At 43.2% G+C, this 144,179-nt stretch overlaps 2 protein-coding genes and 1 long non-coding RNA gene across 3 annotated transcripts; 2 read left to right on the top strand and 1 right to left on the bottom strand.

Annotated features, from left to right (window-relative positions):
- Positions 1–24,479: 24,479 nt before the first annotated feature.
- LOC115319718 lies at positions 24,480–27,177 on the top strand. The gene is made up of 3 exons (XR_005717647.2): positions 24,480–24,728; positions 25,552–25,612; positions 27,137–27,177. It is a non-coding gene; the product is annotated as an uncharacterized LOC115319718 (long non-coding RNA).
- An 8,387-nt stretch (positions 27,178–35,564) lies between these two features.
- LOC115319716 (putative fatty acyl-CoA reductase CG5065) lies at positions 35,565–111,784 on the bottom strand. Its single transcript, XM_042293540.1, has 12 exons — positions 111,715–111,784; positions 111,484–111,572; positions 108,761–108,877; positions 60,296–60,471; positions 59,117–59,189; positions 53,448–53,554; positions 51,932–52,109; positions 45,423–45,467; positions 43,025–43,146; positions 37,537–37,794; positions 35,664–35,793; positions 35,565–35,579 (listed from the first exon to the last, which is right to left on the bottom strand). Exons 1-12 carry the CDS (start codon positions 111,782–111,784, stop codon positions 35,565–35,567), a joined length of 1,380 nt encoding a protein of 459 aa, XP_042149474.1.
- On the top strand, positions 93,498–97,538 carry LOC121048296 (myb/SANT-like DNA-binding domain-containing protein 3). The gene is made up of 3 exons (XM_040504473.2): positions 93,498–94,314; positions 94,890–95,102; positions 97,162–97,538. The coding sequence occupies exons 1-3, from the start codon at positions 93,996–93,998 to the stop codon at positions 97,536–97,538; spliced, it is 909 nt and encodes a 302-aa protein (XP_040360407.1). The 5' UTR covers positions 93,498–93,995.
- Positions 111,785–144,179: the final 32,395 nt, after the last annotated feature.

A 144,179-nucleotide genomic window follows, 5' to 3' on the forward strand; every position in this document is an offset into this window, starting at 1 on the left:
CACTTCCTTTGTAGATTTTTAGAAGTAAAAAACACACAAAGACAGCTTTATTGTGAAGCCGGGGAGATATGATCATACAGTAAAAGAACAAAATACCGAAGGAAAGCAGTCAGAACACTGGATGTTTCAAAACAGAACCCCAATATCCCAGGTTTTTACCAATATCTCACCGGTCTCTTTTCCTTTGTGAAGAATATTAGTGTCACAAATTCATGTTCACGCTATTTTTGATTGTGTTGTTTCTTGGGGTGGGCAGCGACCGGAAGGTAGTCAATTGTATAGCGGTGAAACTGCGGACCTCTCATGTTTACAAACCTGGGTGCCTAAGGATTTTTTACGGCCATCAAAGCAGCATTTAGAGAGTTCAGTCTACCTCCGGGCGGAGCCATATGCGTCCGGATTGAAGGCGCGCTACCGAGCCTGTGGTAATAGTGCAATCTGTTTGGTTTCCTCCACTGCGCTGCAGGGAGACTGCTCGAACTCTCCAAGCATTGCTTCACTGCGCATTGTGAAAACACCGAAGTTTGTAGAAGTTTCAAGCCTTTCTCCTTCTTCTCTCTCCTCTCGACAGCCAAAGAAGGAACATTTTTTTTTCGAAACTGATTAAAAGTTTGAAAATTAACAAGCCGAACCTCGAAGTTAGGCGTCAAGCCTGAGGTTCGACAAACGTTCGCCGCATTTTTAGAAATAGCCCAAAATAGCCACATAGCCAACCACGAAATTTTAACGCCAACTGGAACAAAATGTGGCCCAATTTGCCTATATACAGCCCAATCTGGCAACATTGGCCGGAAATCGTCACCAGTCAGGAAATTACGTCATCTTTAGCTCCTTTGACTCTACGTGCACCGCCTTCAGACTCTGTGCTTTGGAGCTTGACTCAGAAGCCCCGGAGTTACGTGCATCGGAAGTGACTTTTGGCCGTCCAGTGGAAGGAGTCAGTGACTCCTTGACTCCGGGGCTCCTACTGAACGCGCCCAATGCATCATTTTATTACCCTTACCAATAAAACACATTGAATGGGCACATAATCGATTAAAAAATGGTTTTTCGGGTTATTGAGAATTGTTTTTTACTTTTTTTTTTCTTTTGGGGGGGGGGGGGGGGGAGGGAATTTCACGTCGTCTGCTTTGCAGTTCCTTGTTACCGCGCCTGTTTTTGGTTCCGCGACTGTCGCCGCCTGCGAAACGCGGGCCACTGTTGAGCCGAAAGATCGTCTGCTAATGACGCCCGCTGTTGGCGCCCTATGCTCGTTCGTTTGCGGCAGTTGGCGTCGCGACTGTTTGCGCCATCTCTTGTCTCCCAGGTCAAAAAGCGGCCCATTGTTTCAAGACCGGTGGCTTCGCTGTGTTTTCATCGGAGTTACATCTTTTTCTTCTTTTAGTTTTTCTCAAGCAAGCTCGTTCTTTGCAAGTTTTATTGAAAAGTGCACAAACTGTGGGCAATGTTGCACAAAATCGTAGCGCGCTCGGTTGAGCAACCGATTTTTCGTGGTCGATTTAAAGAGCCTGCCCGCTATTTGAGATATCCTGTAGAATCCACTATTGAACAAAAAATTTTTGTTACTTTTTATATTCAGGAACTAATCAAGAACTGTTAGTTTAAACAACATTTTACATTTTATTCTAATATATGAATTCGGGACATCTAGAATGAGCATCTGACGACGGCGTCTATTTGTTTCTTTATAATGGTTTAATAGTCAATGTTAATGAACTATTAGCGCGACTCTCTACATTTCGCTGGTTCTCGATATTTAGCGACCTTTTGGAAGGTCTTTTTTTAGCGCTTTAGGTTGGGCTACATCCCGCACCATGCCACAGCATCACAATATTTTTAGCGAAAACATGGTTTTCCCTGTGGCGATTCGGGGCCAATGAAAGCTTCAAAAAGCCGATATATAACCTAACATCGAAATCCAAACCAGCGTCAACTTTTTGTGTTTTTTTTAAGAACGGGCGAGTAGTAAAGTTGTTTTAGAGGGCGGAGAGGGGGACGGGGGGGGGGGGGGGGGGGATCCGTCACCAAAGGCCTGTGCATGCCTGACCAGGCGACAGCCCCCCTCCCTCCTCCCCGGTGACATCATTAAGCAATGTCAGGCAAACAAGATGTTAAACAGAAAAAAAGAAAATAAGCGTGACCAACACAAAACAAACGTAAAATGCACATAAACAAAAACAGAAACGCTGCATCCAAAAGACGAAACAAAAAGGATGAAATCTAGTCTGTTACCCATGAACCGGAGAAACAACACACATATCTATATAACTGCATAAACGCGTGACAGAAAGAGGTATAAAACAAATAATTCGCACAAAAAGAAATGACTGCAGCCTACTCCAAGAAAACCATTCACCCAAAACGTTTTTTGTTCAAGCCATAAAAAAGAGTACGGCACCAGTGAACACGCCCATAAAAAGCTAATTTGTCACTCCTGAAAAGACAGATGGTACAACTTTATATTTTTCTTTAGAGCTCGCACATACATACCTCCCCAATAATATTCATAAGATCCGGGTTGTTATTCAAAACATCGGGTACATGAAATAGGTTTTTCTGTGTGTTTTACTCGTTAGACAATACAATAATCGGCAACGCAGCTACACAAATGAGAAAATAAGCGTTGCATTTTCTCCTCTGTATAGCTCATGGTCCGAATAATATATGAGGAATCTTTGCAATTATGCGCCTTGAAAAATTCAGTTCGTACGGATTTGATCTAAATACAAATGACCAGCGCTAATTTCATCTGACAAACATTTTGATTTCTTAATAACGGGTGCTTTCTAATGACTAATGTCTAAGCGTAGGACACACTTTGGGTATGTAGGGGTTTTCTATATGTTATTTTGTAGAAGACCACCCTACGAGGAAAAGGTAGTGATGGCGTGAATAAACTCATATGTATATATATATATATATATATATTACAAAATTTGTGTTACCTGATAGATCAATAAATGTAAAAGCTAAAGATAACCTCAATGGATATCGAAATTACCGCTCTTACACTGTCTACATGTAATTACCATTTTAAATGTTCATAAAAGAAAGCGCCCAAAACTTGTTACGTAACATGTTCAATGATTTCCCTTTTAAAATAAATTTGTTTTTCCCGTTGAATACGTTTACTTTGTGGTGAAAATATGATGTAATTGCTTCTATTATTACTTTTAAATTTTATTCTCCCCAGAAGTATTTTTTTACAAAATCATATAAATATATATCTGGTGTTTGCAGTTTCCTTATAGTGCCATTCATGAAAAAAAAATAGTTTGAGAGCGGACCCCTGCGCGACGCCATATTTTATTCTACCCCTATTTGACTTTCCGTGATTAGCGTGTGTGAATTGTGAAAGATTTGATAAATAGCGTTTTATTAATCTGGGCGATTTTGAGCTCATTTTATGTTTTGAGATTTTTTCCGGAAGAACATTATGCTTCACTGAATCGAGAGCGATCTTTCAGTAAAGAAACGCTCCTAATGTATACAGCTTCGCCTAGAAATTGTCAATTATATTATTTTTTATGTTTAACAACGCAAATATAGACGATTTATGCTTTTTAAGCCAGTACCGTTGCTCTGTTATTATGTTGTTTAGCTTGCGTAAATTTAAGAGTCATTACAATCGCTAGAACCGAGATTGGTCTGCAATTTGTTTAAGTGTTTTCTGTCTCCTCCTTTGTAAACCACCAACACCCTTGCAATCTAGAATTTAAAAGAAAATATCCCGGTACTGAAATCTAGGTTACATATGTGTAGGAGTGACCCACTGATGAAGTAACTTATTTTATAGGCTGAGCTTTTCTATACTGCGTCACGGACAAACGAGAGAAGACGTTGAATAATGAACTGAAAGTAGAGTTTTAATCGGCGAACCTGTGTTGAAGGAAAAGAAGGAAAAAGCGTCCAGAAAGCGGCAGGGAACGCCGGAGCGTCGACGTGACGGCTGGCTGTCGCGAGGATGAATCATTGAAATGAGTCGGCAAGACCACCGCTCAGCTGCTTATCTTCTACCTTCGGTCAGCCGAATACTCGACCTCGAAAGTTCGGGGGTGAGCTAGTGCGAGGCTGAGAAGGCAGGGTCCCTCTGTCCTCCTTATATTTTACACTCAATGGAAAGAGGAAACACGAGTCTTCTACCATTCGTTCTCGGTGACTCACGCGGCAATATTTCTAATTGAATATAAGGAAATAAAAAGAAGAAAACAAATATATATATACATTTACATGTTCTGTGTAGACAATCATAAATGTCAATCGTATTATTAATATTGAAAGCACCATATATAAACAAATAGGGATTAAGTTAATTAGGGTGCATAGTCCGACTACAAAACACGCCCTTAATTACAAGTTAACAAATAGCTTTTTTGTTACTTTTCGCGTTAATTCGTTTACAGATTGCCAGCCGTTCGTCGGGTTACTGCATTTTTTGAAGACTTGGTTTCATGATAGGCATTCCGTGCTCGTTTAACAAGAAAGCCTAATTTATTTATTTTTAAATTGAGCACATATTTCGACTATGCCCTTTTATAAAAAAAGATGTAGAGCTTATTGCATTGTTTTTATTATTTTAAGGAAGTGCTGCATCGTTCCACGTCTTTCTAGACTTTTATTATTTTTAAATTCTACCTTTTTGAGACGCTCGAACGTACAGTCGCTTAATAACTGCTTGAAAGAGGTCGTGTGATTCAATGGTATCATCCAAATGAAAGACATTTCTCCTGTTTGTTTTATGGACTAAATTATGAAACAACATAATTGTTGTACACATGAATTATCCTATACATAATTGGCGCCTACATTGAGCGTTGTTTACACTCTGTAGAATAAGGTGCGCAAATTAAAAATTGGTAAATAGTCACAAAGACCCGATATTAGTACCCTTGATTCCCAATCATTAATTTGATAGCTTAAAAAGCTCAAGTCGTGCATTGTTTGAGACACATCAGTTACACTCGACGGGACATCAATTATATTTTATGAACAAAATATTAAAAAAACATCGAGCAGCATTTGTTTGCCTGATTCTGCAGATAAATGTATATACTAAAGTTCCCAGAGTTAATAGCATGTTTAAAAAATTTAGCGCACCATTGCAGCCTATTTTACAGATATCTTAAAATCTGTGATACAGTACCGCAAGATAGAGTCATATACACAATTACAAGAACGGTACCTGCACATTTTATTATAAGATGTTCGTAATACAGATCAATTACGTTAGAGCCTGATATAACGTTGAAATGTAAGTGCTGTTTATCGTAGAGCGCATCAATTCTCCTATTATAATATCTAGGAATACTGAGGTGCATTTGTGTTCCGTGAAGTGAATAATATAGTAGCCATTTGGGGGGGGGGGGGGGGAACCAGGTTTCTGTAGAAGCTAACAAATTAAAACAATGTCTAGCTGGTTTAGCAATATTTAATTGCACTGTCTATACTCATAATGTTTTATCATTTCCTTTCTTATTCGCTTAAATGTGTGTAGATGTTCGCTTGTGCTTTGAATAGGTGTAACTTACCTCAAGAATAAGACGTCACAAACCTTCTTGTATGGGCATCGAACTTCTGTGACTGCCTGGCTCTCATAAAGAGCTAACAAAATCATACAAATAGGAATTTAAAAAAGAAAAATTCTAAACCTTTTGCTTATTTTAGAGTTTTAGTGAAGCAACTTAAATTCATTATCGTCAATACGTCATTAAAGCAAATAAAACAATCATAGTCATAATAAGAAAAAAAGCTAAGGAACAGCGCCTCGACGAACAGGGCGGATGGGGTGACGTGTTTCTATTCCACGACAAACTTAAAATCTATAATCAGACATATGAATGAGACCCGAAGCAGGATCAACGCGTCCTCGTAAGAAACCGCAGTGAACGGGGTAAATGACAAAAAAAGCAAGAATACGACCCGGCTGAACTGCGAGTAATCAATTTAAACGCACGAAGTATATTAAACAAAGTAACTGACCTAGAAAGCGTATTTCTTTGTCACGCACCACATACACTCATTATAACAGAAACATGGCTTACGCCCGACGTAACGAGTGACTGTGTCATCCCGCCTAATTATAAATTAATAAGAAAGGATAGGGGCTCTCGGGGAGAAGGTGTCGCTATTGCTGTTAAGAGTGATTTACATTGTATTGTCTTAGAACATTGTTTGGGTGAGACGCTCTTTTGTAAAATAAAGTATTGTGACTTATCTTTTTTTTTTGTTGTCACGGCATATCCTGCCCCGAACATCCCCGTTAATTTCGTAGAAGATCTCGATCTAATACTGCATAAATGCGTTAATGACAATACGAGAGTAATTTCGGCGGGTGATCTTAATTTGCCTTCTGATAATTGGGAACTTTTGCAAGCTGGAAGTGTGGACAAAATAAATGGCGAAGAAATGCTCGAGATTGCCTTCAACCACAGCATTACCCAAAAAGTAAAAGAATTCACTAGTGTAGCTGACACTAGTCAATCAGTGTTGGACTTAATTTTTGTAAGTGATAATATTAGTGAATACAACGTGTTTGTGGCTAATGGAATATCTGATCATCAGATGGTTTTGTTTTTTATAAATTGTGAGAAAATATCTACGACTTCAGTACCAAGCAAGTTTACGTACAAGGACTATGAAGGTGCAGACGACACAAGCATTCTTGATCATTTGAAAATATCATTTAACTCCTTCGAGTTATTGTGTAGTAGTGGTTATATTCAGCGTGCATGAAATTACTTGAAGGACACAGTTTCTCAATGCATCAATAAATACGTACGCAATAGAGCGAAAAAGCCGAGGAAGAATAATCCTTGGATCACAAGAAATATAATACACATTAAACGAAAATTGAAAAGATGTAGAAAAACAAGAATTTAAGTGTTAGCATACGGCAGCTAAGCCAACAACTTCAAGAAATGCTAAAAACGTCAAAAGATATTTACCTTTCAGTAACCCTTCATAACTTCCTATGTAACAACCCCAAAAAATTCTGGCGATACCTAAACCCGAAAAAAGAAATTATTGAACAAATCATCCTGGACGGAAAGGTATATAGTTACAGATACCAGCGTACTTGCAGATAGTTTTAACCTGTTTTTTCAGTCAGTATTTACACGCGAGACACCACACGGTAATCTGCAGAACACGACTAAAACAAAGGCAGGACAGGATGTCGGTGATATAGAAACCGGGCCAGAGATGGATCGAGTAAGTGATACCGTACCCCCCTGCCACAACTGACAATAACAAAAGAAGGAATTCTGACAAACTGTTAGACCTCGACGCAAAAAAGCATGTAGTCCAGATAAAATACCGACTATTTTTTTCAAGAGGTACGCGGAATGGATTTCGTTTTATTTACATTGTTCATTTGTAAGTCCTTTACAGTTACCGCAGCTTCCCTCTGATTGGCGGTGTGCACGTGTTGTCCCGATCTTTAAAACTGGCGATAGACTGGCCATAGGCAACTACACGCCAATTTCTTTAACAGCAATAGCATGTAAAGTCATGGAGCATATAATAACAAAACACATATTTCATCACCTTGAAACAAACAAGTTGCTTTATTCTGATCAGCATGGGTTCCGGTCTGGACTTTCGGCAATAACGCAACTGGTTGAGGTAACCCATGACATAGCTTCGAATTTGGGGGTTTTACGTGCCAAACTAATGACGGGCATCTGACACGCCCCAGCGGAGGACTGAGGATTAATTTCGACCACCTGGGGATATTTTGATGTGCAACCGAAAGCTCAGTTACACTGTGCCTTCTCCGCAATAAGCCTCCGTCAGATTGCGGGCACCTCGGCCGGGATTCGAACCCGCCACATGGGGATCCGTAGGCCGGCGGTCTCGCCACGGAGCCACCGAGGCACATGACATAGCTTTCACACTTAATAATAAACAACAGGTTAATGTGATTTGTATAGACTTTTATAAAGCCTTAGATCGCCTGCCTCACAGGAAACTAATGTGAAAGCTTAAAACAATCGGAATTCACTCAAAGTTCACCGGATGGATAGAGTCATCTCTAACTAATAGAAGCCAGTATGTAGAAATTAACGGCCACGCCTCAAACCTTCTTCCACTTTACTTGGGCGTGCCCCAGGGCTCTGTGTTGGGGCCGTTGGTGTTCTTAATATATATAAATGACATAGTACATGAGACTCCATCAGACATTCATACAAGGCTCTTCGCCGATGACTGTATTATTTACTCAGCTGTTAATTCAACCGATCGACAAACTTCACAAAATAAATATATTAAACGCATTAAAGAATGGTGTGACAATTGGGATAGGAAAAGAAACTACACACAATCCGTGTATTGCCATATCACTAAGAAACGAAGCGTTCTGCCATTTAAATACTGCATTGAAGACATATAATTGAGCAATGTAGAGCACTTTAAGTACCTTGGTGTCACGTTTTCTAAAGACCTCACCTGGACCAAGCATATTGACACCGTGTGCACTACGGCATATAAAAAGCTTTGTTTTTTGAGACACAAGTTAAAACATACAACGAAAGAGATCAAAACGGTTGCTTATAAAGCATACGTTAGGACCATTTCGGAATATGCTAGTGTCGTCTGGGATCCTTGTACAAAAAAGACATCGATAGCCTAGAAAAGGACCAGCGACAAGCTGCGCGTTTTATTCACTCTAACTGCAGACAGACGGCATCCCCAACGGAAATGCTCAGAGCTAGTAACATAGAACCTCTGCACATAAGGCGAGAAGTCTCACGTATGAAATTGCTTTATTTAATGATCAACGACAAACTAAATTTAAGCCCGAATAAATACGTTCTCCCATCCAGCTCAAGACGATCAAGTAGATTGAATCATACAAAAACATGTCAAACTTATAAAAGCCGAATAGATACCTTTAAACACTCTTTCATTGTAAAAACTATTGAGGCTTGGATTTCCTTGCCCAATGATGTTGCAAATTTCGGAACCGTGTCCTCCTTTGAAGATTACATTGCCGAGCTGTTAATATAATGAGAGCTTAAAGTGATATCCTTTAAGTGTGCAATTCGTAATGATTATGTTGGTTAGTTTGTTCAATTTGTTTATTTGTTTAGAGGGCCAAGGTTGTGCATTGTTGTCACTGCTCTTCGAACAGCAGTGTCTGCTACATTGACAATTTCAAATGCTTGCGTTTTTTTATGTGTCATCACAACGATGGATACTCTCCCTGTTATAGCCCTCAAGAGAGGGCTGACAGTATTTTCAAATAAATAAATAAATAAATAACAACAGTGTGATTTTAATCCAAAAACATGAAAGACGTTTACAAACCCCTGTAGCGCGTAATTGAAGCGCAGCTCTTGAGGAGGAGGGAAGGGTACTGAGGGGAGGCTTTTCCCCTCGTCCCTCCTCCTCCCCCTCTTCCTCCTTCCCTCCCCCTCGTCCTCCTTCTCCTCCTCCCCTCGTTCTCCTCCCCCTCCTTCCAACACCTCCTAGAGAAGAAGGCCTAGCACTCTTGTCGTGACGTCGGAAAAGAAGGCCATCAGGGGCGCGTCCAGGCGAAGGCAACGCGCGTGGATCAACCGTCGTAACGCGATTTAGTCTCATACGCGTGTTATATTAGCTAGAATAAAAGCTGCACTTAGCAACGGGTCTAGAAAACATTTTATTACACCGCTCAATAATTGGTACGAAATGACACGAGGTATGCGTATCAGACGTCTATAGAAAAATGTGATTGTTTTAAGTCGAAAACATTGAGTCACGAAATTATTGTTGTAGGAATGCATATTTTATACACAAATACTTCGACAAAATGGCGAGACACGCAGTGATTGGAAACAGCAAAGCAGATCAGTCAAATATCAGGTAGACGTAGTCAACGCGGACAAGGCAAGACAATTGTGTCACTTACGATCATGTAAGCGACGTTATCGCGTGCAGTCACTGAATTCTTGCATCAAACCCCGGCCACGTGGCAAAATTAATGTAATTTCGATCGAATGACATTATGGGGCCGACAAACCCGCTTACGGCGCTCGTGTAATCACTCAAGACCGCGAGCTGATTAAATCCTATATCACTGATTATAAATATATTAACATTTCCGTGTGGCAGGGGTACTAAACTTACTACTTAGTCTACTAATGTACTTCTCCCTATGGGCTCGAGCTGCCTTAGAACAAAATATCTTATTTTGTATACAATAATACTATTACCTTAATACAGCTAAGATTCTTGTAGAAACGCGGTAAAGGCAATAAGATAAAATTGGTATAAATAAACACAGAACAACAAACAATGCACTTTCAATAATCGCACAAACGTGTTTTTCACCTTCCAGTGAAAACTAGATTACCACACATATTTACAAATGTCGACACAACTGCACACGAATAACGACAAAGGACAAAATGCCAATTTATCACGCGATTAAAAAAAAACAAAAAAAACGATTGCACCATTTTATTTGCGTCCTACATGACCAAGAGAGCCCGTAAATAAGTTGCTATTCGCCTGTCGATCGTATCCATACGTCTCACAATATCCGCGACGAAAATATTTGAACACGAACTCCAAGAAGCCTCTTTCTGTCGAGAGAGGTCTATCGATTAATCGACCTGAGTCATCGTTGGCTAGTTGTCACGCATGGCACTCAAACCGTAGCAGGACTTGCTTCACGAATCCACGTAAATGCCATAGTATCAAGCGAACACAAAAAAAAAAAACTAGTCTCAAAAATACGATACACGATAAAATACATACACGAGAGCAGAGGCGAAGAAAGGCCGAACGTTGTCGACCCATCTCTTGCTCGTGTGCGCTCCCTGCGACAATGACTGGATGTTTTTTTTTTTCGATTTCTTCCCGTTCTGAAATGTCTCAGCGTTCCTTTTCAGACAGTCAGCAGCTCACACACAACGTAAATTTACCTGAATCGGAGCCCGTATGAGGGAAGATGTCGCATGGGAGTGATCAGAGCCGGTTCATTCGAAAAGTGTGGGGAGCTGAGGGACTGCACGTAGCCCCGCGGTTACGGGGATACTCATAAATATAAATTTGGTACTCTCAGCCTTGGTAACGCGCTGTATATTACGTTTGTAATATATATATAATAAATTCAACAAGAGTGCGCATTTAAAACGTATATTAATGTCGGATAAACATGCACGAACACCACCCCGCCGCTTGAAAATGAACATTTTTTCACGTCGATAGCATCGATAGCAGATTTGTTTCTCACGTAGTTGCGCCATGGCCTTCTTTAATTCGACATTGTGACGCATCCTCTCAGAGTGCTATGGCCTTCTCTAGGAGGTGTTGCTCCTTCTCCCCCTCCTCCTCCCCTCCCCCTTGTCCTCCTTTCCCTCCTCCTCCCTCCTCCTCCTCCCCGCGCGGTGCATTATGGGACATTTCCCATCATGCACCACGTGGTTACACCGACGGCGACACCTATGGCGACGCCGTTCAAGCCTCAAACGGGCGCCTAAGAGCTGCGCTCTAAAAAAATCATCTTCATTAAGTAAAAAAGAAGCATGGGTAGCCATTGAAAAGGAATTTATATTATTCATACATACATACCTCTAGGGGCGTTAGGCATTGGAAAGGAGATTGGTACATAACATAAAACAAAAAATACAGAGTAAAAGGATGGTCCTAGTCAATACACAGTAAGACACAATATCTATGAAAAGGTTAGTCAATTACAATATGAACGGCGGCTTGAAATAAATCTAACTCGTGAATCGTTGCGATTTAAAGGGAAAGGTGGTTTAAGCCATCAGAGGCGCGTGAGATCAAAAAGAAATGAAAAAATTATTAATGTTCCATGAAATGCCTAGTTTATTATGGTGATCCAACCGCGACTATATATATAAGGGGTAGGTGAGTTGTGTACTGCCCTAAAATGTGTGATAATATATATTTTCGAAAAGTCCATTTTTTTTAAAGTTTACTAGATGATGTTAATAGTTGCAGAACCAAGTTAGATATTATTGAATATATACTCGCATTACGTTGATAGTTGGAATAAAGTAAACGAAGTGAGTTGTTTTGTATTATTTCTCATTGACTTACGAGAATTTTGATGTTAGGATATCATATGGAAGAGGCCTACTCTTGCTGGGAACGAACGATAGATCTGTAAACAAGTAATTTGATGAAGGTAAAGGCTGAGTAGAAATTACGTTTCAAGTAGCCGAGCATGTGATTATCTTCGCTAGTAATAAAGTCAATGCCAGCTGTCCATCTAAGGTCATATTTGATAGAGGCACCTAAAAAATTGCTTGATCTTACAAGTTCTAGGGGAACACAATTGATCTGCTAAGAAGGCAGGTAAGTCGAACTAGGAGAGATGAGAATAAATTTACACATACTAACATGTCGGATCATCCGCCGACTGTTTCAGCAACACAGGTACAGCGTTAACACCTAATTCGCACGCATGTAAGTCACTGTCGTCAGTGAACGCTTCACGGAAACGACCACAATCGTCGGCAAACAAATGAATCGAAGGACACAAGCATTTAGGCAAATGAATATTATAAAAACGCTGAGACCCAAGGCCGGTTCCTTGGGGTACGCCAGAGATGGCCGGATGACAAAACAAGCCACGTTGTTGGCGGAAACAACTTGCTGAATATTACTTAGGAAGTCTTCAAGCCATGGTAGAAGGCTGCTTCCATGCCGATTTTTTTTTGTAGTTGCAGCAACAGGACACGACATAGGACTTTCGAAATGCCTTTGGGAATATCTCCCAAATGCCTTTGGACAATATTGTCACGAATGATAAATGATGTGGTGGCTAGTAACTGGAGGAACTAAACATTTATTAGGGCGAACTTGTGCCCCTCCAGCCCCCTCCCCCCCCCCCCCCCCAAAAAAAAAAAAATATATATATATGACAAGGTTGGCGTCTCAGGCGTCAATATCGTAGAAACAGCAGGATCGAGCGCAGGGGCGGGACTGACTTCGGAGCACCACCCTGAAAGCTTTTTCTACGCGCGCGGGTTTCTGGGACATTTTGCGTAAAACGTTCGGTGCAATCAACATTCGTACCTCGATCAGACAAGGTTCTCAAACTGTAGAGAACGCTAAATTGAAAGAATAAATAAAACAAGCGGCCGTTCTCGGTATGAAACCTGGGGCCCTGCGCGAAAGCCAAGCGCGGTAAACATTCCACCACGCACTCGCTCGATCGGTGGCGCATGTGGCATTACTCCCCTCTTTTAAAAGTCGCGGCGCCCTGATGCGACACGAAACAAAACAAGGCAAGTAAAAATAAACGGTAATTTGCAACTCAAAAGGTCAACTGTCATACCGAGTGTCGAATGGCTTGAATCGAACGACGTGAACCAGCTTTGGTTGGGGTCGACGCCGTAATGATGCTTTCGTTCCGTCGGGCACGACTTCGTAGTCGAGCTCCCCGAGGCGACGAAGTAACTTGAGTGGTCCAAAATACTGTTTCAACAGTTTCTCACTCAGGGCGTGGTGACGGTAGGGCGTCCTCGCTCACAGCCTTTATCCGGGCTGGAAGTGTACGTCCCGGCAACGAAGTATGTAGCGACCAGCGTCGAAGCGTTGCTGGTCTTGCATCCGAAGATTCGGATGCAAGATTCGGAGCCGGCACACTCTCCGACATGCAGTTAACGCTGCTCCTAATGCTGCAGGTCTTGACCGTGCATGGATCAGCCGCATTGTTCGACGCGGGATCTGCGGAGGCAGTACTCCCTTACTTGCCCAAGCCATCTTCAACCACGTCACCAGGACTGCATGTGTCGGCAAGCCACGACGGAGCGACAGTCATCGCTGCTGATAACCCATGCCCGGACAAGCCATTCGCTACGGATCTACAAATCGCCTTTAACCAACGTGACCCACGTGATCCGACCCAAAGCTACATCAGGGCTGGCGACTTTGGCTTCGTGGGATTCGGAGCCGGCACACTCTCCGACATTCAGTTAACGCTGCTCCTAATGCTGCAGGTTAGTCCTTACTACCCTACCCAAGTGCAAAAACTGTTGTGCACTTTGCCGGCTCCTCCCACTACTCCAAGTGTCTATGACTTTATACATAAGCGGACGCGCCTCGTATTGTCTCGTAGATGTTTTCACCTTTTTGTAAACCCTGCTTTTTACCTCATTTTATTGCTGTTGCTCTCCGGTGACATAGAGTTAAACCCTGGTCCCCTCACAGAATTCGAAATGGAATTACTAAAATCCCTACAAAGTGGTCAAACAACTATTATGCAGAAACTAGATAGCATTGACCTCAGATTCGCAAAGCACGAAACCATGATGAAAGAAATGAAAGATAAACTTAACAAAACCGAGGGCCAGATAGAGAAGGTTAATAAATTACTGTCAGTTCAAGAGAATCGAATTCGGCAACTTTCTGAAAAAGTCCAGGAGTTACACAACAAGAATGTTAATGACCTTGAAAATAGAAGTCGGAGACAAAATCTAGTTTTTTACGGAATCTAAGACAACAGTCACTCCGAAACATGGAATGAGTCAGAGAATATTGTCAAAGAAATCTGTAAACAAAACCTGGGAGTTGAACTTAAAACCATAGAGAGGGCGCACCGCGTTGGCCGTTATAACCCAAAGTTCAAACGACCAATCATAGTGAACTTCGCTTCATATAAAGAAAAACAGAATGTTTTGTTAAATGCCAAAAAATTCAAGGGTTCGCCTTACAGCGTTGACCAGGATTACGCTTTTGAGACTCGAGCCACGCGGAAGAGGTTGTGGGAATACGCGAAAGAAAAGAGGAAAGATAGTACTAACCAAGTGAAGCTAAATTTTGACAAACTAATCATTAATGGGAAGGCTTTCACGTGGAATAAAGAGACTGAAGAAGTTGTTCCAGTAAAGAACTACTGACGCCCAATCAAGCCGAAGAAATGTATCCGACATGAACTAATCGCTGTCATAGTCAACTGCAGAAGTATTGTAAATAAAGTTGATAAATTTGCTGGACTTATCGAATCCGTAAAAGCTGATATTATTTTCGGAACTGAGTCGTGGTTGAGACCTGACATCGCTGATAGCGAGGTGTTTCCGAGAGATTATAGCGTTTATCGTAAGGATAGGACTCGTCTCGGGGGCGGGGTTTTTCTACTGATTCATTCTTCATTAAACTCATTCTTACTAGATCTGGGGCACGTTGACGTCGAATCGATATGGTGTAAAATCACCTTAGCAGATAGTTCCTCGTTTGCAGCCGATGTGTTCTACCGACCACCAGATTCTAATTTAAACACATTACAATTACTACATGAGATAGTTTCGGAGGCCTCTGGTCAGACTTTTGTACTTGCTGGTGATTTTAATTTGCCGGAATTAATGTGGCAAAATGAAATGTGCCAATGCAAGGTAAACAGCCGCGCTAACCTGGAAATGAAAAGTATTGTGGATACATTTGGGCTCTCGCAATATGTGAAAGAACCAACTCGAAATGATAATATCTTGGACCTTTTGTTTTGTAACTCTCCTAGCTTTGTTAACTCTGTCGTAACTATCCCAGGCATAAGTGACCACCATGCTATCGTTGCGAGTATAAGAACAAAAACCAAGAGGCAAAAATCAAACGCGTCAAGGAGGGTGTTTTTATTGGAAAAAGGTGATTACAGTAATATCTCTAAGGCGCTCCGTGATCATCTGCCTGTTTTTGAGTGCCTAGCTGAGGATTCTGACGTCCACAAATTATGGAGCCTGTTCAAAAGTAAGCTGCTTGACCTTGTCGAAAAATACATCCCAAGCATAGATTCCACTAGGCTTAAGAAACGAAAGAAACCATGGATGACATCAGCTATTCTTCGATTAAGGAAAAGAAGAAGGCGAGCATTTATTAGGTACAAGAGAACCAAAAGTGATACGCACTTGCAGAAGTTATCGGAGATAACACATGAATACGATTTGAATGTCAGAAGCGCAAAGGCACAATATTTCGAAAAACTCAGCGACTGCATGAAAACTAACTCTAAACTTTTTTGGAAATATATAAAGAATTGTGGTTCGGATCCCGTGGGTATCAGCGAAATTGTGCAAAATGGCCAGGTAATTTCAGATGATGCAGAGAAAGCCACGTGTTTAAATAATTACTTTCAGTCCGTTTTTTTGGCTAAATGCAGTTACCAAAGTATTTCATACACTAGCGGTGTTCCCGAAATGCCACCAGTCGAATTTAGTGTAAGTGACATTAAAACCTTATTGCAGAACATCGATGAAACCAAAGCCAGTGGTCCCGATGGCATCTCACCACGCGTTTTAAAAAGGTGCGCTCAGGCAATCTCGGCCTATCTATACTTAATTTATACCCAGTCGCTGGCTACGAGCGTTCTACCAGATGACTGGAAAGTTGCTCACGTTGTACCTATCCACAAAGGCGGTCCGAAGAAGGATGTCTCTAATTACAGACCTATTTCATTGACGTCTATTTTATGTAAGATTATTGAACACGTTTTTTATTCACAGATAGTGTCTCACTTAAACGCAAACAATTTGATTATCAGTGAGCAACACGGTTTTTGTAAGGGATTGTCTTGTACAACACAGCTTGCGGAATTTTTTCACGAATTAGTATCTGGTATTGATGAGCGCAGACAAACAGATTGTATTTTCTTAGACTTCCGTAAAGCATTTGACACGGTTTCACACTCGCTTCTTCTCCAGAAACTTAAGATATTTAATTTAGATTCAACTGTTATTAGGTGGATTGAAAGCTATTTGTCCCAGCGGCGTCAATGTGTGGTTTTGAACGTCAAGCAGTCTGATTACCTTGATGTTACATCTGGAGTCCCCCAGGGCTCCGCCTTGGGACCCCTTTTGTTTTTAATTTATATTAACGACATTTCTAGCCAAATAACATCCCGTATTCGACTGTTTGCTGACGATTGTGTTTTATATAGAAGCATTACGAGTGAGCATGACGCAGAACAATTACAGAGTGACCTGGTACGTGTTGAAAACTGGTGTTGTAAATGGAAGATGAATTTGAATCCAAAAAAGTGTGTCCATTTAAGTTTTACTAGGAGTAAGAAAAAAATCGATACTCAGTACAGTATAAATAATGACTTCATCAAAACAGAATGTACGTGCAAATATCTGGGTGTTATATTATCGAACGACTGTTCATGGAACGCCCAAGTCGATGATGTAGTCTTAAGGGCCGGCAGGGCATTAAACTTCATTCAGCGAAATTTAAAATGTTCCGAAACAAACTTGAAGAAAACGGCATATCTGACATGTGTTAGACCAATTCTAGAATATGCATGTGCTGTATGGGACCCTGCGCAGAAGTATCTAATTGAAAAACTAGAAAAAATTCAAAATAGGGCAGCGAGGTTTGTTCTGGGACGATATGGGCAAAAGGATAGTTGTACTGACATGAAAAGAGAATCAAATTGGGAATTACACTCAGCCCGACGGAACAAATTAAAACTGAAATTTTTGTTTTCAATATTTAATGGTCGACTGGGCATTAACAAAGACGATTACCTAAAGCAACCGCACTATATTTCAAGCCGTACCGATCACTGTTTTAAAATACGAGAATACCGTGCCAGAACAAACATGTACGCTAATTCTTTTTTTGTCAAGACCATCCAACAATGGAACAAGCTGTCGGAGGAACAAGTGTGCTCTGCAACCGAAGAATTGTTTTTTTCACGTTTGTAACCCCCCTGCAGTAACGCCTTTGGGCAATGCGGGGTAACTTATGAATAAAGAATGAATAAAGAATAAAGAAATCTGGCGAGCTGGCGGATTTCTCCGGCCCGTCGGGCAACCACCTGGTCGTCGTCGATCCCATTGTCAGCTGAATTGTGGGTCAGCAACGTGTCAAGCATGGTCATCATCCTCAGACCATGCGCCTGCTGGAAAGATGTAACTCCAGTAATCTCTTGACGAAAATAATCTCTGGAGAAGTGGAACAAGAGGGACAAAAGAAAACTGGTGGGTGACCGAAAAATCCCCCCTGATCCTGGTATCGAACCTGGGACCTCTTCATTTCCAGTAGAGTGCACTGCCAACTAGGCTAACCAGGAGTTAGACGTCAGTAGAGCAGACATCTTTTTTCAGCTGCCATTAGTCTAACGCCATCAAGGGTGAACTGCATGCATTCTTTTAAGGTTATGATGATAATGCAATTAAATCCAAACGTGGAAGCGAGCTCGACAAGAATGAAGAAATTATTTTCTGGAGAAGAGGAACAAGGGGACAAAGGACAAACACAAATCTCCAGACACAGCTAGGGGACTGGTGTGCGACCGAAAAAATCCGCCTGGTCCTGGTATCGAACAATGGACCTCTCCATTTACAGAAGAGCGCTCTACCAAGTGAGCTAACCAGGAGCTAGAGGTCAGTAGAGCAAAAGTGCTTTATCAGATGCCACCTGTCTAACACCAACAAGGGTGAATTGCATTGTCACCATATCCTCAAATGAATCCAAGCCGTTCACTTCCAGTCTGGAGACAGGATGTGGGTGTGGACACCAGCAAAGTAGAAATTTGGGCTAGTTGGTTCATGATCAGTATATACAGCGCCAAAAAAAACGACAGGACAAAGACGAGAGTAAACAGGACGAGGCGCACTCGCAACTGAAATTTATTTAGGAAAAAACATATAATATATAGGCCGTTAAAAACGCCTATTCATCCCATCAATCCAGAAGACATCTTGATAAAATCAAACTCTTTTCCTGAGAGGGCAAGGGAAGGCTCGCTAACGCATTCGTTAGCGAGCGTTAATGCTTTAGCGAGCCTTCCCTAGCCCTCTCAGGGAAAGAGTTTGATTTTGTCAAGAGGTCTTCTGGATTGACGGAATGAATAGGCGTTTTAACGGCTTATATATTCTGTGTTTTTTCCTAAATAAACTTTAGTGTGGACACCCATTCGTCGACGCAGCCTCAGCGAAAAACTGTTTAAACGGTACTTCTGACCGTAGAAGGTAATTCTTTGCCTCGGGGAGCTCAACTACGAAGTGGTTCCCGACGTAAAGCAAACATCATCTCGACGACGGCCACAACCCGAGTTTGTTCACGTCGTTCGACTCAGGCCATTGCACGCTCTGTCGAACTGTGGACTTTTCGTGTTCCAGAGAACTTCTTTAGCTTACCATTATTTTGTTTTGTTTCATGTAGTGTTGCATCAGGCGATGGATTTTAACTGGGGGGGGGGGGGGGGGGAGTAATGCCGCCTGCATGATCGAGAAAGCAGCTGCTCCCTTCATCTAGAAGATTCGCTTATAGTCTTATCAATGTACATAAAAGATAAGGAGGCCAGAACGATGCCTAGTCATTTTCAACCTAGCTCTTTCCCGAACATTTTAGGTCGAATAATCAAGATGACGAGCATAGCAAAAAAAAAACAAAAAAAAGAGTAGTGAACCGTTTGCCGATTTATTAACTGATTGTCGCTCTAGATAGCCAGCTGTTACGCTAACACATCGTCGCTTACCGCTACCACCGTCGACGCTCAATGCTGATTTCTCGACGAGTGTTCTTTTTCGTTTCTGGCGCAAGTCCCCCCCCCCTTTTCAATTTGTTTAGTTTATTCCGTTTTTTTCTGCCTCATCGTCTGTTATTCGTGACAGTATTCTACTTAAGAGTAAAAAAATGCATTGATTAATTTTACTTTTTTTAAATTTTTGCTCTAGTTAAACCTTTTTTATGTAAAGACTGATTTGTTTTTGCATTCCCGTTCATATTCTTGTACATATTGTGTTAAACAGTTTCTTTCCCCGAGACTACCATATGTCTTCAATCCGGCCCCTTATCTGAACGTTTGGAGACTCCTACTCTAGAGTGTAACTATCGCTCTTAGCTGCCATAACGAACTTGTGGTTATGTGATAGCATTGACCTCGAAAGAAGGGAAATTCAATGGTGCGCTGCTTGAGTCACCACAGCAAACGTAAGTTTTTATTTAGTTTATATGCACTTTTGTGGGCTGTTTCATCTATTGTTTAAGCAATAACCTACTCCCCCATGTTGCTGCTCTAATAAAGAGCCATAGCTCTACGTGCTAAATGCACACCATGGTACGTCTGCTCCCTAGGCAATGGAACCCTACGTGTCATCAACGAGCAGCCCGCTGGTGGCTTCACTCGACGGTGACCGGATGCTCGATTCTTCTTGTTGCAGCTGGCAAGTCCCGTTGTGGGCCGAAACTTCTTGTTTTTCCAAACCCAGAGCCGCTTATCCTTAAAAAAAAGAAAACATTTAAAAAAAGTGAATTTGGATTGAGTTACCAATGGCGAGAGCATACAACAGTAAATGTACCAACCCCGCCGGCTGGAAAAAGCGCCTGTTTCCCCTACCGGTCGCATAAATGGTCATTAATCTCAAAACTAAAAAATAAGACAATCACTTCTTCGCGCTGAGAGAGCTCTGCCATCTGCTCGGGGTGGTTCACATCTATGAAACCTTTCATCGAGCAAAACTGCCAAATCGCAAGACGGTCTCAAAACTTTGGGCGCATACCAATCTACGGGTTTTCCCGCCCATTTCGATCTAAATACTGGTCAAATTAATCATAGTGCAAGTCAATTGAGTCCAAGCGCCATTCAATTAAATCTTAGTACCACCCAATTCCCGGGGCAAGTCAATTTAATCCACAATATATACATGCAGGTGTTTTTTTTTTGTTTTTTTTTGTCTTTAGTGGTCGTGTTTTGCTTGCTATTTTGATAAATTAGACTAATTCTTTATACAATTAGGTCTTCTTGGGAACTACTGATATATTTATTATTATTTCGATCACTTGGTTGACTAGTCGCACGATTGACATGTTTATTACTTTTTTGGAAAGCTGGAGTTATTAGTGGTGCACTTGACTTTCGGTTAGCTTCAGCTGAATCGCCGTTTGTTTTTCGACTTTTCCTTACTTCGACCTATCATTAATTTAATTTACATGATAAAAGTTCAAGAAACATTCTTATGACTCTGTTGATCACTTAAAAGAAATATTAACAAAAATATAACTTTTTAGAAGCTCATTTGACTTTGTGATATTGTTTTGGCTATATAGTCTATTATTGAGACAAACAACTTCATAGAAGCAAGTTTCGTTACCCAGTCGATTACTTTGAAATAATATTGACAACGTGCGACTTCAAGTACAGCTAATTGGATTACATATCTGATTAATTCGTGTTACTATTCAACAGATTCATTTTAAATTGACTCAATAAAATGTATGGTTACATTTAATTTTCCACTGACATATTACACACAACTGAGTCGAAATCAGCACCACCGGCATCTTGATTACTTTAATTAACTAGTGCCTTTGACTTTAGGTTGGTATAAAGAAGACATCCCAAGCAGCACGTTGTGAATGGGCCATCGCCAGGCAAGTACACTACGGCCAACCAGATTTTCGATGATCCAAGACGGGGCAAAGTGCTTCGAAAAAGCAGTGTTTTGGTCCTTGTCTCGTGACTGGCCGTTAACATTAAGCCAGTTGATGGCCATTCATTTTAGGTCAGTCACTGGTCATGCACTTTCGGCGAGCCAGTGGCAATTCAGTTTTGACCAGTCCCTGGCCATTAAACATTGGCAAGCCACTGGCCACTGACTATCGGCTTGTGACTAATGGAAAGCAGCTGTAGTTGTACACTTCATATCTAATTTATCACAAACTGCCAGGAAATCGGGGCGTTCCTCAGAAGACAGTCAGATTTTCGGGACGTCAAGTTTCAGACCTTGACTCCAGAAACCTTTACATATTAATGACACGCGAAGCTGCTGCAAGATTTCTCAATATTTATTTGACTTTTTGTGTGCAGCATATTCCGGGTCATAGCCCGCGGACTATGCATGTTGAAAAGTTGAAAACATAGGCTGTGCGGACTGGCTACGCGTGCAGTCGATACAGGAATTTTGTTTGTCAAGATCGTCCTTTATGAGGCGACGAGACGGATTTTGTGAATGAAAGAGTGTGTTAATGATGATTTGTGTATAATACAAGCTTCTTTGTGAGCTAAGAAAGCAGACATTTGTTGAGGTGCGCCATGTATGAGAAGATGTTTGTGTCTACAAAGCACCAGGTGTAGACTATGCACGGCAGGGGGACTATGCACCGGGTGCGGGCTATCTAGGCAAGAACTTTTACTCTTGACCCCAAATTTCCTCCTGCGGACTATAGGCCGGGTGTGGACTGTATCCCAGAAAATACGGTACTACGTCTTACGACGCTGGTTGCGACATCCATTTCAGTCGTCCGTGGGACGACAAATAGTCCGTGGTCCCACCCTTAATATTTTCCCGGACTGCAACTGTAAAAACAAAATTAGTTGAAGGGACAGTGCAACGATGTTCAGTTGCAACTTTTTTTCACTTTCCACAAGCTTACTGTCACGAATGGAAAATCGAAGCCTTTAGTACCTTCGGTACGGCGTCGGAGACTGCCGGAATGTAGTGGAGGTGGATGCTTTAAAATGAACCCAAATAAAAGGAACGCGACACCTTTTCAATCTAAATATTTTCTTCGATGCTTGTTGATCTAAAATGCTTGCAAGCACTGTACGTGCTCTCATTATATAAAAAAAAACGCCTGTGCATTGCCTTATTCTTTGGAATATTCTAAAATAAACAAGAAACAAAATCGTCGCTCGAGGAAGGGTTTACTTTATTTTTTATATAAATCAACGCAGCTTCGTTTTTTTTTTCCGACTGATACTGTTGATATTTTTCAAGGTTGTAACGCAAGTGGTACAGCTCGCAGAAATATGAACTGGTAGAGGGAAATGCAAGCTATTAAAGTAAAAATTATATTATTTGAGCATCTGGTGCATCAAGAAGCTAAAAGGAATGTAGGAATGAACGGCCGCTTTCTCTTTTTTGAGTAAAGTTGAAGCAAAACAAATATGAACGCGATTTCTCAAATAATTAGCGGTACTTAAAATTCACTTACCGAAGGACTCGGTTATCTATGCAAAAATATCCGCATGCGGGTTGTCTTTTAAAAAAGATATGACCGTATGCACCCCCCCCCCCCCCCCCAGGCATCTCACTCTTTCTCAAATATTGTTTGCAATCCGGCTGTGGCGACGAGTTCTTTTTTTCGCGTTAATTGACGACGTCCAAGGTGCTACATAAGTTCACTCGTTCCTGTAGCGTGGCGATGTTCTTAAGAGCTTGGCTCACTATAGACCAGAAATTATTCCGCAACTTCAACCAAATCGTCATAAGTTAAGGATGAGGGGCTACACCATCAGCTCTTTCTGAAATATGCAAATAAGTATATCACGCAAAAGCTAATGAATACACGCGATCAGGCCACGAAAGGCAGGCTGGCTCACTTGCTCTAACAGATGCATAGGCTCGGTATCCTCTTCGCTAACCAATGCTTGTTGAAATGAATCGCTCTCAAGCTAGCATCTGGCACCCAGGCAAGTTATTCGTTAACCCGATATGCGTACTGTCTGAAAGGTTGGATATCTCAAACTTATTTACGACGACCCAAATTCAATCAACCTATTTGAAACATTGAACAAACGCGCAGAAAAATGTACTCGCACTAGTATAACAGGCAGGAAAACAGACACAAAAGATTGCTTTCAAAACTCCTAGAAGTTTATTACACACAGCATATTCGGTACACAAGTATAAACGTGCAAAGGATCTGCGAAATGTACAGACGTACTACTAAGCTTTCATACATCTAAAAAGATTGCAAAGCAAACAAGACCCGGGGCGATTCTAGGCTATATTGACTGTTCCCCCGGCAGTAAAAAAAATAATTTCACCGAAATTATATCGGCCGGCGCCTCTCATTGGCACTGCAATCAGTTCACCGTACGACGATTCATCGCTAGGTTGTTTTACAGGCAGCTATGATTAGCTTTCCTTTTTCTTCCTCTTGGTAAGAAGTTTCCCCAGATTGTTCCCGCAAATGGCTTGTAGGGTTAAAGTTTTTGTAATGAGCCGTCGCAAAATGTCGCCGTGAAGCTTTGTGGACGGCTTGCCGGCCAGTGACACACCCAAGACATAACGTCCCTGCAGCGTGCAATTCGCGTAATGAGTCTCGGTGATATGTTAGTGTCGACGAAACGTGTCCGTGAAACGTGTATCCACGAAAAGATTTCTATGAAACGTGTTTCCACAAAATACCGGACGAACAAGAAAGCCCGCATACTACCAGCAGTTGTCGCATGACTTCAGAGCAGCTAATGGCAGGCCACTGCCCGTAGAATTACAGGAAAATTATTGTACCGGCTGTCGGGAGAATAGACACTGCCTAAATTTATAGATAATCTGGAAGAGTACCCGTAGAAGAACGGTCAATCATTGCCAACAAGTGAGTCGTAGCGCACTTACCTTAAACTTAGCGGACACGAAATATGTATTCCGAGATATATGTCGATTTCGGCACTGCAGAACAATCACACAAAAAAAAAACGCGATGAAAGGGCTCTTCAAGATTCAAAACAATGCGGTACAAGCTGCCATTTTAAAAACCAAACCACACCACGAGAAATTCTGTGACTTCTGTGGAGAAATCGCTTGTTGCCGACATACGCGTAGGACTTTTCGAACACTCATTGCTCTGGTACACTTCGAGTACATTGAAATCAACGCTTGTCACACAGGCCGAAGCTAAGGGTTGACGGCGAGTCAAAGGAATGCTGGGGAGGAGGAAGCAGATGGGTTGCTGGAGAGGTGAGGAGGATACATCCCTTTGCTCCAGTATTTCACCTGCCTCCTTCTCCCCAGCCCGAAAAGCAGGTGCTTCTTCAAGGTCTGCAGGAGGTGCGCCCACAAAAGTCTTATCTTCAAGGGGCATTCCAACACTGAACATCGCGAGAGGATTTGTCATTGGGTACTTTTGAGTTAGTTCTAAAGATCAGAGTGCAGTGGATGCTAGTTTAGTGGTTAGCCAAGCAGTGTCCTTCTTGCAGGTGCCGTGCTCTGGCCGCAGGGAGAATATAGTTGCGTGACCGTAACAGAAAACACCATTGGCCTAAAATACGCATAGCGTCTACTCTGCTGTAAATACTGTGAGAACTGGACAGCAGCAAGAAGGTTAATTTTTGGAGTCCCCATTTACTGCCCAGGCCAAATTTTAACCAAAAACGGGATCTATGAAGATCCTATGTTTTTCGCCGTATGACCCACATTCTCAAGTAAAATGCAGAAATAACTGCGTCGTCTTTCTGCACAAGATGCTTATAAATGAACTGAAATCACAAAGGAAAAAATATTACCCAGAAATGAGTTGTGCCATAGATTTAGCAGCACTCTAGTAACAGCCTTTTTTCCGCGACGGTTCCTACATTAAAAAAAAAACTGTACCATTTTAAAACAATCTAATCCTAAATTCTTTAAATATAGAAAGATTGCCATAACTTAAGTAAACAAAATAAATCAGACACCATGATGACAACAAAGGAGAGTTCTGGCTCCAGGAGGTAACAAATTTTATATTTCAGATATAAAAAAATCAGCAACAGCACTTGCCTATTTGAGGAATTCGCAGAATAGTAAGATAATCGGACGTCCCTAAAATGACGCCCAACTTACGCTTAAGTAATTATAGATTTGTTTCGGGTGTTAAAAATTATTTCGCATGTAGATTTTGTCGTTCACGACCTGGGCGTCAACGGACAAAACGCCGCTGCTTACGCCTTGTCGTGGTGAGTACTACTGTTGACACTTTGCAACGACACTATATCGCGCTATAGACTCGTTTGTTTGACGCGCATGCAGTCTCGAGAGAGCTGTTTCGAGTGTCTGAGCTCGACAGAGCAACGACGCAGCAGTCTTGACACGAGAGCCGAGTGCGGATCGATCTGGTTGACACGCTCGCTCTGCTGAAATGTAAGCGTGGGAATTTCGAGCACCGTTAGCTTGCTGATGTTGCAAGGGGCTGATTTCTCATTGAGAATACTTTACCTTGCAAACTCCTGCGGAGCCGTTCCAGTGCTCGGCGCTCCTCCCTCGCAGCATCGCAACCTTTCTGGCGCCTGATAGGCAAAGAGATCCCGTAGCATCTGCTGTGGTTTATTCTAAATTGAAGTCGAGTAGCCGCGAAATAGGTGAAACGGTGCGACGAGGCGCGTTCTTGAAAAACAAACAGGGGAAAAAATATCTCGTAATCCTACTATGTGGTATCCTATTGAAAATCGCTCTAAGGGGGACTCCAAAATTTTTTAAAGGGTGCGAAGCGGACTTCAGGAATTCCTGAGATGTTTGAAGGGGGCACCGATATTTCCTTGTAGGTTCGTTGGCCCCGTCAGAGGCTCTCCTGAAATGTCTGAAGTACCTTTTACAATGCCTTGAAATGTCTGAAAGCCTGTCAAGAACTTTTCTAATGGGGTCGGTGAAGCCTTCAGGCTTCTTGAGATGTCCGTAGGGCCACGGCTTAGGTGGAGAAAACACACTTCGCAGAATTAGAACATAGCTACTTGTTCGCGATGGGGGAAAAACAAGTATTTAGAGATCGCCGATCGTATGTGTGTACGGTCAAATTTTTATTACTGCCATTCTCTCAGGCACGAGTGGGCTCCTGAAACCGTCTGTCAATGCCCGGGTGTTCGGTCACCAAGGAGGCCACTGGTAGCGACCGCCAGATGTGGAAAATTGACGAGCCGCGGGCCGACTGGTGTTGGCCGAGCGGCGTTTTGAGGCAAACGAAATCCTATCCGCTCGAGGCGAGATCCGTGCAACAAGCAAAGCTTTTTGCACGAAAATTGCAAAAAGGGGCAAGCCGAGAGCAGCGCGTTGCCCAGAAACAAGGACGCGGGGAAGATGGCAAAGGCGAAGAGGGAGCGACTCGTCCCGGGAACAGGTTCCTCCACGGGGGACGGTCCCCAAAAAGTAGAAAATAAACAGAACCTTTTTGTTTCTTACCAGAGTCGGAGGTCCTCTTTTTAGTCGTCAAGAACACGAATAGCAACAGCAACCCACACTGAGCTTCTCTCTACCCGGCGATGGGGTGAGGGGGCAGGGCCGCGTCTACAGTGGTCGGCGGGAGAGAGTGGTAAGCCGGGAGGCCAGCATATTCATATTCTCTCGGCTCGTGGGTGGTCAGCTTGTTGCCGCCGCCGCCGCCGCGGATGTCTGGAGGGAACCAATTTCCTCCAGGAAGGTGAGCATGGCTTTGAGGGCTCGCACATTGGTCTGTTTTGATCCGTGCAGTTTTTTCTTTGGTTCCGCAGGTGAACCCCAGTTCGGCGTTGGCCGCCTTCAGCACCGCTCGAGCGCCACCGTGTTCAGCGCATTCAAGGAGATGGTGGCCGTTGTCGGCCTAAGTGCCGCAAGACTGGCAGTCGGGGTCAGCGTCCCACCACATGTTGTGCCTGTGGACCGGGAACATGGCACTGCGGGTACTGAGACGGCGGATGAAGGCCGCTGTCCGGCCTTGTTCCTTGAGCCTCTTCGTCCGTCCGGCTTCAGAAGCATCCAGCGAACAAAAAATATGTCGAAAACGCCGCCGCGACGGAATCATGGGCGAAACCGTGACTGTGCTCAGGATTTCTCAACGGTGGCGGGTGATGCTTGCGAGTTCGTTGTTTTCGCTAAACGTGCTTACTGGAACTGCGTAAGTGTCCGTGAGGTGCACCTGCTCGGTTTTATTAGCTGAACTACCATACATCAAGAATTTACCCAGCGGCATTGTGAGTACTTTGAAATATTCTTTTTTTGTTATAAAGAACTCAGTTGTCCCTGTTCGATATGATGTAATGCTGGTTCTTATCATCTTTTTGAGTTATAATATGCATGTACAACTAAATGTCCGCAATAAACTTTCAATAACGTTTTGAACTGCATTTTCGTCTATGGTTCACAGTCATTTGGGCGTCTAAAAGGTTGATTGGCTAAGTAAGGGGTTTGGGGAGAAGGGTCTGAGGGGTTGAAGGGCTCTGGGGCTGAAGGGTTTTTCTATGGTATTCCTGAAGGGTTTTTCTGTAGCGTAATTCTGAAGGGTATTGGAGGCCTGCGAGGTCCCATAATCCTTCAAGGTTGATGGGCCCTTTAGACTTATTCTCAATAGGGATTTAAATCTTACTACAAGGAATCTTAATTTTATGTTTAATATTTCCTACCTAGAATTTTGGAAACATTCCCAAATATCCCTCTACCAGCATCTTTGTATAAAACAGATTATTTCTTACCAGTATAATTTTTAGAGCATGCCCCTGAAGTCGATACACCACAGAACATATGTCTGCCTTCAGAGCATATGAATGTTTATTTATTTTCATTATTTTATAAATAAAAATATAACATGCTGATTATACAAATAAAAGTGCTTGGTACACTATGTTTATTAAACCAAATTTATGCTGTACATTCAAATAATAAAATAAGTTCCTGTGCCTGAATCGATAAAAACAAACATTGTTTCCAGGTTAAGTATTCTAAATAATTCAAGTTCTTCTTGATAGCAACTACGTTAAAGTAACGTGACATGATGACTCCCCTTCTTTCTTAATTTACCGTGACAGAACTTCGAAGTATAAGTATATCGTGGTTAGTGTAGGAATTATCATATTCGCGGTAGGGAGTTTAAGTGTTTGCAAACGTTACCCGTGCTCTTTGAAACTAGAAAGTGAAGAATCGAATAGCGATGGTCAGAATTGCCAGAAGTAGCAGAATCCGTAGGGTAGACTGCAAATGTCTTTGCCTGTAATATACAAAGCGGGACGGCTCGTGTCAGTATCCTCGTGAAAATCCGGCTTCGTTTCATGAGTAAATTAATTACATAAAATAACCAGAGGATTTGGCACCTATAGTTTGTTGAACGTTAAGAAGAGAGGGACATGCTCCACCTAAAGTGCGCTTCTCTTTTTTCAATCTAGCGGAGCGAACGCTAGAGAGGCGGTAAGAGGAGACAAGGACAGCACCATTCATAGCATGCAGAAAGCTTTGTGAGAAAGGCTTGTCGGGCCCTTCTACAAATTCACCAGACTGGCGGCCACCTTTTTTTTTTTACAATCTTCGCACTACACTATGGATTATGCTGAAAAATATTTGGGGTACGTAAATGCATAGAATCCTTCGTTTAAGGGTCTTAAATTTTTCCAAATTCGGGGGTAAAAATCGGTGCTTTGTTGCAAACTGGTAATCGAAGTAAAACATGGGTTTTCAATCAGTTTTATTGGAGTTCGGCTTTTTTAAGTATGTTTTAGAAATGTATGTGTAATTAACAATAAAAAAAAACATTCGTCAGTTTCAATATATTGATTAGTTTTTTTACAATGAATTCAATAAAGTATTTCCGATAACAGATGCATGATATAACAACTCACATCGGAACTTCGATTTTTAATAATCCGTGTTGCGAAAAAAGTCATATTCATGAACAGTATCTTTGTCTCTCTCCTAGGCCGGTCCGGCCTTTAAACATGTCAGAATTGCGACAACGTTCTCTCAACATCAAAACTTACGCGCACAATTGCAATGCACATCAATATCACTTCAGGTAGATATGAACAACATATTTGCTGCTTCTTTTCAAAAATGATTTCAGTGAAGTTTTTCATCCTTTGTATTTATTATAATATTTCTGCACTGATTGAAACAGAGAAAGAAGTCCAAAAGAGTATTCACAATAGACATGAAAGCGAAATTTTGGTACCATACCTATGTCACTGCGGTTCACTGAATACAACAAAATTTAGTTTGGTTTCCGAGGGCAGGAGCAATAAAATATTTTCCGAAGAGAGTCGTTATTAACATGCTGGAATTCAATTTCTGAATTCGGTGAAATGTGCTTCAACTCTATTTCGAAGAAACATGTTCGGAGTTCAAATATTGGGAAATGGTGAGATTTATCGGAACAGGAAGGTCCCTATAGTATATGTATATTCTTGGGCCTAAAAACAGATGTTATTGGTGTCGTTTAACGTTACTCCTATCGCAACCATTTGTCCTTGGGTTTTGATTCCGCTAAAAATTGCATCCTAGAAGTTTGACTTTACAAGAATAACACACTATTGTAACCTGAAGCGCATGCTCGTGAAGTAGAAGCTAGAATTCGTACTCCTAATGACCAAACATGCAATTCATTTAGAACTTTTTTTAAGAAATAAGAAGAAATATACAATTAAGGAATGGAACTACAATACAAGTGTAAATGAATCTATTCTATCTTAAGGGTACAAAAATGTTCCGGTTTACCTTTCCCTCTGAATCGGCGAATCAGAAATTGTTGCAGTCCGATGCTTCTCCAGGTAGCGTCGAATTCCTTTCACGTAGTTCTCCCAGTATATTTCCCAATTTATGCAACGAATGTCCATGTTAAATATCTGCAAGATGTACGGCGAAGTACGGCAAGAAAACTTCATGTTTTCTACGTGCTCTGTCGTGAGGTGAATTGTGTAAGGTGAAATGCGTGCACAAAGGAACCCAACAAGGAGATTTCGTCCTGTCCTGTACATAGAAATAAAAGACGCTGAGCAATAATTTTTTCTTAATATTTCTCGATTAAATATTGCGGCCGATTATAATACAGTTTAGCGCCTTGGGTTTGACAATCGTGAAACCCCAGTTTGAGAAGCGCCTAAAATAAAATAACTTCTAAAATATCAATTAAAAAAATTGTAAAGCGCTTAAATGGGACACGTGTTTCATTAAAGATTAAAACAAAGTGTATGTTTTTGTTGCGCAATATTTATGCCGCTTGGTGTGATTTAGGAGGTGGTAGTGCTACTTCGCTACCACCACCATTAGCAGAATGTGTTTAGGTAGCTTAACACCACTTCAATGTCGTTGACTAGAGAGATTATTTACCTGTGGAATGTAAGGTGAAAAATTGTTTCTACCCTGCCGTGACTGTTTTCTATTCAATGTATCTTAATATTTGAGAAAAAATATATCTCAATAAAGTAACAGCTGTTGGCAACTATAACACGAGATCTGCGCTTCAAATTTGATTTTAAACGATAACAAACATGGCTGTTTGCGTTCTCGACGAGTACTCCCATACACCGCGTAATTGTTGACCGTTGTTTGTATGAGTGTGAGTTATTTCTCGTTCTCCGAGATGTCTGGAGGCAGATCTCAATCAACTTGGTTTAGAGCAAACATCTGTCGTAAATGAATGCCTTCAGAAGTGTTGTGCGGCTGCATGTTTTCTAGCGGCACTTGCGTAAGCTTAGCGTTCTACTTCAACTCTTTCGCTTGATATGGCTTGATTTGTGTTTTGCTCGTCTTGATTTAGAATAAGTAAGTTTGTTTCCGGAGAAGTGCCTTCGCTGCTTCGTTGAATTGTGCAACCGTCGTTATTGTAACCATGAGCCGAGTACTGCGAGGATACCTACAGCTAAACATTGTGAGGCCATATAGCTCGAAGCCATCGGGTGTTATCCTAGAATCATGTTTGTGCAGATATTCTCCTTTTGTAGCAGACTGCAGCCCGTACACTTGACTGAGGGTTTATTTTAGGCGATAGTGAACAAGGAAACTATCGAATTGATAGAACTGTTTTTTTTATTACACGTAGGACGGCTTGGCGATCAAGGCTCACTTGTTCGCTGGCCATCAGGGTCGCTCACAGAGTTAAGGTTTAGGCAGGCGCTTTAAATTCGGGGCTCTGTGTCCGGTCTGGAAGGCAAACTGGTGCATTCAAGGTCAAAGTCCGCGCCGAGTGCGCGTTTCTCGCTGCTGTGGCACGTTCGCCGCTGCAGTCTTTTTATTCGCAGCTCGCAAGCTCCACGCAAGCTGGCGCTCCATTCTTGGTGTCTCTGGCAGACCCCGGGTATCCGCATTCGGCTCCTGCTTTTGCCTCTTTTTATTTTCACCCTCTTTCCCCCGAAAGTTCTTCGTCCACGACCGTGTCTTACTTCTCGCCTTTTACCCTGCGCAAAGAGCTCGCACCCCCCCCCCCCCCCCTTCTCTCTTCCTATTTTCTCCGCTCTTGTTTCTGATCGAAGAATCTGGGAAAAGCGCAGGTGCCCTGATCAAGGTCACGCGAGGTGACCTTGATCTTATTCCTCTCGTCTCTCGCGATCGTCTAGAGATGGTTAGGGGGTTCACTTCAGTTCGCACCGGAACAGCTTTTAAGTTTAGGACAACGCACCTGGCTTGTAGCAGGTTATATTTTTAGTTATCGTTTTAATTGTCTTTTATGACACTAATATACCTTGCTTGCGGACAAGTAAAAAATATAAACATTTAAAAAAAAAGGAAGAATGTCTGCATTATCATTTAGTTGAATTAATGTTTCGTCGTTTCCTACGTTTTTTAGTGGGCGTCAACAGACGCTGAGAGACACTTGTATTGTGCTGTAGCTTGTGCGCGATTGATGGATAGAAAGCCACTTTAATGGTCGAGGCTTGATGGCGTTGAAGAAGATTATAGTCGGTGGTGGAATAGCACACGATGCAGGAGGCTTCCGCGAGTCTGCTCGCACTACTAGCAGGTGGTGTCAGACACCAGACTAGACGCACGAAATGTCGCGACAGGGATCGACGCACTAGTCGTTTGTATGCGTTGGGATGAGCTACGAAACCGAGAAAGTAGTAATAGACGGGTCCACTGATCTCTGGGTGGGGCTTAGAGCGGGCCGTGACCTCCACTTAATTGTGCCTTTTGGCGTAAATATTGCTCACAATACTGGCACCTTTTGGTGGAATTCTCTTTTGTATTATACGAGTTTTATTTAGGCACAATATTTTCTCATTTAAGCTTTCCTTCACTGGGCTTAGTTTGGAATCTGTTCTGAAGGTAGCGATTAAGGAAGACCTCCACAAAAGGTTAAGTGACTAATATGCTTAGAGAATGTTTCACCTACGCACCTAAAAAAATCTGACCTCTCAGAGCACTAATGAAGTGTACATTTGGGTTAACTGGTAATGCTGAGAAAAGCATAAGCAGTAAAAAAAGGACAAACTGTTCGGCTATACGTTTCTTTGACTTGTCCCTTGTCTCTATTTGGGATGCTGCTCTTCCGCCATAGACCTCCTGCGCTCAAGCTTCGAACAAACAGTGGGGCTTTTATTTTGGGTAGTACAGCCTCACCTGACTGGACCTCGCGCTACTTACGTCACCTTCGCATTGCTTTTATCTTTCTTAGCAGTGCTGAAGAACAGAAGAACACTTTTCATTGTCCAAAATCGGATATATTAAACGTGGCAACACAATTTAAAGTGCAAAATTCATGCAACCCCCTCCAGGGTAGGCATATTTCATCTCTGCGTGGGGACGTCAAAGAATCTGGCGTCCCGAGGCTTTTTTTAGACATTATTTTAACCCTGGAGAGTGCGGACAAGGAGTACCGCAGGACATAAATCTGTGCGGTCCTCCTTGTGCCCACATACCAGGTTAAAAATAATCTGTTTACTCAAACAGGGTTAGACCTCGTCACGCTTTGGATTTGCTTTCCTTTTTTTTTTTGGGGGGGGGGGGGGGGGGGAACGCGTAAAACGACGTCTTTTTTTGCAAGCTTTTAGCATCTTAGTTTTGACCGGTGCTTCGACGGCGTTCGAATTTTCTTTGTTTCTTTGTATTTTGCTCTTGAGCTTGTGTTCCGCGCCAGACCAGGCACGCTTCTCCATGTCTGGCACGTCGGTACACTCAAGTGTGCAGTACTCAAAACAAGTCCAAACGGTTCACTTTTCTTAGCGTCCCTTGGAAAACCCAAAAGGCCTATATCACTCCTTTTGTGGGTAACCTTAAGGTACTCAATACCTGAGAAAGCAAATTTCCGGTGAATCAAACAAAAGGAATGTGTTTTATGGCTGCAGGGATTTTGGACTTCATATTTTGAAACTTTTTTAAAGATACTAATCTGTAATTGGCACCTGTGCGATATTTCAGACATCTTGTGGTGGCGTCTCAAAACTACACGCTTTACTAAGGCTGGAAACTATTGGTCACCGTTGATAATTTGAGAGCGACATGGACGTACATTTTCATTGCTTCGTGTCAGGTCACTCTTTATGCAAGAAGGTGTGAATGATAATAACAAAGATCAGATCAAATTTTGTATTTTTTGTGAATCACTTCAAAAACTACGATCTTATAGCTTTGAATAGTAAGGGTATGCTCACGCGTGCCTCACATTAACGGACAGTTAAAATGAGCTATAAGGCAGGAGCAATTATTTCTGGAGCTGTACATTCTATAAAACCTTCTATGAAGAGTGCAGCTTGCATTCATGCGCTGCCGCAACACAGCATTCGAAAGCTATTTGTGCAAATGTGCTTCTAAATATAGCCGTCGTATTCCAGGAGAGCGATGGTGCCAGGCAGACGAGTAATATCGAAATCATGAAAAAACATTAACAAGAGCTTAATTCTTAAAAATTCTGGCATGCTGTGTTATCTTTTTTAGACATCCTTCTCTGTTTTCTATGGGATACGACTTTGCACAAGAAAGTAATGAATTCCCTAAAATGTGAAGAGGTCAAACCCTTCCGTTACAGAATGCACGAATGTATGCGTCAAGATGCACATGCAATAAAACAGTGCATGTAATTGGCTCATAGTTATTGATTATTTACGACAATAAATTTACCAGATAAAACAATACGGTCGCTCCAAGTTTTAGTGTTTCTAGGCAGCTCTCAATTAGGCTTTTGTTTACTTCTCCGCTGTTTACGGTCGGTCGTCTTCAGAGGTATAATATTGTTAACTTTGTAAAATATCGGTGATCGCTCTCAAGCTATTGTTCGATAGGATAACTTAGGAACTTTGCTTTTTCGCACGACTTAGTGTTTAGACATCATAATAACACCCTCCATAAACTTTGTACCATGTACTCTCCAGCATAGTCCTTACAGAAAATTCAGAAATGGTCTATATCAAGGTGCTTTTTTTTTGCCGAATGGCTAGATAATATTGAGCTAGGTGTATATTTATTTTATTTATTTCATTTTTATTTCATACCTCAGTTAGCTTGCTGCAAAAGGTAGAGGGGTATTGTAAAAGAGGGTTACAAAATGTGCAATTGAATACAGTTCGACATGATAAGGCCGCTCACTTGCTATGAGGTGACCAGCCGGGGCAGAAGGTTTTCAAGTGAAACTGAATTAGGGATGCTGGAGTAAGTTTATTTCAACCTTATATAGCTCGAGGAAGATACGCGCTTTGAACGAAATTTATGTGAGTCGGGAATTCTTGGGGTATCTCAGTGTGAAACTGCAGTGCTAAGGTCCGTTGCAACTCATGAAGGTAGGGCGAGGGTAAGACGGGCTGGGAAGGAGGAAGCAGATGGAACGCTTGAGAAGAGAGGGGAAAACCTCCTTCTCTCTTTAGACTTCAGTCTGCTTCATCCAACCTGGCCCGCCTTACCCTTGTTCTACCTTCTTAAGTTGCAACGGACTGTAGTTCTGGTGGTATGTGGGTGATCGGGTACACAGTAATGATGCCAAGTAAATAACTTCGGACCTAGTTTTATCATCATGAATACATAAATTCGTCTAGAAACAAAGTCGATGTGTGCGTCCTTTGTCAGTTATATCTCGTTTACGCAACAAGAATAGGAGCGTCGAAACCATTCCGGGGATTCGGGGGGAGGGGGGGGGGGCGGGGTTAGCCAAATTTTGCGCCCGCTCCATACTAATAATTACATTAAACCCTGAACTATGTAAGGCCGAACGGTCGTCCCACCATGGACCCCCTGTGTCGACGCTACTGAACACTAAATGCAATTGACCTATTCACCAAAATCACTAAATATAAACTCAGACGAAGGAACAGGGGGGATAAAAGAAGCCGTCATGCACAAGAGTATACAAACCTTCCTGTCCAGCGGAGTGTTATGCGTATGGAGCTCGATAAACTTCTCGGAGTTAAATTTCCAGTTACGTGTAGTGAAGAAGCGTGTAGTGAAGAAGAAATACTGGTATTTCTTCAGAATATCCACCATCCTGTGTGTAGAAATAATGATCAGCAGATTAATACGTAGAAACCTGGAAGGGGCGAAGATTTTAAGTTTGCATTGCATTTTGTTTTTAACTGCATGTTTTAGGAGAGACAAGGGACACTTTGGCATTAAATACATGCCCAATCGAAATCGCTCTTTACAATATTTGCCTTTAGATCTTCATCAGCAAGCATGTAGATATTTTAAAGTGAGTATTTTAAGAAGGGTACGTATGGTAACGTTCATATATTCATAAATATTTTTGGCTCAGTCGGAAAGCGGTGAAGAGGCTCCCCGCGCATGAGAGGATGAGGCAAAAAAAGAGTGAAGGTGCTCTCGCACGTTAAACGAAGCTCTACACAAGCAGACTCAATTCTCCTCGCAATGTATCACACATCTCAGTAGTATGTTTATCGCCCGTTGTAGCTCGTCTATAACTAATTGTCAGGGGGCAATGGGTACGGCGTAATACTTCCTTTTGCTTTAAAGAGACAATGAAGACGATTCGGAAGATAGAAATAACCATTGTAATAGCTGACCTCAAAGTATTAACCTGAAGTTGCGCTTGCGAGACACAGATATTAATTTAACAGATTCAGTAAATTTCACGCTGAGACCCACGACAGCGACGCCTGAGTCTCAGAAAAAAAAGACCACTTTTGATTGACGTAGAGAGTGACACCAAGTGAGGCACATCAGACGATTTGTCCAAGTGAGCAAAGTCCGCTCGCCTTCGAACAGACCACAGTGTTGAGCAGTTCGCAGACCACAGTGACTGTCCTCTGCTCGACGCGCCCACCGGGAAATGATTCCACATGTCACATGTTGATTACAACCATTGCTGACTCGATCGTCTGCTTTGACATCCTCGTGTGACTCTGTAAATTCTATTAACCTTATTTTTCCCAGGAAGGAAGCTACACTTCAAAATGTCACCGATTGAAATGTAGCGCCTTAATACATACTCGGTGAAAATTCAAGTTTTCTATGTGCAGGCACAGACTTTCTCTGCTTGTTTTAAAGCACTCAGCTTCAATGTAAGCAAAAAGACTGTCAAGAAAGTGAAAACCGTGTCTTTCGCCCCGGGTAAATAAAATATGCATCGCAGAAAGCTCCCATTTTTTTAGAAGGTGACGCACGTGTCTGGGATAGAGCGCCAAATCTTGAGAATATGGCTTTGCTGCATCCAAGGATATAAATGCAAAACGAAATTTCCTCAAAAGCTGAAGTCCACAAAAACCTAAAATTGTCAAAACATAAAATTGCATTTCTTGGTGCACGTGTCATCTACTTAAGTGTAAAACTTGCCCGCAAAAAAAGAAAACAATATTATCTTTCTTACTGACAAGGTTCTTTTTTTACATTTATTAATAGCACAAGGATCCACAGTGTCAGATTGTGCTTCGACTACATTAGGGTTAGGTGGACGTCGGCTCATAAGAAAATTTAGTTTACTTGAATTACCTCTTGATCCAGGCACCGCCACGTTTTCAAATTGTCGAGGCATATTCCAATCGCTACCGTGACATTCTCACGGTGTTTAAGATTTCGAGAAATGCGTAGTTTAGTTATCGGAGCCGAAAAACACAGTTCTCTTTTCTCGGGAGATCATTGTACATTATACCATGAAAGGAATGTATATAGATGTAACAAACCCGAGACAGAGATTTGTTTAACCTTCATATCACCGTAGAAAACCGTTACACTAAATTAGGAATTAATAATGCAAAATGAATAGAATACCAACCTCATATTCTGTTTTCTTCTTGGCTGCACAAGGTCAAAGAACAATGCAGGAAGATAGTTGAAGAGGAAGACGGCGACGGCCTGGTAAAATGGACTCATTGTCATGTCCATTCCTGGACGACAGAAATTGGTCTCTGGTGTGTGCTTTCGCCCCAGCTTGGTGGTAAGGACCGCAATTTCGCCGTAGGTGATCTTGTTGATGGCGCCACTTGTGCAGTTGTACACCGGTAGATCCTGTCTGGATTGCGCTTGGGAGGTTCTGCTTGGTTGCAAAAAACAAAATGCAGTTGACACGCTCCTAATATGTTCCATAAATATGTGGCAGAATGATTAATGTATGGAAGACAAGACCTGCAGACGATCGTGTAGCAAAGAAGAGAAGAGGACCTACCCATCGACACTAAAGATTGACCCACTCCCCCCCCCCCCCCCCCCCCCAGCGCCTCTCTGGAGACATTTTATTTACTCCTCAGAACTGAGAACCCGGAAAGGATTCATAAAAACGAAAATGTTCTTTGGCTCATTCAAATGGTCGGCTCATTCAAAACTCTTTAAGAAGGGCTTTCACACACCGCAGAACAGCTTTGGAATAAAAGCGGATAGGCTCAGAAAATCAGGGTGACCGTAAGACCGAATGTCACATGTAGCATGCACCCCGTGTAGGAGAGCAAAAGGTGTCCAGGCCACAAAACGTAGTATGTAAAAAAAAAAAACGGTGGAGATCCTGTACATAGACAGGGTGCTTCATAAATTAAAATACTAATAAAACAACTTTGGAAGGTTTTTTTTTTTTTTTTTGAGTCTCAGTGTTTTTTTTTAGCAATTAGCAAAATTTTGCTAGGTGTAAAGGTTAACGAAAACAACAAAGCTAAAGCGTATAATAAGCATGATAACACGTTTGTGGATGTACTTCGGAAGTTGTGCGCGAGATTCCGGTCCCCTGTAGCAGCAGCTGCTTCGTACAAACGGAATGGTGAGTGAACGATACATAGGCGCAATGAGCACTGCTCCTGTTTGGGAGCTTCAGTCGGAAGACGCTTTCCAATCCACTGTAGGGGATGCCTGTGCCAACCCTCCGTCAGGAACATAATCATCTTAGGAAGACACTAGGACAAAGTGGCTCGGGAGGTATTGATTCCCAAGACAGGTAACTTCACGTTTTTAATCATGCTGTCAAACCAAACTCAAACCCAAGCCGAAAACCTAACAAAACCGTTTTTTTTTACCAAACCGGAACAAAATTCAATTCGAAATCAAGCATTTGCTAATGAACCCCCCAAAAAAAACAAAAACAAAGAACAATCCTATACGACTGTTTTCGGTTTGTTGGGAAACCATTTCGGAGAAACGAAAAGCGAGTCAGTTATTAAACTCTTGCGTGGATATCGCGCGCATTACAACGGTAGCTGAAAGCGGAGCGGACCACATCATATAGTTGAGCGGGCCGCACCAGATACCAGTCCGTGCCGCATAGGATAGCGAAGCACGTAACGTATGGATAGCGAAAGGGGTCGTAGAGGGTGGTGTAGCGGACCTCATCGCATATCTGAACGGACGACCTAGCAGAGAGTGGAGCGGGCAGCATTGGTTAACAGATCGGATAGCATTGCATAACTAAGCGGGACTGAGCGGATATCAAAGTGGGGAGCATAGGACGGCGGCAAGAGGGCCATATTGAATAGCGGAGCGGGCCACATATGGGACAGCGGGGTGGCGTAGAGGGTTGTTGGAGCGGAATGCATCGGGAAGGGAAGCTGACAGTAACATCAGGGAGTTTTAGTGAACCGTTTCCGCTGTCCCGCAACACTCTCCGCAACCAGCTACGCTATCCGGAACTCTACAGTCAAGGCCATCGGCGCGCCGGCGCAGTAGCGACTGCTTCGTTGCGGAGGGCTTAGCGGAGGGGAAAACGCGGTCTCTGAAAACTTCCTGTCATCTCAAAAATTTCATCGTAATGTATAAAGAGACACCACGGAGTCTCTCACAAGGACGCCGTCGTGTACGTCATGCAGTAACTGCGGCGCAATTTGAAAACTTCGTCGCGCTGTGCGGAATACTGTGAACGCGGTTGCATACGGAACGTTTGGATGATAGATCAAAGGCGCCCTTAATTTTTTTTTAGTATGAAAGCAATAAAATAATTTTTCCGCGTCACTATATACTTAAGAAACCGACGGGACGTCCTGGCAATCGGCTCCCCCATCGCGTGACCACAGCCTACAAAACTCGTTGCGCGGCACTTTCAGGGCGGGGCCGAATGGCCCCGCCCTGAAAGTGCCGCGCAACGAGTGTGGAATGTGGAAAGCAAGCCGCTTACCACGCATTTTTCTTCAGGCTAGTCTTTCGTACAAAACTGTGGCTCGCCACAAAGTTAGACATGTTTTTTCGGTACCATGCCCCTTTGACCTTGCCATGCGTTTTTTTTTTTTTTTTTTATTATTCAAACTCTATTTGTGCTGTTTCTGTCCTTTGCTACGTGGCGTCTATTCTTATGAGAATGTTGCTGATTGTCGCCGGAGCCGTCGAGGTGAATTCAGGCCCATTTACTCAGGAACAGGTGCACAGAATTCTAGAAGCAATGGAAATGCTGCCGAGCATCAAAATGAGGCAAGAAGCGCTACTAACAGAACTTACAACCATCAAACAAAAGCAGATAACGGCAGAAGAAAAGCTTACGTCGCTTTCTATGAGGCTTGATTCCCTCGAGAATGACGTTGCCTCATTACAACCACTTGAAACTGAAGTAAATAAAATGCAAGCCGCGACGACGGCACTTACTGAACAGTTGGGACAATTAGCCACCAGTCACGATGATCTGAAATATCGCTTCCGGAGAAACAAATTAATCTTTTATTGCGTTGCCGAGGGAACAAGCGAGACGTGGGAAGTGTCGGAAGCAAAGATTGCGCAAGTGTGCGACGAACTTCTCTGATTTAAACTTGAGGGTGTACATGTTGAACGTGCTCTTCGTATCGGCCGGTTACAAACAGACCAATCATTGTGAACTTTTCATCCTTCAAGATTAAACAAGGAATGCTGTCGCAAGCCTTTAAGTTCAGGGACAGCAGAACAGCAGTTGGAGAGGACTTCTCTGATAACGTCCGTCATGAAAGAAAGAAACTTCTAAAATTTTCCAAATCTCAAAAAAAAGAAAAAAATTTCAACTGCGTTTTAACAAACTGGTTATTGGTAAAAAAAAACCTACAATGTTGACCCAACAGACATGTGCGTGATAGAAATAGCTGCACAGCTACCGGCCCGGCATCCCTTGAATCCTGTAGTCAATAGGACCGAACTACTGAACGAACATGATGTGTTACTTCAGAACTGCCGCTGTATTAAAAATAAAGTTGACTTGACAGAACTACTTGATTTGACTAGGCCTAGTATAGTAAAAGGCACAGAATCTTGGCTTGGTGAAGCGATCAGTGACGCGGAAGTGTTTCCGTCTGATTATGTCGCTTATCGACCGGGCAGCAACAGCCATGGCGGTCGCGTATTCCTGCTGATTCATAACAGCCTACAAACCATCCCCGTTGATTTTTCGGATTATTTATTTGAATCTGTCTGGTGTAGACTGTCCTTGCGTGATGATAAATTTCTTGTTATCGGTTCCCTTTATAGACCACCTGCGTCTAGCGACGAATGTATCCAAACTATATCAAAATCCCTGTCCTCAATTTCGTACGACTATATTGAATTGGGAGAGGATTTCAATTTTCCAGACATACGCTCGGACGAGGGGATTCCGGTTGCCTTGAATGCATCTGTGCAGTACAGGGCTTTTGTGAACCTTGTTCCGAGTTTCACTCTACATCAACACGCTACATTTCCTTCGCGCTTAGACGCTAGGAGAAATAGTACCTCGGATCTAATATTCAGCAACGATAGTTCTATTGTGTCATCCGTTTCCACCCTTCCTGGCATGAGCGACCATCCGACAGTAATCGGGAAAATAGAATCCGCGAAGAAACTAACGGCATGCCTTCGAGGAAAATTCTTTTCTACGCTAAAGGTGACTACGCGAGCATAGCTGACGAGCTTTTTAATTTTTTTTCCTTTGTTTAAAGGAACCAGTATCGGTGCTGATGTAGATACATCATGGATTATGTTCAAAACCAAGTTGAAGGCGCATAATGATATTTATATTCCCTCAAAAGTTATCACACCGAGAAGACGGAAAGATAAACCATGGGTAAACAAATAAACAAAGAGCTAAGAACTATTGCTAAGAAAAAAAAGGCGTGTATATGTGAAATATAGACAAAATTGCGATCCTGATTTTTGGGCCGTCTGAAGGAGCTGACAGCACTTCTTAAGAGTAAAGTGTCTTACTTTAAAACTATATATCACGATTCCCTCGGTGATAGGCTAAAACGAAACCCGAAGGAATTCTGGAAGTGTGTGAAAGCATCATAGGAAGACGTGATAGGCATTCCTCCTATCAGTGATTCGGCTCGGCTATTTGATAATGGTAATGACATTATTTTCAATCTGTATTTTCGTCACCTATAGTGGGTGCCCTTTCCTCCATTTCCAGAATCTTAGAAGATAGCATGCCTGACATCGAACTAAGCCAGGACGGAATTTTGAAACTGATAAATGGCTTGAATAAAAACAAAGCTACCGGACCGGACGGAATGCCTTGCCGCGTACGAAAAGTGTGTTCTATAATTTTGTCATTTATCTTGCACGTGTTATTTGATAGATATTTGTCCTCTGGCAGCCTACCCAAGGAACTGAAAACAGACCATGTTGTGACAGCTCACAAAGGCGGGAATAGAAACAAAGTAGAAAACTATAGACCTATTTTCTTATAGTGTGTATGCTCAAAAATATGAGCACATATACTTTACAGTAGCCTTGCGAAACACCTTGACAGAAATAATATTTTAATTCCGAATCAGCACGGGTTCAGAAGTGGTTTCTCATGTGACATTCAACTAGTAGAATTCTACCACAATATCGCTTATTCGCTTGATAAAATGTACAGGTAGGCTGCATTGTTCTGGATTTTCAGAAAGCATTTGACATGGTCCCTCACAAATTAATTTCGCGAAAAGTGAAATCAACTTCCAACCGAAAGGAGTAAATTGACGCATTGCGTTCCAATCATTTTTTTAAACATTCCAAACATTTCAATGTTTTTTTTTTTTTTTTTTTTTTTTTAACAGCCTGAGCTTTGCTGGTCAAGCTAAATTTCTGAGTCATTTGTGTCTTAAGTTAAAAAGGGAGAATTAGGTGGCAAACCAACGAAGGGTGTTTGGCCTGCCCAAAAAAAGAGAGCTGGGGAAACGATTTTGACCGCCTGGGGATCTTTTGACGTGCAATGACATTTTGGTTGCACGGCGCCTACTCTGCAATACGCCTTCGTCAGATTGTGGGCACCTCGCCCGCGATTCAAATTCGTATATGCGAATTCGTAGGCCGGCGCGTTGCCTCGATACACCGAGGCGGCAATTTGTGTACTGATTACTTGTTTGTCTCACCTGCCTCGTAGTGTTGCTTGACAAGCAGCGATGATCAGTGCATTGGCCACGACGTCTACCGGAATGATGTCCATAACTGCACTTTTGTCTGCCACGATAGTTGTTACCACGCCTGTCACACCCTGCGTTTAACAGCGGGAGTTAAATTTACCGGGTGTTTTGTTTTTAGTACTCGCAGATTTGTTTACAAAAATCCGTTAAAGCGGTTCCTGCACGATAGTTATGCGGCCAAGATACATACTATCTGTGGCTACGTGTCACGATAAGTCGGTTAATTACCTAAACTATGCAAATTAACTTTTAAATGCTAAAATTAACATACTGTTTTCATTCGAAACTTGCTGAGTGTCATCTAAAACCACTACATCTGCCAATTTTAGAAGTGCAGGTAGCACGTGGGAAGCAAGGTGGAGCACTAAATTTAGCACTTGTGCAGCGGAAGTGAATTTACATTGTGCGGCCACGGTCCCTGGCCTGCTGGACGAGTAATAAATTTAGCAATCTACTGCGCATCCCGCGAGCTCATTCGCTTTGCATAATATTGAGTTAGTAGTCTTCATTGAGGTTTAGCAAATTAACATTTGTAACCATATGTTTTTTTAATTAAAAGGTGATTAGTAAAAATCAGTTAAATGTTGGACATGCGGGGACGATCAGCCTCGAATATTATGTCACCCTGGCCGTATAACTCAGCTCCGCAGTCTGCACTAGTGTAGATTTCACGACTTCTTCTTTAAACATTGATGTTAAATCTGACAAGCAGTGCGTAGTGGTAGCACACCATACGAAGCAATGTGTCTCAAGCTTTTCATAAAATAGTTAAGTGACATTTGACAAAGTTCATGTACCTCAGATAGCTATAATGCACCTTTACTCGCGTAAATATAGATTTAACTTATTCTCGCATTAGTCTGTGTTTCTCTTTTTGAGAGGTAACGTTGGTATTCAAATACCTGGTCAGGAATTCAGAATTGCCTAGTGTTTTTTCGCCTGCTTTTACAGCACGTTGTTTATAGTGCATACTAGCCATTCGTCGTAAGCTCTGGTTGGCAGCTTGGCTTGGCAGCTGCTTGGTAGCCGGGACACAACCGAACAGTTTATGAATTCCACCAAAGCTGTAATACAATTTCTGAGAAACACAGGACTTTCGGACATACTCTAAATGACTGACAACTTTATATGAGACTGTTTACATAATTCGCTCGATCATAATCATCTTCATTGACAATTTTCACCTCATATTCCTACCCCACTGCTAGGTCTTTCCTTCCCCCTCTCCCTATCCCCGGTGCAGAGTAGCAAACTAGAACTGACGTTCGGGTTAAAATCTCTGCCTTTCCTTCATAAAGCACTACTACTGCTGCTTTTTTCAGGCAGAAGATTTTGAAGGCGAAGCAAGGGTATGAGGAACAACACAGGCGAGCAGCAGAGCGACATTCACAGTGAACCTGAGACAAAGTAATAATAAAAAAAAAGCGCACGGAACAGCATATTTCACGCTTCGTTGTTTTATCATACTTTTATTGTACATTTGTCTCTGGTTTACAGTAGAAGCAACAGTATTTTTTGACTTATTACGAACTCATGACCCTGAATTATTACGCAACGAAATGTTTGGTCATCTCTCATACTCGCTTGAACTTAAAAAATTGCCTTTTCTATAAGCGAGCGTGTCATCAAAAACATTTAAAGATGCAAAGCACGTATAAAGTCTATTAGTCAGTAACCCAAATTGTCAAATGTAAGTTGAATTGAATTTTGAAATTGCGCAAAGTCGTTTCACAAATATGCAGTCAAAAAGAGCACTGTTTTTCTAAAAAGAACCAGAGAAGCAAAATATTTCCTCATCAATCATCACAAATAAAAGCAAAAAAATATATAGTGCGAAATTAGAAGCCGGCCGTTTTTTGTGTACAGGTAGAATCACAAAAATGTCGTTGGCATGTGAAACCATGAAAGGTAACAAACCGTCCCTTTAATAATGCTTTATTATTAAAATGTTTCAATTGCCCGCTTAAAGTTGTTCGTTCAGATTAGCCTAAAATAGCTCCCGTACACAAAAGTCTAAAAAATACTGCTTTATACTGCTTTATATTTGTAATTTTATGCTTATATTTTTAATTTATATTTGGAAAATAAAATCAACAACCTAGACTAGATTTTTGTCACATTCGAATTTTAAAACGCGCGGGGTTGATGATTTTATTTATTCATATGGGCAGTACAAACATTCATTTATCTGACGCTATTTTGGCAGCATTGCATCTTTCCTCGTTCCTCTGTCCTCATCGTAAATTAATAACCAACACGCTCAACCATCTGCATCTATGTATACCGCCAAATTTTTGCATTTTAATAAAATCGTACTTCTTAGGGTGCGCGAGAAAATCATACTCACTGATGCCACCAAAAGGTTTACTCCTTGTAGTCCGTCCAGCCAGCCCTATGAAATTGCCAAAACCCTGAACATTATTTTGTGTTTCATACTAATAAGCGTGGGATATATTTTACGTATTAGTCAGGCTAATAGTGAAGATCTGAAAACGTCAAGTTTTACCTCCAAAAGTTTGTATAAATGTTCAAATTACGTAGCGAGACCGCCCTTCCTCTTTGAATACCAAGCAGAGAACGATAGACGTTTTCTGTAGTTGATACAGCTCAACTAAGACCTTATCGGGGTGCACAACAAAAACCTATATGAATTAACTCGTGATATTTATTATGATTTCAATCGCACTAATCTAACTGATAATCAAAATCAAACATTTTTCGACAAAACCATCTCGACGGTATATTGTAAATACCAGTTTTCTATCATTTATTTTCCGCTTAAATAAAAACATGTATTTTATAGGAGAGATTTATATCAAGCAAGCAATCTTCAAAAACACATCGAGTGACAAAGATAAATATTTATTTTTATAAATCTGACATAAACAAAAATACTACTGAATTAATCTATTACAAATAATGACTTGTTCTGGTGAGAGACAAATTGAGCAAACAAAGCATATAAAATCTTAGAATAAGCTGGAATAAAAATTTAAATAAAAGTAGTTTAATAAGGGTAAGCATAACTATAAGTGCAAGAGACGAGGGGTTCGTCCCTATATTGAGGCGTTGGTTATGCGTTTAAAACTCAATGTATCGCACAAAAACCAAATATACTCGAACATGAGATATCATTTTCATGCATGCATTTGAGCACATGTAGCAATGAGCTCTTGTGAATTATGCAAGAGCAGATCTGTTAGACAAGTTTCTGTATCGGGACTATCGTTTTTTTTCATATTGACCTTATGTATCTAAGCGATATTACTTTTGACGCAAATGAAAATGTGGAATATGAGTGATATTCTAATTTCAGTTTTTGTCTCTCTAAAAAAGGTACGATTTTTTTACTTTTATTAAGGTTCTAAAGTTTACATGACAAATTCGACTATCCTGAATTACGCAGAGGATAAATTACTTCAAGTGTTATACCAAACAGTCCCCAAATTCTGACATTCTAAACATATGCTCAACTATGTACTCAAATTCAGTCTAATAAAAAGACTAACACTTCACCAATCTGAAATATGACAACATCACTTTTCATTTGTGAAGGCGAGTCTTGCGGGATAATATCAATGTATATCCTCATGGTGGTGCTAGTCGTCATGCTGGGCAAGACAAAGAGAAGAATGAAGGACTAAACTCCCATGAATGCATATCCAATGTGACTTTTATTTGCTCATATGTTTCTAAGAGCTTAACACAAAACTTGTTCTACAGGGTGTCTCCGAAAACAACAACAAAAAACTAAGTTATTTATAATTGCATGAATAACGTGCATTTTTCAATACTCAGATTCCGCCCAAATGTTGCGCTATTAGTCTGGTCCGGATGCCAAAGTTTCAGAACAAATCGTTATCTTACACAAATGTTATAAGCCCTTTTTTAAAATTTGATTGCTACGCTGCGGTCCGGAAAAGCTCACGTATGCAGTGGGCTGAATGGCGCAAAATACAGAAAACGGGTACAATTTTCTCATTGAAAGATAAAAAAAACACAAACTTTCTAACGTTTCTTTATTATGGTATTACCGAACATTTCCGGCATGCACGCTATGTTCCATAACCTAAGCTCAGTTTTATGGTTTTGTACTAGCGTGAAACAAGGCCAATAATTCCTTTATTGTAACAGCTCGTTTTCTGCTCACGCATAGCCATGCTCTCACTACTCGGATTAAGCCATTGTGGTTTTCAGACATTTCTGAGTGACGTGCACCCCGTAGTGACCAGAATAAAAGAAAAATTTACGGTGACAAGTCCGGGCTAGGGGGCGATGAGAGAATATAATCCAACAAAAGTTGGCGACGTCTTCCTGGCTTTGGAGAATTTTGTGAGGCCGGGCGTTATCGTGATGGAGAGGAAATGTATCTTGCATTCATCTTACGCCGCATTAGACGGGAACGTTTATAACTGGAACACTCCCAATAAAATGGAATACTGCGAAGGTAGTTCAACTATATAAGTGCGGTAACAAGCAATCTCCATTAAATTATCGACCCGTTTCACTAACAAATATTCCCTGTAAAATAATGGAGCGCATACTGCACTCTAATATTTTTAATTACCTAGGAAGAAATTTATTTTCGCCACTGCTCAACATGGTTTCCGTCTCTCATTTTCTTGTGAAACGCAGCTGCTTCATTTCACCCATTGTTTGCATGCTATACTGGTCAAAAAAACATCAGGCTGACTGTATTTTTCTGGATTTTTCTAAAGCATTCGACAAGATGACTCATAATTTACTAATGCTTAAACTTTCTTCATTAAACCTAGATCCTAATTTGTAAACCTGGCTGGAATGCTCTCTCACCAACCGCGTACAATATGTGACTCTAAATGGCATTAATTCACCCCTGACGGATGTGGTATCGGGTGTGCCCAAAGGTTCGGTTTTAGGCCCACTACTTTTTCTAATATTCATTAATGATTTACCAAGTTGTGTTTCTTCCTCCATTCTTTTATACGCAGATGACTGTGTAATTTATCGGGAAGTTTATGATGATGATGATTCACGCATTTTGCAATCTGATTTAAATAATATTACTCTCTGGTGCAAAAACAAAATGTCGTATGGAACTAAACCCTGGCAAATGCAAACTAATGCGGGTTTCCCGGCAAGGCGCACGTCCTTCAGCATATACACTCACCGACATTCAACTTAAATTTGTAAGCTCCTACTGTTATCTGGGTGTTACTATATCGTCGACATTAACCTGGAAACCTCATGTCGATATAATAATCACCAACGCTAACCGCATGTTAGGATACCTATGACGAAACTTCAGAACGGCCCCAGTTAACTTAAAAGTTCTTTATAACACTCTTGTACGGTCGAATTTGGAATACGCAGCCTTGATTCGGGATCCTATTCACGCCTTTCTACATTAAGATCTCGAACTAGTTCAAAATAACGCCGTTCGTTTCGTTTTGTCTTATTATATTCGAACAGCCAACATATCATCAAAGAAGTCCAGTTCGTTGTCACCCTCTGTAGATTGCGCAGAAAGTTTTTTCGACTTCGCCTGTTTCATAAAGTGTATCGTCATCAGTCGCTGCGAGGCCATTTCTTTACATTGGCTAACTATTGCTCTTCCCCTCTGGACCATCTGAATGAAGTTGGATTAACACGTTGACAAACAAACACTTCTTTTGTTCATTTATCCCGCATACATCAAACGACTGGAACCACCTTCCAGCAGATATCGCAACTATACTCGATTATTTTCTTTTTCGACAATCTTTGTTTTCATTTCTGTTTGATGAGCCAACATGAGTCAATTTATTTTGTTCGTAACAGATATTGCCAATCGCAGTGTATTTCGATATTTGTATTTCTTGCTGAATGTTTTTTGTTTTGTTTTTTTCGTTTGTTTCATTGTTGTTGGCTTTGCCCCTCCGCTCTACAATGCTTCAGCGCTTGGGGGTATGTACAATAAATAAATAAACTGCTTTCTTCGATGACTGAAAGCTCTAGGGCAACAAATTAGCTCGTGATCTACCGATTCGCCTAAATAAATGCATTGGCGGGCTGAAACGTGTCTGGTTTGGTGGCGGTGGCAAGATGCTACAACTGGGGCTGATCATGCAGGTCCCTCCCTCCACTTTCTGAATTATGTTCACCCCCAAATTCCAACCACGCTCCTGTCAACTGCACCACTCCTCTATACCAGACTCAAATGGTTATGAATTTCTTCCCGTTATTTGTTTCTCCCCAACTAGCAACTAAAATCACACCTAGGCCCTTAGCAAAAAGAGACCGTACTTCAAACGAAGTTGAAATATATTGAATACGAATATTCATTTTGTATTTATTCTGTATTATTTTGTCCGCATTCGAAATACGCGCGTTAGGTATTCAAAATACATTATAAATATGAATCAAAAAATATTTTAGATATACCAAAATAGTATCCCTTCACACTCAAGATGCCATGTTTGCATTAAAAACCGGTTACACAATTTTTGTATCATTTTCGTTTTTGTCAGCAAATGGTGTCCCTGTGGTATTTGAAGGCACTACTAAATACATCTCACAAAGCTACATTAGAAACGAACACAAAGACTGTGACGCAATGAACAGCTCATTCACAGTCCCGTTGATAGCTCTAGCGCCTTATATAGCCTACATATTGAAAGGAATCATTTTTTCGGTGACCACCTCTGCGCTTATTAAGGTTCCAAGTATTCGGTCTTCTCCTCGGGAGTCTGTCAAAAAGGAAACAGTGTTTTGAAGTACGTGGATGATATCTCTTACTAAAACGCATTGGTACAACTAATAACAATTCGGCGCAGTCCCTAAAATAATATCCACACAAACGGCTCATAAAATACATGGTATTGCTTCTCTGCGTAGCACCACTCAGGACTTCACTTTAAAATACTTTAAACGACTTTATTTTTGTGAGGACCTAATTCTCGCAAAGTTCGCGAATCGCCTAATTCCGAAAAATAGGTCCCGTGAACAATTCCGGCAAAATGTAAAAACATTAAAATCTATATTGCGATCCCATGCGCGTCGCGAAAATTAAAATTTGCGAATTATTCCAAAACTCCAACTTTTACCTAAATCGCGAAATATTGAGCCTGCGAAAAATAAATATTTTACAGTAGTTATTTTGCCTTTCCTTTTTAGTAGTTGACTATTTAATATGGTAGTTAATGTCACTATGTTAAAGTCACTACTCACATCACGTACAATGGTGAGTATACACGTTCAGTGAACTAACATTGTGCTAACAAAATCACGCCAAACGTATCTGTTCACAGCACCTGGTGAAGCTTTCCAGCATCAGCAAATGTTGTGGTTGTAGTTCCCGAACCCCGTTTGTGATTGGTGTGCAAGGAACTGATCAGGTGTGTTCTTGATAGAAAAAAGGAAACAATAACATAAACTGGGCTGATTTATCAGTGCGATGCTGCGCAATTCAATTGACAAACTAATCAAATGTTGTATTTAGGCGCTTCAGTGTACTCCATATCTGCTTGAAGTGAACTAGAAGGGGAGCTTTTCAATATTTTGGTAGTTTAAGTCAAACTACCGAAGTATTGCAGTCAAAAGGTACTTAGGGTATAACACAACAGTATTTACGATTTTCAGGTATTTTAAGAGTATTCTGCACGTATTTTCGATTGGTCCATTTTTTTACGGTTGGAGTATATTTTGCATGAATTAAATAAATATTTCAAGAAATATATGTGAAAGGTATTTTGCGCCTATTCATTTAGTATTTACATATTTCAAAACGCATGAAGGGAACTTCAAATGTAGTTTAAGTAGAGGTATTTTAAAATGATTTTTAGAAGTATATTTTAGTACTAAGTAAAAAAAAAGAAGTTTATATTTTCGGTCTATTTTTTGTGTACTTACAATTATGAACTGTATTTCAAATACACTCAAATTAGAATGTGGTATATTTCAAACGTATTAGTTTTCGCTAAGGGGGTGCTTGTCACGCAGGTCAGACACGGGCGCTATTTCCATGAAATGTTATAATGGCGTACTTGGCGCGACGACCACGAAATTACACGCATGTACGCAGATGTCAATGTTGCAGTTTATTCCTTTTCATAATACTTCGTTTATTCTTGGGCGAGAAAAAAAGTGTAAACATTGCGGTTTTGTTTTTCAACCCTTGTACTTTGGCATCTGCTCCGGTCAACCGGCGCTAAATTTGGAAGTAGGCTGAGTCTTAGGCGGTACGTATTTTATGTTTAATATTTAAAAACAAATTTGCTGCACTCGCTGTATATACGTTGTTCCAGACCTTCGTTAAACACAAGGACCGAAACTAACTATAAAAATATCAAGAAAATATCACTATATATTCGAATTTCCGTCTTGTAATCCTGGGAACGTTTGATTTTTTTAAGAATTAGATAATTTTCCACGAATAAATGATTAATAAATGGGTTACGAAATTTTTAGTAAGATTATATTTTCGTTGGCATTCATGAAACAACTTGCCATCTACCACAACTGTTTTATTGGCATATACATTTGTCAAGAAAAACACCTCTTATACATCATTTATGTAATCGTCGTCTGCGCGCTTCCGTCTGTCTACTGGGCTGTGGAACATAATCATGCGCATGCGCAGTAGCTATCGTCTGTAAAATATCGTACGCCACGCAGGCGTCTACATCCCAGTGAGGCCGCATTTTTTCGTGTGGGTGATGAGCAGCAGAACGATGTTTAGGAGGCGCAACAGGCGGGGACACCGAAAGCGATGGACAACTCAGCAGTACTCACAAGGGTAAGTTCCAGTACAAACGAGAGGCATCCAGATATTGCAAAGGAATGCCAGACCCAAGTTTTCGATAATAGCGCATTGTTCACGATGTTGCGCACACGTACCGTAACTGGTTCTCTCCACGAAGCAGACACAATGGAGGGTCGGACGATGACCAAGGGAAGGCGTTGGCCATGTTCTGCAACGATCCACTCAGCCAGGTGCTTGGTGAAGATGTATGTGTTTGGTTTGGCTCCCAACAGCTCTGGTGTCAGTTTTACGAGGTCGACCTCGTCCATTTTTCTTCATTCAGATAGCCGTTCGTAAAAGAACAACAAAAAACAACAACAACGCAGTAATGTTCTTTTCTTTTAACACTGAAGATAAGGAATTACGCCACAAAACCGATGTCACGAAGGTTGGCAAGCCATAAGCACCCTACAAATGAACACTTCCTTTTTATTGAAGCATGTCTAGCTTCCAGTACATCACGTAACGGGACAATCCTGGCTTTAGACTGCGGAGCCTTGGCGTACATTTCTGATTTGAAAGCGCTTTGAGTGCAAAGGTCATGTTTTGTGGGAACAAAACGTCACCTCGAAAATGTCACTCATCAACCTGTTCCTGTAGAGGGTGTTTATTGATTCAATATAATTATTGACAGCTGCAGCCTTTGAGACGAAGAACCCCGGGTGTTTTGGACGCCGTAAAATATGTCGTAGTAAAACAATGAAGCTACTGACGTTTCTACTGGCTCTTCCCTTACGATCTGTCAAAGCAATTGGTTCCACAAGCAATGCAGCGTCGACACCTCAAAACCGTGGTATTTTAAGTGTTTTAAATAAATGCATTATAAAATTCAATACATTTTTCACTTTTTCAACGTATACGAAAAAGCGTGCTTCAAAGAATGTGGCTTAATTTTTTTTTCCCGAAACTGCTTACTTGTGGCTAGAATATCTTAACTCGATATCTACCATATTCTTCAGTTTTTTTTAATAATAATCGTCCATTGTGATCTGGTGATAACTTTAGGCATTCTAACATCACATAATTAAATTTAAGACACGAACGCATATACTATAAAGGACTTTATGAATCGGAGTATAAGTCTGCTTCGTACTTGAGAGGTTTTTCAAATTGTCAGCAACATTATTCATGCTTTCAGTGTTCACAGGTAGTGCTCCTGTGTTGTATTGAATATTCCTAATTTCCGCAAAAAATTTTACACCTGCCAATATTCGCTTTTGTACCAAGCAAATATCGCATGTTTATGTCATTTAAACTAACGTAAAAGATAGTGATTTATTTGCAATTTCGCAATCACATTTTCACAGTACAGAGGATTGCAATTGGAGTTTACTACTTTCCATATATGTTGAAAGGTGCAATGGTATCGGCGCACATTCACTTAGAAAATCTGAAGGAGGAGCGGTCAGTATTTTTTAAAGATAATATTATACAATACAGGTGCTCTGATTTATATAACAAATTTCTCATACGCAGGAAGACATTGATAATTGCAAAAATGTGTGGCATCATGACGGTACAGAGCTGAAATCACTACCACAATTTCACTGATAAACATTGTTGTAGAGGACATGAATATATATATATATATATATATATAAAGGGCCTTACTTTGTTAACGCAATAATGTCATCCGGCTTCACCATTGGAGGGTATAGTCGTTCGTCCAATGTCTCATGATCGCAGTTTACGAATGCTGTTGACACGTGAACAACGGCCTGAAATCAAACAAAAAATTAAAGTATATTTGCAGCGCTGGTGATTGGCTCACAGAACAAGTTACAATATACTCACGACAAATACCTTAATAAATTATATATATATATATATATATATATATATATATATATTGTTGCGGGCGTCTCAGTTCATGGGCTAAACGGGCAACCCAGAATTCAGTCCCCCGTTCTCCACACGACCTCGTCTTCTTCTTCTCCTTTTCTTCCTTTTCCTTGTCCGTTACACTCGCCCCTCCCCGTTCGGAAGTCCGTCCCGGACGATGCTAAGATAGTCACCACGTGTGACATAAAGTTTCAGATGGCTTGAATGGGCTGTCAAAGTGCGGCGTCGCCCACGCTGAGGCAGGCTGTCAAGGTGTTCGAGACGGTATGTTACGGGTCCAAGTTGCCTGCTAATCTTGAAAGGTCCACACTACCTGGGCAAAAGCTTTTCCGAGTGCTGTGGACATCTTAGGTTCCTTCGAAGAAGCACCACATCACCAAAGCCGGACTTTAGAGCTTCTATGAGTAGTTGATATGAGGAAAGACTTGTGGCAGACATGCTCTCCAAACATTCAGCAGCGTTCCCCCTTAACTGGGCCACCATTGCACGAGCTCTGGACGTTGAGTCGAACCCGTAGAAGTCCGCAACCGTTTCGAATTGGATGATGAAGGCTTGCCATGACGACTGCCCATCGAATGTCGGCAGCTTGAGTGGCGGTCCGTGGTGCACAGGCAGTCGAATTCAAGATTCCATGGACGAAAGGCCGTCATTGAGGCGTTGCCCTACATCGGCAACCTGACGTTCGACTGCAGATTCCAGCAGAGACAGACGGGTTGCGAGGCAATCGTCGAGGGTTCCAAGCGGGTTCACAATGTCCGTAGCACTCCTTTCGGCGAGCAGATTAGCTAACCGCTCCGTGATTTGCATCGCCGCGGAAGTTGAGATGACGCCACTTGCCTCCGATTGGGTTGCCATTTCGTAATCCCACCGCTGCCACCAAATGTTGCGGGCGTCTCAGTTCATGGGCTAAACGGGCAACCCAGAATTCAGTCCCCCGTTCTCCACACGACCTCGTCTTCTTCTTCTCCTTTTCTTCCTTTTCCTTGTCCATTACGATATATATATATTCTGAGGAGGTTTATTGAGGTATCTCAAGACTGCTCCGAAAAGGTCCCAGGAAAACCGCGGCCGCTGGGTAGAATGTCCGATTCAACCCTGAGCTCACAAGGGCCTCGCTCGTCACGACCCACGAGCTCTGTCTTGCTCACGCACGCGCGCGAAGAAGACCAAGAAGTTGCTTTTTTTGATCCTCTGACAACGAAGGCGACATAGTTTTAGCAAGTGATGCGTCGAGGGCGTTATAGGGTGGTTCAGCCTGGATTTGAAGAGAGGTGACACTTTGGGTCACTTGTAATAAACTCAGTACGGCTGCTCTTCCTAACGAATGGCCTCTAGGGAGAACGACCAAGTGTGAGTTCGCATTATCTAAAGCCAGCCAACCGGCACCGTTCGTAATAGTAGTAATTGCTTCGGCCCTGAGGGTATACGAAATAAATAAAATATAAATAAATGAATTGTGTAGGGCAGCAACAAGCCCTTAGCCATTAGAGCACTGCGCACTGGTTCAACTAAAACATCGCCTGTTAAATCTGCAGAGGGATAGACTTCGACTAGTGTTCTAGAAGATGGAGGCAACTCAAACTCAAATGCAGCACATAACTTGATGGGAGCAACATACGTGTCATTCATTCTCTTGAAACAAGTCTTCCGAAAGGTGAATTTCGGAACGTTCGCAATCAGTTACTGCATTGCCGGGCCTAAGGAAATCCCATCCCGGAATGACCTCTGCCACACAAGGGGGTAAAACAACGAATTGAATGTGGTAGCGTACGTTGCCAATAAAATCTGTCTACAAGAGTGGTCGTAAACACCAAGATGCAGATGCTCTATCACGCTGTCCGCTTCCGTCGGATCATGTCAATACGATAGTGCCAGAAAAGGAGACAACCGACACAATTGCCCCAATTTCCTACCGCAACTTATCAGTCGACCAGCATAATTACCCGTGGATACACCGCATATTGACTCACACTGACGGCATCAATTCATCAAATGACAGCCGCTTCAACAATCGTGCACAACACTATCTAGTTTGACGGAATACTCTTCCGACGCAGTTATGACCCTAACACTCGCCGGTGGTTGCTTGTCATTCCACACCACCTCGAAACAGAGATATTACAGAGTCTCCACGATGACCCTACTGCCGGTCACTTGGGGTTCCTGAAAACGTATAAAAAATTTAAAAATCGATTCTTTTGGCCCGGTCTCTACCGCTCTGTGTTTAATTACGTCAGAAGCTGCCAGCAGGGTCAACTTCGCGAACGGCCAACTTCATCGCCCGCAGGACTGCTACAACCACTGGCTCCACTTCACATCCCATTTGAGGTTGTGGGAATTGACCTCTTGTTTCCTCTCCACTCTCCACAGGTTCGAATCGCTGGATAATAGTGGCCATCGACCACCTAACTCGCTATGTCGAGACCAAAGCACTTCCCGATGCATCAGCGGAAGAAATCGCAAAATTTCTTGCTACACCAGGCAGCCTTACGGCACGGAGCGCCTCGAACACTGATAAGCGATCGAGGCCGTTCGTTCTTGTCCACGACAGCACAAGCCCTACTGACAGCCTGCAATGTCACCCATCATCCCATAACATCTTATCACCCGCAAACAAACGGGGCACATGATTTTCCCCGTTCCACCTTCTTCACGGTCACGACGCCTTCTGAACACTGGACACTATCCTCCCTCCAGAACGTCGTGAAAACTCAGATGCCTTTATTAGCGACATCATCTCACGCACCGAAGCCTGCCGTCAACTGGCGCGACTCCGCACAGTAGAACAACAAGGACACGCCAAACAACGTTATGACGCACATCACCGCGACGTCCAGTACTTTCCAGGGGAGTATGTCCTCGTTGCATTTCCAAGCCGTCAAGTTGGCAGTTGCGCAAAGTTTCTCCCGCGTTACCGTGGACCCCACTGTATTGTACGACAAACGTCTCCTGTCTACTCCGCTATAGAACCTCTCATCGCTCCCACAGACGGCCGTGCTTTGCAGTCTGACATCGTCCACGAGTCCCGACTCAAACCCTACGAATCTCGTCCTAACGGCCAGGATGGCCTTCCTACAAGGGGGCAGCATATGTGAGCAGCGACGCGAACCTATAAACTGTGAATGTGCGCCAACTTCGGCGAGCTCACTGCGCGCGCGTGAGCAAGACCGAGCTCGTGGATCGTGACGAGCGAGACCTGCTTGAGCTCAGGGATGAAGTGGACATTCTGCCCAGCGGCCGGCTCTCCTGGCACCTTTTCGGGGAAGGCTTGAGATACCTCAATAAACCGTCGCACAGTATATATATATAAATATATATATATATATATATATATATATATATATATATATATATATATATATATATATATATATATATATATGTATATATATATATATATATATATATATATATATATATATATATATATGTATATATATATATATATATATATATATATATATATATATATATATATATATATATATATATAGCTTCTTGCTACATCACATACACCAGAGCTTCCAGAGTGCAATGCTTCATCAAAAATAGAGAAAATATAAGCTCCGCCGGCTTCGATCATAGGTGGATCACGCTATATGAATCAAGCCTCAATAAACTCGACATAAATGTGAATTCTGCTAGCCGGATTCACCAGGTTCGACTAATTCTGAATAATTAGGTATCATATTTAACTTGTCGCAAATTAGTTGAAAAGTGTTTGAAAAAGAAGCAACTAGAAAATATGGTATGCACGTGATCTTGCTTAGTTGACAAAAACGGGTGATTATCTCGACAGGAGTAAGATTTGGATGGGACGTGAATTTTTTAAGTCACGAATGCGCGTGCTGAAGTGCTAATGCGTAAATTAGGTTTTATGTGCAAAAAATACTCAGACATAAATTAGCGAAAAATCTTCTAACGAGAACCTGGTTGTCACAAAGCAGGCTTTACAAGTAACACTGAAAATACACAGGGGCGACATAAAAAAGTCGCCTCTCCAGAGACGTCATCAATGAAACGCTCGTAGATGACGGAGTTTCGCGTAGTCTAACGGCCTGCTAAAATGTTTTTGCGCCAGCTCTTAATTTTACGCATGTCTATTTCCACAATATTAGCTCTTATTTTGGCGGTTCATAGACCCAGCATTGCGGACGAAGACAGCGACGACGTTACTGTCTGGCATAAATCTGGAAGCACGATATTAAACAGTACCTTTTCGACTGTGGTCGGAGTCGGTCGCACATCTCTTCTGTCCTTAACATCTAACACATTACACTAAACTCCTTCCAGATACATTCTTCAGCTTTCCAAGACATTGAGTGCTTTGTTAGCGCTGGAAATGGGGGGGGGGGGGGGGGGGGAAGGCTGCGGTGCGCTGAAGGCTATTGAACGCATGGGGCTGAGTGGAAAACCACCTACTCAACACTGGCTGAGCTGGTCCTAGCTTTTGACTGAGGTTGGTTCGTCGCTTTTTAATTTGTACAAGGCGCTAAGCAGTGCCAGTGGATACCGGATAATTACTTAGCCGCGAATCACACTCGCCGCGTGATCATTTATGGTTACGACATAATTAGTACGACACTAAACAAGCACTAGCCAATCTTGGTGAATTCGGCTTTACGTGCTTCTCTTCGCATGAATCCAGATTTCTTACCTGTTTTCTTTTTATTTTATTTTTACTACCTCGCGCGGAACTTATAATTAAAGTTAAAAATTATCGGTAAGCGTAGCTTTGCCAAAAATAATTTAATAAAAAGTCATGTGCCTATAACGTCCGGAAGAAATATCTAGATTTCGCGTTGTTACGCAGGGTTCGATCGCTGTCGTCCAACATTTAATTGTTCCAGTCATCGTACGGTCTGGATATAAGAAGCTGTAGGTCGCCATTTGTATAGTCAGACAAACGGTAGCTCAAATCCTGCTGTACAGCCGGCATGGGTGCAGTTGATGCCGGATATTTTCTTTTGATTTCGCATTGCTTTGTCACACTGAAACCCTTGTATTGTCACTTTACCAGAGTATGTATTTGTGAGAATATGTAGAGTTATTGAAAATATAGTTTTAATTCTTTATTTTACAGAAGTTGCCTTTATTCATGCACTTCATGGCATTAGTCAGAACAATGATTATATTTAAGAAGTCTCGATTGGCATTAAGTAGCATTTCAGTCAAAAGCAAACATTTAATATTCATCACTAATCATTCGGTTGCGCAATATTTGTGATCAATATTGTATTGAAATTAATACTATCGCTCAACTAGAAACTTCGACAAAATATGCCATTTAGATGCACTCCGAAAATAGTTCAAGTAAATATATTAATTACAACGGCCGGTGTCGTAGCTTGACATCCGCCGTTTCGAATTATGCAGACAAGCCATTTCTACGAGACCGTAAAGTATGTTTTTTTTTCTACGACACGAATTGAACTCACCTTCATATTTTTCATGTTATGGCAAAGCTCCAGCACACTTTTTGTACCTTCCATGTTGATCTTCACAGCGTTTCTGCAAAACAATACACGCATTCGTACAATCTGCCGAATTTAATTTTTGATAGATTCGTCACAGTCATAAGCAAGCCACTGGAAATAAGGATAAATATATATCAAGCAATGCCATAGACCCTATACATTTTTCACGGCGCCGTCCGGCACGTTGAGGGAAATGCCGGGCTACAAGCCTCAGAGATGACAGCCTCTTCTCGTGCATTTTGAAACAATTCAGGACGAGCAGTACAAAAATCGCGGTGACTATTGGTTTAAAAAAATATTTCTCGCCCGCTGACATGTAACAAGGTCTGTTATTGACCACAGTACGCAGTCATTGAACATTCATTTGATTTTTTACTCTAGAGAAAGGTATTTTGAAACAAAAAAGGAGCTAAGAGACAGGTACCCAAGATTTCGGAGTTCAATATACAAGCGCACAGCTTCACGATTTCACCATACAAAGCGCTAGTGTTCGGGAGTGGTGCAGCGCGTCCCTTTCGACATACGGCAAATTAACTTTTATAAAGGCCCTTTAAGGTGGTGCAACCTTCAGAATTGTTTCTTAGAGTGCTTTTCCACGACATTTCAGAAAAAAAAAAAGTTGTTGCCTTATAGAATATGTGAGATAATAATATTACGGGGCGTTGGATGCGTCTCCGACTGGTATGTTCACCGCGTTCTTAAAATGTGTCCTTCGAATTTCTCCCGATGGCGTATTAGAGGTGCCATGATTTCACCGGCCGCGGTCCTTGTGGTGTTGCAATTGCGGTGGCTGACGTGGCAGACGTCTGTTTTGCTACAGAATACTCTTCAGCTTCGCATTCAACGGGAGCTTGACACGCCACGAAGTTAGACTCTACGAGGACAGCGACGCTCGCTTTCTCTCCTACTTTCTGCCGAGCACTTCTTTCCGCAACCGCCAGGATCGCGGCATACGACAATATGACACGTTGGCTTCAGGTAGGCCATTTGTTGGCCGTACAGGACGACTTTCGATGTATGCCTGTAATGGACTCTAAACGCACCAATCAAAGACGCTTTTCAGCCGCCGTTATAAATACTAGGAACGCGAGTTGTTGACTTGCACGCTTATTGAAAGGAAAATTGACTCGGCTCACCTACCTCAAGGTGTCGTTGAATCTGACAGTTGCCGCGCAGTGAAACACAACCGACACCTCTGAAGCGAGGCTTTTGTAGTCACTGGATTTCAAGCCCAATTTTTCGTCCGTGAGGTTGCCTTCCACGCCCACAACCTTGTTCAAACTCTCTGGATACTCTTTATGCAAGCGCTTGAAGCACTGAAATGGGAGATAACACAAGAATTAAGGCTCGTCGACTCAGCTGTGTCGACTCGTCCTCTGCGTTCTCTCCTTCTTGTCCGCGTGTTATTCACGCTGTTTTTCAATATTGCGCTGCTTTGCAGCACCTCCCCATGCACTCGTCCTAAGGGTCGCCATAGCAACAACATGACACAAGCAGTCGTAACGCGGTCAAATGCAGTCAAACGCAACTGTGTGAACCAGTCCTTAAACGCACACGCACTCACAAGCCCCATTTCGAAGAACACTTATCAGCCGAGTGCACAAAGTGCTTGCCACATCAAAGAATGAAAAAAAATTCGCTTTGCTCAATCGAAAAATGTTATGGTATAATTGCCCCCCCCCCCCCCCCCAAAAAAAAAAGAACACGTACAAAAAACAGTTTTTTTATCTGTTTTCTTTTTGAGGACCGGGGGGGGGGAGTAATTGTAATTTTTTTCCATGGGCGGCAAGAAACCGAACACATATAAACTCCAGTACTCACGCAGTACTGATATTTCAAAAAATTCTTCACTCATCGAATTGCTGATGCCGTCAAATGCGCAGTTATGGTTTTTTTTTTAAATTTTGTTAGAACATAGTTGTGCCTGGGAGACCAAACGAAAAGATTCCAATAGGGCGCTTTACTAGGTCCGGTGTCCGGTGTCCTATGGACATACAAAAAAAGTCACTGAGATCGAAAATTTTAGAGTTTAAAAATGCCAAGAGTTTCAAGGTAAAAAATTAAATAAATAAATAAATTTCCAAGAGCAATTTGTGTCAGGATGATATTTTATTATCTTAGTACATTTGGCGTTTTTCAAACTTTAATAAGTAACCTAATTTCCCAAATTTTATTTTATTTCATTTATTTGCCTCAAAGGCATCCGATGATGCATTTCATGCGGGGGCAGTAAAAAGGGAGGAATGGTGATAATACTAACCTATAAAGACAACAAAACAATTTAACAGTTTATACAAAAATTACCCAGCGATTGTTGGCTAATTTTTGTAGAAACTTTTCGCTTCTTGTTGTTTTAGTAGTGTATTCAAACACTACTAAAACCCGAAACTTCAATATTAATATACAGATGCTTCATATATTAAGCAATACTACGATAAGCACAGCGTAAGAGCAGAAACTGAATCTCCAACCTGTGGTGATTGTTTGTTTGTTTCTTGGTGTTTTATGGCGCAAGGGCAACACGAGGGCCAAATAGCGCCAAGATCCTGTTTAGCTGATTTAATATGTAGTATGTTAGTGCTTATGGGTAAAACTAATGTGCTATGTTTAGCTAATATACAAATGGGTAATAAGGCCTAGAGAGTGTAAAGGGCTCCAAAATTCATGTATAGTAGAGAAGTGACTTGAGGCCACTTTTTTGAAGGAACGAGTGGAATCTGAGGTTCAGGACCTAACACCAAACACGGATGAAATGGAATGTTTAATCTTCTTAGTGGTGCTAAAAGTGGTTTAAGGAAAGGTTCCAGCTTCCTGCAAACAAACAGATGCATTACTGTGAGGTCTGAATCAGATATTTCGCAGGTAGGAGGTTCATTGCCCATCAAAAGATGTGAGTGTGTTAAGCGTGTATGTCCAATGCGCAGTCGTGTTAACAATACACTGTCATGACGCGAGAGGTGACAATGGTCCTGAAATTTATCTGTAGTAGGGTGAAGGGTATGGAGCTTGTTACCTTCACATTTCTTCCATTGCCGCAACCATTTTGTCGCGACACTCTTGGACATCTCACGGTGAATGTCACTTAAGCGCAAAGGCATCTGTGTTTTGTCTTCGAACGGACCTTGTCGGGCAGTTGTGTCGGCAAGCTCATTTCCAGTGATGCCACTATGCCCTGGAACCCAGAGGAACCGAACGTGTCCGCTTACTGACTGGATTTCTTGTAACAGCGTATGAATATCTACAATAAACGGGTGTTTCTTAGGCTGTATAGCACAGATGGAGATAAGTGCATTTAAGGAGTCGGGGCATATCAGTGATTTTTTGATCCGGGACTTTCTGATGTGCTTAAGCGAAGCAATAATTGCATATAATTCAGATTTGAAGACAGATGCTATTGGAGACAACTGGAAAGCATTTCTGGTGGTCCCAGAAACAAAGGCCACTCCAACAGCATCGCCCATTTTAGAACCATCAGTGTAAAATGCCCGGTAGTCCTTGAACTTTTTAAGAATTTCTAAAAAACTCTGTTGGCACATCAGAGGCGCAGTACATGGCGTTTTGAACTTAGTTAACCGCAGATCACAGGAAATGCTTGGGTCATACCAAGGGGGGAGTGGTGGACGAAAAGTTGAAACCTTGCTTATTGAAAACCTAGTGTCTGACAAAACTTGCTGCACACGAATTCCAAATGGTTGGGCGACTGATGGGCGTCGAGCAAACAGCTCAGTGAAAGATTGGGCTAGGACATGAGTGCAGGCTGGATTGTCCTTGTACATTGAAATTCTACCTGCATAAAATAGACCTAGCAATTCTCTCCTAAGACATAGGGGCTGTTCATGGGCTGTTATGTATAGGCTCTCCACTGGTGATGTTCGAAAAGCTCCCGTGCACAAACGAATTGCCTGGTGATGAACAAGATCAAGCTGTCGAATTGTGCTTTGTCTAGCCGATCCATAAACAAAGCTACAATAATCCAGTTTTGAACGCACTGTAGCCCGGTAAATATGCAGAAGAGACTCAACGTGTCCTCCCCAAGATGTGTGTGCAAGCACTTTAAGAATACTTAGTTTTTTTAGGCAGTTTTTGCGAAGATAGGCAATATGCCCTCCAAATGTCAGTTTTCGGTCAAAACTGACTCCCAGAAATTTTTGAGAGTTCTTACAAGTAAGTTGTGTACCATTTAGTGACAGTTCGGGATTGGGGTCGAGTCCACGTTTCCGCGTGAAATGTACAATGGCACTTTTTTCTGCCGAGAACTGAAATCCGTTTTGAAAACACCACTTTCCCAGTTTGTTTATGCAGAGCTGGAGTTGTCGCTCGGCAACTTGCAGAGATGAAGTCCTGATAGAAATTTCAAGGTCATCGGCATATAAAGAGTGTTCGATGGGGCGAGAAATTTCACGGGAGAGTGAATTTATCTGAACCAAAAATAATGTGACACTTAAAATGCAACCCTGGGGAACGCCCGCCGGCGCACCTGAAAAGTGCGATCTGTTAAGAAGTTCTTAATGAACACCAACATGTTACCATTAAAACCCATTGACACCAGGTTACTAAGAATACCATGCCTCCATGTTCTATCATATGCCTTAGCACGATCGAAGAAAACTGCCACCAGATGTTCACGCCTCACAAAGGCCGAGCGAACCTCCATCTCCAGAGACACTATATGATCGAGGGTGGGGCGGTTTTTGCGGAAACCACACTGAGCTCGTGATAGTAAATTTTCTGCCTTTAGGCAAAAAACAAGCCTTGAATTTATCATACTTTCCAGCACCTTGCAGAGGCAGCTGGTGAGAGCTATTGGTCTGTAGTTCTGAGGATTTGTGTGATCTTTGCCTGGCTTTGGAATGGCTATAACGACTGCTTTCCTCCAGGATGTTGGGAACATCCCCGTTTCCCATATTCTGTTATAGAACTTCAGAAGAGCAAGTTTGGAATCGTGGAATAAGTTAGCAATCATTTTATAGTGTATGTTGTCTAAGCGAACTGCAGAATTCCGACAATGCAGGGTCGATAGCTCCAGCTCTCGAAAAGATAAAGGTTTGTTGTAAGGTTCCTCGCTACTGAGTTTTATTGGCAGTGGTTTTCTCTCTACTTGCGTGCCATCTGCTAGAAAAGGTTTTTTGTATGAAGACTTGCTGGATACTACTGAAAAACTATGTCCCAGCAGATTTGCCTGGTCTATGGGAGAGCACACTTGAACTGTTCCATGTTTGAATATAGAGAGTCGGGTATCATTATATAAGCCCTCCATCTTCCGGACTTTGTCCCAAATTTCTTTTCTTGATGTGTCCTGGGTAACCTCCGAGGTGTACTTGCACCAGCCCTATTGGAAAAACGTACAAGAAACAAACCTGCTGCTTGTGCAGTTCGGGTATGACACCAACATATTTTCTTGTTATTATGCATGCAGCTAGTTTGGTTCGGCTTTCTGCATAACTGGAGATACCGGCACCGCTATGGCTCCGGATCTGTCTATACTGGCAGCCAGTTTGCTTGCCGATATGATTCGGTGTGCTGTTATGATTTTGCGTCCGATGACGTAGGCGACCGCCATCTTTCCAACAAAAAACGCTTATACCACACGACCACCGTTATATCTTAATCATACATGCAGAAAGACGACCGCAATCTTCCAACGTAACGTCCATCGTTTACCACCGGTATCGTTACACACACCATACATGTCGAAAAAGAACATAAGCCGCGTTTACATGAATGCGACTTAGTCGTATTGAATCCAGTTGCCGCATTCCATATGCGGTCATGTAAACGGCATAATGCGCAAAGCGCATCGCATTAAAGCCGCTAGATAGAGGTCGATCGAGATGTCGATTGCGCATTCATTCAGCCCATGTAAACGGAGATCGCATCGCACTTTGGAACGGGGAGGATTATCGGAAGGCGCTCGCTGCGGGAGCGAGTGAACAGCTGAGAACATGGAGGCGGCCAATCTCGTCGACGGCGCGGAGAGCGGTCCCGCAATTTTTTTCCCGAGAACAAACGCAAGCTTTTATTGTGATCATAACTAAGCGGAATATAGCGGAGCTGCTCGGTGTGGGCGGCCCCGTCCAAAGCTTTGCGAAGTACGACTTGCGTGTCCGAAGGGGTCACAAAGACATCGGTGCAAGCACGAACGACACCAAGAGCCCCGAGCACTGTTGAGCACTGCATGGTAGCGCAGAACGAGCAGCTCCTACCTCGGTGCCGTTCCCGGCTGCGCAAGAGCCTCTCGGACTCGGGGTACGGTGGCGATCGGCGAGTTCTGGCGCGGCGAAACGCGGAGGCTTCCTCAAAGCGTGCGCACACATGTCGCCTCTCGTTCAGAGTGAACCGGCGGCCCGGCCTGGAGCCCTAACCGCCTTGGTTTCGATGCTTCTTCCGTCTCGCAACTTCTTTCACAGCACCGAAGACAGCGGGCACCATCTTTACGGTCACTAAATGCGTCGAAAGGCCTCCACTGCGATGCACCGGAAAACGTGGTGCGGCTGGTGCCGGAACGGAACTGCGTAACTTCGAGCTTTGAGTCAGGGTGCACGGCAACGAACCGACCGTGACACCAAGCTGCGGATACCGCATCGCCGGTCGACAGCGGCAAACGGCCCGTTGCTCGTATCGTGGGCCGTGACTCGTACTCGGCCAACTCGGCGTCTTTTCGTGGCCCCTCGCGTCGTCGCAACCAGCCGCAAACCCGGCGTCGGAGAAAAGCGAAACCGAAACGTAAAGCTTCCGCCCAGTGGCTTCCGCTGTCGCGGCTTTTCTGACTTCCCGGCTTCCACGCTTCCGGTCGTCGCGGAGATTGCGACGTAGTGGTTTTGGCGGTTTTGGCGTCGCTGGCTCGTTCTGCGTTTTGGGGGACAGATGTTTTACGGTCCGTTTCTACTGCGTCTCTGGCTCTCAACTTGACGGCGCCTCTCATAGTTCAACCAGGCGTGGTCAACCTGGGTCAGGCCGGCTCGACTCGTCCGATCGCCGGACCGCAGGCGACTTCCCAGTTCGGCCGTGAGGCCTAGGATCCGAAGACGTCTGTCTCCGTGAAGCGGTAAGCGATCTCGTCCCGTTTTCGTTCTACTTTTAAATTACGTTAGGTGCGCTACAGTGTAAGCATCCGTGCCAAGTGTTCGTAACAATTTTGAACTAGAATAATTGTGCTTCATTGCGGTTTGTCATTTACCGAAAATGTAAATCGAGCAATGAACGAGGAGCCATGCTTGAAAACGATGCATGTACGATGTTAACTTCTACCTCGGCGGCTTTAAAAACAAAGTCAAGACTGGTTACGGTTGGATGCGAGGCTGGTCCCAATGCAATGGTAAGCACTTAGAGCGCCTTTCTGAACGGCATGTAAGCAATATAGCGATCAACGAGACGAGCGACGGCGAGAAGCTACGAGTGCCGGCGCCAAGCGACGAAGATTTCTCCCTTTCGCTGCTCGCGCCGCTCGGTTCTTGGGCTTCTCAAAACGTCGCTCATCGCCTTGGTCGCTCGCACCAATCGCTGTCATGATGTGTGTCTCGTCGCGCGGCTGACTACCGTGTTCATTCAAGTATAAATCGACCTTTTTTTTTATTTTGGGGGGGGGGGGGGGGGAGGGGGGGGGGGGATTGCGATTAAAGACTTTGGACCTACGTGCATTCGCGACCAAATTTTGCGACCCTACCGGAGGCATGGAGCTATCGAGTCACCGAGCCGGAGTTGCCGTGGAGCCGCGCCGCGTCTTGTTTCAAAACGCTTTTGGTGCACGAAAACAACCGCGGTGGCCGGTGCCGCTATCGCGCGCCTCTCGGGCGTCTGGTTTCGCCATCGCGCCTCTAGCCACTAGCGTTCCCCTTGCTGGGCAACGGGGAACGAAAGAAACGCGATGCGCCATGCACTTTGCCCTCCATCCTCGCAAACGCGCACAAAAAAAAAAAAAAAAAAAAAAAAAGTTTGTTGTTTGAGGCGGCTCGGCTCGCGTGTTGCTCATGGCGACACGGCGGCTTTGCTTGCGTCTTTGTAGTTCGTCTTTCGTCGCTTCGCACCTTCTTTCGTTTCTTCTTGTCGTCATTTTACAACGGTGTCAATGAAATATTGTTGCGAATTTGCGAAGATGTCTACCAAGCCGGCGAAGCTTCGGACGACGATGACATGTCCAGAAGTTCTGACGGTGATTACGTTTTTGGCATCGCCCCGTGATTTAGCTGAGAGTGATGTAAATAAAGGTTTGTTTCTTTTGCCCAAAATTTCCCCTGTTTTTAAAAATAAAAAAAGGTCAACATATATTTGAATTATTTATTTTTTATTTTCGGTGGGTCCAACAAATAGGCTTCGACCTATTTTCGAGTAAATATGTTAACTTTAATTTTTATTTCGGGTTCCGTCGGACGTAACGTAAGACACTGCGTTACACTTAAGCAAAATAGGGGCTGCTGGTTCATCATATAAACCAACCATTTGTGCATGATTAAAGCGCATCACTGGCCTAAAAGAAATACTGCCATCCTATAGGAATGTAGTGCTTCAGATAAATTTGCTAATTTTTACTTTTAGTCCCTGCCCCACCAGATGCAACATCTGACCTAAAGCAGTGTTCCGGATCTCCTTCCAAGACTTCAGGCGGGTCGTCATTCAATCCAGGAGGCGGCGGCGTCTCATGGGCGTGTTGCTGGTGCTTCTTACTGGATGGTGCTACTGAGGGAAAAGTGGTCGTGCTTGGGAAAGGCAAGTGTGGCCGCCGTAAGTATAGATATTGTTTTTACCTTTGCTCGAATCCACCTTTAAGGGATGCACAGTTCGCATGTGTGCATCTCTCAATGCTTCTACAGTCGGCTGTTAATATTTGGAGTGCTCCAACTCTGTCAGCGCTAGTTTCTCTAGATCATGCAAATGGGATGTAGCAATAAACCACATATGCTCTCGCAACAAACAGCGCTGTGCCGAAACACTGTGGAATTGACTCTAGCTTAAAGGGACACTCAAGCGGTTTTTGGAAAAGCTACTTTTTGGTGCGATGGTGTTAAGGAAGTGTCAGTGAATGAGTATCTTCAGTTTTAGAAGGCAGAAACGCCTATTAATCACGCAGGAATAAAATACGTGCCGACTCTTTTCTGTATTTGCGAGGACCAATGAAATTATCGTATGTTTGAAAATTTTGGCGGTCTTTTTGAAGTTTCGCTAAAAAAACAATTTTCAGTTCATATAAATATGTTGTGCATGATAATTTCACAAGACGTAAAATATTTCTAGTTTAGAATACGCGATAGCGCAATTATCGTTTCACAAACAAGGGACTACGTTTTCTATTGCCTTCCTGCGCGTGGGGTGAATTTCCCGTTCCCCAGGGATGCGCGGAAGCGCACGTATCTCCGCGCGTTGCAGGCCGGTCGGGCCGGTCGTGCCGGTCGCGGGCCGGCCGGCTCCTTCTATCCGCAAACGTGGCGTCGGTGGTGATCGTCGGAATGGACGGCCTGGTGAAAGCTCATCGTTCCGCGTAAAATCGCTATCCTTGACTGTGAATATTCGTCGTGTTTCGCTATGATAACCCAGCACGAACTAGAAGGGAACATCCACCTACTCGTGCGGCGATGTCGTGGCGGCACTCTCAAGATAGCAGAAACGCCCGTGCCGTCGTGTTTGTTTACTTCGACTACAGTGGTGCTTTTTAAGCATTTGTGTCCTCAAACATCGCCCGGATTTCTGATTTGGCGCATTTCATGCGTGTGCTCAAGTTCAAGGTATTACTGGCGCGTACCGTATAAAGGATACGAATTTTCACGCGTTTTCATCACCGGAGAAACATGATTAGTGTTAGCAATCCTGAACGCTCGCAACGTCTATCTGATCACGAAATCATATTTCTACGTTGCTATATCGCTACTAAGATTACATTGTCCTTTATAATCGTAGAAAAGGCGTGTGGCGATATTTGTACTATTGCAATGTCGTGTATTAGAGTCGTGATCGTCCAAGGCGGCGCTGCATCTTTTTATTTTATTTTTTTTCATTCGCTGTACCCTGCAAGCCTATCAAGAAAAAATAATAAAGCTTTAGACTAGAAAAGTGTCTGTCTATATTCTGTTACGGCATTGAGTAGCAGTGCGTCCCCTTTTTTAGAGGGGCCGCTGACACAGCTGACGGCGGCGTACAGAATCGGTCGCCGTGCTGACGACCCGCTGCGCTTGTTGTAGTGGTTACAGGTGTGTGTACGCGCGGCGCAGTGCGGTCGTTCCGGTCGCTCCGGTTGCAACGGACGCAGTGGTAGGTACGCGCTCGTTGCACATGTCTGAACCAGCCTTCCCCCCGTTCTCCCGAGGCGAAAGTCAACGTGGCGACATCGTTTGACATCACGCACCAGAGGTAACGCTGCGATGTCAAACGTTGGTTTGGTTACGACTTGCCCCAACCGCAAATCGAAGAACGCCCGAAAAGGTCTGCGTTTCGTCGTCCTCGGAACCCGAACATGACTCCGAAGCGCTGCTATCGTCCACATCGCACGTCGGAGTGGCGTCATAGGAAATCATCCCCAGGTCGGCTGTCCGCCGAAGAACTTCAACCTCTAACGGCGTCAGGTCCTCGAGCGTAGAGAACTCCGCCATGATCGAAGCTCGAATGACAAAGAGGTTCGGCCGATGCGGCTACCTCGGGATCACTGCGCGATGGAACGTCGTCCAACGCCATTGGCCCGAGATCCTTTTGATAAGCGTGCGACGACCAATGAGAGTGGTTTCGTTTTCGAATGGATCCGAGGTTTGGCGGCCTTCAATTACATTTTTATTAAAGACATAATCACCGTATGACTATACTTTTTGGTTTTTAGGGATACTTAAGGCGTCTAAATTCAGCTGTCATTATCAAAACACGAACTCAAAAACCACTTGACTGCCCCTTTAATAATGCAGCACAAAATAGTTGACGCCAAGTATAGCTGCTTTTGTGACTCCGTTTTACCAAAAGCTCTGCCGAAACAAACTTGCCGCCTTATAGGTAGTGCAAAAGAACCTCGCGTGCCTAACCTGGAGAAGGGCATTTTTTTTCATAGGTCAATTTTTTCTTAAAGCAATACCTCCAGCCTCCTTGAAATGTTAACATCATGTGACACTCAGAAGAACAGTAAACCCCTTAATGTTGGCGACCCTTTAATTTTCGCAGCCTTTAATTTTGCGGAATTCAGTGGCTGCGATTATGTCCTCTGTGACCGATTCGAGAAGAATTAGGGGCCACCAAGATAACTGGGTTGTACTGTACATCGGAGGAGAGAGGAAGTCACTTTTGTTTGTATGCAAGAGTAAAACCAACAACAACAATCATGGTGTCGACACTTTGTGAGCCTATCTGTGTCTATTGAATGATATCAATTTTGTTTTAGTTCGATAAACATTGTTGCCTGTACACTGTGGGATGTCGTCTTCAATACGAGCAGTGGTTTTCCTCTGAAGCAGGCAGCATGGACGCGTGCCGCAGCACAACATAGTTCATTTGCAGGTGGTACTGCAGTTTGAAGGATGGTTCGCACAATATGGGGGAATCGCAATTCAGTGTTCTACCTCGGGCGTAGACAAGATTTGCTCATTCTAAATCATTTTGTCTACAAATCGGGAAGTTGCAACGAATGTACCCGCATGGTTGGAAGGGCCAGACAAGCCTTGTGAGTGCTTCGTTTCCTAGCCTCTCAGTCCTGAACCTACTCACGTACCATATGTGTAGATGTTACGATAGGTGGGAGCACTTATTTGGAAAATGGTGAATGGCAACTGTTGTTATCTTTAAGGTGGACTGCATATTTGCAGTACTTTTCCTCACTTAAAAATATGTCTTACTAAAAATATGTAGTATAGCCGATGACAAAAAGAGAATGGCTGGGCGTCCTCCAGCACGTGCTTGTGCTTTTCACCGCGCTTTGGACAGATGTGCTCGCTCCAGGCTCATCAGGCGCTGAAACGTCATCAAAGGTAGCTGACGGGTTGGGGGTGGAACAACGGAGACTTCTCCCTGCCTTTCTGATGGTGTCAGTGAGCGTGTACTTCTGTACTCTAACTTAGCTTAACCTGCACAGAGCTGAGTAGAATAGGCTTGGCAAGTGCCCTTATTGCATATGCATTTGTACAGCTGAGGCACTTTCTAAATCAAGAACATTGTGTACCTTACCTTCAAAAACACATCATTTTGGGGGTGCTAAAGGAATTCTAAGGCATATTTTTGTTTGTATTGTCCTATTACGTATCGACTCCTTCAACTTAATGCAGAGTCGACCCCGCCTCTTGAAAAATTTAATGCTTGCCAGGTAATTGTTTTGCATTTAGTTGATATATCAGTATTCAGTTAGGTATCCCAAGTCATTAGTCGTTGAAGTGGAGTCTCTCTGTAAGTCAATCATGTTTAACATTCATAGAAATGCTTGTCAAATAATGGCACTGTCGAGGATATCTATTCAGCTCGGAACAATCGCTGGGCACAAGCTGATCGTGTGGTTACAGGCAGCAAACATCCCGGTTGGAACGTCCTATTTCGCAATGCAGCTGCAGACTAGGTGAGGGCCCCACTCATAAACGTCTATACTTTTAGTCTCTTTAAGCTGGACCACTTTTGACACTACAAGCCATTGCAGCTAAAACAGCATGACACATGATTATAAGCTGGACGTACCATGGCGTCCAAGTAGAACGTCACATGGCTTGCTTTGTGCACTGAATTCGCAAGGATGGCTTGAAGCTTCTGTCGTGGTTAACTTTAAGCTGAGATAATTTAAAATAATGCTCTCAGTTTTTAGTGTTGCCCGGCATGGTTAACAAGTTGGTGATATAGCGCGGCATTGGAAAGTCTGTGCACTAATGACTGTATCACCTTATGAATGCATACGAGCTATTAAACTCTTCGTTTTTCAGAGCAATGAAATGCACTTTGCTTCAAATTGCACCCGCTTCTGTAACTTTATGGTATGAAGCACCTTATGGCTGCAAGCTGTGACCGATCTTGTTCTGTGGTCTGCGCAGGCCCATATCAGGGAGTCGCTCCGAGAGCCTCACCAGAGTTTCCTGCCCGTGGTCGTTCTAATTTTTTTTGTTGTATGTATGCATCCTTTCTGTCTTTCCCTTAATTGTACTCAAACGTCTTCTTTTCATTGTCGCCGATTTGCCTCAAAATTGGTTAAGCACACAAATGGACGCTGTACAACTGTATTGTACATATTTTGTTCAAGGTAACTTTTCTTTGCCAAAGTTACAGATTTTTTTATGAAGGTTAGTCTTTTTTGTTTTTATTTACAAATGTATGAGTGTTTCCATGGCCAACACTAAAACGTTATGCCAGAAGCAAGGACAAGTTCACTGCTGTAATTTGTTCTCAACTGATTGCAAGAAATTTCGTTAATGTCGTGAAACCTCCTTCCAGCGCTTGCTTTGCAGCATAAAAAAAATTATACATAGGACATACTCTGTTTTTTAAACTGGTTGCTCATTCTGCAGGTCCGCCTGCCATAGATGTCGTGCTACTGGAGAGCAGGCGAATTCGATTGCTGGTTTTGCCATTGCTTTTTTTTTTAGCCGTTGTCTTAGTAGTTCTTGTAAATTTAGAGATTTTCCTAAAAAGCAAGCCGGGAAGAATATTTAGTTTAGTTAGGTAGCTGAAAATAATGATTTAGTACCCCTTTGTCAGTAAAATAGATACTGTGTGCCGCTGTTAGTGTCAAGCCGAGATCCACGCTTTTTTGGCATTTTGCTCAGAGTAGTACCCATTCTTATTCGTTAGCCTCTTGGTGTGCTAACTAAACTCTTTGTATACAGACATCTGCCCTCTGCTGGTACACTCTACCCTCATGTTCAGCGAGTGTATGAACTGGAGTTGTATCCACAGTCGACACTCGCTGAGCACGAGGGTAGGAAAATCTTTCCATTGCAGCAGAGCCATATATGGGGAGAGTCTGGCAGTCTATGATTTCGCTGCCGTAACGTCTCCCTTCCGAGTGAGCTGATCAGCCCGCGGCACAGAGCAAGAGGCGTGAGCGCATGCGCGTGAACTCTAGGCTGCTCCCAGCTGAGCGGGGAGGGCCGCCATTTTCATTCATTCGCCCGGCATGGGATCGATATTCAAATTTCGGTTCTTTCCTTTTATTTGGCAGGCTCTGCCAATAAAATGATATAGTGTTATTCTTCGGTGGCTTAAAAACCTAAAGAAAGAAGTTTTTCCATGTTTTATTTACTTTTATTTAGGCAAAAAAATAAATAAGCCCGTAGCAGACGACTCATAGCCTCAACAGTGCTCCGTGCCGACAGCTTTGCGTCAAAATGGCGGTCATCTCTTTGCTTCTTTGCTGCCTTCTCTATCCCTCCTTCGGCGTTCTCCTCCCTTTCCTCCTCTCCGGCGCCTAGTTTGCCACACCCGCTGGCTAAACTCTCCCACTATACGGCTTTGCTTTGCAGTAGTAGTTTTATTTGTAGTCTTCACAGTTGAATGTGAACATTTGACAGAAGTCTCTCAGGTTGGGCGAAAGGGGGTTAATTGAATGCATTTGACCATTCGCCTAAATTCGGTACCCATCATTTTAACGCCTACGTAGCCTTGTCCTGGGGGGTGACTATGACTAAAATAAGAGGATCTATGTGCTGATCGCGAAAGAATATGCTAGCCATTCTAATGTAGCTCTGCCAAGTACTTGATTTTGATTTGTTTTTATTTTCAGCTACTTGGGTGCCTCAAGATCTGGAGATCCTAGTGGCCACAAGCTTGGACTCAATCTTTTTCTGTGGTCTGGCCAGGACCATGGGGGAGGTAATCCCAGCAACAAGAGCATCGCAGTATCTCCCTGCCTGTGACTTTCGATCAGCGTCACGACAGGGGAGTCCTCGTGCCACCAGGTGTTGGGTATGCCACTTGAAATATGCATTTTTCTTACCTATTAATAGAACAGCAAAAGCACTACTAAGCCTAAAATGCAAAAAAAATATTCAAATCTTGGGTTGGATGAAATTCCAATTACAAAAAGGAGTCTGCAGACATGATTAACATGTGAACTTAAAGCCCGCGGATGTAGGTTCGACGGTGTCACAGAAATAACTTCCCGCAGATCGCCTTGCTCGTGCTATACCCAAACAAATTGTTAAAATAATCATTGTGTTTCGTTGGTGTCATCAATCTTATGTCCCTACTACACCCACCAGTCGGGACATGTGAAATATAAAAAAACAGGAACTTGCACATTGTCTGCTCTGCAAAGATTTATATAGTAAACAGAGCGTAGCACAATCAGCTTAAGAAAAAAAAATTAGTGCAGGCCTATATTCATGGTTCACATATGTGTAATTGCTCTTTATAATGAAGTGAAAACTGCTTAAGTTGTGGCCCACTACAGGCTTTCTATTAGTGTTAAAAAGTGCGGTGGAAAACATGATTGCGCTTGGAAGACGGGGACATAGGAAGGACAGACACAACAGAGCGCTAACTTTCAACTGATTTAATTCAAGAACCTCAGCGTAGAAACGGACTGTGTCACCGCACCACATCTCAACCAATCTGTGGCCCTGCCACGGACCGCAAGTACGCCAACTCCTTATCCACAAAGTCAATTGACGTTACACTGACACAACTTGTGCCGGAACTATTTATAGTGTCAGCCTCCATAATCTCGGTAACAGTCCTATCTTTGTGCCTCTCAAGAACAGTAGACGAAGCAAATAATGTTTTGCACCCGCAGTCATGGCAGTGACACGACAGACCATGACTGCAAGTGCAAACCATCATTTGCTTCGTCTACTGTTCTTGCTAGGCACAAAGATATGACTGTTAGAGAGATTATGGAGGCTGATGCTATAAATAGTTCCGGCACGTGTTGTGTCAGTGTGGCTTCAATTGACTTGGCGGATAAGGAGTTGGCGTACTTGCGGTCCGTGGCAGGGCCACGGTTTGGTTGAAATGTGGTGCGGTGACGCCGTGTGTTTCGACGCTGAGGTTCTTGAATTAAATCAGTTGAAAGTTAGCATTCTGTGGTTTCTGTCCTTCCTATGTCCCCGTCTTCAAAGCGCAATCATGTTTTCTAACGTACCGTACCAACTTGCCCAACAATCAGCACTTGTTCAAAAGTGCTATTGTGTTTTAAGCAGCTCGCACCAAATATTTTCTTGAAATACATAGGTTCATGGAAATTATTATGTTGATGTTGCCAGACAGTCATGGTGAGGCCAATCTTTAATGCCAAGTGGTCCACTTATTCAGAGTTAATTGAGTTTGTAAATATTGTAGGTCGCAAATTAAATTTTTATGGTACGCAATGGGCACAATCATCCATAATGACTAGCTCTACCTAGGGGAACTTCATACGTTTACTACGGCAAGATGGTTTCGAAAAACAAAGTATTTAGTTTATTCAACTCCTGCACTAACCTTGTGTTTAGAAACTTTTTATATTCTTTGCGATGCTGAGATAAGATTCTGGAAATAGTTTTTCTAGTACTACTCTAGATATTTCCAGTTCATAATTTTTCTCGCAAAACATTCGAGAGAGCCAAACCCTGTAATGTACGGAGGGAACTCACAGAGTGATGCGACTGACAGTTTGGAACATACGGCACTGTAACAGTAATAATGACATGTCACTTATGTAATGCTCATTATCGCAGATCAAACTGCTTTTTTCGTCTACACTCATTTTCAGTAGACTCATTCAGCGAACTCCCACCTGAGACTGCAGCGCTGGGTTCTGCAAAGTAATTTGAATGAATATATATGCAACAGGTTCCTTTGAGCGTGCGTCTAACACATATTCTTCATATTGAATCTGCTAACTGTATTCATGACCATGTCCATAATTGTATCCACATTGCAGCTTATTTTTATTTTGACATTTGAGTTTTCTTCAGTACTTTTCTCAACATCTGTGCTTGTTGAGCCGTACTCAGGTCCATACATCTTGTCTTTCGCTATTACATTATAATATAAAACTGTTGATGCCGAGTGAGAATTCAAGGTACCGAATCTGTCGAGCGAGCTAAATAACAACCAATAAAAAGCTCTACAAAGGAAATTTTGTTAAAGGAGGCTGTATGGGCATTAGAATAGCACATGCCATGCTAAAAAAAATACAAATTCTTGTTAGGTATGCAAGGATGCCAGTGCTGTGCTGTTTCTGATGTGTCACAAAAAAGAAAATCAGTGCCATACAGTTTTCCTTATGGAAGTACAAACTGTTGAATTCGAAGCCCAGAAGTTTTATTCAAGAATGTTCCTCAATACAAATGTATTTAGAGATCTGAGCCACTGACTCATACATGACTATGTGGCAAACATTCATTTTCATGTGCATTATAGTTTACAAGGTCTAGTCTGCATTGATTTATTGCATTCCTGCTGAAACTGGGAGGGGTTCTCTAGGTATGAATAAAGAGAGAAACATTTCTTGAAATCAAAATATTTGAGAACGGACAAAAGGAAGGATCTGAGAACGGTATCTTACATTCTCTTCTTTTTCTTACAGTATCTCTAATGTTCACTTTATTTCACCTGATGCATTTAGTTTTTAGCGCAGCTCTTAGCACCCGTTTCCGCGTTTCGCGGCGGCGCTGTCGGCGTAACCGCCCAACTAAACTTGGCAGGAAATTTAATTAATTTGTGGTCCTGTGACGTTAATATTTCCGCTAAGTCCAGCTGAGGAACTGAATTTTTTTATGAATGACGTGACACGGTCATGCGACGTCATTTTCCCCGCTAGTTTTGGCAGAAAAACTGCATTTGTGTTGAAGTCATGTGACATCAATTTCCGCGCTAAATTTATTGGGAAACTTAACCCGCTAAATTTAGTGGGGAAATTTTCCCGCTAAATTCAGGGAAATTTCCCCCTAAATGGGAGGGAGCAGAGGAGGAGGAGGGGAAGGGAAGGAGGGGCATACCCTCCCATCTTCCTCTTCAAGATCTGTAGTGTATTTTCACATTACAGAGAATTGTAAACGTCTCATATTTCATCTCATGTTTTTTTCAACTTTTCTATCGCAGGTGCGCTTGCAGCACAAATCTGGGTTGTGCTGATCCTCTAGGCACAAGTTAGGAACTCCTGAGTGACAAGAGTGGGAGTTTGGTCTGACAGCTCAAGGGACACCATTGTTCAGTATTGAATTTTTAATTATCTTCTTTTGAGCAAAGTTAAGCTTTGCTGCATGCAGTTCTTCTAAAAATAAATACTTGCAACCAAATTACCAGGTCACGACATTTTGCCTCTGCTCTTAGTGCTCCTGGTGAGCCTCGGATAAGAGCTTACTGGTGTGCAAACATGCTTGTTTGAAACCACTCACTGATGTAGAGACTCGCTGACATCCAGCGTTCTAATGAAACGCTGGATGTCCACAAGTCTTTCTTGAACAATGCAAGCGGGGAAGGAACCATACAATCGTATCGTATTGGGGGACATTCTACAGAGTGTTTTTTTGTATGTTTTACAGATTTTCTTTAAAAAGCCGTAAAAGCTATATTTACGCAGTCTGCACGTGAGTTATATGGCCAGGGCGGCATAGTATAAAAGGCTAATTTGTAATGATCAGTCGGCTTATTACAGAGATCTGCCAGACTTCTTTCAGAAAACTAGATGGAGGTTCATTCTAGCGTAGTTTTATCCCGCGAATCTGAATATCCCGTTCGTTTTCCACAAAGATATAACTAAACGTGAGAAAACACAAAAAAACATTACCAATAGTGACATCGTAAGAAGACCCTTCGGCCGAAAAGCGTGTGTCGCTTAAGGGCCGCGCGTCCAATCGTAAGTTTTCTAGGTATATTCTCCCGCATTGGCACCAGTCGTGACACATTTTTCTGCCCTTTTTGAAAAATAGCATGTGCGTGCATAGCTTTGATAGGCGCCGAAGATGCGTGAACAAAGATTTTGAAAGCTGCTCTTGTGACGTCGCTCTCTAGGGAAGTGCTTTCACAGCGCTTTAAAAATAACTCTATGCAGCCTCGATTAATTAAATTAGCAAATAATTTTGATATTTGAGATTCTGGAGGTCAAATGAGGAAGATTTAAAAGTGTTTTCGCAAATACTAAACTGCTTCAGCCTCTCTCTAAGTATAGTATGTTCCTGAAATTTTTAATCAGTAAACATAGAGCCATGGTTCCAATTAGAAACTTGCTAAGCATCATCAAAACACACTGAATCAATTTTTTGTGAAGATATAAGACAAGAGCAGCATTTTATGGTGTTCTGAAAAAATGGTCGATTTGGACGCGTTTCCAGACTTTTGTTTCTTACCAGAGCGCATCTTTGCACCTACGGTCCTGCTGCCCGGTGGCCGCAGTGCGAAGCCGCCCTTTCGCCTCCCTCGTAGGATGGAGGGAAGCAAGGCGCACGTGTTTTGCGCGTCTAAGCCCCTGGGGAACAGGACCGTGGGCGCAAAGATGAGCTCTGATAAGAAACTGAAACCTAGAAACTCGTCGAAATAAAGCATTTTTACAGAACGCGTAAAATGCTACCCCTGCATTATATCCTTCTAAAAAGAGTTGATTTTGTGGTTTTCAGTGACTCAGCAAGTTTCTTATAGAAACCATAATTTCATTTTCACTAATTAAAAGTTAATTAACGAATTGTATTTAATTATCTTACTGATCGTTACGACTAGGTGGTATGTACGCCTGGCCATATAACTCGCCTGCACAAATCGCATTAATTTAGCTTTCACGACCTTTCTAAACATATATGTAAAGCTTAAAACTAAATCGCCCTGTACAACAGTGAAAAGGCGAAACCACCATGTTGGAGCCATATGGCTCCACCATGGCGGTATCGCGTTTTAGCTGCCCTATTGGAAAAACGTACAAGAAACAAACCTGCTGCTTGTACAGTTCGGGTATGACACCACCATAATTTCTTGTTATTATGGATGCAGCTAGTTAGGTTTGGCGTTCTGCATAACTGGAGATACTGGCACCGCTATGGCTCCGGTTCTGTCTATACTGGCAGCCAGTTTGCTTGCCGATATGATGCGGTGTGCTGGTATGATTTTGCGTCCGATGACGTAGGCGACCGCCGTCTTTCCAACGAAAAACGCTTATACCACACGACCACCGTTATAGCCAAATCACACATGCAGAAAGACGACCGCCATCTTCCAACATAACGTCCATCGTTTACCACCGGTATCGTTACATACCCCATACATGTCGAAAAAGAACATAAGCCGCGTTTACATGAATGCGACTTAGTCGTATTGAATCCAGTTGCCGCATTCCATATGCGGTCATGTAAACGGCATAATGCGCAGAGCGCATCGCATTAAAGTCGCTAGACAGAGGTGGATCGAGATGTCGAGTGCGCATTCATTCAGCCCATGTAAACGGAAATCCCATCGCATTTTGGAACGGGGAGGATTATCGAAAGGCGCTCGCTGCGGGAGCGAGTGAACAGCTGAGAACAAGGCGGCGGCCAATCTCGTCGGCGGCGCGGAGAGCGGTCCCGCAATTTTTTTCCCGAGGACAAACGCAAGCTTTTATTGTGATCATAACTAAGCGGAATATAGCGGATCTGCTCGGTGTGGGCGGCCCCGTCCAAACCTTTGCGAAGTACGACTTGCGCGTCCGAAGGGGTCACAAAGACATCCGTGCAAGCACGAACGACACCGAGAGCCCCGAGCACTGTTGAGCACTGCATCGTAGCGCAGAACGAGCAGCTCCTACCTCGGTGCCGTTCCTGGCTGCGCAAGAGCCTCTCGGACTCGGGGTCCGGTCGCGATCGGCGAGTTCTGGCGCGGCGAAACGCGGAGGCTTCCTCAAAGCGTGCGCACACACGTCGCCTCTCGCTCAGAGTGAACCGGCGGCCCGGCCTCGAGTCCTAAACGCCTTGGTTTCGATGCTCCTTCCGTCTCGCAACTTCTTCCCGAGCACCGAAAACAGCGGGCACCATCTTTACGGTCACTGAATGCTGAATGCGTCGAAAGGCCTCCACGTGCGATGCACCGGAAAACGTGGTGCGGCTGGTGCCGGAACGGAACTGCGTAACTTCGAGCTTTGAGTCAGCGTGCACGGCAACAAACCGATCGTGACACCAAGCCGCGGATACCGCATCGCCGGTCGACAGCGGCAAACGGCCCGTTGCTCGTATCGTGGGCCGTGACTCGTACTCGGCCAACCCGGCGTCTTTTCGTGGCCCCTCGCGTCGTCGCAACCAGCCGCAAACCCGGCGTCGGAGAAAAGCGAAACCGAAACGTAAAGCTTCCGCCCAGTGGCTTCCGCTGTCGCGCCTTTTCTAACTTCCCGGCTTCCACGCTTCCGGTCGTCGCGGAGATGGCGACGTAGTAGTTTTGGCGGTTTTGTCGTCGCTGGCTCCTTCTGCGTTTTGGGGGACAGAGGTTTTACGGTCCGTTTCTACTGCGTCTCTGGTTCTCAACTCGACGGCGCCTCTCATAGTTCAACCAGGCGTGGTCAGCCTGGGTCAGGCAGGCTCGACTCGTCCGATCGCCGGACCGTAGGCGACTTCCCAGTTCGGCCGTGAGGCCTAGGATCCGATGACGTCTGTCTCCGTGAAGCGGTAAGCGAATGTCGTCCCGTTTTCGCTTTACTTTTAAATTACGTTAGGTGCGCTACAGCGTAAGCATGCGTGCCAAGTGTTCGTAACAATTTTGAACTAGAATAATTGTGCTTTATTGCGGTTTGTCATTTACGGAAAATATAAATCGAGCAATGAACGAGGAGCCATGCTTAAAAACGATGCATATACGATGGTTAACTTCTACCTCGGCGGCTTTAAAAAAAAGTCAAGACTGGTTACGGTTGGATGCGAGGCTGGTCCCAATGCAATGGTAAGCACTTAGAGCGCCTTTCTGAACGGCATGTAAGCAATATAGCGATCAACGAGACGAGCGACGGCGAGAAGCTACGAGTGCCGGCGCCGAGCGACGAAGATTTCTCACACTCGCTGCTTGCGTCGCTCGGTTCTTGGGCTTCTACAAAACGTCGCTCATCGCCTTGGTCGCTCGCACCAATCGCTTTCATAATGTGTGTCTCGTCGCGCGGCTGACTACCGTGTTTATTCGAATATAAGTCGACCTTCTTTTTTTCATTTTTTTTTTTTTGAAAATTGTGACTAAAGAATTTCGACACCTACATTCGCGACCAAATTTTGCGACCCTACCGGAGGCATGAAGCTATCGAGTCACCGAGCCGGCGTTGCCGTAGAGCCGCGCCGCTGCTTGTTTCAAAAAGCTTTTGGTAAACAACCAAAAACAACCGCGGTGGCCGGTGTCGCTATCGCGCGCACCCTTCGGGCGTTGGATTTCGCCATCGCGCCTCTAGCGTTCCCCTTGCTGGGCAATGGGGAAGGAGATGAACGTGATGCGCCATGCACTTTGCCCTCCATCCTCGCAAACGCGCACAAAAAAGAAGAAAAAAAAAATATGTTACTTTTGTTAGTTGCTTGCTGCGGCTCGGCTCGCGTGTTGCTCATGGCGAAACGGCGGCTTTGCTTGCGTCTTTGTAGTTAGTCTCTCGTCGCTTCGCACCTTCTTTCGTTTCTTGTCGTCATTTTACAACGGTGTCAGTGACGTATTGTTGCGAATTTGCGAGGATGTCTACCAAGCTGACGAAGCTTCGGACGACGATGACATGTCGAGAAGTTCTGACGGTGATGAAGTTTTTGGCATCGCCCCGTGATTTAGCTGAGAGTGATGTAAATAAAGGTTTGTTTCTTTTGCCCAAAATTTCCCCTGTTCTTAAAAATAAAAAAAAGGTCGACCTATATTTGAATTATTTTTTTTTAAATTTTATTTTCGGTGGTTCCAACAAATAGAGTTCGACCTATTTTCGACTAAATACGGTAACTTTCATTTTTATTTCGAGTTACGTCGTACGTAACTCGAATACCTGACAGTTACGCTGGGTGTAACTAATTTTTATTTCGGGTTCCGTCGGACGTAACGTTAGACACTGCGTTTCGTTTAAGCAAAATAGGGGCTGCTGGTTCATCATATAAACCAACCATTTGTGTTTAATTAAAACGCATCACTGGCCTAAAAAAAATACTGCTTCCTATAGGAATGTAGCGCTTCAGATAAATTTGTTAATTTTTACTTTTAGTCCCTGCCCCACCAGATACAACATCTGGCCTAAAGCAGTGTTCCGGATCTCCTTCCAAGACCTCAGGCGGGTCGTCATTCAATCCAGGAGTCGGCGGCGTCTCATGGGCGTGTTGCTGGTGCTTCTTACTGGATGGTGCTACCGAGGAAAAGTGGTCGTGCTTCAGAAAGGCAAGTATGGCCGTCGTAAGTATACAATTGTTTTTACCTTTGCTCGAATCCACTTTTAAGAATGCACAGTTCGCATGTGTGCATCTCTCAATCCTTCTACAACCGGCTGTTATTATTTGGAGTGCTCCAACTCTGTCAGCGCTAGTTTCTCTAGATCATGCAAATGGGATGCAACCCTAAACCACACATGCTCTCGCAACAAACAGTGCTGTGCTGAAGCCCTGTGGAATCTACTCTAGCTTTATAATGCAGCACAAAATAGTTGTCGCGAAGTATAGCTACTTTTGTGACTCCGTTTTACCAAAAGCTCTGTCGAAACAAACTTGCCACCTTATAGACCGTTCCATTAGGGTCATTGCAGAGAGGGTAAAAGAGAAAAAAATGCACTCCCCCTCTCACCCCGCGTTCCGTCCGCTCCGCCGAGTGGGCTGTAGCTAGCGTCCGGCTGGCGTGCAAACTTTGTTTAAAATCGCGTCATTTTGTCGTGTAATATTATGCTAGATAAAGAGACTCACAGGGTCCGATTGCGCTGTTACCAGCGTGCAAATATAAGAAAAAATAGGGAAAACTGTGTCAGATTGGCCGATCTCTTTGGCGAAAAGTAAATCCGGTTGCTGTATTTTTTTTACTATACAAAGTTCGTACTGGTGTAGGCCTTTAGCGACCATGAGTGGAAGTCTGAAATAATAAATAAAACGTGCTCTCATGCCGCAATACACGCAATAGTTGAGGGTAGTACTGCCGGCTGACTCAACTGCTATTTAAGTAACGGAAAAAAGATATGCTAGTTGATCATTTCGCAAAATAGAGCAACAGAGAGGTATAGGCTGATTTTGGAGTAGCCACAGCTATTCTAAGAACGCGAACCACTTCACAACGGCAGCCACGAGCGAGAGTTCGATGTTCGGTAGAGCTCGCCGATACAGCCCAAAGATGGGGAACGGCAACCTCCCGGTTTGTCGTCTGCTAGCGGAGTCTGGCGCGAGCCCTCTCTCTCGTTTTATCCCGCCGAACCCGCTGAACTTCCCGGATGTGTGGAGAGGGCGCTGCGGGCGAACAAAATGGTGCCGCCCAGAGAGCGCTAAACGGAATGGTCTATAGGTAGTGCAAAAGAACCTTGCATGCCTAACCTGGAGAAGGGCATTTATTTTCATAGTTCAATTTTTTCTTAAACCAATACCTTCAGCCTCCTTGAAATGTTAACATCATGTGACACACGGAAGAACAGTAAACCCCTTAATGTTGGCGAACCTTTCATTTTCGCAGCCTTTAATTTTGCGAAATTCAGTGGCTGCGATTATGTCCTCTGTGACCGATTCGAGAAGAAATAGGGGCCACGAAGATAAGGGGGTTTTACTGTACATCTGTGTCTATTGAATGTTATCAATTTTATTTTAGTTCGTTAAACATTGTTGCCTGTACATTGCGGGATGTCGTCTTCAACACGAGCAGTGGTTTTCCTCTGAAACAGGCAGCATGGACGCGTGCCGCAGCACAACATAGTTTATTTGCAGGTGGTACCGCAATTTGAAGGATGGCTCGGATAATATGGGGGAATCACAATTCAATGTTTTACCTCGGGCGTAGACAAGATTTGCTCATTCTAAATATTTTGTCTAGAAATTGGGGATTTGCGACGAATTTATCCGCATGGTTGGAAGTGCCAGACAAGCCTTGTGAGCGCTTCGTTTTCTAGCCTCTCAGTCCTGAACCCACTCACGCACCACATGTGTAGATGTTCCGATAGGTGGGAGCACTTATTTGGAAAATGGTGAATGGCAACTGTTGTTATCTTTAAGGTGGACTGCATCATTGCAATACTTTTTCTCACTTAAAAATATGTCTTCCTAAAAATATGTAGTATATCCGATGACAAAAAGAGAATGGCTGGGCGTCCTCCAGCACGTGCTTGTGCTTTTCACCCCGCTCTGGACAGATGTGCTCACTCCAGGCTCATCAGGCGCTGAAACGTCATCGAAGGTAGCAGACGGGCTGGAGGTCGAACAACGGAGACTTCTCCCTGCCTTTCTCATGGTGTCAGTGAGTGTGTACTTCTATACTCTAACTTTGCTTAACCTGCACAGAGCTGAGTAGAATAGCCTTGGCAAGTGCCCTTACTGCATATGCATTTGTACAGCTGAGGCACTTCCTGAATCAAGAACATTGTGTACCTTACCTTCAAAAACACATCATTTTGGGGGTGCAAAAGGAATTCTAAGGCATATTTTTGTTTGTATTGTCCTTTTACGCATCGACTCCTTCAACTTAATGCGGAGTCGACCCAACCTCTTGAAAAATTTAATGCCTGCCAGGTAATTATTTTGCATTTAGTTAATATATCAGTATTCAGTTAGGTATCCCAAGTCATTAGTCGTTGAGGTGGAGTCTCTCTGTAAGTCAGTCATGTTTAACATTAATAAAAATGCTTGTCAATAATGGCACTGTCGAGGACATGTACTCAGCTCGAACAATCGCTGGGCACAACCTGGTAGTGTGGTTACAGGCAGCAAACATCCCGGTTGGAACGTCCTATTTCGCAATGTAGCTGCAGACTAGGTGAGGGCCCCACTCACAAACGTCTATACTTTGCGTCTCTTTAGGCTGGACCACTTTTGACACTACAAGCCATTGCATCAAAAACAGCATGACACATGATTATAAGCTGGACGTACCATAGCGTCCAACTAGAAGGTCACATGGCTTGCTTTGTGCACTGAATTTGCAAGGATGGCTTGAAGCTTCTGTCGTGGTTAACTTTAAGCTGAGATTGTTTGGAATAATGCTCTCTGCTTTTAGTGTTGCCCGGCATGGTTAACAAGTTGGTGATATAGTGCTGCATTGAAAAGTCTGTGCATTCATGACTGTATCACCTTATGAATGCATACTAGCTATTAAACTCTTCGTTTTTCAGAGCAATGAAATGCACTTTGCTTCAAATTGCACCCGCTTCTGTAACTTTATGGTATGAAGCACCTTATGGCTGCAAGCTCTGACCGATCTTGTTCTGTGGTCTGCGCAGGCCCATTGCAGGGAGTCACTCCGAGAGCCTCACCAGAGTTTCCTGCCCGTGGTTGTTTCTAAATTTTTTTGTTGTAGGTATGCATCCTTTCTGTCTTTCCCTTAATTGTACCCAAACGTCGTCTTTTCATTGTTGCCGATTTGCCTCAAAATTGGTTAAGCACACAAATGGACGCTGTACAACTGTATCGCACATATTTTGTTCAAGGTAACTTTTCTTTGCCAAAGTTACAGATTTTTTTATGTACGTTAGTCTTTTTTGTTTTTATTTACAAATTTATGTGAGTTTTCATGGGCAACACTAAAACGTTATGCCAGGGGCAAGGACAAGTTCACCCCTCTAACTTGTTCTCAACTGATTGCAAGCAATTTCGTTAATGTCGTGAAACCTCCTTCTAGCACTTGCTTTGCAGCATGAAAAAAAATTATAGATAGGACATACTCTGTTTTTAAACTGCTTGCTCATTCTGCAGGTCTGCCTGCCATAGATGTCGTGCTACTGGAGAGCAGGTGAATTCGATTGTTGGTTTTGCCATTATTTTTAGCTGTTGTCTTAATAGTTCTCGTAAATTTAGAGATTTTCCCAAAAAGCAAGCCGGGAAGAATATTTAGTTTGATTAGTTAGCTGAAAATAGTGATTTAGTACCCCTTTGTCAGTAAAATAGATACTGTGTGCCGCTGTTAGTGTCAAGCCGAGATCCACGCTTTTTTGGCATTTTGCTCAGAGTAGTACCCATTTTTATTCGTTCGCCTCTTGGTGCGCCAACTAAACTCTATCCAGACACCTGCCCTCTGCTGGTAATCTCTACCATCATCTTCAGCGACTGTATGAACTGGAGTTGTATCCCCAGTCGACACTCGCTGAGCACGAGGGTAGGAAAATCTTTCCATTGTTGCAGAGCCATATATGGGGAGAGTCTGGCAGCATATGATTTCGCTGCCGTGAAGTCTCCGTTCCGAGTGAGCTAATCAGCCCACGGCACAGAGCGAGAGGCGTGAGCACATGTGCGTGAACTCTAGGCTGCTCTCAGCTTAGCGGGGAGGGCCGCCATTTTAATTCATTTGCCCGGCATGGGATTGATATTCAAATTTCGGTTCTTTCCTTTTATTTGGCAGGCTCTGGCAATAAAATGATATAGTGTTATTCCTTGGTGGCTTAAAAACATAAAGAAAGAAGTTCCTCCATGTTTGAACGCACTTTCAGGCAAAAAAAATAAATAAGCCCGTAGCAGACGACGCATAGCCTCAACAGTGCTCCGTGCCGACAGCTTTGGGTCAAAATGGCGGTCATCTCCTTTTTGCTGCCTTCTCTCTCCCTCCTTTGGCGTTTTCCTCCCTTTCCTCCTCTCCGGCGCCTTCATTGCCACACCCGCTGGCTAAACTCTCCCACTATACGGCTTTGCATTGCAGTAGTAGTTTTATTTGTAGTCTTTACAGTTGAATGTGAATATTTGACAGAAGTCTCTCAGGTTGGGGCGAAAGAGGGTTAAATGAATGCATTTGATCATTCGCCTCAATTTGGTACCCATCATTATAGCGCCTACGTGGCCTTGTCCTGGGGGGTGACCATGACTAAAATAAGAGGATCTATGTGCTGATCACGAAAGAATATGCTAGCCATTCTAATGTAGCTCTGCCAAGTACTTGATTGTGATTTGTTTTTATTTTCAGCTACTTGGGTGCCTCAAGATCTGGAGATCCTAGTGGCCACAAGCTTGGACTCAATCTTTTTCTGTGGTCTGGCCAGGACCATGGGGGAGGTAATCCCAGCAACAAGAGCGACGCAGTATCTCCCTGCCTGTGACTTTCGATCAGCGTCACGACAGGGGAGTCCTCGTGCCACCAGGTGTTAGGTATGCCACTTGAAATAAGCATTTTTCTTACCTATTAATAGAATAGCAAAAGCACTACTAAGCCTAAAATGCGAAAAAACATATTCGAATCTTGGGTTGGATGGAGTTCCAATTACAAAAAGGAGTCTGCAGACATGATTAACATGTGAACTTAAAGCCCGCGGATGTAGGTTCGACGGTGTCACAGAAATAACTTCCCGCAGATCGCCTTGCTCATGCTATACCCAAACAAATTCTTAAAATATTCATTGTGTTTTGTTGGTGTCATCAATCTTAAGTCCCTACCACACCCAGCAGTCGGGACATGTGAAATATAAAAAAACAGGAACTTGCACATTGTCAGCTCTGCAAATATTTATATAGTAAACAGAGCATAGCACGTTCTGCTTAAGAAAAAAATTCAGTGCAGGCCTATATTCATGGTTCACATATGTGTAATTGCTCTTGATAATGAAGTGAACACTGCTTAAGTTGTGGCCCACTACAGGCTTTCTATTAGTGTTAAAAAGTGCGGTAGAAAACATGATTGCGCTTGGAAGACGGGGACATAGGAAGGACAGACACCACAGAGTGCTAACTTTCAACTGATTTAATTCAAGAACCTCAGCGTAGAAACGGACTGTGTCACCGCACCACATCTCTGCCAATCCGTGGTTCTGCCACGGACCGCACGTACGCCAACTCCTTATCCGCCAAGTCAATCGACGCCATACTGACACAACTTGTGCCGGAACTATTTATAGTGTCAGCGTCCATAATCTCGCTAACAGTCCTATCTTTGTGCCTCTCAAGAACAGTAGACGAAGCAAATAATGGTTTGCACCTCCAGTCATGAGAGTGACACGACAGATCATGACTGCGAGTGCAAACCATTATTTGCTCAGTCTACTGTTCTTGCTAGGCACAAAGATATGACTGTTAGAGAGATGATGGAGGCTGATGCTATAAATAGTTCCGGCACGTGTTGTGTCAGTGTGGCGTCAATTGACTTTGCGGATAATGAGTTGGCGTACTTGCGGTCCGTGGCAGGGCCACGGATTGGTTGAGATGTGGTGCGGTGACGCAGTGTGTTTCTACGCTGAGGTTCTTAAATTAAATCAGTTGAAAGTTACCACTCTGTGGTGTCTGTCCTTCCTATGTCCCCGTCTTCAAAGCACAATCATGTTTTCTAACGTACCGTACCAACTTGCCCAACAATCAGCACTTGTTAAAAAGTGCTATTGTGTTTTAAGCAGCTCGCACCAAATATTTTCTTGAAGTACATAGGTTCATGGAAATTATTATGTAGATGTTGGCAGACAGTCATGGTGAGGCCAATCCTTAATGCCAAGTGGTCCACTTATTCAGAGTTAATTGAGTTTGTAAATATTGTAGGTCGCAAATTAAATTTTTATGGTACACAATGGGCACAATCATCCGTAATGACTAGCTCTACCTAGAGGAACTTCATACGTTTACTACGGCAAGATGGTTTCGAAAAACAAAGTATTTAGTTTATTCAACTCCTGCACTAACCTTGTCTTTAGAAACTTTTTTTACTCTTTGCGATGCTGAGATAAGATTCTGGAAATAGTTTTTCTACTACTCTAGATATTTCCAGTTCGTCATTTTTCTCGCAAAGCATTCGAGAGAGCCAAACCCTGTAATGTACGGAGGGAACTCACAGAATGATGCGACTGACAGTTTGGAACATTCGGCACTGTAACAGTAATAATGACATGTCACATATGTAATGCTCATTATCGCATATCAAACTGCTTTTTCCGTCTACACTCCTTTTCAGTAGACTCCCTATTGAAAATCGCTCTGATGGGACTTCAGGTTTTTTTTAAAGGGTGCGAAGGGGACTTCAGGAATTTCTGAGATGTTTGACGGGGGGCACCGATATTTCCTGGTGGGTTCATTGGCCCCGTCAGAGGCTCTCCTGAAATGTCTAAAGTGCCCTTTACAATGCCTTGAAATGTCTGAAGGCCTGTCAAGAACTTTTCTAATGGGGTAGGGAAAACCTTCAGGCTTCTTGAGATGTCTGTGGGCAACGGCCTAGGTGGAAAAAACACATTTCGCAGAATTAATGAACATAGCTGCTTATTGTACGCTACGGGGGAAAATAAGTATTTGGAGAATGCCGATCGTGTGTGTGTACGGTCAGATTTTTATTACTGCTCTTCTATCAAATACGAGTGGGCTCCTGGACCCGTCTGTCACTGCCCGGGTGTGCGGTCGCCAAAGAGGCCACTGAGGGCGACAGCCCCATGTGGAGAATTGACGAGCCGCGGGCCGAGTGGTGTTGGCTGAGCGGCGTTTTGAGGCGAACGCAATCCTGTCCACTCGAGGCAAAACCCGTGCAACCATGTACAAAAAAAAAAAAAAAAGCCGGGAGCAGTGCGCGTTTTTCAGGAACAGGGACGCACGCGGGAGCGACTCGTTCCGGGAACCGGTCCCTTCCACGGGGGACTGTCCCCAAAAAGCAATCGCCTCTCTCCGCCCGGCGATGTGGAGAGGGTGCAGGGCTGCCAGGCCAGCGGTCGGGGGGAGGAGGGTGGTGTGTGCAAGCGGGGGAGGCCATAGCCATTTTCTCTCTGCTCGTGTGCGGTTCCGCTTATCCCACGAGCCGGGATGTTTGGAGCGGACGACCAATTTCCTCCAGGAAGGTGAGCACGCATGGTTTTGAGGGCTCGCCCCTTGGTCTGCTTTGATCCGTGCAGTTTCTTTCTTGGTACCGCAGGTGAACCATAGTTCGGCGCAGGCCGCCTTCAGCAACGCTCGAGCGCCATTGTGTTCAGCGCATTCGAGGAGATGGTGGCCGGTGTCGGCTTACTCGCTGCAAAGCCTGGCAGTCGGGGCCAGCGTCCCACCGCATGTTGTGCCTGCGCACCGGGATTATGGCAGTGTGGGTGTTGAGACGGTGGATGACGGCCGCTGTCCGGACTTGTTCCTTGTGCATCCTCGTCCGTCCGACCTCAGACGAGCGAGCGAAAAATACGCCGAAGACGCCGGCGCGATGTCATCATGGACGAAACCGTGACTGTGCTCGGGATTTCTCAACGGCGGCGGGTGCTGCTTACGAGTTCGTGGTTTTCGCTAAACGTGCTTACTGAGACTGTGTATGTGTCTGTGAGGTGCGCCTGCTCGGTTTTATTAGCTGAACTACCGTACATCAGGAATATACCCAGCGGCATTGTGAGTACTTTGAAAGGAAATTTTCTTTGTGATAAGGATGTCAGTTGTCCCTGTTTGATGTGATCTCTTTCGTCTACAGCTCCTTGCGCCGGGTTTGAACAAGCGTTGCTTTTTATCACTTTTTTGAGTTATAATATGCATGTAAAACTAAATGTCGGCAATAAATTTTCAATGTTTTGACCTGCATTTTTGTCTATGGTTCACAGTCATTTGGGCGTCTAAAGGTTTGATGGGCTAAAGGGTCTGACGGGTTGAAGGGCTGTGGGGCTAAAGGGTTTTTCTATGGGGTATCCTTGAAGGGTTTTTCTGTAGGGTATTTTTGAAGGGTTTTGAAGGCCTGTGAGGTCCCATAATCCTTCAAGGCTGACGGGCCCTTTAGAAATATTTTCAATAGGGCTCATTCAGCGAACTCCCACCTGAGACTGCAGCACTGGGTTCTGCAAAGTAATTTGAATGAATATAGATGCAACAGGTTTCTTTGAGCGTGCGTCTAACACATATTCTTCATATTGAATGTGCTAACTGTATTCATGACCATGTCCATAATTGTATCCACATTCCAGCTTATTTTTATTTTGACATTTTAGTTTTCTTCAGTACTTTTCTCTACATCTGTGCTTGCTGAGCCGTACTCAAGTCCATACATCTTGTCTTTCGCTATTACATTAATATATAAAACTGTTGATGCCAAGTAAGAATTCAAGGTACCGAATCTGTCGTGCGAGCTAAATAAGAACCAATAAAAAGCTCTACAAAGGAAATTTTGTTAAAGGAGGCTGTATGGGCATTAGAATAGCACATGCCATGCTAAAAAAAAATACAAATTCTTGTTAGGTATGCAAGGATGACTGACAGTGCTGTGCTGTTTCTGATGTGTCACACAAAAAAAAAAATCAGTGCCATACAATGTTCCTCATGGAAGTACAAACTGTTGAATTCGAAGCCCAGAAGTTTTATTCAAGAATGTTCCTCAATACAAATGTATTTAGAGATCTGAGCCACTGACTCATACATGACTATGTAGCAAACATTCATTTTCATGTGCATTATAGTTTACAAGGTCTAGTCTGCATTGATTTATTGCATTCATGCTAAAACTGGGAGGGGTTCTCTGGGCATAAATAAAGAGATAAATATTTCTTAAAATCAAAACATTTGAGAACAGACAAAAGGAAGGATCTGAGAACGGTATCTTAGATTCTCTTCTTTTTCTTACAGTATCTCTAATGTTCACTTTATTTCACCTGATGAATTTAGTTTTTAGCGCAGCTCTTAGCACCCGTTTCCGCGTTTCGCGGCGTCGCTGTCGGCGTAACCGCCCAACAAAACTCGTGTGACAACAAAGCTCATGTGGTCATGTGACGTTAATATTTCCGCTAAGTCTAGTTGAGAAACTGAATTTTTTTATGGATGACGTGACACGGTCATGCAACGTCATTTTCCCCGTTACTTTTAGCGGAAAAACTGCATTTGTGTTGAGGTCATGTGACATCAATTTCCGCGCTAAATTTAGTGGGAAACTTAACCCGCTAATTTTAGTGGGGAACTTTTCCCGCTAAATTCAGGGAAATTTCCCCCTAAATGGGAGGGAGCAGAAGAGGAGGAGGGGAGGGGAAGGAGGGGCATACCCTCCCATCTTCCTCTTCAAGATCTGTACTGTATTTTCACATTACAGAGAATTGTAAACGTCTCATATTTCATCTCATGTTTTTTCTACTTTTATATTGCAGGTGCGGTTCCAGCACAAATCTGGGTTGTGCTGATCCTCTACGCACAAGTTAGGAACTCCTGAGTGGCAAGAGTGGGAGTTTGGTCTGACAGCTCAAGGGACACCATTGTTCAGTATTGAATTTTTAATATTCTTCTTTTGAGCAAAGTTAAGCTTTGCTGCATGCAGTTCTTCTAAAATTAAATACCTGCAACCAAATTTACCAGGTCACGACATTTTGCCTCTGCTCTTAATGCTCCTGGTGAGCCTCGGATAAGAGCTTACTGGTGTGCAAACATCATGCTTGTTTGAAACCACTCACTCATGTAGAGACTCGCTGACATCCAGCGTTCTAATGAAACGCTGGATGTCCACAAGTCTTTCTTGAACAATGCAAGCGGGGAAGGAACCATGCAATCGTATCGTATTGGGGGACATTCTACAGAGTGTTTTTTTGTATATTTTACAGATTTTCTTTAAAAAGCCGTAAAAGCTATATTTACGCAGTCTGCACGTGAGTTATATGGCCAGGGCGGCATAGTATAAAAGGCTAATTTGTAATGATCAGTCGGCTTATTACAGAGATGTGCCAGACTTCTTTGAGAAAACTAGATGGAGGTTCATTCTAGCGTAGTTTTATCCCGCGAATCTGAATATCCCGTTCGTTTTCCACAAAAATATAACTAAACGTGAGAAAACACAAAAAAACATCCTACCAATAGTGACATCGTAAGAAGACCCTTCGACCGCCAAGCGTGTGTCGCTTAAGGGCCGCGCGTCCAATCGCAAGTTTTCTAGGTATATTCTCTGGCATTGGCACCAGTCGTGACACATTTTTCTGCCCTTTTAAAAAATAGCATGTGCGTGCATAGCTTTGATAGGCGCTGAAGATGCGTGAGCAAAGATTTCGAAAGCTGCTTTTGTGGCGTCGCTCTCCAGGGAAGTGCCTTCACAGCGCTTTAAAAATGACTATGCAGCCTCGATTCACCAAATTACCAAATAATTTTGATATTTGAGATTCTGGAGGTCAAATGAAAAAGATTTAAAAGTGTTTTCTCAAATACAAAACTGCTTCAGCCTCTCTCTAAGTATAGTATGTTCGTGAAATTTTTAATCAGTGAAAATACACCCATGGTTCCAATTAGAAACTTGCTAAGCATCATCAAAACACACTAAATCAATTTTCTTTGTGAAGATGTAAGACAAGAGCAGCATTTTATGGTGTTCTAAAAAAATGGTCAATTTGGACGCGTTTCCAGACTTCGGTTTCTTACCAGAGCGCATCTTTGCACCTACGGTCCTGCTGCCCGGTGGCCGCAGTGCGAAGCCGCCCCCTCGCCTCCCTCGTAGGATGGAGGGAAGCAAGGTGCACGTGTGTTGTGCGTCTAACCGCCGTATTCATAAACATTCCCCCACTCGACTCCAAACTCGACTCGACTTGAGTGGAGTATGGACGCGCGACTCCACTCGAAGTGCCATTCGTATTCACAGACGCGAATCGGCACTCACTCGAACTCGAGATTCCGTTCTCCACTCCAACGAGCTTGAGGACGTCTGGGAGCGAGAATATAGCCAAAGGTTTTATTCAAAACACCATTTTCACGTGAAAAATAAACATATTCGTTCGTTTTATCTAAAAACGTGTACCATACAAACATCGAATTAGTGAACTACGAAGTTTAATTAAGGCAGCGTAAAGTTTAGACGTGTTTGAGCGACAAAACGGACAAAGTCGTTATCTTGTCTGGCAACAAGCGCATTCGCTGTCTTCGTCTTGTCGGTCTCTCGTCGACGGTCGTCCATCTCACGGTTTGTCGATCTCGTCTCGGTCTTTCTTGATTTCGCCCCGTGCAGCCCTGCTTCGTCGCCTCGCCGCCTTGCACGACGAATAATGGAGGACCCCAACGGCAACGACTCGGAAATGGCCGATAGCGAAGAGCGGGCAGGGGCTCGTTTTATTTATACTGCGGAGGAGAAGGCGCTCCTCCAAGCGCTCGTAACCAAGCATGCGCGAGTTCTTGAAAGCAAAAAGACAAATAACTACTCGAAGGAGGCTCAACTTAAAGCTTGGGAGAAACTCAGCACCGAGTATAACAGCCAGCCAAACGTCCGCCCACGAAGCGCTAAGCAACTTAAGAAGCGTTGGGAGAACGAAAAATCCAGGTACAAAAAAACGAAGTCCGACGAAACGAGAGACATCCACGCCACGGGTAAGTCGACCATTTGCATATTTGGTAAACCGTTCCCGATGTGTAAAAAGTAAACATCGGTGAGAAGTCCTTTTCGGCGAGAACAATGCTATGTGCACGACGTCGTGCACCTTGTTGGGTCTCGTATAAAACAAATTGTCAAAACGAGTTTTTCAAAGCTGTAGCGTAGCAAAGTCCGCTGCATACGCAGGCAGCAGATCCAGGTTCGATCCAAAGTGGGCCTACTACTTCTTTTTTGTTTTTACATATTTTTTGTAGAACATTTGGCGTTATTGACATTTCTATTTCTACAATCGCCACTAAAAAAAAAAGGGGGTCTTCGCATCTTGCGGGAAGCCTATTCTAACAAAGTGCCCAGCTTTCAATTGCCCATAAGAAGGTTCCAGGTGGTTAAATGTACTCCTCCACTGGGTTGTGCCAGATTCTTTGTTGGGTTCGCTCTAGTCTCCCTAATAATTGTTTTTAACTCGCACGGAGGCATTTCGAAAATTCAGTGTGCACTTTGAATTGTTCGCCCCATACTTTGTTCACTCTCTCTCCAATGTGAGCTTCGAATTCTTTGGTTTCTGTCACAGGAGGTGGGCCACGAACAAGCCGCCGGATGAGCCCCTCACTCATCCTTGTGGGAGCGGCGGCAGAGCACATGGAGACAGTGGTGACGAATCTCTGTGACAGCGACAGGGCAAGAGACCGGCCAGTGCTGTCGCTGCCTCCGGCCGCTATGTTGGAGGCGATGGTGCGAGGCACTGAAGGCGATGACAGTCACGCCCGCTGGAACGACGTGCCAGGTAACTGGGGTATTTTGGATTGGGACAAATTTGCACCAACATGTTGAGGATGAGTACTGTGAGCCGTAACATGTCTATTTGTATTTGCGACTCGTATCATTTTAACAACAAACCTGGAACAAAAAAAAAAAGCAGGCACCCAAGCCTTTTTCTTTTATTGCTCGGCAACATCTACACTATTGTACATATCTTCGAAGTTCCAAAATTGAAAATGTGAGCAGTGGGTCGCGACGTAGTACTGTAAATTGAAACCAAAACTAGTGGTTAATAGACCTGTTGCAAAGCGTACAGCACTACGACGGCAGAGAAGTTTGGGAAGACTCGGTGCAGATCACGTGCCTTCTCGTTGCGCTTCCGCGACAGCGAGCGAGTTGCTGCAGCTGCCGCCAGCAGCAGTCACAGCCATCCGCCAAACCGTCGTTGGCGGCGTACCGCATCTGTGGCAGTGTAAGCGCATCTCTACAGGTGAAGCTATTCACCTATTTAAATACTTTATTCATCGCAACTTACCATCACGTCTTGCGGTGTCACCGAATCCACTTATTTTGCACCGCAACCGTGGCGCAGTTCGATTAGGCTTCAAAGAGTTTGTGTAGCAATCGACGGAGCCGGTGCAAAGGAGAGGGATAAGAAAAGGACAGCCTCACAAAAGATAGCCAATGAGATAACCTCTCGCATTTCTGTGCACCTGCTTGCGTATGCCACATGGTAGCAGGAGGAAGAACAATGGGACGGGCGTACCTAGGACTCTCAATATTCGTCTCGTGGCACGCGCGGGCTTATGGGATTTTTCAAAGGGTCTATTGGTATCGAGAAAACATTGCGGGGCACCTCTCCAATTTGAGCGCTTCTATAGTTCTGAAATTTTTTTATGGACATAATTTTTTTGCCGAGCATTCATCAGCGATTGTAGGTCTTTTCTCCCAAAATTCTTTCATGGAAATCTAGTGCTTGCGACGCATTGCACTAATCCATTTTACAGCTGCTATATATTTCATGGAAAAGTATGAAAGGTGACAACCACAAAAGTCTCGTCCCATTCACGAAAAATATCTAGCACAACAACAATGAGCCACATCGTAACACTTGCACTGCTGTTACGGGCAACTAAAAAAAATGGAGGGACACAAATAAATCTCCTTGCATTCTGCTACTACAGAGCCTCCGCTGTTGTCAATGTTGACAATGTAAACACTGCTCATTTGAGGAGCAGTTTAAGCTGTTTAAAAATTAATTACTCATTCAGGGAAGTATAAAATATTAAGATTTTCTGCTAAAGATGTGTTTAAATCCAAAAGCCGATTTATTTGTTTTCCTGGAGATACAATCTGACCAGACAACCCATGTTGTAACATAATTTAAGGCAACAACCCAGGGACGGGAAAAAAAAAACAACAGCACAACACACGAGTCTCAAACACAGCTGTGGGGGTTTGGAGACCCTATATACACACGAACCTCTGCGCAATAAATTTCAGCTGTGTTTGAGACTTGCGTGTTGTGCTGTCACTCTTTTCCCCAGTCTCGGGGTTTTCGCCTTAAATTTTTGTTAAACTTTCACCAGCTTATTTGTGCCTCAACTTTTTGTTCACTGCTGCAAGTTAGCGACAAGCTTGCGCATATTTGCTCTTAACAAAGTGTCTGCCATAACAACTGTCTGAGTGTACACATGTTGTGGTGTCCCCTTTGAGGAAGGTTTACATAGTGCAGTTACTCTTGTTTGTTTCTCAGAGAGGAATTTGATCGCATCAGCTGTCTGACATGGCAAGGTCTGTCGTTAACCAACTGAACAAAACATGCAATCGGGGCAAAAACGCATGTAGTCAAAGCACGACGTGAAGGTTGAAGCAGAGGGACACAAATTTTATGATAATGCAACGGTAAACCATCCACAGTGCTGGAACTGGTGCAGAGCATAACCCATCGGACATGCTTTGTAGTTTGCCAACGCCTAGCTTTGAACATTTCTGCAAAAGGCCAATGTGGCTGTTGGGCCTCTTCCCCTGTGTACCTGCTCTTCCGCTAGCACTCACAGTGCCAATGTGTTCTGCATGCCCAGATGCTCCTGAGCCGTCCGCCTCACCTCTCCAAGAGAGCAGCGTTGGAGCTGCGTATGCGACTCCGCCGGCAAGGGGCATTACCTGCCCCCGTGCTGAGCTGCCAAGCGGGGCATCCAGAAAAGCTGGGAACCGCATCGCAGCATTGGAGCGGATCCTGGCTCCCGAAAAGGATGCCCGTGTCGACATCCTCGAGAGGGAAGATCGGCGAAAGGAGGCGCAACATTTAATGGAGATGCGCATACTCCGAAACAAGCTTTTTGAGCAGCGACGACGCGGACGGGCAAAGTTCCAGCTGCTCCAGCTGGAGAGAGAGATAAAGGTGGAGCAGCTGGCAGCCCTGCGCTGCAAGCAACAAGGGTGTGGGAATCATGATTAAATTTGGGTTCTTTCAGTTTATTAGCATTCTGAGGATTTACTTATTTATTTTAATTATGTGCGCTACATTGTAGTGAAACGGTAGAACCAAATGTGTTTTGCATATTCGGAAGTTGAATGAAACAGCACACTAGAATTGAAGGAAAGGGCAGGTCTTTCGTTAGCTCTGTGCTGGCCACAAATCTTTCCCAGAATATGTTAAAGTGACCGAATACCCGGAATTTGATTTAAGAATCAATTTATTCGAGAGCTTACTACTGGATTCGTGTCCGAGTATTTGCACGAGTCAGTGATGGGTCAAGAACGGAGTACAAGCTGGAGAGGAGAAATAGGACGGAAGCTTTAAGTGGTGAGGAGGTTTCTCCTCTCCACCTCAAGCTTCTGTCTGCTTCCTCCTCTCCAGCTTGTACACTATTCTTGACCTGTCATTGACTATGAACATGTGCTTCTGCTTGAATATCTATTGGAAACACAGTGCGATGATCTGTGTGCGTTTCAGCGAGCCGTTGATTGTGTCGACAGGGTCTGGAGGTGATGGCAGTACATGAGGACGCAGCCGCCTCCGGCGTCGGGGGACTGGTGGAGAGGGTAGAGCGGGTGGGCATGGCTCTTTTCGCAGCCGGGCCAGGTTGTGCAGTGCAGCACAGGCGGTGATGATGAGGGCTGACCGTTCCACCTTGTACTGCAGCCGCATGTCCAGGCATGGGAAGCGTCGCTTGAACACTCCAAATACTCGCTCGACCGAGTTCCTTGTTTTTAGGTGAGCTGCTTGGTACCTATATGGTGCAGCATTGGTAATGGAAGCAACGTTGCAAGATAAAGGTCTTCAGGTGTAAAAATCGCCACTGCTGCAACCATCAGTATGGTTCAGTAACCTGTAGAGTATGGCCCATCCGTGCTGGCTGCATTTTCAGCATTTTCTATTGCTTGCCAGAGGCTACTGTTCTGCATACAGTGTGGCTTTGGCTGGTGTTTTCTACATTACCACCTTAATTCAAGTTCTTGGCCCTAATCCAATTCTAGTGACAAAGAGAAACAATTGACACTGACTAACTGTGAAGAACAACAAATGTTCTCGAGAAAAAAAAAAGAAAAATAAATCTTGTATGCTACATACTTTTGAAAACAAATTTGTCCACAGGAAGTGAATAATGCCAGCTTATTTTGCCATACAAAGGCCCAAAGGTCATGAATCTAGCTGTGACAAAGATTTGCAGAACTAATAGTAACCAATAGGAACGCTGTGGCTACTGCATCACTTCTTGTTAGCTGTTCTGAATTTTATGCCATTATTTCTTCCAACAAACTAGTACATACCTGCCCTTTGGGCTGTTGGCTACACCTTGGCTGGTCAGGGGCGTCGGTAGAAATGACATGCAGGCATAGCCTGCATCTCCGAGCAGCAGGCCAGGGATGCGCCGATTCTCGTACAGGACCCTTGCACGACTGTTGTCGAATATCCTGCTGTCATGCACAGAGCCTGGCCACCTAGCAACAAGGTCAAAAAACTGCAGCTGGGGTCCTGTGATGGCCTGTGGATAGGAAGGAGCAGTACAGGGATGAGCAGGTTGCCATGATAAGAACACAGAAGTGCTCAAGCTGAAATTTCTACTATGATTAGTATATTTTTGACAAAGTGCATCTGCAAGCTTTGGAAATTAACTAGCATTTGAGTTCTCGCAGTTGTATGTGACGTAAGCTTCACAATGTGGTTTTAATTCCTAGGTTTTTCAGGCGGTATAATAGAACAGAATTTGAGCACAGGATAAAATCTCCCTAATATTTTCTTCGAAAAGTATAATTCAAGGGGAAAATACTATGAAGCATGACCGTTTGCTATAAAATAACAAAAGCCATCTCGGCACCCAATCAAATGTATGTTTCAAAACACAATACATAATTCTTGGTTTTGAACCCTCTCTTGCTGGCCCACCACCACTCTGCACTGTCGCAGAGTACAGATCTCTTCACAAGTTCTAGTACATATCAGTCACAATATCGCCGAGCTTTCACGTGCGACGCCGCGTCTTGGCGTGCCGTTGTTTTCAACTTTTTCGCTGTCGGTAACAGCACAAACAGAATTGAACTTACCTGCACGTTGAGGGAGAAGAACCCCTTCCTGTTCCTGAAGACTTCCCCATTGGGACCGCCAGGTCCCTTTATTTTGACGTGGGTGCAGTCGATGCACCCAGTCACACTGGGGAACTTCCCGATGTTGTAGAAGTCCCGCATGACCTCGTCGCAGTCGCCCTCCGGGAAATCCACGAGGCGGGGGAAGAGAGTCTCGGCGAGCACCCGGGAGACGCGCTCGATCACGCGGCACACCGTCGGCTGCGACACGTTTACGAGGTCGCCCGTGACTACTTGAAAAGTCCCGGCGCCATAAAATCTCAGCGCTACGAGCAGCTGGAGCATCGGGGACAGTGGCAGGCCGCGACTGCTCTCGTTTGCTTCCAGCGGCAGGCACTGCAGGAGGCTTACAACTGTCGATTTTGTAAAACGATAGCGCACCAGGAATTCCCAATCGTTGAAATGCTCCAGCGGATTGAGCCGGTCCCGGCAACGTCGTCTCGGCACATCGACGTCCTGGTCGGGGTCTCGGTCGTCGTGAAGAACTTCGTCCGTTCTCAACACGAAGTCGACGAAGTCGGCGAACGATGCGTCGGCCGCCATGACACTGAACGCACTCGAGTGACTCGAGTGGCCGTTCAAGGTAGCTCCGGCGCAGACTCGAGATCTCGAGTAAATTTTGGAGTTTCGAGTGGAGATTTTGGAGTCGAGTGGAGTTTCGAGTGGAGATTTGTTTATGAATCGCAAAACCACCCTCAAGTCGAGTTTCGAGTCGAGTTTCGAGTCGAGTAGCGTTTAAGAATACGGCGGTAAGCCCCTGGGGAACAGGACCATGGGCGCAGAGATGAGCTCTGATAAGAAACTGAAACCTAGAAACTCGTCCAAATAAAGCATTTTTACAGAACGCGCAAAATGCTACCCCTGCATTATATCCTTCTAAAAAGAGTTGATTTTGTGGTTTTCAGTGACTCAGCAAGTTTCTAATAGAAACCATATTTTCATTTTCACTAATTAAAAAGTTAATGAAAAATTGTATTTAATTATCTGACTGATCGTTACGACTAGGTCCCTATACTATGTACGCCTGGCCGTAGAACTCGCCTGCACAAATCGCATTAATTTAGCTTTCACGACCTTTCTAAACATATATGTAAAGCTTAAAACTAAATCGCCCTGTACAACAGTGAAAAGGCGAAACCACCATGTTGGAGCCATATGGCTCCACCGTGCTGGTATCGCCTTTTCGCTGGTATAGGTTGTCCCATATTACGTTATGCATGTATGGTTCTGTCCGCCTACATGGTTCCGCCGTAACCCACTACGCCGGTATAGGATGTCCCATAATACGACACGCTTGTATGGTTCCACCTACCTGTATAGTTCCGAATTACTCCACTATACTGGAGCTGCCTTTTCGCTTGTATAGGATGTCCCATATTACGGTTACGCTTGTATGAGCCTTTTCCATCATCTTTCCATCATCAAAATTTTCCAACAGGGTGGTATAGGATGTCCCATATTACGTTATGCATGTATTGTTCCGTCCCACTACTGGGTTCCGCCATAATCCACTACACCGGTATAGGATGTCACATAATACGACACGCTTGTATGGTTCCGCCTACCTGTATCGTTCCGCCTTAATCCACTATACTGGAGCTGCCTTTTCGCTTGTATAGGATGTCCCATATTACGGTTGCGCTTGTATGAGCCTTTTCCAACATCTTTCCATCATCGAAATTTTCCAACAGGGAGGGGTTTTTCTTCTGGCTTCTGATTATGCCGCGGAGCTCAGCTTTGCTTCTTTTAAGGGCGATCAACCACTCAGAAGTGGGATACCTCTTGAACTTTCCCCAATACTTATTTTTATTTTTCTTGGCTTCTGTCCATTCTGGAGACCACGATGATTTGGGGTATTTTGGAAACCGCGATGATGCTTTGGGAATTGAAACTGTTGCTGCGTCAATTATGACAGTTGTCAAAGCAGACGTGGCCTCATCGATATTAAGTGCGGTGAAACCATCCTCGGGAATCTGGGCCTGTTCACTGAATTTCGTCCAGTCTGCCTTCTCAATGACCCACCGAGGCACTCTTTTCGTAACACAAGGAGTAGCGCACGAGTGCTGGATGACAATGGGAAAGTGATCACTGTTATATGGATTGTGGTGAACACGCTAGGACAATTTCGTAAAAAGAGAAGCTGAACAAAATAATAAGTGTATGGCAGAGTGTTTTACAGGTAAGCTTAGGGTAATATGCGTAGGAGATTGTCATTTAAAAGATTCAGTGAATTTTTGAGCAAAAAGTTCTCCACCACTTTGCCTCTAGAGTCATCCAATTGACTTCCCCGTAGTCTATTGTGAGCATTGAAGTCTCCAAGAAGCAGGTAAGGGCTTGGGAGTTCATTTACAAGCTGTTCTAGCTCTGTCAACGTGATCTGTTTTTTAGGTGGAAGATAAAGAGAGCATACAGTTACCGTGATACCGATGTAAATACGTGCAGAAACTGCTGCCAAGTTTGAGGTTAAAGGAATCTGCCCTGAAAAACACGATGGCTGCACAATGAGAGCCACTCCTCCACCTCTCACATCCAGAGGACGGTCTTTACGATATACTGCGCATCTGGCAAATCTGAACGAGGCCGACTCGGAAAGGAGGTTCCCTGATGACAGGTCACCTCTGGGTCTAGGGCCTGCATCAGATCCTTTAAATCTTCAATGTTTGAGCGTGCTCCTCTGCAGTTCCACTGCACAATATTCACTGGCATTATGCTAGGGTGGTCCTGTTATGCGAGGGCTCTGTTTCTTTTCTGGTTGCTTGTCAACTTCCATAGGGGTAGCCTGATCTGCAGGATCAGTGCAGGATTCAGCCATCCCTCCTTGTACACCAGGGGCTTCATGATGCGGGCAGGATGCACCACGATTACACTCGGATGCATCCAGAGCATTTGATTAAGGTGTACTATGTTGTTTTTCATGTAGTATGGGAAGGTTGAACACAACCTTTTGGGAGCGTTCAAATGAAGGTGACTTGTTAGATTTCACCTTCTCCTGAACCTTGGCGTTGGGAGTGGCCGATGTGCTGGCAGCGCTCCCAGAGTGATGAGAAGAGGAGGATGGGGAGCCCCGAGGTGCCTCCTCTACACGCCGTCGGGGTTGCGAGAGACCACTGAGACGCACCGACGTGTCGGTTGTTTGCGTCATGGGAGTCTGTAAGGGTGTGTTACCCACCCTTGGTTTTGCAAGGAAAGGGGGGCTAAATGGGGCCACAATATTTTGAGCGGAGTATTGTGTACCCACAGAGGTCTTTGGCGGAGCAGCCCCCCTGGCTGCCGCCTCAGCATAAGTGCCTCCTTGCAGGAAGGAGAGACGCTTACGTGCGTCCTGGTAAGTCAAGTTTTCCTTTGTCTTTAGAGTTGTTATTTCCCTTTCCTGTTTGAATTTAGGGCACGAACGAGAGTATGCCGGGTGAGGTCCTCGGCAATTCAAGCAGGTGTGTGAGTCACTAGAACATTTGTCTGTGGGGTGATCGTTGCTTGCACATTTGGCACATGTCGTTTTTCCTCTGCACGTGGTTGACCCATGGCCAAAACGTTGGCAGCGGAAGCAACGTCTTGGATTGGGGATGTGGCGCCTCACTTTGCAGTTAAGGTAGCCAGCCTTGACTGCGGAGGGGAGACTTGTTGAGTTGAACATTAAAACTATATGTTTAGTGTCCCTTTCCTGGCCATCACGACGAAGAATGTTCCGTCGCACAGCGATGACTCCCTGATCTTTAAGACCTTCAAGGATCTCTTCGTTCGGGCTTCCAAGTAGATCATCCTCAGAGATGACGCCTGCGTGCTATTGAGAGAGCGGTGAATGGTAACAGAAACGGCATAGTCTTGGATTTCGTTGAGGGCAAGTAATGCAGTACTTTGATCTGCAGTATGGACTTCAACAAGGAGGTCACCGGAAAAAAGCTTCTTTGCTTTGAAATTTTTTCTAACTACCATTTCCAAAGTCTTTGCGACTAGGAAAGCAGAAAGTTTTGCAAGCGGTTTGTCCTCGTTGTCTGAGTGCATAACCAAAAATTTTGGAAAAGTTTCCGGCGCCGTGGTACGATTCTTAAGAAGTTTGACCTCGGTGCGGGCCCTTTTCAGAGCCCGATCAGAGTTTTTGTTTAGCTTGGAACCCATAAAGATGGGAAAGGGAGTTCAGTGCCCGGGTGCACCGCCCACCACGGAGCCCAACAAGGGGGTAGGTAATGTGCCATAGCAAGAAGGGCTTGGCTGACACAATTACTCTACCAGTGCTGCCCGCGCACTATACCCTAGTGTGGTTGCAGGGACAGGACCTGTTTCCGCCCAAGGATAGCCCTTGCCGCCAAAGAGGGGTGAAAAGGGAGTAAGAGAAATGAGAGAGAAGAAAAAGAAACAGGAAAGGTAAAAGTGAAAGATTGGAAGGGATAGTAGAAGAAAAGGCGACTAGACTGAATCATCCTGGCCGGGCCTTACCAGGACTCCCGTCTACGAGAAGCGGGGGCCAAAGTGGTGTGTTGCCTCACCCGGGGGGCCCCGAAGGGTCCAAATTTACCCCGGGTTCGGCTCAACCACCAGAATGCTTTTTTCCCGGACACGGGCTTGCCACGCACAGCCAGACGTGGGTGGGTTTTAGCCACTTTTTACTCAGGGTCTGTGGTGTCGCCAATGTGGCGGGGGTTCGTGGTGACGCTACTCACCAAGCACCTAGAACCTAATGTGCAGGCGCCCCCTGCGGAGCTCGGGGTCCGTGGAGACGCCACTCTTCAAACACCTGCTTTCACAGGTGCCCCCTGCGGGGCTGTGGTGATTGAAGTTAGGGGAATAAATTAACTAAACAAATCTACATAACTTTCCTTAAATCACATAGGATCCGATTTAGTCACTACGTGTGAGTCGAGACTGTTTCAATATTATATGCCTAATGATTGTGTAGAAAACATGAACAAGTTAGTACGTGATTTGATTGGTTCAACTTCGCAAGTGTGGTCAAGCCAGGGAGCTATGAACCGCGCAGGTAGGCAAACAGATGTCCGAAAAAACGACTCGGTGGAGTAAATTTGATGGAAAAGCATAAACGAGTAATCTGACGTCGATTTTCTAAAGAGGTTACATCCAGGTTTTTCTTCAACTCTGGGACACGTTTCAGGGACTTGTACTCGCGGGAGACGAAACGAGCGGCCTAGCTTTCTAAAGCTTTTAATTTTAGGGCTAAATTGTTTTCGTGTAAGTTCCGTATCATGCTGAAATATTCGAGTTTCGGAAGGATAATTGACTTATAATAAAGAAGTTTAGTTTCCTGGGTATGGGAACGAATGTTTAGTATAACCAAATCTAGCTTCCGGGGTGCGTTAGTCACTTTACTATCTAGATGGTCATTCCAGCACACACTGTTTGTGAAATTAACTCCTAACAACCTATATCATGTTACATATGCATTAACTTGTTTAAAAAAGAAGTACCAGAACGATGATTTTTTTTCTTATATGTAACTGGTCATACACGGCCTTTACTCGAGCTGATTTTTATTGGCCACGTAGCACACCTTTCGCTGATTTTATCAGGAGGCTTTAGACAGATGACGTTATTTGCTGGCAATAAAATATCTCTCAAAAGCGCACAATTGTCAGCAAAGAGCCTAATCGTTGACTGAATGTTTGATTGCAGGTCAATAATAAATACAAAAATGAGAGCCATTTACCCTGTAGGGCCGAATTAGACCGCAGCTCTTGAGGAGGAGGAAGGAAGGGTACTGAGGGTAGGGTAGACCGTTCCTACCTCCTTCTCACCTGCCTGCTGCTCCTCCCTCCGAGCGGCGATGCCGTCGCCGTCAGCGTAACCTTTAGGTCACGTGACCCTCGTGACGCCACTTGACACTCGTGGCCTCACGGAGGTCACGTGACGTCACCGGGGTGATGTGACATCACGGGGTCAGGTGACCTCACGGTTTGCTCCGACGCCGCCCATGCCAGAAACGGGCGCCTAAGAGCTGCGCTCTAAAAAGTAGTGGTGCGTGAACGCACCCCTGGTGTACTCCAGAAGTCACGTGTACCCGGGAGGAAACTGCACTCTTAGTAATTATGAATTTAGCTACTTCGATGAGGAAGGCTGAAGTTTAATTCGCGTTTGATGGGCTGATCTGGATTGGAGAAAGGTTTAAATTTAATCGTTCATGCGGTACCGTGTAAGATGCGTTGACAAAATAAAAAAAAAATATCCGTCTTAGTTTTTGCGTGAATATTCACATGCCAATCATGGACAAATTCAAAGAGCTCGGTGTTCAGATAGTGTTTCTAAAGCCGTGTTGATTAGAAAAAAAATGGTTGATCTGATCCAAGTGCCGAGATCCAGATTGTTGCAGTAAAACGTGAGGGTTTGAACTCGTGTATTAAAACGTCGCTTTTTGTCAAGAAGACTCCAAATCATTGCCTATAATTCTAACAGTATAATATTTTTCATAACATCAGCAACCTGTATGCTTGTTATTCATTCTTGCCTTTCTAAAAACAATTCATCTCGAGCGTGGAACATTCATAGGAATATCAGGCACTTCACGCTTTCCACTATGGAATGAGACAAAACTCTTGAAACCTAGTGACGTTCGCTACGTCGGCTAGTAATCTATTTCAATTAATAATTCTTTGGGGAAAAATATTTATATTTTTACTAATTATATCAGTTTGGCAGGCCTTATGTTCGCCGTTAGTTGAATAAATCTTGGGTTACTTATTTAATCGAATGTTTTAAGGTTAACGAACCCGTATAAATAAAAAAAAAATGTTTGTGGGAGAGGCATACTAGAAATACATACTATAAACAAAGTGTGCTCTCCCCCCCCCCCCTACCCCCCCTTTCCCTGTTTTAATCTTTTTCCACCTCTCAAACGCAACATCCTTTTTGGGGATCCCAAACCGCGCTTCTATAATATAACTTTCGTTGTTCTGAATTTTCGCAAAATAATGGTTTCGCCTCAATAAAAAGGACTCAATAGCAAAAAAAAAACGAGCTTCTACTTTTCACCAACTATATGAATAATAGGTGATTTCTGTTCAAGGTCTGATGCAATGGTCCTCCTTAAATACTACAAGGGTACAGCAGGCTACCGTTTTCAAAACAATAATAAAAACCGAAAAACTTTATTTTAATATGATAATATGCAGAGTTTGTGACACACTCAATTACCTTCTTCATTGACTATATAAGAAGGTCAAAAATAATTTTTGAACAAGGAGTTGAACATTTTCAAGTCCGTAAAAGTTTCCTTTTTCTCGACAACTAACGCATCTGCCAACAGTACTAGCAAGGCCGGTATTGCACCCGAAATATCCTTAGCAAATATTGAAAGCAACAAAAAACGGAGGAAATATCCTAGTGTGGCGCATGACGACACGTTTGCAGTACCAAAGAAATTACATTTCAACGCCGCAGAGCGGACGTCACAGCATGATGAGATTTTGCTCCCTATTTTCAGTCGCGACATCGCTTGGGCTGCAAAAGCGTGGATGGTAGCTGCGATGCTCAACGTCGATACAGAAAATTGCGAGCAGAATCGGACAAAGTGAATCAGACATAACAAGTTGGTGATGGCCACTGGTAACATTGATCAAAGCATCGTTGTATCTACTGATTACGCCTATCCTACTTACCTCAAGCAACAGCCAAACTTATAAGCCTTTAGAGGCCTGCGCTATTATATACCGAAATTATATGGTCAACTATTGGCCTAAGGGCCGCTGTCGTTTGAACCAGCAGACGGCAAAGAGCATAGATGTTGGAAAGAGTAGACGAGAGTTCAAACAATCAAGCGGCCGTTTGAACTTAAAAACGCGCTGAACGTAGTCCGCGGGTGGTTCGGACGACTTGGAGATTTTCTAGCGTTCACGTTGGAACATTTAAAATATATCCGATGGCAATAATTGTTCGTGAATTCAACCCAGATCGCTTTCTTCACAAGCAATCGTGCTACAAAGACGTCAGGTTTTTTTTAATTTTTTTACGGCCTTTATTTACGTTCTATGACGATTCGAGCAGGCAAGAAACGCATGAAAACTGATATTCAAACCTTTCCTGACTCTTTTGGTACAGCCCCAGTCGCGCAGCTTTAAGGAGAAGGAAGGTCTTGTCTCGTTTCTTTCAAAAACGACACAAGAATGCAAGTTCCGCGTCGTGACTTCCGCCCCAAACCCCAGACAGGAAGTGCGCCGGACGCGCCGCCACCACAGTGTGACGTAAAAGAGTTTAGTTGGTGTATAGGTGCGTTATGCAGCCAGGGAATAATAAAACCGGAAAGCCGTTGCGATAGGCTAATGTAATTTTGAGTGAGAATAAAACTACGAATTCAATCCAATTACAAGCATGGTACGCGTATTCAAAGCTACTAAATCCGTCAAAATTATAAAGACTTTAACTTACCAGTCGTTTAACAGACGCAAGGCTACCGGTACAAAAAAAAAGTCGCCTGTTTTTTTGTTTTTTTTTCGTTATTCGTTGCTGAATAAGTGGTAACTTTAGCAAACTACAGTGCTTCCCACACGTTCCGAATCACAAAAAAACTACTTTACCTGTTTTCAATGACGTTCTTGCAAATTGGGACTTGAAATTATATGTTCATCTTTACTAATTAACACAATCTAGTTAGTTATTTTACCTATAACGGTTAGACCCTGTAATATGTCCCCTGGCCGTATAAATCACCCGCACAGACAGCATTAGTCATGCTTTTACGGCTCTTTCATGTCTAATCTGTCAATACTAATTAATACTGTCAATCTGTCAATGAAAACACATCACATATATATATATACGTATAACATATTAGTTTGCCCTCGCTCAATATTATGAGGCAAACTTGTTTACTGCATATGTTAGAAGGTACGAGAGCAACCTTTATTGGCAAACTATATTGGGCACGAGTAAAGCATTATTTTGCTCATGATATAATTATAAATACTTCAACATCCCACGTTCTAGAATACAATGAAAACATTTTTTTTTTGCGGCGACGGATATGTGGCCATTTATTGAAGCTGTACATTCCAGCGCCTATTAAAACCGCGTTTCGAACCAAAAAAATAAAGGAAATTTACCGTCACGTAAATTTAGAAAACACTGAATCCAAATAGTTATATTCCTTACCTCTGACTTTAAAAGAACTTCCAGCCTTCCTGTTGGACTCGCATTCTTCTTCGGGCGAATCAATATGTAAATTCGCCTGATACCTGGGCATGATCGTAGCAATTTTTCAAGAAGTGCCTGGAAAGAATCATTTACAAGAGCATGACAGAATCATAGTAGATATTTTACCACAATTAAGATATAAACTGGAGGCCATTATTCAAAGAGAAATATCATGTAAGCTAGAGGAAACATTGCGTTGGAGAGACCAAATGTAAATTAATATATAACCGCAACATTTCTACACGGGAAACGTTTTCAAATACAGATGCTACTGCAGTCAGTATGCTTTACGCTTGACCGCTCTCTTTGAGCATTTTATTGTTTCTTTTGAAATTGTTCCGGATGTGATAAAAATACTCTAAGCATCCTCTAAACGCACTACCGAAATCCCGTTTCAAAGATGTGAGTTTCGGCGGTATTATTCACAGAGAAAATTTTATGCAATATAAATCTTAGGCATTCTATAGACCGAGTTGGATATCAGCAGCATATGGTGCTCGCTTTGCTTTAAGAATAAAACAAAACGCTGCACAATCTACTCTCACCTTCGGTCTGGTGCATAATAGATTAGTTACAACAGAATAAATGTAATCTTGATTCGTTCTCGTTCCACCTGATTCACTACTCAAATGTACACAACAGTACGACAGTTAGAAAAATTATTCATATTTGAGAGTGCGAGTCCGGTTCATAATTTGCGCTATGTGCATATTCCGCACCTGCTGCAAAGTTTGTACTTAAAGCAATTTTTATACAGAGAACACGTTAAAACGTATTCTTTCTCGCACTGAGGAAATAGTGTATCATCAGAAATTTAATAAAAAAAATGTAGAATTGACAAAATTTATTACACCTCGTCTTAATGAACAATCATGAAAACAGAAATCCTTGCATGGTCCGCACTTGTAGACCGCCCGCAACACGTAATATTTCGGCTATTAAACATATCTAGTGGGGGACTAGAGTGCGGAAAATACGGTGCATAACTCGCGTAGTGCGGAAGGCTAACGTATACAGAGGCACGTTTTACGACAGGACAAAACAAGCATGAGGCAATTTATTTACGAAAAAAATCACTGAAAAAACACTTGCAAAACCAAACTATAAATTTACAGTTTACAGTAATAAAACGGTTTCAGATCAAGTGTTTACTCCACGCACTTGAAGGGATTTACTGGCTTTCACCTCAAAGTCGTGTCTCGCTACATCAAATTTTATTTGTGGCTAGATCTATGATTTTTACACGATCTGAGAGCATCATGAGTAAAAACCATTCGCTATAATGGTTTTAATAATAAGGCACCGTACATCGCAGCCACGAATTCACTGGGAGACAATCACCGCAACTTAATTTAAACGAGGACGTGAGGTAATAATTTCAGCATTCATCCTCGGAGCCTTGGATGGTCATTTTGTAAGAAAACATGGTTTAGTTGAGGGCAAATAAGTTAATATATTAAAATTAATCCACTACGCAATGAACCTGTTGTATTTATTTCTTTGTGCTTAAAGTCACACTCAAGGTATTTCCCCTAACCAAGGTTAAGTAAGTAAGTAAGTTTATTTCCCATCAACACTGATGGCGGAGGTCGAGAAAAAAAGCTGTAAAGCACAGCTTGACAAGGCCCTCGACCTCCTACATAGGCGAAATAGCAGAGGCACAGGAGAAAAAAAAAAAAACAAAAAAAAACACATACAAAAAGATTTTCCATACCAAAACATGGTTCAAGGTGAAACAAGAGGACACTATACAAGCGCAAAATACGTACTAAGCAAACAAAGCATAAAAAAAATATATATATATATAATAAAAAATATAAAAAAATATTACACGAAAGATGAAATAATGGCTAATTTACCTATCTAATCCCATAAAATATTCTTTTAGTTGTTTTGGTGATATTCTATTCAATTCCAGTTCACTCTCTTCTAACCGGTTCAGCAATTTAGGCAACGTATATCGAACCATCTGGGAGCCATAATTTGTTCTCCGAGCCACCATCTCCCAAAGGTGTGCATGACGAGTGGGTTAAACCGGTTCTTTTAGATAAAGATTAGCCAAATTTGTAAGGAAACGTGTATTTCTATTATTTTCCGTTTTAAACATATTACTAAGTCTATAATTGTATAAAATGTATATATTAATAACGCGGAAAGCCCTAGACAGACGAGCTGTATAGGAGTCAGACGAGACGCCGCCGATGGACCTCAGTATTTTCTGTTGTAATAAAAATATCTTCTCAAGGTTTGATAATGTAGTTGAGCCCCAAACAAGATGGCCATAATTTAAATACGAATAAAACAGAAAATTGTAGATTAGTAATTTCCCATTTGTTGGCAAAATTGATCGATGGAGATATATCAATCCAGTTATTCATGACAGTTTGGGAATTATATAATTTATGTAATTATCCCAGGACATATTCTCAGAAAAGATCGCTCCCAAAACCTTAAAATTGCTCACAATCTCAATTGGGGTTGTGTTAAGAGTAATATCTCTCATTATTCCAATCGATTTATTTCTCGTGCGAAAAAGTACGGCTTTAGTTTTATTAATGTTAATTTTTAATAAATTTTCCCGGCTCCAAATTTCTAATCTCGTCAGCTAAATCCAGCTAAAACCAGCTAAAATCACCTATTTTTTATGCCTACAGGTGACTAACGGAAGTAAATGTACGCACCTTTCCGAGGAATCCAGTGGCGCCTGTTATGAAAATTACTTCGTCTTGATAGAAACTCTGCACCTCTGAATACTTAAATTCTCCAGCCACTGAAAGATTAGGTTTGAATGTAAGGTTTATGTTTTCTTAGCCACCGTTCTAGACCCTTGTTATTCCGTATTCTTTAAGGCGAGATATGTGACTTAAAATGATAAACGTGCGCAAGTAAGTTAGTAGAAGACTCCACTTTACTCCAACACACAAAATGAATCAACCTTACATTATTCACATACGTTGAATGGACAGTGGTCAACTCCGGCATGCAGATGTGGACAAATTTAGTCTGAGCATGAGGTAAACGCGCAGTAATTTTTTGTTTTGGTATATAAAAACTTGTGGTGAAAGCTATAATCTGAATGTAGCACAGGAAGGTAAAGTCCCAACATTGCAACGTAGATCTTAACTGGCGTTAATACTATTAAGTCTCAAGAAAAACTCGGTCGCAGAAATATGAAAATAATAACAGACAATAAGTATGAACGTTTCCATCACCAAAAACTACAGTGAATAATGGAAATAAGACCAAACTTTGTGGCAAATAGAAAAACTTAAATGATTAGTAGAAGTACTTAAATTTGCATTCACCTTCACGCCCTATTCATTTGTACGTAGTTTAGGAACAAAATGCAAATATAAAAGACATGGCTAAAGAGGAATAATAGTACGCAGCATTGCCTTAGCATCATGATTGGATAGAGACGACAGTACATGAACAGTTTTAATTCACCCTAGACAGTCCTATCATATCGTTGCTTGTTATCGCGAACGCAATAACCAAACTCCCTGGATCAATATAGGACGACTTTCGTCACTACCACTCCGGCCGTGTTCCAAAATTTACTCCATCTTACTCCAGGGTAAGAGTATTGTACCCCTGGCGTTCTAGAACCTACCCGCGACCAGCGCTTTTCAATCTGTGCTGTCACGTGATACGATCCGCCGGAGTAACTCGGATCCATTTGGGTAAGATATAGAACACAGCCTCCGTGTCTCGCGGCCGGCAGAAATCCACGCATGCGCTCATCCAGTTTTATTTATTCGTCTGCTGGCTACAACCCGTTACACTTGCTACCTTTCTACAGGGTGCCTGAAATAGCAGCCAGGCTTTTTAACTGGACCGCAACAGTCGGTTTATTAACTTATCGAGGTCCGAATTGTGCAGCGTTGCCCACTGGTGGTGCACTTTTTTATATAAGAGATGTAAAGAGCGAACTTATCTGAGGAGAAAGTAGAAAATAAGAAAGTCTTAACTCCTATGGAAATGCAGCGAAGCCACCGGTCTTCAAACAGTAGGGCGCAGCGTGTCACAGGAGACAAGAGATGGCGCAATCGGTAGTGACGATAACTGCCGCCAACGAACGAGCATACGGCGCCGAGAGCCGGCCTCCTTAGCAGGCGACCTTTTCTATTCAAAAGCGGCGCGCGATCCGCACGTGGCGAGAACTCGGGAAGACGCAGTCGCAGCATAGGATTTATCGTGATGCCAAGCAGACGACAAAAGTACCCCGAAACAAAACCGTCAAAATAACCCGACAAACCACTTTTTAATCGATTATATGTCCATTTAATGTGCTTTATTAAACGTTGATAAGATCATGTATTGGCAACTGACATTGAAAAAGCTCGATCCGCTTTTCAGTCGAAACTATCGTCTGCTATTTCACGCCGGCTCTCGGCGCCGTGTGCTCGTTCGTTGGCGGCGAATGGCGTCGCAACCACTTGCGCCATCTCTTGTCCGCCGTGCCAAATGGTGCCCTATTGTTTGAAGACCAGTGGCTTTCGCTGTTTTTACGTAAAAGTTGGGCATTTTTCTAGTTTCACTCTTTCCTCCGGTAAGCTTACTTTTTGAAAATTTTATAGAAAACAGAATGCACCACCCGTGGGCAACGCTCCACAAAATCGTGGCCCGATAGGTTAAGAAACCGATTTTCGCGGTCGAATTAAAAAGCCTGACCCCTATTTGAAACACCCGGTAGAGTGTGTCTTGTCCTGTCGGCTTAACCCAACTGTCTGTTTTAATTGCACGTGCACTTGACAAACAACAGCATTCTTTTCGTGCCATAAGCACTAATTGTTCTTTAATGGAAGGAAGTTTTGCATCTAGGATTCCTGCTACTGTTGTCTGGTGACATCGAACTCCTACGCAGGTCCTCCGAAGGAGAAGCAGATAAAAACAAATACAGTATATCGTTGAAACAATAACAGTCGGCACGATCAGTGTTACTATGCCTCTCTAAAACATCGAAACCAAGCGGGAGAAACTTTGAGAAAAAACTGACAGCTTATCTTAAAATAGAAAGAAAAAAAAGAAAAAAAAAACAAAAATACATAGATGTCCGAATGGATGAACTTGAAAATAGTAGCCGACAATTCGTTTTAATATTTTTGCAGTGTGATTGAAAAATTAAAAAAGCAATGAGTCATGGAAAGAGTCTTGCAACATATTTCGTTCGTGTGCCATCGACATATGAGTATCATTACAACTATAAATGAGAGCGCAAATAGCGCTGGTTAATTTAAAGACAAGGACAAGAGGCAAATTGTTATAAAGTTTATATCCTGAGACGAAAAAGAAGTCTGGTGTAATCATTTGTTGTGACATCTATGATAACTTAGCTACGATTCTGTTTACATATCATAGCATTGCGAAAGAGCTGCCACAATATCGTACTGATCGAAACTAGCTAAGAAAAATATTTGATCTATTCATGAATACATTTAAAAATTCTTCATAAAACACGTTTTCCCTTCAGATTTCGAAGCAGAAAATCAATTTGAAACCCATTTTTTTTCCCAAAAGTTGCTAGGAAAAACAAAGCGAATGTCCCCATTACAAGAGGCTATTTAAGACAAACGGTGTAAATTATATCGAGTTATTTAGTTCTTCTAATCCTAGACAAATAGTTTTGGTAAAAATGCAAGGAAACGCTATTGCTGTAATTTTTTTTTTACTACCGTGTCTTACCGCATCAATTATATGTGCAAACCGCATAACTCATTAGTACAATCTCAACGCACAGTTCACCCTATCGACATGAATTGAACTGAATTACTTGATTTTTTTTCAAAATACTTTTTAATTACTTCTTTTAAACCTAGTGATAGAGCAGCATATAAGTAATGTTTGAAAGCAAATTCTAACTGAACCAGAGCACAATTTTTTTGAGCCCGCCTCCTGAAGCTGAAGTTGCCTCTGTAGTTGTTAAATCAAGAAAGGAAAAAGGTTGTGACCCGGAGGCAATTCAGATGGGACCAGTCAAGCATGGCATCAACATCATATATGCTTTTCTTGTGCATATCTTTCATCTTTGCTTAGAAACTGCGATATTTTCTTGGAGAATCCAAACGGCTAATCTAACAGTTTTACATACAAATGGCTACCAAACGAGTTCAAAAATTAGAGACGCATACGTATTCTTTCAGTCTTTTCAAAGAGACCTGAAACCATTACCAACAGTCGAGTTATAGTTCTACATCAAAACATATCATTGTTACTATAACACAATATTGTTTATAAAAACAATCGATCTACTGAGCTAGCATTACTTGATCAAAACGTATACTGGACAATTGTAAGAATAACAATTCGGTTCTTGGGATATATGTTGCTTTCATAAATACATTCGATTACCTGAATCATAACCTACTTCGAAAATTACGTTTCGTTTATGTTTAGACATCCTCTAAGTAAATACTCCTCAATGGATGGCTTGTCTCTTAGCTGTAGACGAAACATTTAACGAGTGCAACACAACCGATAACCTGACGTTTTTAACGAGTACCACGCAGCAATGATTACACGAAGGCGTGCCGGTAGGACGCTCACCCATATCTAATAGGGTAGGGCATGGGAATCGAACCGAGGAGGTCCTGCAGCGAACGCTTTCGCTCCACGCTCCGAGCTAAGACGAATTCGTCCACTCGGCCACCATCAACTACTTTTGCTGAAGCATGAAATATATGGCGTAAGAGGCACTCTCACACTTGGCACTCTCCACACTAAAGAGCTGCTTAAGTCGCCAAAACAAATATGTAAACATTATTCGTATTCGTCCCGTTTAACATATTTGACATCCGATGTACCTCACGTCGCACTTTAAACCAATTTTTAAAAATATATTTATCAATGACGTAGTAAATATTAGCAACGAAGCAAACTTTTCCATTCACGCTGATGACAGAAGAATTTTTTAAATCTGCATGAACTGGTAATTAACTAGCCACTATAGCAAATAACATACTAATTTAGTTTATATCCTGGGCTAGCAAAACGACTTCTAAAAACCAACATAAAAATAACTTCTTGCTTTAAACTTAGAAAAAAATATTTTTGAAAATCCTGCTAATATTAATATGTATTGATCTCCAATTGAGGTTACTAAAATGATTAAAAAATTGGGAGTGCATTTTTTTTTCAAAGACGTGTCGTGAGAAAATCATGTCTACGCGCCCTGAACTTAAGGGCTAGAAGGAGACAAGAGCGTGCGGGGACGTCAAGGCGCCAAGCTCTTCTTTGAACAATTCGTGGCTAGACATAAAGCCAGCTGCATTTGTCTCCACTGTACTAGTCGAACGGGTTTTGAATGCGAGAGCCGAACGCGAGACTTCCGCGTTCTGTGTTTTAACGCGTTCAACGATTGTAGTGGAGACAAAGTATACCTTTGCCTCCACTGTACTCATCGAACACGTTCGAAGGCGAAAGCGAACCGCACGAAGGCGGAGTTCCACGTTCTAAAGCGTTCGATGAGTGCAGTGGAGACAAAGTGGCTTGCTTTGGCTCTAGCCACTCATTGTTCAAACAAGAAGTCGGCGTTCTGACGTCCCTTTGCTCTATCGTCACTTTTTTTCCCTCACTTGTTCGGCGCAAATTATGAATTGAGAGATACGTACTGTAATTGGTTTAGTGTTTATTTATTTACACATGTACTTCCACCCAGCATCAAGTGCCTTTTGTACCAATCATTATTTTGTGCTTACCGGAAATATTGCCATTTAATGTGAGGGATAACCACAAAACGAAATTTCCAGAAAATGAACCTTCTTTAAAGAGGAGCCTTCGAGGTTCCGTGGAATGTTGGCTATGATTTTCACGCAAAATCTTTGTTTCACAAATCGAATGTCACAAGTATTTTATATATTTTATAACCTTATATTATGCACAAAATATGCGATAAAATCTAAGGGAAATAGAAACTATTTTTTTTTTGGTGTCATTGCAAAACAGAAGTTTAAGTTATTAAACACACCATTGGGAACTCTGGCTTGTGACCGGTATCGTACCAATTACGGCCTTTAGAGGGTCAGAGAATTCTGTAATAGCTGTTAAATATATTCACCCTAAGGAACCTACATAAAGATAAAGCGCTAATATAAGTGCACTATTACTTCATGTCGAACCAAATATTATTCAGAATACCTATGTCCTTTCGTTTTTTTTATTTCTTTTGTGTGTTTAGTTAGTTTTGTATATTTTATAGTGTTAAGCTACTTTTTATTGTATTTATAACCATTGTTCTTACACATATTGCCGCCGCTGCTGAGACTTCGCGGTACTGGAAACTTGTTCAGCTGTTTAAGACCTTTTTTCCGCACCTTCTATTGCAAAAACTGTAAATATTGAATTTAATTCAATATTGGAAGTTCACACTTATATTTACAAAATGTGCTAAGCAAAAACTAGTCATTAACAAAATTTTCCATGTGCAAAAAATTCTTCAAAGGAACGTCTTACATTTGTTCACTCTCATGGTGAAGTCGCTTGGTCGGTTTCCCTGTTGTCGTGCGATGCAGTAACTTTCAGGTTCACAGCTGCCTGTGTGTTTTTTCTGGTCACGCAGCTTGCTGGAAGCGAAAGTCGACTTTCTCGCACATGGGGATTTTTCCAGAACCACGATGGGCGGAGCTTACTGCAGTAAAGTGGATAATTGAGCTAGTTATTTAAAAAATTAAAAGCACCGAAAACATTGCAAGAACAAATTTGAGCCAGGAAACAAAGTAGTAGGTTTTGCAAGTAAGTCATATATGTTTCAGAATATATGATAATATACATATAAGCTATATCAATTAAACTTTGCACCGGTATAATGATGACAAGGAAGGCCGATGAGGCCTGTCTAGCCTTCGCGCTATTTTCGCATAGACAAGAGCAGTGAGTGTGCCGTGTATTGTCTTACATCATATTTGTCTTTCTTCTTTCAGCACATTTATAACTTTGGAGATTTATTATCGTGATTGGGGAATCAAACGGAATTTCTAATGGCTACGCGTTACTCGATCTACAGCATGTAACGTTCGCTCGCACCTGCTTATAGTGCATACGTTTTTTTTTTCCCGTATCGCGGTAGTAACCAATCATTGATTCAATACCATGGCCATTCCCAAATAAAAATCACCTATAGTCATGTCTGAAACATGACTATAAGCTGTAAAAGTCAAGATAAGTAGCCATCGCCAGGCATGGACAATTCTAAACCTCTGAAACTAGTGATTCGCAGCTATTAAAATTTCATTGCGATCTATAAAAAGTAAACGACTGTAAAGATAGAGACCTGATGATAAAAAACAGCGAGAAAAACACACGCGCACACAAAGGAAAGTATTACACACAGGACAGGGCGCTGGCTATCAACTTTCTTAAATTGAAAACACGCGGGTATAGGGTCTTCTTTTTCTTTCACTGCAGGGTCGCTTCTTTCTCGTTTCTTTGAAGGAAAAGTTCTATAACAAAAAAAATATTCCTGTCCCTCATGTTCACCGATGGTTTGCTTTCGGATGTTGTTGCTTTCTTTTTTGCTATAAGGTAGAACTCAATTATCTCCCTAGACAACTGGACTTCGTGTTTGTACAATATATTTGTGTCTCTGAACCGTGGTTCACAGCCGCAGTCACTGGAAAGGTTTGCTAAATTGGAGTATGCTTCACCTTTTACCGAACTGTGATGTTCGCGAAGTCTGATGTTTAAGTATCTCTAGATTGACCGATGTATAAGTGTCCAAAGAACGGGTTATCAGAGACTGTCCCCTTTTTAGAAGGCACGAGCTTCATGCCGTGCTTAATGCTCCATTCGTCGTCGTCTGTCTGACTGTTTCTGTTTGCGCCTCTTACCAAAGAAGAAGAAAAAATAAACATAACCTCTCGCTAGCAACATCATATGTGCTTTTTTTTAAGTTTTAGTGCTTCGCCATAATGCGTTCATAAGCTTCAGATGTGTTGCATTAAGTAAATAAATATTAAGAGACATTTACTACTTGGGCCCCTAGCGTCGCCCAGGACCTGCGTATACGAGGTAAGATGTCCAACGCCAGAAAGTTTGGATAACCGACGAGACGAAACGTTCAATAAGACCAGATTATCTAGCGAATCTGAACAAATTCGCTAGAATCTGTTCAGCTTCTGTAGGGACCTGAAGTTCATCACAGTTTCTGAGTAACAATGAATGCGAAGCCGACCCTTTTTCGCTTGTGTCGGAGCCACGGTTTCCACGGTGAAATCCTTGAGCCCGGCAAGTTTGCGATGCACGAACGGCAACCGGCCGGCCGTCAGACTTGATGGTGTTGCCTTTCCTGGGGTGAGGCCAGAGTTTCTTAAGAGTGCAGCAAGGAATGGTGGTCAGAGATCGGATGCCGCTCCTGTTCGACGGTGCTGCCCTTCCTGGGATGCGGCCACGATCTCTCAGGAGCGTAGCCTGAGCTGGCGGGAGTAACTCCGAATGTCACTCCGTCTCGACGGGGTTGCCTTTCCTGGGACGAGGCCAGGGTTTATCAGGAGCGTAGCCTGGGCTGCCGGGAGCGCTGTCCGCCACAGTCGTTCGCTTGTTCCCGCTCGAGACACACACCTCGTGCCCTCCGCGTGCCTTCAGCTCGCCTTTCTCCTTTTCTTCTTCTTCGCCCCGTTGTCACTCCAAGAACGTGACAAGCATCTAGCATTTCGATTTCCGGTTTATGACTACACATTCCATATTTGGTTGGAAAACATACACTGAAGTGCGTTCTTTCGTCCTGCCTTTGTCAGAAGGCATCACCTTACAGGCTTTGTTGTAAATTTTATTTTTGAGACATTCTTTTCTTCGCACATAACGCAGCCGTGCAGCGGGCGACGACATATGTGTGCGTAAAACGAAGTGGCCGAAGAAAAGTTGAATAGCGCGAAAAGATACTGTTGAAGAACGAAAGGGAGGCTTAGAGTGGCGGCTCATAGCCAAAACGAGTTCAGTCGTTTCTTGTAGATATCGAACCCAATATTTATTTTTATTTTCTATTAATTCAGTTTTCTAAGGGTTTAACAAACAGGTAGTTCAGGAAATTAAAAAAAAATCTGCACTAATTAAAACAGCTCATCTCCACCTTCAAGTATGAGCTGATGCAATCATATTCCAGCATACAGTTATCCACAGGGTAACTTAGTGCTCGTCCCAGGTACTACTTTTGTCACAATAAAGTTAGAAATATAAACAGATATGACAGATAACATTGACAGATGCGGATTGCTGCTAAATATAATTATATAATAGTTGTAATGAGCGTGATTCATTTAATATTTTACTATCACCGTGCTCTGCTGAGAGCAAAGAGTTTCAGGGAGCGCACGGGTAACGCCGCAAAGTGAGACAGGTTGAATGCATGTATACGGAAAGTACACAGGATAGAGGTAACTTAAATAAGTATTAACATTAGGTTACTATTCTCTTGAACTATTGCCCTAATTTCACGAGAAACAATGGTAACCTACCGTTCTGATACAAATGAAGAATGTTGTATTTATTTTGCTGGGAATTCCATAGCATCCAAATCATTTCTAAAACAATCATTTTGGCTCCTACTTCTAAAGAACACCACAATGTTTTGTTTTGTTTGTTTTTTAATTAGATAAGCCTAAATACAATTAGATGAAGTGAAAGGATTTGACATCGTAGGTAGCAAACTTTCTTTGGTTCAAACTTTGGTACTTGTCCGGGAAATTAAGGTTTTAGAAAGCACAAGGAATCCCAGGTAGAACCAAGCTCAACCTTCTTTTGCAGGGTCTCGGCATCTTGGCCCTAATGCGTTATACTGCCAAAGTTAGGTTTCACTGCCGGTGGTTGGCTGTCACCTGGCATCTTTGGACCCAAATTGCGAAGCAAGTGCCAAGGTTAGGCTTCACTTCCTGTTTCTGTATTTTGACGCGTCAACTTTAGGCCTAAATTGACAAACAGGTGGCAGATTTGGGCTCTACAACCTCTTCTTTGGTTTGTACGAGGCATTTCTGAGTCAAGCCTGCCATTTTGAAATTTATGTGTACAGCCAAAGAAATTCGTAGAAACCCCAAACACAAGCACTCAAGCAATAAATTGCGCCTTGGATAAACATGATATTAGGCTTAGGTTATGCCCTAGGGATGCCCAGCTTGCACCAAGTTAATAGTTTTTCTAACGTGCTACCTGGAATAACATCTTTCGATACAAACCACTCAATGGCACAATCTTTTGTTCGATCAAATTTAAACTTATAAAATATCACGTGCAAGTCTCTTGAAAGGCATTTCTGTTTGTATTTTTTATATTTGCATTGAGTACAAGTAATTACCAGACTAGCGAGGTGAAAAAAGTCTCTAAAATTTTATGGGACTCTTGTGTCCAGGTTTGCGCTTAGAACCAAGTGGTCGGACACCGCTATAATTTAGGCAGCTTTAACATAACCTTCCACCAAGCCAAATACAACAAACATCCCAATTTGCTTAGTAAGTTTACTGAAGAAAAGCTAAGTAAGATACACTCATGCCGCTTAGTTTTCAAAATAACATACGAAGAACAATTTAAAGAACATCTGAAAATTGAGGAGTTGTATTAGCAGAGTTCGGAATTTTAAAGAGTTCCAGACAATCTTGGTTATTGTATACGCGTATACCTCAAATAAAACAGGCTCAAAACATCAAGGTTGGGTGCTAGATTTCTTTTTTAATAAAAAATTGAGAATTGAAACATTTTTAAAAACCAGTGGAAGATTACGTAGCCATTTTCGTGCCGTCTGAGTGGAAAAAAATCTTATACAACAATGGCCAAACATCATACTGATATCTGTGGTCTTAATTTAAAACAAAATACCTGCATGTTACAGGGTTCTTTTATATTGCAGCATAGTATATAGGTCGCGTGGGTGCATCTGTTTCATTTTTAAGGAGGATTACTGAATTGAATTTTTTAGCCGAGTTGAACAGTCCAGTTGGCGCTGCAAAATATGTGGAGCGGGACGGTCCTTCTAGAACCTTAAAGAAAATAAGAAATGAAATTCTTTTCCAGGAACAACTGAAACAAAATTGCTTACCGGATGTCACGTGCGAGGTTACCCGAGTTCAAAGGAATCCGAAAACACCAAGGACTCTCAAATCTACCCGCCGAACCTGGCGCGCCGAATGAACAAAATGATTCAGAGGCTAGCTTAGGCCCCTAGAAACTCTCTCTCCCTCCACGCAGTCCGCAGCACAAGGCGCCCCCTATTGTTTTCTTTTTATTGTTTTCTGTTTGTGTTCTGTATCACGCATGAAGCCAGACAGTAAATTTATCTATAGCACAATACAAAACCGTCAATATTGCAAAACGTGCTTCAGGCCGATATCTGAAACATGAATATCGAGCTAAGTAATAAAAAAGGTACATTTTTTTAACAGATCTTGGCTACAATCTCGTAGATGCACCGACACAGTCAACCAAGGGTGGCTTTTTCCAATGGCATCGGTGCGACGCAGGTACTATGTTTCGTTTCACGGGGACGGTTCACAGCTTGGAAAAGAGCGTTCGTAATCATCACGAAGCAGATCACGAAAGTAAAATTTTAGAAATATTTTGTTCGTGCTCAAACATTGGACAATTTTCCAGTTGTGTCTTGCTATGATCTAATTATGAAAAATAAATTAAATAAATTACGTTCCGCGTTCTTTATAGAGTAGCAGTGAATATGCTTCGACGAAAAACGTCTACTTGCTGGCAACTCTGATGCGATTACTATACTTTTTTTTTGGTTTCATTAGCGTTTTGAACGGCAGAATCGTAGGCTTCAATCCAACGCTTTCCTCGCCAAGTTGCTGGACGACCCTTGGTTTTCCGTTTTACTAATTTCCACCGACAACGCTAGATAAGAAGAGAGGCACGTTTTGGCCGTCAGGCGCGAGATCGTAATGAATAGGTAGCCTTCTTCGTAGTGAATCCCAAACCGCGTCGTACCGCGCAGTTCTTCAACGAACATCGGAGCTAGCAGATTTTTGAAAATCGACAAAAAGTGCACGCCGACGGCGGGAAACGCTCTCCGATGAAAAATGGGTCAAAATCTGGTGTCGAGGCGGCGGTGAGAGGCAAAGTCATGCAGTGTCGGTGGAGCGCCGAGAATACGCGTACCCCAGTGCGACCGGAGGGACGCAATATGCCTTTGTTGATGTTATGCGTTTGTGGAGAGAGCGCGCTGCTTTGTTAGAAATCGGAGACAAGGCGGTAGTCTACCCAGAGTGCTCTCTCAACCCGCTTTTTCCGTGGGCTCTGGACGGCACCGCGGCAGAGAGGTACCGTCTGGTCACCGAACTTCACCAACTTCCGTGTTCCAGCCACGGCCTTCCTCTCCCGGCAGTGCGACGGCCCTCTGCAAAGCCCAGGAGCCACCTCACTGAACCTGAGTTTTATTCCAGGACGCGAAATGGCATTTTTAATTATGTAGCAGATGATGCCGTCGATAGTTCCGTAGCAAACAAAATGTCTCTCTTCGAATCCTCTGCACCTCTGCGCCTATTCCGCTCGGAGTGATATACGAAGTGTGGGCGCAGTTGCGTCCTATCGCCGGCGTTTGATTGGCCCCGACCACCCATAGCTTTGGCCACGCTTGGAGCTAAGTTGAAACTAACTGCATACAGTTTATATCATCTGAGTTAAAATTAAATCCGTAAGAACCTATCCGAGCCGTAGCCCATAAAAGCGCGATATGGAAAGTTTTTATACGTGTGGTTCAAATCACAGTTGGTAGATAAAACAGCACGCAGCTCCGATTCGGTTTGCTGCATTTGAGCGATTGTGAGCGAATGGGTTTGCCGACCTCCATCGACCGTGACGAGGCGGTCTTTGCTTCATGTATGCAGGGGGTTAGCGGAAGTGTATGTGTATAAGCCTCGCTCTCTTCCGCTAATGAAATGCTTATTTTAATAGGTAAGGGTCAGTGGAAGTGCGCATGACCGGGCACAACCCCTTGTTTACAAGAACGCCTACTGCGCTACTGAATCTCTTCTTTGTGGCGCGACGCAATGCAACCGTGCGTACATGGATTAATTAATACAGATATCGCGGTGCCTGCCAAGTGTCCCCCAAAAGCATCGGCATTTCTCTGGAAACTTCCGCATGGACCAATACCGTTGTACCATACTCACTCGGATCTAATGTATCTGCGTGCGTGTGTGCATCACAAAGAAGCTTCCACGTTTTTGGTTCATAGTGTGCCATCTGTGAACAAACAGCGTCCACCAGACGGTTTTAGCCGTTTTACTCTATGTACTGTAAAATAAAACGTCTTTAGGCTTACACTTGTGTCCAGAAACACAAACTTATGAAGTTTGACTATGATGCATGCACCACCTAGAGACATCTTTTTATCAAAAGTTTTGATGCCCTTGGATCATTGGTTTATAATCACGAATTTGGCGCTCGGGAACACCCTGTAAAAGACGTGGCCTGCGCATGACGTCATGGTAAGGGGATGCGCGACCCCGTCCGAAACGAAAAACAGGACAAAGCTGGACGAGAGTAGGCCATCAAACGGCAGAGTCTTGGCGGCTTGGTGTCACCGCGAGCTAGCGTTGTGCTCATTGTGAGGCGCTGCGTGACTCGCATGCCTTGCCGTCGTGTGGCGTGACCGAGGAAAAGGGAATCCTAGTGGTCGGGCTAAGCCCACGGGGTGTTCAGACCTTTCGGGAGCTCCCCGAGTGATGCAATACACGACTTCGGTCCCTTACTTCTCATAGGCGGGTGCCCTGGTGTGGCACAACCAGAATGATTCAGTGTCGCCATTTCTTCTACTGTCCCCTGTAGGTATTTTTTTCGCCTTGTTTCGCTGCAAGTGCGAACTTTGTATGTTGTGTAGCACGAATGCCCGTGTGCAGCATCTTGGTCGCTAAAGCCCCCCGTCATTAGCCTCGCCTTTCAGAGACCCCCATGCAATTACCCCGGCTCCTTTCGCCCTCGCGCCAAAAGCCCCGCCCCTACTGTACCCGCCCCACCCTCTTCGCGTTTCAACCATCTCTGTTTCGTGTCTTAAGCTCTCGAAGGTGTACGAGGGCTCTTTCAATGAAAGGAACAACAAATACATTGATTGCACTCGACGTCATCCGTGGCCATGTCAGTACTTATGCGCCGCAAGCGTTCGGTTCGCCGCGTTAGTTGCACGCCGCAGTTGTAGTTCCAAGAAACGAGTACGTAGAAATGGGTCTAAGAGAACTCGTTACAACCCAAAACCCCACAGCAATCTCGTTATGGGGGAAATGGTAATATCGGACATCTCGTCGTGGGTCATTTGGTGCACGAAAACTCGTAACGGCGCAATTGACAAACTTGACGTTTGTCAATTGCGTTAAAGTTTGTTTGTCGCAGAAAGCTCCTCCAAGGCTTCGATTGCGTAAATTATAACGCGCATTATTGGTTTGTCTACTTGTTAAAACGTGTAGCAAGTAAAAAAAAACGAACAGGTGCATGTTGGACACAGAGCTGTCTGTTCGAGCAAATATGGTATATATGGCTGACGAATATATCATATTGACTGCACAATGCGGACAAAGTAGCAGGAATTTTGAACATCACCAGAACTCTAAAAACATCAATCAAGACTTGGTTTGTTTGCCGTACAAGACAAATAATTTGTTTGAAAGGAATGTCCTGAGTTGACTTTCAGCCTTACATTGCGTGCGATGCAATTCAGTGTCGAGAACGGCCAAGCACGTCGTGTTTATACATTATTTGTTGGATGTGCTATCCTGTTCTCCGGGTCACACAGGAAATCATCTTTCGGTGGTGATTTTAGACTTACTGTTTTTTTCTATTTCTGCAGACCCAATGCGATGTCTCGGAGTCTTATCGGCTGCATGTATATGAATAGCATTCATACGGCAAAATAGGTTCACCGGGCTGGGTATTTGTTAGCTCTACCGTAAAGCCTGCCGGCGTTAAGTCTGGCAGTTAACAAATTTGTTCCTATATGTATATAAAGGAGCGGAAGATAGGTTATGGTTATAGATGTTAGAATATATCCGTCCCGGTCTTTTAAAATGTTGTGGTGAACTAAATATAGCCCTTCAATTTGACAGTGTGAAAATTGTGCGCTCTGTATTTGTTCTTAATCGATTTATTGATATTTCATAGACTTAAGTGTTAAAGTGATTGTATAATTTTACAAGCTTAAGTTGATTGCTGAGCTGCAAGCCTTATATTTGTTAGTTGTTTCTTGCTCTTGCTTGGGGGGGAAGAGGGGTGAGGAGGCCGAGGCTTGTCATGGTACACCTTACTTGCTTTTTTTTTCTCTGCCTTCACTCTCCAAACCGAAAAAAATTAAGAGATGGAGTTTAGGGTGATCTCTGGAATAGCGCAAATTTTCGTTTCCGTAATCAGACGTCGTCGCGAAACGAAAGATTGTTGTTATCTCGTCCACGTCCATCATGTGGTCATTCTTTTTTTTACGTATATACGAAATATTTTACAAGGGGAATGCAGGACGCAAAAGCACGTGAAGGCGTTGCCTTCACGTCCTCTTGCGGCGCGGAAAGGGGGGTGAGGGAGAGAGGCCTCACCAAATAAACCACTCAACCCAGAGTGGTTTATGGCGCGGCAGTCGTCCTGTGTAAGGCGAATGAAGAGAGTGTTCTGTATTCCACAAATAAAGTATTTTTATCTAAATTACAACACGCTCGCCTTAACCAGTGCATCAAAAAAATGTCTTCCTTTGAACCTCAGCATCGTTCCTAGAGATGTCTCCCCCTTGTGGGATGGTAAACAGTTTAGCGAACAGGGTAAAAAAAAAAGTAAGAAATGTGTGAACGACCTGAAAACGTTTGACCATATTTCCTATGACGAGAAGGTCAATGAGGCTATTCTACCCGCTACGGAATTACCTAGAACGAGACGCCTGTTGTGTTAGGTATCTAGTGTACCGGCGAGCTAAGGAGGAAACTGGTGCAACGTGGGTTGAGGGCGCGAGCAAGTCTTCTCTCTTTCATTCTTCATCTTCGACAGCTGTGTTTGCAACCAGTCCGCTTTTAGAGCTCATAAAACATCTTCCCTTTCTTAGATCTAGAAACCTAGCCTGTCGACAGGTGTCACAATACGTGCACTCTGCTTGTATGGAGGACCTGTAGATGCAGGTAAGAACGGCATAGATGTTGTAGACAAGGAGAGCATGTTCTTGGTAGCGAAGGGTGACCCTTCATGTGCGGATTGTTTTTGTGCAGTGGGAGTTGGCATCGGAATCAAGTGTCCTCGATTTCGCCTCACAAATCAGCGGTCGGTTTCAACTTTGAATGAACTGGGCGCTTCCGAATGCGATGTGACGTGACCAGTCTGTCTTTGGTTTGGGACCCACGCGCGCTGTCCAGTGTGAAGTGGCTGAAGCGCGTGTACTCCACGCCTTCTGTGGAAGTTCATCTTTCTTTTTCTCCCTTTTCTGTTCCTCCCTATTCCCCAGGAGTTCGGGATCCAGAGCCTTTGGATTTAGCCAAGATTCCACTGTCGTGAGTGAGGTTCTTAAGCACCTTCCCATCAGAAGTTCTGCGGGCCTGTAGCCGTTACAAAAAGGGGTGGCTCGGTACGACTGAAGTGCGCGATAGGCGTCTTCGGTTTCCTTCCAACTGCGCTTGATTATTCTACAGCAGATTCTACAAAGCCATTATTTGCGTAAATTTGAGACTGGAAATTTTGTGCTGGAATCCCTAGTCTTGTGATAACTTGTAAATATTCTTACGAGTCGGTGTTTTGAAATTGTGGGCCATTGTCACTTAAACAATTTCTGGTGTGCCATGTCTCGCAAAGATAGGTTTCAGGCGATCAATTTCGAATGTTGTTGACGGGCTCATGAGTGGCTCAACTTCTGCAAACCTGGAATATTAAACTCTTTCCTGACCACGGTAAAGCACCACCTTTTTTAAAGGTTCATGCAACCGCATTATTTTCATAACTATTTTGCGTATGCAGAAATTGGACACATCAAATGTGGCCAATAAATTGGGTTTTCTTCATAAAAAAAATTATATTGACATAATGTGAAACAACTATATTAAAGTATTGTTGAATACACTTTGCGGGCGATTGGCGTATAAAAGCCAAAACGTCTAGAGCCATGCCAAATTAAACGACAAATACAAAAGTCCTGAATATACAAAATGTGCCCCACACCCACGGCTATGACTTCTTAAAGTTAGTGAGCTCTAACTGACGTTGTAGAGATGCATAGAGACAACCATCTGTTGAGTGATGCCTTTAACTTCACATAAAGTGTCCCCATAGCTTTTGACTATATAAAATATTCCACAATACAGTTGAATTATGCAAATAATGTCATCCTTGTTCTGTAGAATCAGATAGCCCTGTTAGAAGAGTGCAGTCACGGTTCCCAGGACTATTTTTTGACAGCACACCAGCCCGTGATCAAGCCCAAACCTACCTTTGAAACCGAAGCTAGAGTTCTTCGGCTACCTACGAGATTGTGTAACATAATTCTCAGCACTATTTTTAATTTTTTGACGGCGCTTGGAAACCATTGATTACCGGTGGTCGATAGCCTATTGGTGTAGTCAGGAAGGAGTTAGTAGGTGGCGATGAGATACCATTTTTTTAAGGTGAACAGGTCCATGCCAACTTGTTTCCACAGTCGTTCTGGAAAGGCGTTATCATCAACGGCTTTCGTCTGCTGAAATTCCTTCTTGGAGGCACACGTCATGCCCTCAGACAAAGTGTTCTATTTGAGTCGATATGCCAGGCCACCGCAGACTAGAGAGCGTGTGCCCGGCACTTAGTGAAGTCTTGATGTCCGTGGTGTATTTTGCTCAAGATGTCGTCTCGTGAACTGGGGTACAAGGATTATTGACCCTCTCATTAAAATTCCCTCATTCATAAAAGTATAGGCTCGGTATTGACAAAAGTTCTTACACGTGCGGTCAACATTGTTTTTGATGGCTCAGCCCTCAGAACAGCATCCGGTCAATAGCTCGCAAGGGAAATAGTTATCTTGTCCCTCGTGGATTCCCTGAAATATTTTATCAGTGGCGCAGAGGTTAGATTCGACACAGTGGACGTACGCGTCGATCTGTTCTTCTGTGTGACGACTTGGGACTTCAGCGAGGAGATGTCTGGACAAGACGTCAGCAGCAATGAGGTAATCGCCTGGAACATGGCTGATATCATAGAAGTACCTTATCATGCTGTTGCCAGTAGTCTCAGCGCGATGTATTTTAAACGTTTTGTGAAAAAAATTAGAACCAGAGGCTTATGGCCAGAGTAGATTATGGCTTCCAATCCTGTAAGGAGGCCGCGGAACTTTTCACATCTCCACACCACAGCCAAACATTCTCATTCGATGTGCGCATAGCGCCTTTTTGTGTTGTTGAGCGTACTTTATGCATAGACGACAGGACGGCGCGTGTCGTCGCTCTCTTCTTGTCGGAAAACTACGCCAATGCAATAGGATTAGGCGTGTGCCGAGATCACTGCTATTTTCTTGGGATCAAACAACGTGAGTACTGTGGTTGAAGTCAGTGCTACATTCAAGGCGTCAAAAGTTATCTGCTGTTAACAATTCCAGACCCAAGGGGTCATGGAGCTTAAAAGCACCGTCAGAGGATGCGTGTTTTTGGCTAAATATTTAATAAATTTTCCAAGAAAGTTTTTTGTTCACAGAAAACCTTTCACCTCACTAAAGTTGAAGGGTGTTTTATTGTCCTTACTTCCGCTAGCTTGTCTTCATTAGGGTAGAACCCGGTTTGGTTTATGATGTGGCCTAGGAACTTGACTCGGGTTCCCTCAAAACGATCTTGGTGTTGTTTAATGTTAATCCCACATGCTCTAGCCTTACAAAGACTTTTCTCAGTCTTTCGTTGTGTCATATATGGCCATCAATGCCGCTCAACAGCTGGCTCATCTCAATCTGTTAAAACTCTTGTGCAAACGTGATGCCGAACGGAAGCTTTTTTAACATGTATATCCTAAAGGAAGTGACGAAAATGTTCATTATCGGCGACTCTAGTCCTAGCTAAAACTGCCCGAAGCCGGAATGATGCCGAGCCTGGAGAAGAACCTTGCATTCCCTAACTTTTCGCGAATGTGGGCCATTGTAGGGAGAGGATGACCTCTCCTCTCAAAGGACTTGTTAAACGATCTGAAATCTACGCAGATTCAAAAGCTTCCATTTGGTTTCCGCACCTTTACCATAGCAGAACACCAGTCTGCAGGTTTGTCCATGGGTTCAATAACGCCAGTCAAACCATACTCTGGAGCTCTTTCTTTACCTCTTGCATGGGAGGTATTGGGATCCTTTTTGGGGAGGCTAAGGAAAAAGCCACAGCGTCTTGGAGCAATCCCATCGTGTATGGAATGTCCACGCATTCAAAACCCATAAAGAGCGAGTGGAACTCAGCTTTAGCATTCACTGTCTCGGAGTTTGAAGTGGCAACTTAGGTCTCTTGACAACACTTAACGTCTCGTTGTCTTGTCTAGACAACAGCAGAGATTCAAGGTGATGCAGAATATACACGTATATGGTGAATTTGTTGGTCTTGTAGGTTATATCGCCGTGTACAACGCCAACCACGAGTAATTTTCGTTGCCCAGGTTTCCTTAGAAGCTTTGTCGGTTCTGTGAAAGCCACTTGTTCAATGTTTTGAATCTACAGTCACCGGCCATATGAGCTTTCCCGGCGGAACGCCGGGAAAGCTCATAGGGCAAAAATCCCGCACGCGGCGCGTCGAGCGTGGCCGCGTTTCTGGACATGGGCTATTGGGGCCAAACGATCCTGTTATCACAGGATGGAGGCATATATATTTTATCACAATTCCAGCCTTTAGAAGTGTGAATCACAAAAGAATGACCGCTTTGAATTGCCACCTTCGGGTGTTGGCCTCAATTTTCGGAGATGATGTTATAACTCCAGATAAACTGGAGCTTCCTTTAGGTGTAGATAAAGCAACCTTTTTCGGTCGATGCTTACAAATGTAAAAACCCAATGTTTCATATGATATTCGGCATGCCAACAATGATTTCTCGCCAGCGAGAGGTGGCCGACCAGGAAGCCATCTGCAAAGTCATCGTGTAGAGAATGTCCCACCACAGCAGACCGTGGAGGTAATGAGCTGATTGATACGGAAGAGGGGGGAAGCGGTAATAATTGGGTTTGATAAGAAATAATTTGGTAACCACGATGTGCATAAAAATATTATCATGCACACCGCATCAAATATTTTAATTTAATTTTCTTAGACCATGCAACACGTCCCTTCTGGAACTAAAATTTGGTTTCTTGATTTTTTTGTTAAAATCACAAAATACCATTTGTCACTTCCGCCGGACTTTACACACCTCTGAGCATATGAATATGGTCATGGTATTTTGGCGCCGTTGTCACAGATAAGCACGGATGGCTCTGATTATCGAGATGATTCACAATGAATTTAAATAAGAGGTGCAACCCCATTGGTCGCTCATGATTCGCGTTCCGTGTGAAAAGCCTATTTTAGACGTGTGTTGGCGTATAGAAGGCGAAAGCATTATTCCGGTTGCCACAAAGCTGCAGTGCTATGTCACATGTTCTGCAGAAGACAACACATAAAATAGTATCGTTTGCTGAAATTGGACAAAGCAGGCAGGACATTGCTTTGAGAGTTGGTTCCGATGTGGAAACCGTCACTCGGATTGTTCGCTTTTTCCGTGATGAAGGCCGCATTCACTATACACCACTCACACGTCACACATCATCTACAACTCCGGGTGAGGATCAGTGGATAATTGCAGCGGTGGTTGACAAACCCACATTTACAATTAAGGAGATACAGCAGGAGCTCGGACATCGGGTGAACGAAGAGACCATAAGAAGACGTTGACGAGCTGGACTTCGTTCGCACGTTGCACGCGACAAACCATTTTGACATTTAGACACAAGTAACGGCGTCTTGAGTTTGCTCGGGAGCATTCCTCACGGACACTGCATCATTGAAAGATCGTCGTGTTCACCGACGAGTGCACCTTTTGCATTGTATGGGACCAGCAACGACGTGTTTGCCGGCCTGACTTGAGGCGGTGAGATCTCGTTGGCACAATATCTTCGGAATATACTCGATCATATCAGATACTCAAATATACAGGAACCATAAAATGTTGGGTATTAGTGTTAGCTGCTGAAAGTGAACAACAATTATTGCTACATTGTTCTTATCTATATATTCAGTGGAGCTCAATAATGTCTAAATCCGTGAAACCATTATTTCACGTGCGTTAATTTATATTAAAGATTGTTTCCTTAACCGATGTGTCAGAAACGTAGAATCAGAGCATGAAACACACTAAGAACGAAGCGATCAACCATGCTTGTGTTACGGTAGAGTTTAACGTGTTTTTCACTGTTTTTGATAACTATGGGACAATAATCTTGCTACTAAATGCTATGTCTTTTACTTCACAGCCACGACGCCGAATACACGCTGCCGGTTGAATCGAGCGAGCGCTCCTCTGTCAATGTTCGGGGCGCCGTCACTCGCCTGGGACTTGGGCTCCTGGTTAAAAATGGCGGAAGGCTGACAGCGGAGAAATACGGCGAAATCTTAGGTCGCGCCATGCTGCCGTGTTTTTTTAATGGGTCATTTCCGGACAGGCTCTTCATTTTGCAGCAGGACAACTGCCCAGTGCATACGCCGAGACATGTCAAGAAGACGCTCGAGGACCTGTGTATTCCCCAGCTTTCATGGTCCGCCTAGTCCACGGACTTGAAGATTGTTGAAAACGTGAGGGGAATTCTGAAGAGGAATCTCTCGAAGCGTCAGCTGCGTTACGCTTCTCAAGAGGAACTTTGGGATTCCGCCTGCGAAGAATGTGGCAAGCTGAGACAGAGCCCAAACCTGTGCCCAAATATATATGACTCTCTGCCCAAACGCTTGCGAGACGTTCTCAGTAGCCTTGACGAAGCAACACGCTACTGAAGGCAGAACAGTAGAGTCTCCTCGATAAAACGCGGTCATGAAAAGTGTCCGAATATTTATTCTGCTTCGAAACCAATATTTTTTGTTATCTATAGCATATCCTTATAGATTAAATAAATTATTTCAAAATCGCTTGCCATTGTCTAACGTAGGTTTAAGAAATCTTTTCAGAAAGCTTCTGCATAGGATTACTATTGGGGTAGGAAATATTTAAAATGACTAGCCGGTTTTCAAAATAAAAATGTAGCATATAACACGCCAGAAGTATTATGCAATGAATAATTTCGATAAGCCGTCTGCATTGACCTACAGCCGCAAGCGGGATTGTAATCGGCCGTGCTTCAGATTCACATTCCGAATCGCGGAATGCTATTAAACTACCAGCGTTCACCCGTTTGATAACGGAATGGTTTGGTGGCAATATCCCGAATTCCAGAACCCGGCAACGTTCGACGCGCCACATGCGCGATTTTTGCTGCTCCGGTCGGCGTTCGGCCGGTGGAGCTCAAATGGCGGGTGACTGTGCACGATTACAGGCACGGCCGTGACGTCGGCTCCTGTGTCAACCTTAAAGGATGAGGAACTTGTAGGAGCTCCAAACTAAGTGACAAGGGGTCAGTGTCTCTAGAATCTAAAGTCCCCAAAAAAGGGGGATCTTCCTCTTCGGCGATACGTTCTCGGAAATCTTGGGAGCCCAAACAGACTTTCACGAAGTGTCCTCTTTTTCCGCAGTTGTGGCCTATTACAACATTGGTTGGACATTCATTGTGCGTGTGTCCACTATACCCACATCCAAGGCAGTGACGGCTGTGGTCGACACTTGTGTTCTAAGTAGGTAATCTTCGTTGCAAAAAAAACAACAAAAAAAACGGGCTTTTAATGCTGACTCGACTAATATTGTCCTATTCCGGTCGAAGGTCAGTTTTTTGTCTTTCCACAGTTTCTGACTGGCGAGGTATACTGGTCCCTTTTTCCGTGGTTAAGTTCGCGTCTAACTGCATTGTTTGGATAGTTTTCGGTCTCTGGGGCCCACAACAGCACGATTTCTGGTCATCTCGTCGTCTCGAACTTTCAGTACTGAGCAAAAGTATGAAGATTAGTTTCGACGTGTTCAACGGGCCCTCCATCTTCCCGAATCCTTGTATGAAATTTTGATATGTCATAGATCAAGTTTCGAAGACATATTAAGCAATCAACGAAGGCTTTGTGTACTGCTTCGCATCGGGTCATTTGTCCAAGGCTTTAGCTGAACGAAAGCAAGATGTTTTCTTCTTTGTGTACCATGAAATAAATAAGAGCGTTTACCTGTTCGACACATTTTTGGTTTTTACTCCCCTGATTTCTTTTTTTTTTTATATCTTTCAAAGCGCCGAACCTACCAGGGCCAGTCTCCTGACTCTGAGAAGTCGAACTTTTCAGGTGTTTTGAATGGTGGGGATGTTGAGATGGCTTAGCGTAGATAATTCACCGGTAGAACCTGGCCCTTCTCTTTCGCCACCTTTTAGGAAGCTTGAACAACGTGTGGTGCGGTGGTGGGTAGGGCTAGATACGCTACCATCATGTTGTGTCAGGTATTAAATGACACGACGAGCGAACGAAAAAACATGACCAGCCAGGTCGATGGTATAAACATGTACTCCCCCTTTTATTCTTCGTCTTCTCCAGCTATGGTTGCAGCCCGTGCGCTCTAAGAGCTCCTAGAATAACGCCCCCTTTAACCAGTTCACCCCTGACCAGTTTTCCTTTGACGAGCTGGCTATCACGAGTGGACCTGTTCCCGAAGAAATAACCGTCAGCACTAGGGGTGTGCGAATATTAGCCATTTTCTAATAGGGAATGGAATATTACACTATTAGATTCGTTAATCGAATCGCAAAATAATTTTAGAAAGTTTCGAATATTTTCCGAATAATCTCCGAATAGTCGTTACGGTGTCGCGCCTCGAGATTCCCTTCACAGGCGTCCCACGACGTGCCGGCACGCCTGCCATACGTGCCCGCAGTATGGAAGTACGTACCTTCTTCTCCTGTAGAATGATTGCCATCATCGGCAGCAGCAGTTTCTCTCTACGTACGTTGCTGCTGCCTCCATTAGGGACCACTGTGTTAAGTATGAGTCTAGGCCTTGTATTTTCCGGTTTTAACTGAAAAAACACCGATAAACATTCGCCGGTGTAGAAAATAAAAAATCGGTTAAAACGGAAAAACACCGTTTTTTTATATTTCCGTACTAGCGGGAGTTTTTTTTTGTGTGTGTTGGGTTTTCACCGAGAAAGCTTTTTTAAACATTTGTCAGACTCGCTGTTTTTTTCTTACTTTTTTTTACGGTCGTCGCTTTGGATTGACCGTCAGCATAGTTCTTCCAAGGTGTCTTAGTAGTAATCAAGATGTGCTTGTTTATGTCAGTGCATGTTACTTTTTCCTTCAGTTTACGTCCCCAGAAGTTTGGCCTCACTGTGCTCTTTTGTAGATAGTCCTGTTGAAAGTTGCCCTCCTTTGTAGACCCTAGTTGGGCGCTTTGAAGTGTCTTTCATATTGCTCCAGACGCAGAAATTTCGCGGATGACTCGTTCTGGTGCCTTAAACTCGTCAAACATAAAGTTGGAGCCGGAAGTTCGCGGTCGGACGCCGACTGGACGCCGGCGAAAAAAAGCGCGAAGTCGTCGTCGAGATAGTCCAATCGGTGCTCTCCGTGAAATCGGGCCCCAACTTTGTGTTTCACGAGTTTAGAGCCCTTGATTTCGTTGATTTCGCGTGCATATAGTTAATCTTTCCGCCAAGTTGGTGCCGCCAGAGAGATTTGTTCCCTATGAACGCATCCACAGTTTTGTCCTGCACGATGGATGTAAGCTCAACGATGGAGGCTGAGTTCCTCCATTACCGCCAGTACGCCATCAGTCCCGCTGCTGCTGACCCTGTACTGTTTCGGAGCAGCTTCATTGACCAGACTGGAAAGTACTCTCCCAAGCCTGTTTGGACGTTTCTGGAATTCCCGTGTCTAGCACACATGTAGAGCGCTCGTTCTTGAAATTGCGCGTCGTCAAGAGGAAGGAGCGGGCAGGAACGACAGATGCGAGCCTTGGAATACATACATGCATATATTAAATAAATGAAGTTTAAAAACATTGTGTATCTCATGTAAATAAAAGTTTGTTTCTTTTAGCAATTTTTTCCCGTGCATAAAAGCCGTTTTAGCCATCTGCACGAGATAATTCATCGAAATTCACCGGTATTTGAGGAATAAATACACACCAAAAAACATCCGCCGAATTTTCACAGAAATAAGCAACGGAAAGTATACGGCCTAAGTATAACACGCATGTAAGTGATTTGTCGAGAGTCGAGAGAGGCGACGTCGACCCGCTTTGCTGTCGCTCGGTCAGTCGCGCGATGAGGCCAGCCGCATGAAAGTGTCGTGAGCAAGCGACCAAGGCGACGAGGATGTTTTCTAGAAATCCAAACACTGATCGAAGCGACGAGCGACAGTAAGAAACTTCCGTCGCTCGTTGCTGACACTTGTCGCTGTCGTTCGTCTCGTCGCCCGCTAAACCGCTTACATGCGGTTCTGCCTTCAGGGACCGCTTTCGCACGAGACTGCTCGTGCTCACTCGTGCAAAGCGCAGTGGAGGGTTGAAGTTTTTCGGCCGCTCCCTGCAACCAATTGAACAAGCCACAACAGCTGCTTGTGTCGAATCTTTTCCAACACTTTCTATAGTTGTTTCACTTGTTCAGTGTGTGAATATGTTGCTTTTGGGGGCGCAAGTGGAACAACACAATGCGTTTTCCCAGAATCTTCTCAGATCAGCGAAAACAAGGTTCGTGGACGTAAGCAGAGAGTCACATCACGCCCTTGCCACCTTCGTTGATCCTCGATTCAAGGACATCTGCTACAACAAGGAATAAAAAGAGAATGCAGAGTTCCTTCTAAGTACAATGCTTCAAGGGGCAGTGCAATGATTTTAATGTTGAAATATTTGGCAGTTTGCCTTTTTTATATCTTCTATACAAAGCCAAGTGGCCAAAAAACGCGTCACCTTTCCCAGAAAAACTGCTATCCCGCTGCGTAATCGCAAAGCAAAAAACGAATTACTTGCCGAACTGCAGCCGCCTGTCGGGGTTACGGCAGCTAAAATGACACCGTCTCTTAGGGATACGCAGAAGTCATCAAAACCTGTTTCCCTCCGCTGCTACACTCGACGTTAGACCCGTGGCGAACCATCCTTTGTGTCAATCGCTCGCCGCGACCTTCGACGAGTCTAATCCTTTAAAAGTCGACAATCGCGGAGGAAGCGGCTGGTCTTGGAAGAGAGGACCCAAAAGGAAACTACGTGAACCCCCAGAGTACGTCATTCGAAAGTCGACGTGGAGAGTTGAGAGGCTCTTTGACCTTCGATATGTTTCATTTTCTTTATACGAAGTAGCGCTCGCAAGAAAATAGGGTTTTCTGCTTTCCGTTGCAGAAGTGACGCGAATTAATTTCCGCAGTTAAATGACCAAAGTTCTAAAATTGTTGCACAGCCCCTTTCAGGATGTACCAGGCTCAAGCGAACTGTGATTTTATGTTCAGCATCCGCGTGAACCGTGATATTATGTTTAGCATTCTAATATTTTAGTAGCTCTTGTCTCTACTTAATTATATATCGTTGAACTCTAGTCCTTATCGTCTAGTCGCGCTTTTGGAATAATTTTAAGGCATATTTTGGACCAATAAAGATAATTTTATAATCTCTTTGCTTTTCTTTAGTAGCTCTCTACTTACTATTTGGAAACTATTCGGAACCTATTCGAAAATTATTCGATTTGTATTCGTATTCAATTCGGTGCCACAATTATTCGATTCGTATTTGATTCTGTTTCAAAAATCACTACTCGCACACCCCTAGTCAGCACTCATCAATCGCTACACTTGCAAGCTATGCATAAGATTAACTTGAACCTCCTAGAAACTTAGATGACGTACACGAGGACAATTGTATAAATCTGCATCACCAGCAATGCACTCCACTGTAATCAAGAGACGACACACGCATAATTAAACTTTATCTAAGTGAAGCAAACATATATATATATATATATATATATCTAGTGGGGCATGGTGGCATAAGAGCCAATGGGCCGAAGGCGTATATATAAAGAAGTGAGAAACTCACGGTGAAAAACAACAGCGGAAGTTTAATTGACAGTTTCGCCGAGAGACTCGGCTTCGTCAGGAGATGACATGCAAGTAAGGGCATATCGCTGCGGCAAAACAGTTCAAAACTAGGGGGAAAAAAAAAGAAGAAGAAAGGGGGTGGGCTCTACGCGTTTCCACATGGCAAACAACTTGACCTGAGCCCGCTCTTCCTGCGGGGCGGCGAAATACAAAGTGCGCTTGAGAGCTCACTACAGTGGCTACAATAGGCCGTGAACGAGCGACGTCTTCTTGGCTGATGGCCCCTAACGAGCCAATGCATCCCTGTGACGGTCACCCCTGGGGCGCCGCGTGTCAAGGAAACCAAAAGCATGTTTTCCCCATCTTCCAATAAAAAAAAAAAAGAGAGAGAGAGGATACGTGGTTGGGGAGGGGGAAGAGGGTACGTTTGTGAGATGTAGTTACTGAAACATGAAACACGCGTGTAAGACAAAATCACGGGAACAGCACGGTTCCATAGAAGATAACATCCACAATATAGGAGTCGTAATAGAATAATCACGAGGCCCGATTCCAGTCGAAAATACAGTACCACTATGAAAGGGTAGTCTAGGTTAATGCTCTTATTGATGCAAGTGTTCCTGGACTCTCATTTATTCCTTTTTCTATAGTATTGAATATGTATGTGAGTTATGACTCTCGCTGTTCGCGCTCCAGGTTTGATCTAAATCCAGATTCTAGTAATGTCACAGATAATCTATCGAAAGTCTGCTCTGGGAGACGGAGGTGTTTTGAAAGAAGGAGGCCTGGATTAGTTTTAGAGTGAGATCTGTGGCTGTTAAAGCGTAGTCTAAACGCTGTCTCGGTCTGTCCTACGTAATGCATTTTGCATACTCTACACTCTAGCAACTACACAACGTTTGAAGAGTTACATGTTAGTTCCCCTTTAATTTTCATTGAGTACTGCGAATCCGTTCTTTAGGCTGTGTCTGCTTGTTGAATTTGCAGGCAGATTAATATATATATATATAGAATGTTAGAGGCCGACGAAGAGGAGGACGAGGAGTAGAATGGTGCCCTAGAGAACGTTAAGTGGCATTCCGTCAGCCGGAACTGAAGTTGACTCCAGTGAGCCTGTAACAATATATATATACCGGGTGTTTCCTTTAAGCTTAACAGATTTGTTTAAAAAAAGCCGTGAAAGTTACACTTATGACGCTTGTGGAGGTGAGTTATACGGCCAGGGGGACATACTATAGGGGTCTAATTGCAACGATCAGTGGACTAATTAATTAAAATTCGTTCATTAACTTTTAATTAATAAAAATAGATATATGATTCCGATTAGAAACTTGCTCAGCGTCATCGAAAACCACTAAATCAGTTATTTTCAGAAAGACTTTGAGCGCGTGAGAAGCGTAATAGTGCACTAAAGTTACCACTCGTGGAGCAGGTACAAAGCTAGATGCTGCGATAAGGCGCCCGCGCGATTTTTCCGTCTCTTATCTAGCCCAGCCTTGTAAGTACCTGCTCCACGAGTGGTAACCTTAGTACAATACTACGCTTCTCACGCGCCGATACTCTTTCTAAAAATGACTGATTTAGTGGTTTTCGATGACACTGAGCAAGTTTCTAATTGGAACCAAATGTCTATTTTCATTAATTAAGAAGTTAATTAACGAATTTTAATTAACTAGACGACTGATCGTTATGATGTACGCCCTATAATATGTCCCCCTGGCCGTATAACTCACCTCCACAAGCGGCATAAGTGTAAATTTCACGGCTTTTTTTAAACAAATCTGTTAAGCTTAAAGAAAAACACCCTGTATATATATATATATATATATATATTTGTAGCAAGGTAAGAAGAATGGAACAGGTGTTTGGTGCTATGATAAGTACGGCGCCATGAGTTGCAAGTTACCAGTTTTGACACAACCCATTTCGTCGGATCTGTGAATCGGCGCGTGCTTCAAAGTTGACCAAAGCTTTGGTTCAATGCTTATTGATGAAAGCCTTCACTTTAAATGTTATGCCATGTACTGAAATTTTCTGTTTATTTTCACTTATAACGTCTTCAGACGTGAATGTGTTTAGCGCACGCCTGAAGAACAATACGTTTTATCCAGTTATTCTTTACTTGTAGCCCGGGAACGGCATGATTATGCTACACAAGGTCGCGTGCATACTTGATGTCTCATAGTTAAAAGCAGAATACTCCGCGGTCAGATTGATGACCCGGCCACCAGACACAGAGGATTCGCGTCATGGGCTCCTGAGACTCGGGCTTTTGAAAGCGGGGCAAAAAGGACGTGGCGTTTCCGCAGGTCATTTAACACGGGGTTTTGACATGGGGTCCTTTCGCGCACTACCCCTTGTGTGGTAACAGATTTTCTTATAGGAATGCACTCAAGGGTGGATCGTCTGGGTAAGCGCCTTGCAGTAATGTACTCAGCCAAGCCCCTTTTAGAGCGCAGCTCTTAGGGGCCCGTTTCCGGCTTGAGCGGCGACGGCGTCGCCGTCGGCGTAACCACGAGGTCGCGTGACCCCCCCGAGGTCACGTGACCCCCTGAGGTCACGTGACCCCCAGAAGTCACGTGACCCCCTGAGGGCACGTGACCCCCTGAAGTCACGTGACCCACCCAGGTCACGTGACACCCCTAGATCACGTGACCCCCGTGGTCACGTGACCCCCAGAAGTCACGTGGCCCCCTGAGGTCACGTGACCCCCTGAAGTCACGTGACCCCCTTGAGGTCACGTGACCTCAAGGAGTCACCTATCCCTCAGTACGCTTCCATCTTCCTCCTCAAGAGCTGCGCTCTAACCGGCGTTGCAGGGAATTGTAAACGGCTTTCATTTCTTTGTTATGAGTTATCACCTTTTCCCTTCTGAGGCTCGATGGTGGGCGGCACACCACATATGCCGAATTTTCACCTATTTGTTATGGGTTCTAAACAAAATAAATTCACAATCGGGACTTAAAAAAGGTCCGAACCGAAGTAATTAGTAATTACTTATTATCCACAATCCAGAAAAATTTCATCCTCTTTCTGGTAAGGCGCTCAGAACAAAATTAGGAACGACGGTTTTAATTTTCTACCTGTATAACTTTAAAACCTTTGGAACTCCTAATTAATAAAAACTTCAAAACGAAAAAATACCATCTGATGACTAGCTACTTGAGGTGGAGAATGAAGCACAAACTGTTGTTCACACAGATATAAATAAGATATCTCCCTACAAAGGGTTTGTCACCCCACATCGCACCTTGAACTGCTGTCAGGGAGTCATCTGGGAAGATTATCTGCTAGAATCGAGGTAAGAGGAGATATTGAAGACCCTCTTTGGGCAAGGGATGGTCGGCATGCGACGAATCTCCGTACACAGGGACAAACAGGAAAGACCATCTAAGGATACAGTTCTCACTTTTGCTTCCACTTTGTCGCCTGAGAGCGTTAAGGCAGGCTATATTCACTGTAGTGTGCGCCCCTATTCACCAGATACTAGACGATGCTTCACTACAAAATACTCGGTCACAGCTTAGTCACTTCTGGCGAAGAAACGAAGTGCGCCAATTTTGGAGCACAATACCCTCCAGCTGGCACATGCCAGGATACAGTTATCAATTGTGTCAACTGCTCTGGTGTTCACCCTATCTACTTACTTCAGCCTAGGCTGCTGCCAAGGGGGGGGGGGGGGGGGGGGGGGGGCGACGTTACTCAGGGCATTGTAGGGCGCGAATCCAGCCTTCACGAGTGCGAAGACTGTACAAGAATCAGAGTGTCGGGATCAGCATATAAATTCAGTGATAAGAATACTTTCTCGTAGACTGGGCCTCACATTTAGACGTAAGTATATTCCTTCACGTAACGTTCTGATGTTGATAAATAATTATCGGTTATCGTCCACACATAATTACTTTAACTTATTTTTTGGGCTTCGACAACACAAGAAAATCTCCAGCCAATTCATAGACTGCAAACTTGTGTATGAGACTGTTAGAATATGTGCCATAGCACTTATGGGGTTCCTATTGAAAATACTGTTAAAATATAATAAGCCATAAGTCTGAACCTTTTTGATTTTTCTTTCTACATATTACTCATGCATAGTACGGAATGATTCTTAAGTAACATTTGATCACTCTGTGAATTAAGTCTTTTATATAGTAGACAATCATCTGAAAATAAACGGACCTCAGAAGATGGCTGAATTTCATTTGCTATCTTTTTTTTTATATATAAACGTGAAACAAAGTTGGCCCTAAAACGGACCTTTGAGGCACCCCGAAAGTGACTGGCAGCAATATTTATGTTTTCTTAGCGATTTCAACAAATTGATGTATATTTCACGTATGTGAAATAATCCAGGAAACAATACAGACATGTACCCTTATATTTGTAAGCAGTTTTAAGTGAGATTAACTATCAGATGTTTTGATAGATCCATTGACATGACATCTACTTCTCCACAGTCATATAAAATCGGCGCGAGATAAGGACTTGTTTCAAACAATTATGTTGGAGTTGATAACCTCAATGGAATTCCATGTTGCCTCTCATAAAAAAAAGGCTATTTAGTTCACCAAAGATCAGTTTTGTGTTTACAGAGAATATGCACTAAAAGCTTACAAGTGGACGTAAGATGTGTGGGCCTGTAGTTACATACGTCGAGACGATTTCCAGAGTTATAAATTGTCAATACTTGGGCGAGTAATTAGTCCTTAGGCGACTTTCGTTGGCTCAGTGATGCTTGAAAAATAATAATTAAAAACTCAATGACTCTTAGATCGGAACGCTTCAAGAATTTGCTCGGAATATTATTGGGATTTGGGTTTTTTTTTGTTTTTTTTTACATAAATTGTCAATAACACAGAAGAAAGAACGCCTTCGTACGATAACACAGTATCGCTTTCGGGTTGGTCTGGAGTATTTTTTAGTCATGGTATTCTCCTGCACATATCCCCACGTTAAAATCAAATAAAATAACCGATTAAATTCAGTCACCACGATTGTTGGTTTGTGATATACATTTCCATCCTGAATAACCTCAGCAGCTCGGCAGCTTTAGGAGCTCTGCACGAAAAATACTGCCAAAATTTTTGAGGTGAATTTCTTAAAAATTCGTTTAAGATTGTTGAAAAAAATAGTTCTAGCAACTTTTATCTTTCCTCATACCTAACGGCATAAGTTGGAAATCTATAAATCGTTTTTACACTTAGTATGTCTCTTTCGCTTTTTGATAGATTATCTTGCGTGTTATACACTTTTAGGAGTTAATTTGTTTCTTTGGTATTTTTAGGAACTATGCTAGAAATACAGTAATCAACATTTTTGAAATATAATTTAATAAATTATCTGCATTATGCTCGTTACATATCCGGTCTAGGGACAGTTCTAAATAATCGAATATTGAAGTATGATCTGAAATTCTGAAGTAATAAATAATTTTAGGAACTACTTCTTTTTTTAATGCAAACATTGCATAGCTGTAATGTAAAGACGGTCATTTTATGGTCGGAGCTTCCATCCATCCTTACTTCATTATTCGAAAAAAAAAAATAAGCGTATAATTAGCGGACATAAATCCAAGAATAAAAGACTTGAGCCTTGAGTCCTCGTTGGTTCATAAACTGCCTGTGCCAGTACATGTTTAACTAAGATATCAAATATGTTTTCTTCGAATGCTCTATGTGCTGTGCATGCGGTTCAATCGTGTCAGTTTATATATTTCACATCATTTATCTTTTTCTGTTAAAGGACGCATGCAAAGAAAAAAAATTCAACAGCCAGATAGAAAAAAAATATAAAACGAATTTACAGCGAAGAAAGAAAACTTTTTAAAGCTATATTTACGGTGCAAAACGAATTTGCAGTACCTAAGCGCGCCCTTGCGCGTGCAAGTTTTTGTGCGCGTGTGCTTCGACCTCTGACTGCGTGCCTATGTGTCGTCCGCGTGTGTGTGCATATCTGTGCGCGCTGTGTGTGTTCAGGCCGTGTGTGTGTGCGTCCATTCGCGCGTGTGCGCTTTGGGCGTGAGTATGTATGGGTGCGCGTGCTGGCATGCCGGTGCGTGTGTTCTTGCGCGCGCGTGTCTGCACGCTTATACATTTCTGTGTCAGTGTGTGGGCGTGCGCGTGGGAAGGGGCGTGTGTGCATGGAGATGCGCGTAAGCACTACTTGCGAGTGCGCGCGCGCGCGAGTGAGTTTGTGAGCGCGCGCCTTCCCGTATGTGTGTTTACGCGCATACATGCGTGTGTGTGTTGGCTATTGTGTTACTCGCTTTGTTTCTGTAACTTCTAATGTTAAAAATTAAGATTAGTGATTTAGTCTTAATGATGACTCTCAGAGTTTCGA

This window comes from Ixodes scapularis, unplaced genomic scaffold (genome assembly GCF_016920785.2).
Source record: "Ixodes scapularis isolate PalLabHiFi unplaced genomic scaffold, ASM1692078v2 PGA_scaffold4__175_contigs__length_147842914, whole genome shotgun sequence".
NCBI lineage: Eukaryota > Metazoa > Arthropoda > Arachnida > Ixodida > Ixodidae > Ixodes > Ixodes scapularis.

Excerpts from the sequence above, each read along its gene's own strand:
- LOC121048296 (XM_040504473.2), top strand. The coding sequence starts at position 93,996 with ATGGAGGACCCCAACGGCAACGACTCGGAAATGGCCGATAGCGAAGAG. Across the intron at positions 94,315-94,889 it reads GAGAGACATCCACGCCACGG|GAGGTGGGCCACGAACAAGC; the intron begins GTAAGTCGACCA and ends TTTCTGTCACAG. Across the intron at positions 95,103-97,161 it reads CCGCTGGAACGACGTGCCAG|ATGCTCCTGAGCCGTCCGCC; the intron begins GTAACTGGGGTA and ends CTGCATGCCCAG.
- LOC115319716 (XM_042293540.1), bottom strand. The coding sequence starts at position 111,784 with ATGCCGGAGTTGACCACTGTCCATTCAACGTATGTGAATAATGTAAGG. Across the intron at positions 52,110-53,447 it reads GACATTATTGCGTTAACAAA|AAAAATGGACGAGGTCGACC; the intron begins GTAAGGCCCTTT and ends ATCTGAATGAAG. Across the intron at positions 35,794-37,536 it reads AGAAGAAAACAGAATATGAG|GATGGTGGATATTCTGAAGA; the intron begins GTTGGTATTCTA and ends TTCTACACACAG.